Source organism: Cnephaeus nilssonii, assembly GCF_951640355.1.
Source record: "Cnephaeus nilssonii genome assembly, chromosome: X".
Taxonomy (NCBI): Eukaryota; Metazoa; Chordata; class Mammalia; order Chiroptera; family Vespertilionidae; genus Cnephaeus; species Cnephaeus nilssonii.
The window spans coordinates 122838581-122982759 of NC_137071.1; the positions used below are offsets into that span (position 1 = coordinate 122838581).

General features: G+C 42.0%; 5 protein-coding genes across 5 annotated transcripts; 2 read left to right on the forward strand and 3 right to left on the reverse strand.

Moving 5' to 3' along the window:
* The first annotated feature begins 14509 nt into the window (after nucleotides 1-14509).
* LOC307095490 (zinc finger X-linked protein ZXDA-like) lies at nucleotides 14510-19624 on the forward strand. Its single transcript, XM_079764709.1, has one exon. It carries the CDS (start codon nucleotides 14525-14527, stop codon nucleotides 17153-17155), a length of 2631 nt encoding a protein of 876 aa, XP_079620835.1. The 5' UTR covers nucleotides 14510-14524; the 3' UTR covers nucleotides 17156-19624.
* Nucleotides 19625-33402: 13778 nt separating this feature from the next.
* ZXDB (zinc finger X-linked duplicated B) lies at nucleotides 33403-39087 on the reverse strand. The gene has a single exon (XM_079765968.1). It carries the CDS (start codon nucleotides 39070-39072, stop codon nucleotides 36481-36483), a length of 2592 nt encoding a protein of 863 aa, XP_079622094.1. The 5' UTR covers nucleotides 39073-39087; the 3' UTR covers nucleotides 33403-36480.
* Nucleotides 39088-43775: 4688 nt separating this feature from the next.
* Nucleotides 43776-44039, forward strand: LOC307096170 (dolichyl-diphosphooligosaccharide--protein glycosyltransferase subunit TMEM258-like; the record flags this gene model as incomplete). The annotated part of the gene is made up of 1 exon (XM_079765710.1): nucleotides 43776-44039. The coding sequence occupies exon 1, from the start codon at nucleotides 43800-43802 to the stop codon at nucleotides 44037-44039; it is 240 nt and encodes a 79-aa protein (XP_079621836.1). The 5' UTR covers nucleotides 43776-43799.
* Nucleotides 44040-47475: 3436 nt separating this feature from the next.
* On the reverse strand, nucleotides 47476-49128 carry LOC307095166 (germ cell-less protein-like 1; the record flags this gene model as incomplete). Its single annotated transcript, XM_079764369.1, is given in 2 exon segments — nucleotides 47476-48942; nucleotides 48944-49128. Coding segments are annotated over 2 exon segments (1557 nt in total). The 5' UTR covers nucleotides 49034-49128.
* Nucleotides 49129-54856: 5728 nt separating this feature from the next.
* Nucleotides 54857-102420, reverse strand: FAAH2 (fatty acid amide hydrolase 2). The gene is made up of 11 exons (XM_079765093.1): nucleotides 102090-102420; nucleotides 94440-94522; nucleotides 86023-86159; nucleotides 85055-85264; nucleotides 82971-83090; nucleotides 74674-74809; nucleotides 72933-73050; nucleotides 69164-69283; nucleotides 66056-66167; nucleotides 63118-63312; nucleotides 54857-55277 (listed from the first exon to the last, which is right to left on the reverse strand). The coding sequence occupies exons 1-11, from the start codon at nucleotides 102279-102281 to the stop codon at nucleotides 55102-55104; spliced, it is 1599 nt and encodes a 532-aa protein (XP_079621219.1). The 5' UTR covers nucleotides 102282-102420; the 3' UTR covers nucleotides 54857-55101.
* Nucleotides 102421-144179: the final 41759 nt, after the last annotated feature.

The following is a 144179-nucleotide window of genomic DNA, read 5'->3' on the forward strand; positions in this document are numbered from 1 at the left end:
GGAAGGCCAGAACAAATTATTTCACAGGCCTTATATGGCTCATGGGCGAGACATTCCCCATCCAATAGTGGACTCAATTGGTCCTGGATCCCATCCTGGGTTTTCCCCCAGGTCCAGATCACATGATTATAATAGACACTAGAGGCCTGGTGCACGAATTTGTGCACCAGTGGGGTCCCTTGGCCTGTCCTGGCCTGGCCTGCGGGATCGGGCCAAAACCAGCTCTCCTACATCCCTAGAGGGGTCCCAGATTGCGAAAGGGTGCAGGCCAGGCCAAGGGACCCCACAGGTGCAGGATCGGGGCCTGGGGGGGGGATGTGGGAGATAGGCCAGCCAGGGAAGGACCCCAGGAGGGCTCCAGGGCATGTCCGGCCCGTCTCACTCAGTCCCGATCAGCTGGACCCCAGCAGCAAGCTAACCTACCAGAGTGTCTGCCCCCTGATGGTCAGTGCATGTCATAGTGAACGGTTGAATGGCCTTAGCATATCATTAGCATATTACGCTTTGATTGGTTGAATGGCCGACCAGACGACCGGGCACTTAGCATATTAAGCTTTTATTATATAGGATACTCCATACCTGAAAGATTCCCCACATTGTTCTTCTCACTTGTGCAATGAGAGTTATCATGGTGAGAAATGCCATTTAGAAGCCACTGGATTGCCTCTACCTAGGAAAAAAGTAAACCAAAAGCATAGTGCATTTCTGGGTATTGCTGAGATTAGTGCCACCATCAAGGAATTGAAAGATGCACAGCGGTGGTACCCACAAAACACCCGCTCATCTTACCTACTTGATCCAGGCAGAAAACATATGGACCTTGGAAAATGACAGTGGATTACTGTAATCTCAACAAGGTGCTGATGCCTATTGCAGCTGCTGCACCAGGTTTGAGCCAATGAACGCATCTCCTGGTATCTGGTATGCAGTTGTTGATCTTTTAAATGCCTTTCCCGGCCCGGCCGGTGTGGCTCAGCAGTTGAGCGTCGACCTATGAACCAGGGGGTCACGGTTCGATTCAGGTCTGGGCACATGCCCCAGTGTGGCGTGCAGGAGGCTGCCAATCAATGATTCTCTCTCATCATTGATGTTTCTATCTCTCTCTTTCTCTCCTTTCCTCTCTGAAATCAATACAAATATATCCTATCTAATAAAAGAGTAATATGCAAATTGACCATCACTCCAACACACAAGATGGCTTCCCCCATGTGGTCAAAGATCCTGCCCCCATGTGGACACAAGATGGCCACCACAAGATGACCAGCAGGGGAGGGCAGTTGTGGGAGATCAGGCCAGCAGGGGAGGGCAGTTGGGGACAATCAAGCCTGCAGGGGAGGGCAGTTAGGAACAAACAGGCTGGCAGGGGAGTGGTTAAGGGGTGATCAGGCTGGCAGGCAGAAGTGGTTAGGGGCAATCAGGAAGGCAGGCAGGCGAGCAGTTGGGAGCCAGCAGTCCTGGATTGTGAGAGGGATGTCCGGATTGGGCCTAAACGGGCAGTCAGACATCCCTCGAGGGGTCCCAGATTGGAGAGGGTACAGGCTGGGCTGAGGGACACACACACCCCACCCCGTGCATGAATTTCGTGCACTGGGCCTCTAGTTTAAAAATAAATAAATAAATGCCTCTCCCACCCACCGCCCCTACCCAAAGGCAGGAAGAAGCAGTTTGCTTGCAATGGGCAGTGCTAGCTGTATGACTTGTGTTCTACCTCAGGAGTATATTAACTCTCCAGCCCTATGTCGTAATTTAGGTCACAGGCATCTCGATTGCTTTTTCCTTCCACAAGACATAACACTGGTGCAATACAATGATGATATTGTGTTTATTGGACCTAATGCACAAGAAATAGAAACTATTCTAGACTTATTGGTAAGGAATTTGCATGGCAGATGGTGGAAAATAAGCCCAGCGAAAATATAGGGGCCTTTTACCTCAGTGAAACATCTAGGGCTCCAGGGCTGGAGGGCATGTCTAGATATCTTTTCTAAGCTTAAGGGTAAATGGCTGTATTTGGCTCTCCTACAACCAAAGGTGTGACACGATAATGAGTGGGTTTCTTTCAATTTTTCACTGGCTTGTTCTACTCTGGCCTATTTAGCAAGTAACAAGAAAATCTGCTAGTTTTCCATGGGAACCGGAACAAAAGAAGGTTCTGCAGCCCTAACTGGTTTGTCTCAGTGGATAGAGCATCGGCCTGTGGACTGAAGGGTCCCGGGTTCGATTCCGGTCAGGGGCATGTACCTTGTTGCAGGCACATCCCCAGTAGGAGGTGTGCAGGAGGCAGCTGATCGATGTTTCTCTCTCATCGATGTTTCTAACTCTCTATCCCTCTCCCTTCCTCTCTGTAAAAAATCAATAAAATATATATATATATATATATATATATATATATATATATATATATATATATATATATTTTTTTTAAAAAAAGGTTCTGCAACAGGATGACACTGTCATGGAAAGCCTCCTGCTTTTGCCACTTGTGTCGTAAGCTCCAGCAGATCCAATAGCGCTCAGGGTGTTAGTGGCAAATAGGAATGCTCTTTGCAACCCTTGGCAGTCTCCTATAGGTGATTTACAGAAAAAACTTCGAATGTTGGAGCAAAGTCTTGTCATCATCTGTAGATTACACAGGGGTGGGGACCCTTTTTCCTGCCAAGGGCCATTTGGATATTTATAACATCATTCACGGACCATCAGAATTATCAGCCTAAAAATTAGCCTGCTATATTTGGTCAAACATTTAATTAACGCACCCCTTATGCCTTGGCAGGGCCAGACCAAATGATTTCTCGGGTCTGAAATGGCCTGTGGGCTGGACATTCCCCATTCCTGCTTTAGAGAAACTTCTTGTGGCTTGCTACTGGGCCTTAGTGGAGACTGAACACTTGAACATGGGCCACCAAGTTCCCAGGTGTCCTTACATAGCTATCATGAACTTGTAGCTGCCTGACCCATCTATACTAATAAAAGGGTGATATGCTAATTAGACTGGGAGACCTTCTGGACAAAGCCATGGTGGCGGGGCCGAGGTAGAGGCAGTTAGGGGTGAGCAGGCTAGTGGGGGGGCAGTTGGGGGTGAGCAGGCCAGTGGGGGGGGGGAGTTTGGGGTGATCAGGCTGGCAGGGGGCAGTTGGGAGTGAGTAGGCCAGCAGGGGGCGGACAGTTGGGGAGCAGGCCAGCAGGAGGGCAGTTAGGTGTGATCAGACTGGAAGGGGGGGCAGTTGGGGGCGATCAGGCTAGCATGCAGAGTGGTTAGGGGCTATCAGGCAAATAGGGAGGTGAGCGGTTAGGAGCCAGCGGTCCTGGATTGCGAGAGAGATGTCCGACTGCCAGTTTAGGCCCGATCCCACAGGACAGTCGGACATCCCCCGAGGGGTCCCAGATTGAAGAGGGTGAGGCTGGGATGAGGGACAACCCTCCCCATGCACGAATTTCATGCACCGGGCTACTAGTTCATATAGAAAGTTTGTTATGCACATCAGCACTCCATCATCAAATGTTATTTTTAATATATTTTTATTGATTTCAGAGAGGAAGGGAAAGGGACAGAGAGATAAAAACATCAATGATGAGAAAGAATCATTGATCGGCTGCCTCCTGCACGCCCCTTACTGGGGGTTGAGCCTGAAATCTGGGCATGTGCCCTTGACTGGAATCGAACACGCAACCCTTCAGTCCATAGGCCAATGCTCTATCCACCGAGCCAAACTGGCTAAGGCACATTCATGGTATTTTACAAGCATTATTTCTTCTCTTAGATTGTGGTCAGAACACTTACCATGAGATCTATCCACTTGGAAAATTTTATTTTTTAATATATTTTTATTTATTTCAGAGAGAAAGGGAGAGGGAGAGGGAGGTAGAAACATCAGTGACCCTTGACCTCCTGGTTCATAGGTTGACCCTCAACCACTGAGCCACCCCGGCCAGGCCACTTGGCAAATTTTAAATTATGCAATACATTATCGTTAACTATAGGCATACAAGTATCTAAAAATGGATTCATCCTATGAAACTAAAACTTTCTACATTGAAAAGCAATTCCCCATTTCCTCATCCCACTAGCACCTGGCAAATATTAAAATCTCGGTTTCACATGGCACATGTACACTGTCCTGCTTTTTGTTATCATTAATATTGGGTACGTTCTGGTCAATTCATTCTTATTGTACAGAAAAAAAAATTACTTTTTTAATCAAGTTTTTCAAAGACAGAGTAGATCACAAAGCTTAAGGAATTGAATATTCTTGCAAGGGAGTATATAACTTCAAAATGATTGTCCCATTCCAGAAGAAAACAGCTAGGAATTAAGTTCAACCACTTAAAATTGGTTGTTTTTTAAATAACTATTGTTCAGATTATTACAATTGTTCCTCTTTTCCCCCCATAGCCCCCTCCACCTGGTTCCCACCCCACCCTCTGCCCTTACCCCCCCCACTGTCCTCATCCATAGGTGTACGATTTTTGTCCAGTCTCTTCCTCACCCCCCACACCCCTTTTCCCCCAAGAATTGTCAGTCCACTCCCTTTCTATGCCCCTGATTCTATTATATTCACCAGTTTATTCTGTTCATCAGATTTTTTTATTCATTTGATTTTTAGATTCACTTGTTGATAGATATGTATTTGTTGTTCATAATTTTTATCTTTACCGTTTTCTTCTTCTTCCTCTTCTTAAAGAATACCTTTCAGCATTTCATATAATTCTGGTTTGGTGGTGATGAACTCCCTTAGCTTTTTCTTATCTGTGAAGCTCTTTATCTGCCCTTCAATTCTGAATGATAGCTTTGCTGGGTAGAGTAATCTTGGTTGTAGGCTCTTGCTATTCATCACTTTGAATATTTCTTGACACTCCCGTCTGGCCTGCATAGTTTCTGTTGAGAAATCAGCTGACAATCGTATGGGTGCTCCCTTGTAGGTAACTAACTGTTTTTCTCTTGCTGCTTTTAATATTCTCTCTTTGCCTTTTGTTCTTGGCATTTTAATTATGATGTGTCTTGGTGTGGTCCTCTTTGGATTCCTTTTGTTTGGGGTTCTCTGTGCTTCTTGGACTTGTAAGTCTATTTCTTTCACCAGGTGGGGGAAGTTTCCTGTCATTATTTCTTCAAATAGGTTTTCAATATCTTGCTCTCTCTCTTCTTCTGGCACACCCATAATTCGGATGTTGGTACGCTTGAAGTTGTCCCAGAGGCTCCTTACACTATCTTCATATTTTTGGATTCTTTTTTCTTTTTGCTTTTCTGGTTGGGTGTTTTTTGCTTCTTTGTATTTCACATTTTTGACTTGATTCTTGCGATCCTCTAGTCTGCTGTTGGATCTCTGTATATTATTCTTTATTTCAGTAAGTGTATGCTTAATTTCTAGTTGGTCCTTTTTCATATCCTAGAGGGTCTCACTAAACTTATCGGCCTTTTCTAGAAAATTCTTGAAAAACCTTATAACCATGGTTTTGAACTCTATATCCAGTAGTTTGATTTCCTCCATTTCTTTCATCTGTAACCTGTTTCTTTGTCTCCGCATTTTGGCTGCTTCCCTCTGTTGATAGAGTGGCTTTGTGTGCTAGGTGTCCTATAGGGTCCAGTGGCTCAGCCTCCCCAGTTACCTGAGGTGGACACTCTTGGTGCACCCCTTTGTGGGTTGTGTGCACAGTCTTGTTGTAGTTAAGCCTTGATTGTTGTTGGTATCTCTGGGAGGAATTGAACTCCACGCCAATTGACTGTGAGGATCAGCTGTGTCTACAATGGGAGAACTTCTGTGCTGAAGACACCCTTATGAGGCAAGTCTTTCTTCAGTGGGGCTTTGATGTTCACTGAGTCTGCCCCCTGAGTGTGTCCCTTATGGATCTGAGGAGTTGTAATCTGGATGGTCCCACTCTGACCACTGGGTACACTGGCTCTTGGATCTCCAAGGAGGTGCAAATTTAGCCTCTGCCTGAGGCCACCCAGCAGGAGCTACAGAGAGATATGCAGATTCCTCTTCTTTGTTTAGGGTTTGGAAGTGCCCAGATGAGGCCCAGCTGTGAAGCAATGCAAGCTGCTGTGGGGCCTTGGGCCTTCTTTTGGATGTTCTGGGTCTTTCTGACTCAGCTGCAGTTTGTTAGGTAATTTTAAATTTCAAAAGACCAGGCCATCCATATGCAAAAGCCTCTACGCACAGCTTGGGAGGGGCGGGGTCTCAGGGCAGAGCAAACAGCAATGGCTTCCTGTTAGCCCTGCCCTAAGAGGCCCCCTGGTCTCAGTGTCCCTTGGTAATCGCTGCAAGAACCTCTGAGAGAAAGCTGCCCTCGAGTTCCACCCACTGCCAGACAGTCCAGTTTCTCCCCGTATGAGTCTGGGTCCCCAGAGTCTCACCCGGAACTGGAGTTCAGAGCAGTCGGGAGCTTGTGTCTCCCTCCCAATTGAAAAAACCGGCCGCGTACTCAGTTGCCAGCCCTCTTCGTGCGCGCACCTCCGTATCTCTGCCTTTACTTCCGCAGCTCCTCTGAGTCTCAGTGTGCTTTTCTCTTTCCTTCTAGTTGTAGAATTTCCACTCAGCCAGCCTTCCTGTGGTTCTGGATGATGTCCATTTTGTCTTTTAGTTGTAGTTTTGAAGTGGTTGTGCGAGGCAGCAGTTCAGGTGTTTACCTATGCTGCCATCTTGGTTTCTCCCCACTTAAAATTGTTTTTACAATAATCAGAACATTCAAAACCTCAAGGCTCAGGATCCCATAGATCAGGGCCTACCTTTTTGATAAACTTAGTTAAGTTTTAATGATTAGAAACAAGATGGTTTGTGACACGTATGCTTCCTAAAAACTAGAATAGATTTTTAAAAATATATATTTTATTGATTTTTTTACAGAGAGGAAGGGAGAAGGATAGTGAGTTAGAAACATCGATGAGAGAGAAACATTGATCAGCTGTCTCCCACACCCCCCCTACTGGGGATGTGCCTGCAACCAAGGTTAGGACTAGAATAGATTTTTACTAAATAGTGGTATATCTTATGGTATATGTTTCTTAAAGGTTCAAATGTAAGAAATAAAAGGAAAAAGGAAAAAAATATCGGTTTCTACAGCAAAATGAGATGCCATTACACACCTATTACAATCTGGAATGCTGACTACATCAAATGTTGGTGAGAATGTGGAAGAGCAGAACTCTCATTCATTGCTGGTGGGAATGCAAAAATATACAGCCAATTCGGGAGGCTGTTTGGTGGCTTCTTACAAAACAAAACATACTCATACTCTGAGTATCCAGCAACCATGTTCCTTCATATTTACCAAAATGAGTTTAAAACATATCCACGCAGCCCTAACCGGTTTGGCTCAGTGGATAGAGCGTCAGTCTGTGGGCTGAAGGGTCCCAGGTTCAATTCCGGTCAAGGGCATGTACCTTGGTTGTGGGCACATCCCCAGTAGGGGGTGTGCAGGAGGCAGCTGATCAATGTTTCTAACTCTCTATCCCTCTCCCTTCCTCTCTGTAAAAAAAATCAGGAAAATATATTTTTTTAAAAAATATCCACGCAAAAACCAGCACACGTTTATAGCTTTACTCAGAATTGTCAAAAGTTGGAAGCAATCAGGATGTCCTTCAGCAGATAAATGAGTAAACTATGGTACATACAGACAATGGAAAATTATCAGTGCTAAAGAGAAATGAGTCATTAAGCCATGAAAAGTCACACGCGAACTGTAAATGCATACTATGAAGTGGAAGAAGCCGGTCTGAAAAGAATACATAGTGTATAATTCCTACTAAATGAAATTCAAGAAAGGCCAAAACCATGGATAGAGTAAAAAGATCAGTAGTTGCCAGGGGCTGGGGGAGGGATATATAGGCAGGAGACAGGAAATTTAGGGCAGTGAAACTACTCTGTATGATATTATAATGATGGATATATGTCATTATATATTTGTTCAAACCAACAGCATGTATAATACCAAGAGTAAACTGTAATATAAACCATGGCTTTGACTGATTATGAAGTGTCAAAGCAGGTTCATCAATTGTGATAAATGTGCCGCTCTGATAGGTGATGCTTATAATGGGGGAGACTATGCATACACGAAGCCAGGGTTATATAGGAAATCTCTGTACATTCCCATAATTTTTACAGTGAACCCAAAGCTGCTCTAAAAAATGTCTTAATAAAAATAAATCCTTGCCTCTATGAGTTTGACAATTATAGATTTTATATAAATGGAATCATACAGTATTTGTTATTCTGTGACTGGCCCGTTTCACTGAGCATTATGTCCTCAAGGCTATCCATGGTGATCAGCAAGAAAGGTTTTCTTGTGTGTTAAGGCTTTATTCTACTGTATGCATATACCACATTTTCTTTTTTTAAATATATTCTATTGCTTTTTTTTTTTTTTTTTTTTTTTACAGAGAGGAAAGGAGAGGGATAGAGAGTTAGAAACATCGATGAGAGAGAAACATGCATTAGCTGCCTCCTGCACACTCCCCACTGGGGATGTGCCTGCAACCAAGGTACATGCCCTTGACCGGAATCGAACCTGGGACCCTTTAGACAGCAGGCCGACGCTCTATCCACTGAGCCAAACCAGCTAGGGCCCACATTTTCTTTCTTTTTTATTTATTTATTTATTTATTTTTTATTTTTTTATTTTTTTAATTTCTTTATTGATTAAGGTGTCACATATTTGTCCTCATCCCCCCCCTTCCCATCCCACACCCCTCCCCTTGGATGCCCCAACCCTCTGTTGAACTTAAGCATTGGTTAGGCTCATATGCATGCACACAAGACCTTTGGTTGATCTCTCCCCCCTCCCCCCACCCTCCCCTATCCTCCCTCTGAGGCCCGATAGTCCGATCGATGCCTCCTTGTTTCTGGTTCTGTTCTTGTTCATCAGTCTATGTTGTTCATCATTTCCCCTAGATGAGCGAAATCATGTGTCACTAGAGATATAAGAATTGAATGTGAGATGAGCAATAATAGTTATGCTGACAGGCAAATGAATCAGTCTGTAGTGAGTTTCTTTCTGGACCAACAGTTCTTTTGAGACCCAATATCAATGTCCACCAGTTCCTTATGAGTACATGTCGGCACTGACCCCTCAGCTCTGGATGGTGGACAAATGGTGGTAATGCAGGTCCGACTCCCTCTGGTTTGGTCTCGGCCGGACCCAGGGGCACTGATTCACCCGGATCCAGGGGCCCACGGCCTCACCCGGACCCGGGGCCAGGCTCACCCGGATCCAGGGGCCCACGGCCTCACCCGGACCCGGGGCCAGGCTCACCCGGATCCAGGGACCCGCGGCCTCACCCGGACCCGGGGCCAGGCCAACCCGGATGCAGGGGCCCGCGGCCTCACCCGGACCCGGGGCCAGGCCAACCCGGATTCAGGGGCCCGCGGCCTCACCCGGACCCGGGGCCAGGCCCACCCGGATCCAGGGGCCCGCGGCCTCACCCGGACCCGGGACCCAGGCCCACCCGGATCCAGGGGCCCGCGGCCTCACCCGGACCCGGGACCCAGGCTCACCCGGATCCAGGGGCCCGCGGCCTCACTCGGACCCGGGACCCAGGCTCACCCGGATCCAGGGGCCCGCGGCCTCACCCGGACCCGGGACCCAGGCTCACCCGGATCCAGGGGCCCGCGGCCTCACCCGGACCCGGGGCACATTTTCTTTATTAGTTTATCTGTTGATGGACATTCAAGTTGCTTTCACATCTTAGCTATTGTCAACAATGTTGCAATAATGCTGGGAGTGCTAATATCTTTTAAAGATCTTGATTTCAATGCTTGTGGGTATGTTGTTGTTGTTATTATTATTATTATTATTATTATTACTTAGGGAGAGTGGAAAAGAGAGGGAAAGACAGAGAGAAACATTGATGTGAGAGAAACACATCGCTTGGTTGCCTCCTGCAGGAGCCCTGACTGGGGCCCGGAATGGGGAGGAACTTGCAACCAAGGTACGTGCCCTTGACCAGAATTGAACCCAGGACCCTTTGGTCTGCAGGCTGACACTCTATCCACTGAGCCAAACCAGCTAGGGCTATTCTTGTATATATGCTATATACCCAGAAGTGGGATTGCTAGATGACGTGTAGTTTTATTTTACTTTTCTGAGAAACCTCCATACTATTTTCATAGCAGCTGGGCCATTTTACATTCCCATCAATAGTGTAAAAAAGGTTTCGATTTCTCCATGTCTTCATCCATACTTTTTATCTTCTTTTTTTTTATTTAGCCACGCTAACAGGTGTCTGGCAATGCCTCATCGTGGTTTTGTTTTGCATTTCCCTGGTAATTAGTGATACTGAGCATCTTTTCATATACCTGTTGGCGTTTGTAGGGTTCTTTGTAGGCATGTCTATTCAAGTACTTTGCCTATTTTTAGTTGAGTTACTTGCATTTTTTTCTATTGAATTGTACAAATTCCTTATATATTTTCAATATTATCCCCTTATCAGGTATATGGTTGCCAAGTAGTTTCTTCCATTCCATGGGTTGTGTTTTTCCTTTGTTGTGCAGAGAGGTTTTAACTTTGATAGACACATCAAACTAGTTAGATGTTGTCTACTTTTGCTTTTGCTTGCCTGTGCTTTTGGTGTTACATCAAAAAAATCATCGGCCAGATTGATGTCCAGAAGTTTCCCTAATATTTTCTTCTAGGAGTTTTACAATTTGAGGTATTGAACTTGTTTTTACCTATTTTAAATTAATTTTTGTGAAGGATGTTAGATAAGGGTTCAATTTAATAAATGGATGTTTTAACACTATTAAATCTCCAAATCCACGAATATGTCTCTCCATTTTATTTTTGTCTTTTGTCTTTCATCAATGTTTTGTAGTTTCCCATGAACATTTCCTTAGTTAAGTTTAGTCTTAAATATTTTATACATTTTGATGCTATGGTAAATAGGATTATTCCACCCTAGGTGGTTTGGCTCAGTGGACAGTGTTGGCCCTTGGACTGAAGGGTCCCGGGTTCAATTCTGGCCAAGGGTAGGTACCTGGGTTGTGGGCTCAATCACTGTCCCTTGTCCAGGCTGGTGCAGGAGGCAACCAATCCATGTGTCTCTCTCACATCCATGTTTCTCTCTCTGTCTCTCCCCCTCCCTTCCACTTTCTCTAAAAATCAATGGAAAAATATGCTCCAGTGAGGATTAAATAAATAAATAAAATTATTTCCTTTATTTTTATTTTTGACTAGAGGCCCAATGCATGAAATTCGTGCAAGTGTAGGCCTTCGCAGCCACGGTGGCTGCCTCGATCCCTCCCTCACAGCCGTGATGGCTGCCTTGATCGCGCAGCTGCAGCCCCAGCTTCATCCGGAAGGTCGTCCAGAAGGATGTCCGGACAGTTGTTTGGTCGATTTGCATATTACACTTTTATTATTATAGATAGTTGATTGTTAATGTTTAGATACAACTGGTTTTCATATGTTGATGTTGTTTTCAGGAACTACACTGAATTCATTTATTAGCTCTAACAGTCTTTGTGAAGAGTTTTAAGATTTGTTTATGTACAAGAGCATGTCATCAGCAAACCTGTTTCACATCGTTCTTTTCACATGGGATGGCTTTTATTTCTTTTCTTGCCTAATTGCAGCATTGTTCACAGCAGTGGTCATAAACTAATAGCAACCGTTAGTGTTCATCCACTATAGAATGGCATAATCAGATCATAATCACTTTGCTAAAATCATACACTGGAATTCTAGTCAACAATAGAGACAAAGGATCTATAGCTACTGTGAAAGACATGGATGAAGTCTCTTAAATTTGATACAGAATGGCAGAAGGGAGCTATAAAAGGAAGCATGCAGTAAAATTTGGTTTATACACTGAGTGGCCAGATTATTATGATCTCTGAATGCATAATAATCTGGCCACTCAGTGTATATCCTATATAATAAAAGACTAATATGCAAATTGTCCCCTCGACCAGGAGTTTGACCAGCAGGCAGGCAGGCCAACCGCCCATGTCCCCTCCCCTTGGCCAGGCTGGCCGGACCCCACCCATGCACGAATTCATGCACTGGGCCTCTAATATATACATACACTGAGTGGCCAGATTATTAGGTGTTCATAGATCATAATAAGCTGGCTACTCAGTGTATAACTTAATATAAAGTGGGAACCTATTAAGAAAAAGCACTGAGATGATTGTCACAAAGTCAGGATAATAACTGTATCCATTGGAGAGGGAGTGGGTTATGATTGAAAGGAATTCTAGAAGACTGGCAACAGTCTATTTCTTGACCTTGGTCTCCTGGTCACATGGGTGTTTGCTTTCATAAAGTATCTACTTGGCAGATATGTTGTATGTACTCCTCTGTATCTCAGAGTTGAAAAACACGTCCCCATCCCCAACTCCCACCCCAAAAAAGGAATACAAAGAAAAACCTGTGAAGTAGAAATTTTGATGAGGTTTCAATTGTTATGGATGAAAAACTTGATCTCCTAATCAAAGATGAGCAAGTGTATATTATCATTAAAAGAGGGGGGAAGCAGGGATTCTTTAAACTCTAGGTACCCCATAATCAAATCATGTATCTAAACCTCTCTCTTGCCAGATATTTCACCCTATATTCATATCGATTCCCAACTCACTGATGAGAAATTGGGGGATCATCATCATCAATGATAAGATCACGAGGCATCGCAGGCCAAATGCATTACAGTGAGACTGGGCCTCCACAACTATATGCAAGCAGGTGCTGGTGGTGAAGGTGAGGGTGGGGTGTATGGCACATGGTCATCAGTGCATTCTTCTTGGGAGACTTCACTGCAGTGACTTAGGGTTTCACCTTATCACATTCAACAGCTGCTCCTGCCGAGAGGCCTCCCTGTGCTAGAGATTCTAGACCAGTGGTTCTCAACCGTTCTAATGCCTCGACCCTTTAATACAGCTCCTCATGTTGTGGTGACCCCCAACCATAAAGTTATTTTTGTTGCTACTTCATAACTGTAATGTTGCTACTGTTCATGAATCTCTACAGAGAACCGCTAGCAGGGTCGCCTCAGACCATCAGAAAACACAGATATTCACATTACGATTCATAACAGTAGCAAAATGACAGTTATGAAGTAGCAACGAAAATAACTTTATGGTTGGGGGTCACCACCACATGAGGAACTGTATTCAAGGGTCGCGGCATTAGGAAGGTTGAGAACCACTGATCTAGAGTAAGCCGGGGACTGGCTTATTCTCCTGTGAGACTGGACACAACATTGACCATGGCAGAAGCAATGATGGAAGTGCAGAGTGGGTTGGTTTAGGTTGGGCCCTGTACAGGGAGATCCCTGGAGTGGGTTGGGTTTTGCAGATTTCAGTGTAAATGGCGTCATCCTCCAGGGTTTGCATTTCAAGGCTGAAGTGCTCATCTGTTTTGGCCCCATCTCTTACCGGTTCTAAACTCTGCACCAGAGAACCACAACAAAATTAGGGCCCAGCTGGGTGTGGCTCAGCGACTGAGAATCCGCCTGGGACCTAAAAGGTCACCTGTTTGATTCCCTGTCAGGGCACATGCCCCGATTGCGGGTGCGGTCCCCAGTGTGGGGCTTGCAGGAGGCAGCCAATCAATGATTCTCTCTCATCAGGGATGTTTCCCTCTCTCTCTCCTTCTGCCCTCCTCTCTGATATCATTATTTATTTTTTAAATATATTTTATTTATTTTTACAGAGAGGGATAGAGAGTTAGAAACATCGATGAGAGAGAAACATGGATCAGCTGCCTCCTTCACACGCCCCCTACTGCGGATGTGCCCGCAACCAAGGTACATGCCCTTGACCGGAATCGAACCTGGGACCCGTGAGTCCGCAGGCCAATGCTCTATCCACTGAGCCAAACCGGTTAGGGCTAAAGATTTCTTTAAAAATATATATTAGATACCAAATTTTCCTGGTCAGGACAGTTCTGGATACGGAAGTTGCCCAGAAAGCAAACAAACAAACAAAAAAGACGCCCCTTTCAGGAGGATTGCCAGCACGGGGGTAGCCTAAGGCTGACACGTACTGTGTCCTCTGAGGAATACCCTGTCGTCCGTCCATCCGTCCGTCCGTCCAGCCGTCCGACCAGCCCGTGAGTGCTCACACGTGAGAAGCACTAACCCGGGCTGAGCCCCGGAGGGTGGGTGTCTGCGGTGGGTGACAGGGTGAGGGGAACCCGGGCTGCAGTTGGCAGACAGACCTCTGGGCGCTGCAGCCGCCTCCACGGGAGCTGTCAGCGCCCTTCACCCGGGAGGCGGCGGCGTCCCCGCTGAAGGGACTGTGGGGGGGGGGGGGGGGGGGGGCGGGGCGGGGGCAGCCGGCGCCGCCGCGGGGCTTTCCAGTGCGTTCGCGGCCCGGCCCCGGCCCCGGCCCCGGCCCCGGCCCCGGCCCCGGCCCCGGCCCCGGCCCCGGCCCACGGCATTTAAACGGCCGCGGCGCTCCCACGTTGTGGGAGCTGATAGGGCGGGTCCGTGCGCGCGGCTCTCGCCTCCGGAGCGTGTTCGGGCCCGCGGCAGGGGGCGGGGTCGCACCTCCTCCCGGCGCCGGCGCCAGCGGAGCCTGCGGACGCCGCCATGGAAATCCCGGGGCTGCTCCCGGCCCGCGGGGCGCCGCAGGGCGGCGGCGCCCGCAGCCCCGCGGGCGGCGGCCGCGTCCACGGCGCCCTCGACCCGCGGGCCGGCCAGGCCCCCGCGCGCCGCCTCCTGCTGCTGCGGGGCCCCCAAGATGGCGGGCGCGGGCGGCGGCGCCAGGAGGCCCGCGCGGCCTCGCGGGGCCCAGGCCCCAGCCCTCTGGCGCCCAGGCCCGAGCCGGCGGCGGGCGGCGGCGGCGGCGACGACTTCTTCCTGGTGCTGCTGGACCCGGTGGGTGGCGACGTGGGGCCCGCGGGCGGCGGCCAGGCCGCGGGGCCCGTGTGGAGGGAGGAGGCCGGGCCGGGCCCCGGGCTCCGGGGGGGCGAGGGCGGCGCGAACCCCGCGGGCCGCCCCGCGCCGGGGCCCCGCTGCCTGTCGGCGCTCCCGGCCGCGCTCCCCGCCCCGGCGCCGGCCCCGCTGGCCGCCCCGCTGCCCGGGCCGGGCCTGGGCCCCGCCGCGGCCTTCGCGGGCACCGTGACCCTCCACAGCCAGAACCTGCTGCTGCGCTTCGAGAACGGCGTCCTGACCCTCGCCGCGCCCCCGCCGCCCCCGCCGCCGCCGCCCCCGCCGCCCGCCTGGGAGCCGGGGGTCGCGCCCGCCCCGCAGCCCGCGCCGCAGCCCGCGGGCCCGATGGCGCCCCCGGCCGGGGCCCCGCACGCCGCGCAGCCCGGCGACTGCCCCGAGCGGCCGCCCGACCTGCTGCTGGCCGAGCCCGCCGAGCCCGCGGAGCCCGCGCCCCAGGAGGAGGAGGAGGAGGCGGAGGCCGAGGCGCCGGCCACGGCCCCGGCCGCCCCGAGCCCCCGCGCGCCGCCCCTGGGCCCGGCCTCCGCCACCACCGCCGCCGCCGCCGCCGCCGCCGCCGCCGCCGCCGCCGCCGCCGCCGCCGCGGGGCTGCTGCTGTACCTGTGCCCCGAGGCGCAGTGCGGCCAGACCTTCGCCAAGAAGCACCAGCTGAAGGTGCACCTGCTGACGCACAGCAGCAGCCAGGGCCAGCGGCCCTTCAAGTGCCCGCTGGGCGGCTGCGGCTGGACCTTCACCACGTCCTACAAGCTCAAGCGGCACCTGCAGTCGCACGACAAGCTGCGGCCCTTCGGCTGCCCGGCGCCGGGCTGCGGCAAGAGCTTCACCACCGTGTACAACCTCAAGGCGCACATGAAGGGCCACGAGCAGGAGAACTCCTTCAAGTGCGAGGTGTGCGAGGACAGCTTCCCCACGCAGGCCAAGCTCAGCGCCCACCAGCGCAGCCACTTCGAGCCCGAGCGGCCCTACCAGTGCGCCTTCTCGGGCTGCAAGAAGACCTTCATCACCGTCAGCGCCCTCTTCTCCCACAACCGCGCCCACTTCCGCGAGCAGGAGCTCTTCTCCTGCTCCTTCCCGGGCTGCAGCAAGCAGTACGACAAGGCCTGCCGCCTCAAGATCCACCTGCGCAGCCACACGGGCGAGAGGCCCTTCCTGTGCGACTTTGACGGCTGCGGCTGGACCTTCACCAGCATGTCCAAGCTGCTCAGGCACAAGAGGAAGCACGACGACGACCGCAGGTTCCTGTGCCCCGTGCAGGGCTGCGGCAAGTCCTTCACCAGGGCCGAGCACCTCAAGGGCCACAGCATCACCCACCTGGGCACCAAGCCCTTCGTGTGCCCCGTGGAGGGCTGCTCCGCCCGCTTCTCCGCGCGCAGCAGCCTCTACATCCACTCCAAGAAGCACCTGCAGGACGGGGACACCTGGAAGAGCCGCTGCCCCGTCTCCACCTGCAACAAGCTCTTCACCTCCAAGCACAGCATGAAGACGCACATGGCCAAGAGGCACAACCTGGGCCCCGACCTCCTGGCCCAGCTGGAGGCCGCCAGTGCGCTCACGCCCAGCAGCGAGCTCACCAGCCAGGCCCAGAGCGACCTCAGCGACGCCGAGCTGGTGTCCCTCTTCTCCGAGGGGCCCGGCGGGGGCGGCGGCGGCGGCGGCGGCGGCGGCGGGGGCGGGGACGGCGGCGGCGGGCAGCACGGGTCCGCCGCGGTGCTGGACACGGCCCTGGTCAACTCGGGCATCTTGACCATCGACGTGGCCTCCGTGAGCCCCACGCTGGCCGGGAGCCTCCCCGCCGGCGGCCACAGCGGCGCCCCCTTGGGGCAGCCCGTGGACCCGCGGGCCCTGCTGGCCACCACCGACCTCCCTCAGAGCCTGGATACCTCGCTGTTCTTTGGGACGACAGCCACCGGCTTTCAGCAGAGCCCCTTGGGCCTGGACGACGGGTCCGGCCCGGGCGCGGGGCCCTTGGGGTCTCTGGGCTCTTTGGCCCTGAAAACCTCCGGCCAGGAGCCCCAGGCCCTGACCCCCAGCAGCAAGCTGACCGCGGACACCGACGCGCTGACCCCCTCCAGCACCCTCTGCGAGAACAGCGTCTCCGAGCTGCTGGCGCCCTCCAAGGCCGACTGGGCCGTCCACCCCGACCCGGACTTCTTCGCGCAGGAGGAGGAGGAGGAGGACACCCAGTTTGGGTTCTCGCATCCCGCAGGGAGCCACGGCTGTCCCAAAGAGACGGACCTCATCACCGTGACTGGCGGCTCCTTTCTGGTATGAGCCCTCGCCCTGCATTCCTCGCCACGCCACGCCACGCGGCACGCGTGTCTCCGTTACACTCGATGTTGAGGACGTTCCGGACTCGGTGTGGAGCCGCGGTCCTTTCTCTGGGCTTTGAGAGAGAACACGGCCCGGGCTGCGGGTTTGCAGGTCTCCATTCTGACCTTGAATCTGGAACTGTTGAGTTGAGTGACCCTGAGCAAGTCACTTAACCTATCTGAGCCTTAATGTCCTTATTTATACAATGAGGTCGTTTGAATAGATTGCTTCTGAGGTCCTCTGAGCTCTGTATTTTCATGGTGTTGTGCTCTTTTTTTGGAAAAGCTTAGGACATTTTACAGTGATTAACAATTGCATGTGCTCTAATGTGATGAAAAATGCATTGAGAGTTAATGATCAGAAATTGTGGCACTGCTGTTAGACGTTAAAAGTAATGGAAATTTTACACAATGCCAAAGTATTTCTGAAACTTCGTGGTAGAGCTTGAACATTGGAAGATAAAAAGATAAAAATACGGGCTGGTTCTTTTTCTCTGTTTATCTTTACAGCCTCTTTTTTTTTTTTTTCTGTAAGATTGTGTTGTTGTGGAATGTGCCAGGGCTTTGCTGTAACTCAGTCCCAAAACAAATTGACTTGTGTTGTTGAATAAGTGGCCTTAAGTAAGTTCTTTAGTCTCCCTAAACCTCAGTTCCCTAACGGTAAATCGTCATTGCAGTGTGCATATACATGGTGCATCCTGGCCTTTGTCTACCCCAGCACTTAGTGTTGGGAGGGAAAACGTTCCGTGTTTTGGCATGTTTTAGTGAATCTGTATCACATTTCCGGCCCCTCTCCTTCCTTCCTCAAAGAGGATAAATTGGCATAATTTAATATCACACTTATACAGTCAATAAAGTTGTATGAAGCTTAAGGAGCAGGGAAGGAAATATTTCCCCCCCCCACAGATTAAGAAGGATTTTTGTCCCCACAATTCTTGTATGACATTGTCCACATGAGCATTAGACCAAATTATAGTGTCTTTGCTCTGTATTCAAAGGCAGCCCATAAAGTGACTAGAAAGCCTGTAGTTCTGAGAAAATCTGGGAATGGACCGGAGTGAGATTCTCTCCCCTCTCTCTCCAGAGAGCTCATTGTGTGCCTTCTCCCAGAGTTGGAATGAGAGGTTTTGTTTGCTTTTTGAGTAAATAGTGGCTGTCTTACGTGAGTATAGCATTTTATAGTTTCTATAGCATTTTCAGAAAAGGTATATTTGATTCGCACAATTTTATGAGGTAGTTGTGGCCAAGATCTCATAATAATTCATATTAAAATCTACCTAACTTACAATTGAATATTTCTCAGTAACATATATATAGTATATGTATATATATAGTATATGTATATACATATGTGTGTGTGTGTGTGTGTGTGTATAGTCCCCCCATTCTACTCTTCTGAGTTTCATGATCACTTTTGTTTATAACCCACTCATTCTGTTGCACCTAAATTTATGTCTGTTACCTTCTGCCAGCTCTGCTCCCTCTACATCCCATTCTCCAGCGCATGCACACCAGTCCTTGACATCATCTCTTTTTAAAAAACTGTATTTTTATTGATTTCAGAGAGGAAGGGAGAGGAAGAGAGAGATAGAAACATCCATGGTGAGAGGAATCATCGATCAGCTGCCTCCTGCACACCCCGCACTGGGGATTGAGCCCGCAACCCGGGCATGTGCCCTGACTGGGAATTGAACCTTGACCTCCTGGTTAGTAGGTTGATGCTCAACCACTGACCCACACTGGCCGGGTGCCATGATCTCTTTTTTAAAAATTTAATTAGATTTTTTTTTTCATATTCACCATCTCTCAGCCTTTATCGTCATGGCCCATTTTTCTTTTTTTTTTTTGGTCATAAAATTTACGATAAGTCTGAGTGTGTACTAAAATTATTTTCTGGATTTAGATGCCATTGTGTTTATATATGAATCAAATAATAGGGACATTTTATGTAAGATTTTAGTGAGAGATGTATTTCTTTTACTTTTCTAACTTTTTTTACCGTGTAGTTCTAACAAACACTATTAGTTGCTCTGAAACATTCTAACCCAGTACTGTTTGCATGTAGATGTTTGTGTATAGTACTTATCATAGCAGTTTGGCAGTGCACTTTAAAATTTGCCACTTTGAAATGTATCTGTACCGTCTTTCTAATTTTTAAATTGGTTATACTCATCTTGTGAAAAAGGAAAAGTATACATAAATTTGTAATTCAAACAAATGGTCAGAGTTTGATTGTTTCTACTCATTTAAAAGTTCTCCCTCAGCACTTTGGAAATATTTTTAAGCCCATTTTAAAAAAATGTGTTGTTATTAAGTTCTCTTAACTATATGCTTCTTCTTTTCTTGCAGATAGGAATGCGGAAGCCTGAGGTGAGCATTCAGGTCATAGGCATCTGTTAAGATATATAACCATAAAATATTTTAAAATCTGTTCACTTTGTTTCCTTACTTCATTCCTATTTCCTCCCACTCAACACTATCAGAAAATATACTTTTGTTACATTCTGTGGAATTTTCAAAGGACAAATTTTACTTTTCTTGAAGATAACCTTGTAACTGTTTGTGGGTTCACATGGTTTCTTTCAGTGTGTTCAAAATATCTCTCTTTTAATACCATTTTCCCATCATGATGATGAACATGGCATGAAATGTAGTCAGACATGTGACTACAAATGAATGGTTACATTTCTGTTGGCGTTGGCATACATTTTCCCTCTTAAAAGAATGGGACATGACTTAATGTTCATTATCTCATTTGCCTATTGTGCCTCTTCAGTCCTTGATTTATTAAAATGTTGTTAATTGAAAACATGCTTTTGCAGGAAGGTTTGTGTCCAGGGGACTCTGTTAGACATGTTCCTCATGAGTTCAAATACATTCACCCTGACATGTTTACCATTGTCTCATGATAGAGAACGCCCTGAGAAGTAGATGTAAATGATAGAATACGAGGATCATTTTTCTCTGTGGATTAAATGCTTTCCATTCCCATCCAGGAAAAATAAGAGAAAGCTTTGGTATAGCGGTATTTTTTACTATTTCTTGATTCCAGATAAAGCATTGATTAACTCCCTGTTTGGGAATATTCATAAGCCCTTAGTAATTATTGATATCAAACATTTCCACTTGATGATTTGATAATAAAACCTAATTTAGATACAGCTCACTCAAAATATGGGATAATTGAAATACAAGGCTGAGGTTAAATTTATGTATTTATGGTTTTTAAAAGATTTGCTTATCAATTTTTTTAAAAAAGTGAAGTGTGTGTTGGGGATTTAGAGAGCAGATTATGTAAGCACTTTGACAGATCACAACTACATATAACAAGCAAGTCACTCATTACAAATGAATTTTTTATGTTTGTCAAATCTGAATTGATGGGTGTTTGGTAAAAATTTTAAGCTAGGGACCTTATTGTATATTTTAAATTAATATGCAAAATATAAGGTGTAGTACCAGGGACATAGATAAGAGGAGTCAAATGTGAGCCGCATATTCACTTTAGAGAGGACATAGGAATTCATATATTAAACATTTCACAGCTAGATAATAGCAGCAAACATGTTTTCTGACACCAAGTTAATGGCTTAGAGGAAAAGGAGGGGTAGTAGCTATGGTTTAATGGATGGTTCTATGTAGTTATATAGAGAAGAGAGTAGATGAGTTCTAGCCAAGGAGAAAAGCAAGAATTTGAGATAGAATTGACCACACAACACTGGTAAAGGTAAAGACAACCTAGCTTGTACAGAGCTCCTGTTTGTTAAGTGCTGGGTGTTGGGGTTAGATTTCAGTATGGAAGCAAATTCTGGGAGCTATGAAAAGCAGTCACAGTGGACAGGACTTTATTCTTGACATGGTTAAGAGCAGTGGTCAGCAAACTGCGGCTCACGAGCCACATGCGGCTCTTTGGCCCCTTGGGTGTGGCTCTTCCACAAAATACCACGGCCTGGGCGAGTTTATTTTGAAGAAGTGTTATTAGAAGAAGTTTAAGTTTAAAAAATTTGGCTCTCCAAAGAAATTTCAATCGTTGTACTGTGGATATTTGGCTCTGTTGACTAATGAGTTTGCCGACCACTGGTTAAGAGCCAGTGAAGATACCTAAGAAGGGAAGTCAAATGAGAATATACAGGGTGGGGCAAAAGTAGCTTTACAGTTGTTCGTATGGAAAATAATATAATAATGAAAAAATAATACAAGATTAAACTCTTTCAGGTACTTACAACTGTAAACCTACTTTTGCCTCACCCTGTATAGAAAGTGTAATACAGTAGGCATGTGCAATGTGGATTAATTGGGGGAGATAGAAAAATCATTTAGAAGTTCATTGTAATAATTTCAGGATGTGGTGATGAAGGCTAGGACTGGAGTTGTGTCAGGAAGTGACAGATATTGGAGATGTTTCCAAACTGGAGAAACAAATGTAATTGGGGGACTAATTGAATATATGGGACATCCATCAGAAAAAGACATAAATTATTTCTAGCCCAGCCGCGTGGCAGGGCTAAGGATTTCTTAGGGACTATAAATTGCATTTCATTAACATGAACAAGAAGTTTGGGTATTGAATTTTTTTGTTGTTGTTAATCCTCACCTGAGAATATTTTTCCATTGATTTCTAGAGAGTGGAAGGAAGGGGGAGAGACAGACATCGATATGAGAGAGAGACATCGATTGGTTGCCTCCCGCATGCACCCCGACCAGGGCTGGGAATTGAGCCTGCAACCCAGGTATGTGCCCTTGACCAGAACCGAACCCAGGACCCTTCAGTCCAAGGGCCAACACTCTTATCTACTGAGCCAAACTGGCTGTGGCTGGGTATTGAATTTTTCAGAAATATATATGCAAAAAAAGATTAGGGCATGTTTAATTCATTGGGCAATGATAAGTCTTGGTTATCCCTAAATAAACACTTAAGTATTGTGGAATATATACACTATTAGACAGCGGGGACCTTTCATCTCCCTGGGCTCCCTCATATACTCTCAGATTCACATTTCATATTTGCGCTCTTATTTGCCTGAATATTTACAGACTTCAACCTCTTACAGTACCCACCCAGAGTACTCTGCGTCAAAATGAGCTATCTCCCCTGACACTTCTTTATTACTACTACTCTCGTCCCTACTCTGGGTATTCAGTGGATGTTTTATGTGGTACTTAATAATATAATAAACCATTTCTCTATAAACTGGGAAATGCTGTTTAGTCATTAATCTCAATAGTTCCGCAATATTAACTTTGTTAGATTGAGGGTTTTTAAAAAACATCTATATTTTTATTTATTTCAGAGAGGAAGGGAGAGGGAGAGAGGTAGAAACATCAACGATGAGGAAGAATCATTGATCGGCTGCCTCCTGCGCATCCCACACTGAGGATGGAGCCAGCAACCTGGGCATGTGCCCTGACCCGGAATCGAACTGTGCCCTCCTGGTTCTTAGATCAACACTCAACCACTGAGCCATGCCAGCTGGGCTGGATTGAGTTTTACCTGTATTTTTCTTAGAATGAAACAGACAGTACTAGGATTGTCCAAAACTAACTTCCATGTGGTCCTGAGGGTTTCTTACTCATAATCGCCGTCACTAATGAACATGGTATGGGAACTCAGTCACAGGAACCACATCCTCTGTTAGCTACATACATATTATATATATGTATTTTCTCCTAACATATTTTCTCTTTTTCATTGTTACCCTTACCACTAATGGTGATAACTCGGAAGGAATGGAGTCCAAAGAAAGAGTGGAAGAGTAAGTAGGTAGCATAAATAACTACCTGGCAATTACATTTTGTTTGATGGTGGATTTGTTGTTATGCATTGTCAACAGGACACTTCACCTCATTCTAGTTGTCTGCTGACATTTATGGAACTACAAAACACATCATCTGTGACTTAGCTACATCAAATAATTCAATATTTTAAACAAAACTGACAGTGATTCTTTGGAGCATTAATAAGGTGTGAATCCCTTAGGAATATCATATTGTTACCAGCTTATTAAGCAGCTAGTAATTATTGAGTCCTACTCTGTGTGAGGCACTATGAGGTATAACACAAAAGTATATTTCATTAATTTGTTCAAACTTATTTTTTCTCTTTTTAACAATTTTTTACATAGTATGTATTGGGGTGACATCTATATATATAAAAGTGTAAAATGCAAAGTGTCCCCTCAGGAGTTCGACCAGGAGTTTGATTGCTCGCTATGATATGCGCTGACCACCAGGAGGCGGTGTGGGATGAAGGAAGGCCTCAGCCAGCAGCCGGGGAAGGGAGGCCCCAGCTGGCAGCCTCTAGGGACCCTACCTGTGCACAAATTTTGTGCACTGGGCCTCTAGTTGGTTAATAAGATTATATAGGTTTCAAGAGTACATAGCTATGATACATAATCTATATATTGCATTGTGTGCCCACCACCCAAAATCAAATCATCTTCCATCATCATGTATTTGGCCTCCTTTACCCTTTACTGCTCCTCCAACCCCCTTCCCTCTGATAACCATAATACTGTTGTCTGTGTGTATGACCAACATTTTTTGAGCATATATTTGACAAGTTATGTCCTTGTGCTCACACACATTATGATCTAGATGTAGAAATAAAAATCAAGCAATGCAAATATATAATCAAGTTCTAAATAGTTACATTTTGGAATAGTAGAGAATAGCAGTTGTTCTTAGAGTATGGACTAAACATTGTGATGAGGAAAATTCAATGCACAGATTATTAAAGCTATTAAAAAATTCTAAGCATCTAAAATTTAATTTGGGACACAACAAAGAGAGTGAACTATCCTATTAAAATATAAACAGAATTTTGGGTGGTACCTTAAGTAATTATATCAAAAACCTTTGGGAAATAAATTTTAAATTATGTTTATTCTCATTTATTCTAGATTGGAATCCTGGATGTAATAAATGTTTTATCTGATAGTGATCTTTTGGAAATCATATAAGATAAATAAATTATATATATATTGATTTTCAGAGAGGAAGGGAGAGGGAGGGAGAGAGAGAAACATCAATGATGACAATCATCTATCACCTGCCTCTTTAATGTCCCCCACTGGGGATTGAGCCCACAATCCGGCCTTGTGCCCTGACCAGGAATCGAACTGTGACCTCCTGGTTCATAGGACCACACTCAACCACTGAGCCACACCAGCCGGGGACAAATAAGGTATTTTTAAATGAGGAAACTATAGTGCTTCAATGAATGGTATTAAGCTAAATAAAATCCCTTGCCTCATATTATACACAAAAACAATATTTAATTTTCTGAAACAAAAAACAAGGACCTTAATTTAAAAAGTAATAATGTCATGTAGCTACACTAGTTGAAAAGAAGGTAGATAAGTTTCTTGAGCTATTTAGGACTGAAGACTGGAATTTAGCATAGAGAATTCTGAGAACTCGCCAGCTGTGGAGAGAGGGTAATCATCAAGCAAGCATTTAAGATTCTGAATAAAATGTAAGCAGCTTAAGCCATTTGGAAAGGGGAACAAAGTCCACATAACAAAACTCTTGAGTGACAAGCAACACTACGTCTCCAAGATGTAAAACCGTTCAAAATGGTAGCAAAAACAAAGACATTTCAACTCTCAGACATATTAACTCTGGAATAAAGCCAAGAGATCAATCTTTATCAGGATCTATTTCCCTTTCCTGTTTATACATACAGTGCAGGGATATAACTGTAGTGAGACTACATTATGCTGGATGGGGAAGAGGGAAACTGGTCACATGTCTGTTTGTGGGGGAAATCAGCCAAAACAAAGAGCTGAAATGGAAATTTCACAGGCAGTGACTCAGTGAACAGAGCTGCAGTTCATTCCAGGGTAGTTCCAATTTTAGAATATTTGCTGCTGGTCGCAGTGAGTGCTTTTCCCCCCTACCAATTCATGTTGGCATTAGCTAGTTAATGCTAAATTTAGCACTTGGTGTTTCTAAGGAAATGCAACATTTTCCCCCTTAAGACACATTATATTCTAGCACTTCATAGGGCCAATTATTATTGTTAATTACCAATAACAGCAATAAGAATTGTATCAGGTGCCATGGCATAGTAAAGAAAAAAAATGTTACATGTTTATTACTTTTGCCTCACGTTTTAAAGTGTTGTTAAGTAAAATTTGTTTCTTTTTTAATTTGAGGACTCACTTACTCACTTGGAAGTGTCACTTTCTTTTTAAAAAAAATATTTTTATTAATTTCAGAGAGGAAGGGAGAGGGAGAGATAAAAACATCAATGATGAGAGAGAATCATTGATTGGCTGCCTCCTGCACGTCCCACACTGAGGATCAAGCCTGCAACCCGGGCATGTGCCCTGATCAGGAATCAAACTGTCACCTCCTGGTTCATAGGTCGACACTCAAACACTGAGCCACACCAGCCGGGCGAAATGTCACTTTCTTTATATACTTAGAAAGAAACAGAACTTGGGAGCATTGTGAAAGTAAGTGTGCATAATTATAATTTTAGAAAGTTGACTACTTTGAAAATGGAGAAACCTAGGCTAGCTGTATACTTTACTGGATAACAGAGAAGGCTTGCAGAAAGAAATGAAGGACAGATTCTTTGGAAGAAAAGATTCATTTCTGATATTAAATCAGATTTTGTATTATCAATCTTGCTGATTAATCTCATTTTATAGCATATTTTAGCCCATTTTAGTATTAAGTCTTTACAGGAGACCTTAAAAATTTGGCAGACTTTGTATGATATTTAATTTCAATAATAGACATTGGACAGGTAGTCCTTTTTCACTGCCAAATCTATGTACCACACAGTATACTGAACATTGTTAAGGCTCACTGCAGAGATCTTGTTTGCAAAGTGATTCTGATTGTCCTTTAGATTCTTTGGGGTGGGGGGGGGAGTTTCTCAAAGCTAAAATGTTACCTGGATTTGCAAAAATTATTGAAGATTGTTCCCAAAAGCATAAATGAGAAAATAAAATTTAACAAAAAAAGAGGTTAAGTTTGCTCTATAGTCAAGTGTTTTGGCTTTTGCTAAGTGTTTTTGGTCAACAACATCTGGGTAAATGCACAATGGCAATTTTGAAATATGCTCAGTATTTTCCAGTTACAATTTCCAATATGAAAACTTCAAATAGATGTTATTGCAACATTGGTCATCTGTCTGTCTAATACCATCTGGCTTTCAGAAGTAAGAAGTGAAAAGTTTTCCAAATTTAGGCCCTGCTGATGAAATGCCAAGATATGGTCAAATTAGATGCTATAGATTATTTTATATACTAGAGTCCCAGTGCACAAAATTCGTGCACTGGTAGGGTCCCTAGCAGCTGCTGGCTGCTGGCCAGGTACTCCCTCCCTTCCCCCAGCCGGCCCCGCCCCCTGGTTGAACTCCCTGCCAAGCTCCAGGTCCAGGGGACAATTTATGCCTTTATTATATAGGATAAGACAGATAATCTTACTAGTTAGTGCTTTTAATTATTTCTACTCTAAATAATTTTAAAGTATGTTAAAACTAAATGTGAATTTTTGATCCATGCCATTGAAGTTGCTAATTCATTTTTCTTTTGATTTTCCGTTGTAACATCAATGGATTATTCAATTCAATAAGCATTTAGATAACCTATAGGTTATCAGCTTTGCAGCTGATTGTATATTTTAATCATTTCTTGAATTATTTTTAAGCTACTATATACTGAAACATTTATTTGTAAAACTTACTATTTTTATAATTTTAAAAAATGAACCATAACATTACAAACAGATCATAAGAATATATGTCCATGAATTTTAACAAAGTGAATACATCCATGTAACCACTTGCCAAAACCGAAACAACATAAATGCCCATAAACAGAATCCTACATAATAAAAAGGCAATATGCAAATTGCATCACTCCACTACGCCCACGATTGGGCCGGCTGGAGGCGTGGGGGGCGGGACTCAGGGTGGCCGATTGGCTGGCGGTAGGAGCGGGGGGCGGGGACTCGAGTCCCCGCCCCCCGCTCCTACCGCCAGCCTAAACGGCAAACGCTGCGGAAGGACCCATGCGGCCGGCGGAAGACGCTGGAGGCGGAACTCAGGGTGGCCAATTGCGTGGCTGCCGGCACCAGTTTTCCGCCAGCAGCAGTTTTCCACTGGCCACCCGCCATCAGGGCGGGGCGCGGCGGGGCAGAGCAAGGTGGGGCGGAGCAAGGCGGGGCAGAGCAAGGTGGGCAGCAGTGGCGCGCAGGTGCAGGTGTGGTGGCCCCAAGGCTGCGGCAGCGGCAGTGCACGCGGCTGAAGCGGCCGCTTGCAGGATTGAATCCTGCAAATGGGCTACTAGTATAAATATAACTATGATGTAGGCATACAATAGAACTCTGTACAACAAGAATAAACCATTTCTATATGCAAAAGCATGGCTGAAGCAAACAAAATGTTGAGTAAAATAAGTCAAACACGAAGACTACACACCATAAAACTCAGTCTGAAGATTTTCCCTGAAATGCAGTGTGTGTGAGAAGCTTCTGTCGGAAATGCCTGCTAGAACCTAGTTATGAATTTGTGCCCAGTTAACTATGAGGAGTCCTTCGTGGTAGATATATTTCTTCTCAAGGTCCACATCCCCCTTTTGATAAAAACCTGTCAGCTTGTCCCATGTCAGTGCAGAAGTGGTTTGGCTAACTGCTCCGGGTCCATCTAGTCCCTCAGTGTGACTCCTGGGTTGAGCAGTGGCCCACAGAGCACGAGAGCCATTTGCTTCCAAGAGGTCTCTCAGGCACCTGTCAAATTCAAGGAAATTTTACAGTCTCCTATAAAATGGCCAAGTCAATATGGGAAGGGTTCATGTATAAACAAAAACACTCAATTCATAACATCAAGAGAAATCAGGGCTAATCCACAAAAGGTAGTTAGCATCAGGAGTAAATGTTTTAACTATTGTGGATCATTTCTATCCATCCTGTAAACATTTTTCAAGTCTTTAGAGGGGGATGAGGCACCTGTTTATACAAAACATCAATAGGTTACAAATGAAGACATTTATTTATTTAAACATATTTTATTGATTTTTTTACGGAGAGGAAGCGAGAAACATCGATCAGCTGCCTCCTGCACACCCCCTACTGGGGATGTGCCCGCAACCAAGGTACATGCCCTTGACTGGAATCGAACCTGGGACCCTTCACTCCACAGGTATCAGCTCTATCCACTGAGCCAAACTGGTTAGTGCCAAATTGTGGGAGCCAGATATAAGTTGACCTGGTCCTTGCACCTGTAGGGGCTAGCAAGGCTGGCACCCTACCCGCACAGATTTCCCAGGCCTGTTTGGATGGCAACTAATCAGTATAACGAGAGCAGCCCCTGCCTACAGAGCTTTCCCAGGGTTTGTTCATATGACTGCTATCAGTAGGATAAGAGCTACTTTCATGGCTTACCAAGAAATATGTATCCAACTAGTGAGATTTATTGTAACAAGAAACCTGTCCTTCAACTTATCCCTCCAGTAGTGATTTTAGAGAAACAAAGAATGTTTTCTTTGTGATTGATTCCCTGCTTAGTGTCTCATGTATAAAAAGCACTTTATTACTAATAAAAGTCGCCAGAGCTTCTCGAGAGTTCTTGGACCTCCTGACCCCGCTGTTTCTCTTGCTTTTGTTTCTCTTATTCTTTCTATTTCTCAATTCCCACCTCCCTACCTCAGCCCGGTTCAATCGTCAGGCTGGACCTGACACCAAATGAAGAATTTTAAACAAATTAGCAAACCAGATCTTAAAATAGACCCGAGCCAAGTTGAGAGCCAGCTGAAAATATAGAAAATTTAAATCCAAACCAGCCTTGAGTGCTAAAGGCAAAACTGGGGAATGCCCTTTAAGGGATTTTGCAAGTTTAAGGAGATTGTTTCTATTGTACAAACTCTTCCTTGGGGAGTGAGAAAATAATCAAGAATAATTCTATTGTCAAGCACTACCCTGGCTAAAGAGTTTAAAGGTGTTGGCTGATCTTGAATGGCTCTAGTTGTTGAGCCAGCAAATCCCCACAGTTCTGGTTAGTTTTCACATAATTTTGTCTGCGTGGTGGCAAGGCCAGCCCATGAGTCTACAACTCCAAATAAGCAGTAGAGCCCATATTAATCTCAAAATCCTACTTGCCATCATTTTGGATTGATCAAGATTCAGCTACATCTAAGAATGGTTAAAAGTAATGGAACTGACAAATCAGGAGCTATAATTAAAACCATAGTCTTACATGGCCCTATTGATGACATTTAAAGTTATACAACAGGATTTATCTGATAATTACATAAACTAGTATTAGAATTTAGAAAAAGCACCATTTACATATACAGAAGTACCGGAATCATATCAGATTTACAGAGAGCTACAATAATCTGTATACTATGCAACTAGTTATTTGTGACATTTGTAATGGTTAATAAAACAAATTTTTATGAACATAGTGCTCATGTGTAGGAAACTCCACCAATTAAGTAAGCAGATCAAATATTTAAGGCTAAGACGTAATATCCCCAAATTTCTAGGCATTTATCCCATTGTCAATGTGGTTTGACCTAGATGTTACCCCATTTTAAAAGAACATTTAAATACTTTTTCCTTTTCAATATATCATTATGCTTTCAGATGTGAGAGAGGACAATTCCATTTCTTTACCAACTTACCCATTTTTATGAATCTGATAGTTTTATTACAATATTTAGGCTAAGGTAGGTGTTCTGAAGAATCCAATGAACTGAACTTCCAGCTCACAGACTATTGCTGGCATTGTACAATGAACCTCTCTCCCAGAAAGCCATGTCTCTGGTAGAAATGTATTCCTGGAAAAATGATTGAGAAGTTAAGACTAGCTGCCAATGAAGTCATACTGTTCTCTATTTGTCACATAACGGTTTGACCTTCTATATTAAATGAAATTCCTTGGCGAACAGGCCTCATTATTTTCTCATATCCTCTATAGCACCTACTAAAGGAGAACAAACTACTTAGGCCTCTTTACTTCTTTCTCTTAGTCACCAAGAGATAATATATGGGCATGAATACCATTTTGATATAAGGGGGAAAGGTTTTTCTTTCTGCTCTAAGAAAGTGCCATTCTATCACATGACACACTCGAACTCCAATAATACAATGTACAGAACCATTAACTTCCTTTTTTTTAAAAGTAAAGAATCCTTCCAGATTTTTATTATTTTTCCTTAACTTTTATTTTTTAAACTGTTTAAATTAAATCTTTATTGTTGAAAGTATTAAATATGTCCCCATTCTCCCCCATTGACCCCTTCTAGCCCGCTGCTGTCCCAGGCCTTCACCACCCTATTGTCTGTGTCCATGGATTATGCATATATGCATACAAATGTTCAAATTATGTTAAATGTTGTCCATATAATAGTTCACAACAACAACAACAACAAAAGTTAGGCTTGCCCAACCGTTGAGCATCGACCTATGAACCAGGAGGTCATGGTTTGATTCTCGGTCAGGACACATGCCTGGGTTGTGGGCTCAATCCCCAGTAGGGGGTGTGCAGGAGGCAGCTGATCAATGATTCTCATCATTGATGTTTTTATCTCTCTCCCTCTTCCTTCCTCTCTAAAATCAATAAAAATTTATTAAAAATAACACGTTAGGTGTATTCTTTTTGACTTCACTTAAAAAGCATTCCAATTTTTAAACATTGACATGAGGTCAACACAAGGAACTCACAAAGGAAGTAATCTTCAAAATACTGAACTCTATGTAATTAGCCTCGAGAGTGAAGTAAGACACATTACAGCATGAAGCTGGCAGCCTAATTACTGTCAAGAAATTACTCCTATCTGAAGCAAATTTTCTTATATTTGAACTTTTCCGTTTTCCATTTAAGACAGTGGGCGGCAAACTCATTAGTCAACAGAGCCAAATATCAACAGTACAACGATTAAAATTTCTTTGGAGAGCCAAATTTTTTAAACTTAAACTTCTTCTAACGCCACTTCTTCAAAACAGACTCGCCCAGGCCGTGGTATTTTGTGGAAGAGCCACACTCAAGGGGCCAAAGAGCCGCATGTGGCTCATGAGCTGCAGTTTGCCGACCACAGATTTAAGGTATTGGGAAAAGGACAATACACATTCTAAAATATTCATAAAGATCATATGCAACTGTTTTTCTTAGCCATCAATTTTCCCTTACCATGTTGCTCTAAATTGAAATGCAGGTCTTTTCCACTTGATCAAATATCAACATAGGGGTTAAAAATCCTTCTAGCAAGAGAAAAGGAAAGAGTCACATTTAAAATGATAAACTTTTCCTGAACAATTAGCAGCATTTTATCCTACCAAGATATACAAACTTGGCTTCATTGACTGGTCAGAAACCGGGGAAAAGGTATATAGGTCCCAAATAGCACCTGTACAAGGGAAATGTGAGGCTACAACTCCTCCTTAATAACTAATTATTTCCCCATTAGGTGGTTTGTGAACTAACTGGATGGCAACTTTGATGGTAGAGAAGGAGTGTGCTGAATGGGGATGTTTCCTGCCATAGTGGCTTTGCAGAGGGGTTTTGTAAAATCTACAGTAAAGTTGGGGATGATTGAAAAATTGCTAACAAGAATAACAATGGGTCAATCAGGTTTACCACAGGTAGAGGCAGGCACCAGATGTCAATCCATCATTCAGACAGGTTCCCTGAAGAGGCTAAAGCTTGAGAGTATCATGTCATATTTTTATGCCAAGGTTTTCCACTTACAGGAATTAAAACAGAAAATAATGGTCCCGCCGGTATGGCTCAGTGGTTGCGCATAGACCTAAGAACCAGGAGGTCAGGGCACATGCCTGGGTTTCGAGCTCAGTCTCCAGTGGGGGGCATGCAGGAGGCAGCCAATCAATGATTCTCTCTCATCATTGATGTTTCTATCTCTCTCCCTCTCCCTTCCTCTCTGAAATCAATAAAAACAGTTAAAAAAGAAAAGCAGTAGTAGAAAACACACGAATGGACAGAAACTGCCAAGCTCATTTTAATGCACAGTAAACTAGAAAGGTAATGTAACATCCAGATTGGTGCTGGCCAACAGAAATAAAACAAGAGCAATATATGTAATTTTAATTAAAAAATTGTGATAATATGTATAATTTTAAGTTTTCTATAGTCACTCTCTGAAATCAATAAAAATATATTTAAAAAAAAGAGTTTAGGTCACAGAGACAAATATACTTCATAATCTATTCATGTTCTATGTTTTGCTACTCAAGTGTTGTATTATATTAATTATACTACCTGGTAAAATTAAAGCCAAGGCAAATATATTTTTCACTTATGATCAACAGAGCCCATAGGATCAGACTTCTTTTTAAGTCATCATGTTATTGTATTTTCAATTGGCAAGATTTTAAAATAAAAATCAATAACTGAGGAGAAACAGAAAGAAAATAGGATTAAAAGATGTACCATTATTTAAAATGCCACCACCAACAGAAATTAAATTGCTTACACTGAAATTATAAAGGCTTCACCATTTTTCTAGAAAATGATGTTGAAAGAGAAATCATTTGAACAAATTTGTTCAGTGAAACTGTGAGCTCATCTATATATATATATATAAAAAAGCCTAAGTGACCGAACGACCAGCCATTATGATGTGCACTGACCACCAGGGGGCAGACACTCAACGCAGGAGCTGCCCCCTGGTGGTCAGTGTACTCGCACAGTGGGAGGGCCTCTCAGTTGGCCAACCCGTCCTGGCGGCCCACCAGCCTGGTGGTGGCCACTCACTCCCTCAGTAGTCCTGCACGTCCAATCTCCGGAGAACGGGCCAGGCACCCAGTGCCACCGGCATGATCCCGACAGCGCCGCTGGCCTCCTGGAAGTCGGCCTCAGGCACCGCGGCCGCTTACCCTCCCTAGACGCTCAGCAAGGAATAATATAAAAGCTGCCGCCAAGTGGCTCCCAACAATCGGCGCAAATGTCAGTGGGACAGATCCAGATCCCTGGCTGGCAAGGGCATCCCACCGCCCACCCGGAGGGCCAATCACATCCCAGCCCTCACCCCCAACCCCCTCAGGACCCCACCCATGCACAAATTTGTGCACTGGGCCTCTAGTAGATAAATAAAAGGTTTTGAAAAAAAGCAACATTTGTCCTTGGAAAATTCCAGCAAGGAGTATTAAAAACATAGATTATTATTTTTTATTGGAAAGAAGTTGGTTTAAGGAATTAAAAAATGAAGTCACAGTATTAAGTTCTTTTCATGTTTAAATAATTTATTTAATGTTTGCTACTTGTGTGTTCATTTTAATACATAACACACATATCTGTCAGACATGAAAAATAGTGGTCTATTTAAGAGGCTTTAATGATTGACAATATTTTTTGAAATGTACTTTATGAATATAAATATTTCCAAAGCAAAGAGAGAAAATAAGTGAATAAGTAGACACAATGAAATTCTGAGCAAAAAGTATGACTAATTTCTGTTCTTCAATAAATGAATACAACCACTGTAAAAATATATGTGTGTATACCCAACACACACACTACAGAAACATTTCAAAGTGGAAAATATTTAGTGCACTGCCGAAGTGCTACAATAACTGCCATCCATAGACATTCACATGCAAACACTATTGGACTAATAAACTAGAGCAAGTATTAATTAGCAGAACTCCTTTGCAAAAACATTTAAAAAATGGAAATAATGAAACCGAAATCTACTTCTCATCTGAACAGTATAGAAAATAATCTCCTGTTATCTGCATCACATCACATACACACGAATTATTATCTAAGCTCAGAAAATAACTTCTTACTGTACACACAGAACTGCAGTGTATACTCAGCAAATGTTATCATTGGCAGAAAATGGGCCATGAGGCAAATGTCTGAAGGATAGTGGCAGGAAGAGATCTAACTACTTAAGAAGAAAAAAGAAAAGCCTGGCAAGAACCGGAATGTGCATGCAAAAGAGTGGAGTGGGAAGAAAGCAGAAAGTAATCAACCAAATTAAAGTGGAAAACAGCAGCTAATTATAACACAGGAACGAATCGTGAAAGTTGGATGAGTGGGAAGGGAGAGGCGAAAAGAATTTTTCTTTTTTTTTTTAAAGCTGTAAGTCACTGGCTAAAGTCCACTTTGAATGTGAGTTGGACTTTAGTTCCACAAAATTCAAAATGCCCAATGGACACAGACCACCAGGGGGTGAGGGCATGAGTGGGCGGGGGGAACAATGGGGCGATAAGGACACATATGCAATACCTGAACCAATAAAGAAAAAAAAATTAAAAAAAGAAAAAAATTCAAAATACTCTACTCATATAAGGCGACACTTTACACAATATTCAAATTCAATCTTTCCTTCCAACTCTGGGCAAGTGCAAACAATGAGCTCTCCAGACCGGACAGGAGGAACCGTGCTCCATTGTCAGTGACTCATGCAACGGCAGGATCCACGGTCACAGTGAAGTCTGACTTTGGAAACAGGGCGAAGATGGTGTCAAACTGATCTAATGGAGAGGGATGCGGAAGTAACTGTGAGGAATGTCTCCTGGCATTTTCCCATAAACTCCTGGGGAGGGAACTGTTCATCGGAGGGAATACATAGATTCCCCATCCTGCTTCACCTTAACCCTTAAAAACCTTATTGTCTGAACATGAACAGGACTAAATTATTCCACTTTTTCCCTTATAGCAGGAAGGAATAAGAGGGTAAAAGATTATATAAGTTCATCAAAATACACCCACGCAAATATTTTTCTTTACATATTAATAACTGGAAAAGTCTAAGGTGTGTTGACTATGTGTGTGCATTTCTATGGCCATTTGACAGCTAGGAAACTGAGGCTTGGTGACACTAATTTATTCAAGGCCACTTATCCACCACAAATTTGATCTTGGGTCCATTTCATGTCAAAGACCTAGCTGGCCATTTCTACAAGGAAGCCTCCCATTTCAAAAGAGGTCAGAAAGATAAACTTGAGGACAGCCAACATATTTTTGTTATCTTTTCTTCTCGCTAGTTCTATCATTACTTAAGAAAATATTTTGGCTTTGAATAATATTTCTATTAATCTTTTACAAATGCCTTAAACAGCATATCTTCCTCCGCTAACAGTAACTCTACAAGAACAATTCATGACATCAGAAGCACAAGTAATCATGAATTAATGCAATGAACAGCAGCAGCTGTGGATATCTCGAGATTAACACGAGACATTATGTGCTACTGATAAATGAGCACAACATAGCCTATAAAACATGCCTGCACAAAAAGCTGTATTTCCAGTCTGACCAACTCCCTAGATCCAACTATAAAGTTAAGGAAACAGAGGGAAGAGAGGAACTTAACACCAGAGGGATGTCATCAACAAAACTTAAGACGGTGGCAAATGTTACATGTGAAACCACCTCATTCTTTCAAGGAATAAAACTGCAAGAAAAGTAGGCAAAGGGGGAAATATATAGATTAAAAAGACACTTCTGGGGGTGATCACTTTGTAACTTATTTAAATGGCAGGTAACTATGTTGTACGGTGAAATATGTTGTATGACAAATGTAATTGAAAAATAAAAAGTTAATATTTTAAGAAAGAATAAAAAAGACACTTAAGAGACTTAAAGTATTCTAATTATTAAAAATATTAAAACAACCTAGTATTTATGAAAAAACTGGATATTGGAACCCTGACTGAACATTTATTACTATTAAGAAGTTACTGTTAACTTTAAGTATGATAATGGAATTGTAGGTTTTTTTTCCTAAAAGAACCCATAACATATAGAACTATACATTGAGTACTAACGGTTGAAATCAACCATAAAATGATGTGATGTCTGATATTTACTCCAAAAAATACTGCAAGAGGGTTTAAGTGGAGATTAGCTAAACAAAATTGTTCATGAATTAATAACTGTTGAAGTTGGGCGCCAAGAACATAGATGCTTATTGTGTTTTATGCATGTTTTTTGAAAAAGTACATGCAACACCGTTACTGAAAATGTCATTTTTTTTATGAAAAGAAGTATATTATCAAGGAATCACAGAGCTCAGAGGACCTCAGAAGCAATCTATTCAAACGACCTCATTGTATAAATAAGGACATTAAGGCTCAGATAGGTTAAGTGACTTGCTCAGGGTCACTCAACTCAACAGTTCCAGATTCAAGGTCAGAATGGAGACCTGCAAACGCGCAGCCCGGGCCGTGTTCTCTCTCAAAGCCCAGAGAAAGGACCGCGGCTCCACACCGAGTCCGGAACGTCCTCAACATCGAGTGTAACGGAGACACGCGCGCCGCGTGGCGTGGCGTGGCGTGGCGTGGCGAGGAATGCAGGGCGAGGGCTCATACCAGAAAGGAGCCGCCAGTCACGGTGATGAGGTCCGTCTCTTTGGGACAGCCGTGGCTCCCTGCGGGATGCGAGAACCCGAACTGGGTGTCCTCCTCCTCCTCCTCCTGCGCGAAGAAGTCCGGGTCGGGGTGGACGGCCCAGTCGGCCTTGGAGGGCGCCAGCAGCTCGGAGACGCTGTTCTCGCAGAGGGTGCTGGAGGGGGTCAGCGCGTCGGTGTCCGCGGTCAGCTTGCTGCTGGGGGTCAGGGCCTGGGGCTCCTGGCCGGAGGTTTTCAGGGCCAAAGAGCCCAGAGACCCCAAGGGCCCCGCGCCCGGGCCGGACCCGTCGTCCAGGCCCAAGGGGCTCTGCTGAAAGCCGGTGGCTGTCGTCCCAAAGAACAGCGAGGTATCCAGGCTCTGAGGGAGGTCGGTGGTGGCCAGCAGGGCCCGCGGGTCCACGGGCTGCCCCAAGGGGGCGCCGCTGTGGCCGCCGGCGGGGAGGCTCCCGGCCAGCGTGGGGCTCACGGAGGCCACGTCGATGGTCAAGATGCCCGAGTTGACCAGGGCCGTGTCCAGCACCGCGGCGGACCCGTGCTGCCCGCCGCCCCCGCCCCCGCCCCCGCCGCCGCCGCCGCCCCCGGGCCCCTCGGAGAAGAGGGACACCAGCTCGGCGTCGCTGAGGTCGCTCTGGGCCTGGCTGGTGAGCTCGCTGCTGGGCGTGAGCGCACTGGCGGCCTCCAGCTGGGCCAGGAGGTCGGGGCCCAGGTTGTGCCTCTTGGCCATGTGCGTCTTCATGCTGTGCTTGGAGGTGAAGAGCTTGTTGCAGGTGGAGACGGGGCAGCGGCTCTTCCAGGTGTCCCCGTCCTGCAGGTGCTTCTTGGAGTGGATGTAGAGGCTGCTGCGCGCGGAGAAGCGGGCGGAGCAGCCCTCCACGGGGCACACGAAGGGCTTGGTGCCCAGGTGGGTGATGCTGTGGCCCTTGAGGTGCTCGGCCCTGGTGAAGGACTTGCCGCAGCCCTGCACGGGGCACAGGAACCTGCGGTCGTCGTCGTGCTTCCTCTTGTGCCTGAGCAGCTTGGACATGCTGGTGAAGGTCCAGCCGCAGCCGTCAAAGTCGCACAGGAAGGGCCTCTCGCCCGTGTGGCTGCGCAGGTGGATCTTGAGGCGGCAGGCCTTGTCGTACTGCTTGCTGCAGCCCGGGAAGGAGCAGGAGAAGAGCTCCTGCTCGCGGAAGTGGGCGCGGTTGTGGGAGAAGAGGGCGCTGACGGTGATGAAGGTCTTCTTGCAGCCCGAGAAGGCGCACTGGTAGGGCCGCTCGGGCTCGAAGTGGCTGCGCTGGTGGGCGCTGAGCTTGGCCTGCGTGGGGAAGCTGTCCTCGCACACCTCGCACTTGAAGGAGTTCTCCTGCTCGTGGCCCTTCATGTGCGCCTTGAGGTTGTACACGGTGGTGAAGCTCTTGCCGCAGCCCGGCGCCGGGCAGCCGAAGGGCCGCAGCTTGTCGTGCGACTGCAGGTGCCGCTTGAGCTTGTAGGACGTGGTGAAGGTCCAGCCGCAGCCGCCCAGCGGGCACTTGAAGGGCCGCTGGCCCTGGCTGCTGCTGTGCGTCAGCAGGTGCACCTTCAGCTGGTGCTTCTTGGCGAAGGTCTGGCCGCACTGCGCCTCGGGGCACAGGTACAGCAGCAGCCCCGCGGCGGCGGCGGCGGCGGCGGCGGCGGCGGCGGTGGTGGCGGAGGCCGGGCCCAGGGGCGGCGCGCGGGGGCTCGGGGCGGCCGGGGCCGTGGCCGGCGCCTCGGCCTCCGCCTCCTCCTCCTCCTCCTGGGGCGCGGGCTCCGCGGGCTCGGCGGGCTCGGCCAGCAGCAGGTCGGGCGGCCGCTCGGGGCAGTCGCCGGGCTGCGCGGCGTGCGGGGCCCCGGCCGGGGGCGCCATCGGGCCCGCGGGCTGCGGCGCGGGCTGCGGGGCGGGCGCGACCCCCGGCTCCCAGGCGGGCGGCGGCGGCGGCGGCGGCGGGGGCGCGGCGAGGGTCAGGACGCCGTTCTCGAAGCGCAGCAGCAGGTTCTGGCTGTGGAGGGTCACGGTGCCCGCGAAGGCCGCGGCGGGGCCCAGGCCCGGCCCGGGCAGCGGGGCGGCCAGCGGGGCCGGCGCCGGGGCGGGGAGCGCGGCCGGGAGCGCCGACAGGCAGCGGGGCCCCGGCGCGGGGCGGCCCGCGGGGTTCGCGCCGCCCTCGCCCCCCCGGAGCCCGGGGCCCGGCCCGGCCTCCTCCCTCCACACGGGCCCCGCGGCCTGGCCGCCGCCGCCCGCGGGCCCCACGTCGCCACCCACCGGGTCCAGCAGCACCAGGAAGAAGTCGTCGCCGCCGCCGCCGCCCGCCGCCGGCTCGGGCCTGGGCGCCAGAGGGCTGGGGCCTGGGCCCCGCGAGGCCGCGCGGGCCTCCTGGCGCCGCCGCCCGCGCCCGCCATCTTGGGGGCCCCGCAGCAGCAGGAGGCGGCGCGCGGGGGCCTGGCCGGCCCGCGGGTCGAGGGCGCCGTGGACGCGGCCGCCGCCCGCGGGGCTGCGGGCGCCGCCGCCCTGCGGCGCCCCGCGGGCCGGGAGCAGCCCCGGGATTTCCATGGCGGCGTCCGCAGGCTCCGCTGGCGCCGGCGCGGGGAGGAGGTGCGACCCCGCCCCCTGCCGCGGGCCCGAACACGCTCCGGAGGCGAGAGCCGCGCGCACGGACCCGCCCTATCAGCTCCCACAACGTGGGAGCGCCGCGGCCGTTTAAATGCCGTGGGCCGGGGCCGGGGCCGGGGCCGGGGCCGGGGCCGGGGCCGGGGCCGGGGCAGGGCCGCGAACGCACTGGAAAGCCCCGCGGCGGCGCCTGCTGCCCCCGCCCCGCCCCCCCCACAGACCCTTCAGCGGGGGCGCCGCCGCCTCCCGGGTGAACGGCGCTGACAGCTCCCGTGGAGGCGGCTGCAGTGCCCAGAGGTCTGTCTGCCAACTGCAGCCCGGGTCCCCCTCACCCTGTCACCCACCGCAGACACCCACCCTCCGGGGCTCAGCCCGGGTTAGTGCTTCTCCCGCGTGAGCACTCACGGGCTGGATGGACGGACGGATGGACGGACGGCAGGGTATTCCTCAGAGGACACAGTATGTGTCAGCCTTCGGCTACCCAGTGCTGGCAATCCTCCTGAAAGGGGCGTCTTTTTTGTTTGTTTGTTTGCTTTCTGGGCAACTTCCGTATCCAGAACTGCCCTGACCAGGAAAATTTGGTACCTAATATATATTTTTAAAGAAATCTTTAATGATATCAGAGAGGAGGGGAGAAGGAGAGAGAGAAACATCCATGATGAGAGAGAATCATTGTTTGGCTGCCTCCTGCGCGCCCCACACTGGGGGATAGAGCCCACATCAGGGTATGTGCCCGGACCGGGAATCAAACCGTGACCTCCTTGTTCATGGGTCGATGCTGAACTACTGAGCCACACTGGCCCGGCAGAGTTTCGTAATTCAGATGGTTACTTTGATTCGGCAAACGGTTACTTTGCTTGGCAAATGGTTAATTAATTTCACATCAGTTATTTCATATATGCGGATGCAAGGTCCCTGCTTCAGAGCCCATTGGATTCCTATAGTCACTGGTTTTTGTCTCTGTATTTACTGTTTTTAGTATTTCCCAAACTGTCCAGACCCAAGCCGAGGAGAGCTTTTTAGTTCCCTCCCCCTGGCTTCCTTTTCCTCAGCCTATCAGACACTTGAACTTAACCTTTCCAAGAAGAAGCACTTCCCCCCAAGGTCTACTGTGAGCTGCCTTGCAACTATGAAGTGGGATCTTGAAGTATGAGGAAGTATTGGGAAACTGAAGAACTGTGGACTACGGGCGGGGTTGGCTCAGAGGTTCAGGCTGGACCTCGGAACCAGGAGGTCAAGGTTCAATTCCCAGTCAGGGCACATGCCAGGGTTGTAGGCTCCATCCCCAGTAGGGGGCGTGCAGGAGGCAACGGATCAGTGATTTTCTCTCATCATTGATGTTTCAGTGTGTCTCCCTCTCCCTTCTCTGAAATCAATAAAACTGTATTTAAAAAAAAATGAACTGTGGCCCTAGCTGGTTTGGCTCAGTAGATAGAGCATCGGCCTGGGGACTGAAGGGTCCCGGGTTCGATTCCGGTCAAAGGCACATGCCGGGGTTGTGGGCTCAATCCCCAGTAAGGGGCGTGCAGGAGGCAGCCAATCAATAATTCTCTCTCATCATTGATATTTCAATGTCTCTCCCTTCTTTGAAATTAATAAAAATATATTTTTTAAAAAAACCCTGGACAAGGATTGGGTGGAATATTTTGGTACTGGAACAGTCCAACCCAGTTAGCATACTTGACTCACCACGTGGTATTTGCAATAACTGCTCCTCACTTTTTCATTTCCCAGCCACAGGTACCTAAGACAGAGTGTTCCTTAAATGTCAGACTTCTGACACATAATTGTGCCCCCAAGTGGTTCACATCAGAATCAGACAGGCTCCTGGATCATCAAACTGAGAAGCCAGACCTTGCTTGAGAGACACATTACTAACAGTAAAGAAAAAGGTGCATTTTGTAGCATATGAAGAAATAGTTGGAATATATGACCCAAAATGAAAAAAAAAAAAGCAATGGCACATTAAAATAAAGATAATATATGGTGCCAGGTGGGTACTGGAAATATCAGGGGAACACTTTGTGAAGTATATGATTGTCTAACCACTACACTACATCTGAAACTAATACAAAATAATATTGAATGTAATTGAAAATAAAATAAAAAATAGCAAAACAAATAGAAAAAGTAAGTCTTCAAGATTTTGACTTATTATTCACTTTAAAGAAAAGTGAATTGGCTAATAAATTGTCAAAGAACTTGTAGGCCTTAATGCACTGTTTTCAGAGATCTTTCATTCCAAACATGTTTTTCTATTTCTTAAAATTAACAAAAATCCATATGTATGCACTCCTGAAGCCCTTACTACAATCAAAATAGTGACCATAACCATCACCTTCAAAGGTTTCTTTGTGCCCTAGCCAATTTGGCTCAGTGGATAGAGCACTGGCCTGTGGGCTTAAGGGTCCTGGGTTTGATTCTGGTCATGACTGGGTTGCGGGCTTGATCCCCAGTACAGGGTGTACAGGAGGCAGCCAATCAATGACTCTCTCTCATCATTGATGTTTGTATCTCTCTCTCCCTCTCTGAAGTCAATAAAATTATATATTTTTTAAAAGCTTCTTTGTTTTCCTATGTATTGCTTTCCTCTCTACCCATCCGCACCCCTATCCATAGGCAACACTAATTTGCTTTCTCTCACTACAGATTAATTTGCATTTTGCTGAATCTTATTTAAATGGAAACACACACTATATTCTATTTTTTGTCCTTTCTTTTAAATCCTCACCTGAGGAGTGAGGATATTTTTCCCATTGATTTTTAGAGAGAGTGGAAGGGACGGAGGAGGAGGGAGAGAGAGAGAGAGAGAGAGAGAGAGAGAGAGAGAGAGAGAGAGAGAAACATATATGCATCTATGTGAGAGACACATCAATTGGTTGTCTCCCACACACACACACACGAACCCCAGAGGTGGGGATAGAACCTGCAATCCAGACACCAGCTCCTGACTGGGAATCGAACCTGAGACTCTCTAACCACTGAGCCACACTGGCCAGGGCTTTTTTTTCTCTCTTTGTTTAAGCACAGCATAATTATTTTGAGAATTACTCATCCTGTTATTTTAAGCAATAATTCATTTATTTCTGTTGTTCTGTATTTTATTGTATGGTTATTTGGGCTGTTTTTAGTTTTTGATTATTACAAATAAAGCTGCTATGAATATTCATGTACAAGTCTTTGTGTGGACCTATGCTTTCATTTCTCTTAGATAAAAACTTAAGAACAGCGGTATGGTGTGTTAACATTTTAAGAAACTGACAAAGTGTTTCCAAATACCCATAACCACATATACTCTGATCGCATACTTATGGAGCCTTGATATGGTCAATATTTTTATTTTGAGCCATTCTAATGTGTGTGTTATGGTCTATCATTTTAATTTTAATTAACATGTCATTAATTACTTATAATATTGAGCATCTTTTCAAGGGTTTAATTGCCATCCTTTTATTTGGTGAAGTTTCTGTTAAAATATTTGTTCATTATAATTGTGTTGTTTACATGTTATTGATTTTCAAAAGTTCTTTACATATTTGAATTACAGGACTATTGGTGGTTATATTTTGTATATATTTTCTCATTATTTGTCTTATCTTTAATTTTCCTAAAGTGTATTTTTATTTTTTTAATTTATGTATTTTAAAATTTTTCATTTTATTTTATTGATTTCAGAGAGGAAGGGAGCGGGAGAGAGAGAAACATCAATGATGAGAGAGAATCATTGATCGGCTGCCTCCTGCAAGCACCCAAGGGGGATGGAGCCCGCAACCAAGGTACACGCCCTTGACCGGAATCGAACCTGGGACCCTTTCACTGAACCAAACCAGCTAGGGCCTAAAGTGTATTTTTAGAACAAACTTTTTTAGTTTGGATCAAGTCCAATTTATTGATTTTGTATATTATACTCCATGTGTTTGATGGCTTATTTAAGAGATTTTTGTCAAATCCAATTTCACTTCGATTTTGTCCTGCCCTTTCTTCTAGAAATGCTATAGTGTTAGTTCTTACATTTAATTCCAATGTCCAATTCTAGTTCATTTTTGCATATGGTGTAAGGTAAGGTTTAATGGTCATTTCCTTTCTTTTTTTAATTTATGTTATTGATTTTTTACAGAGAGGAAGGGAGAGGAGGGATAGAGAGTTAGAAACATCGATGAGAAACATCGATCATCTGCCTCCTGCACACCCCCCACTGGGGATGTGCCCACAACCAACGTACATGCCCTTGACCGGAATCGAACCCGGGACCCTTCAGTCTGCAGGCCGACGCTCTAGCCACTGAGCCAAACCGGTCAGGGCTAGTGGTCATTTCTTTTAACTTATGGGTATCCAATTGTTCCAGCATCAGTTCCTGATAACAGTATCCTTCCTCCGCTGAAATGAGTTTTGCACCTTGGTTGACAATCAATTGACTGTATCCATGTGGGTCTGTTTCTGGATTCTTCTGCTAAATTGATCTGTGTCCCTGTACTTTGTCCCAATGCCACACTTTCTTGAATTCTGTAGCTTCATGCTAAGTCTTGCAACCTGGCGGTCAGTGTAAGTTCTCAAATGTCACTATTCATATTCAAACTAACTTTGAGTAGTCTAAGTCCTATGTACCAGTATTTCCATATAAATCTTAGAAATAGCTTGAGGGAGTGGCAGATTACCCAGTGCCCGGCAAAATGGAGCTCAAGGTCATGAGCAGATACACCAGCCCCGTGAACCCAGCCCCCTTCCCCCATCTGACCGTGGTGCTGTTGGCCATTGGCATGTTCTTCACCGCCTGGTTCTTCGTCTGTGAGGTCACGTCCACCAAGTACACTCGGGACATCTACCAGGAGCTCCTCATCTCCTTGGTGGCCTCGCTGTTCATGGGCTTTGGGATCCTCTTTCTGCTGCTCTGGGTTGGCATCTATGTATGAGCTCCCACAGGCTCCAACCAGGCAGCTGCACTGAACCCCTGCTTTTGTAAATTAATTTTTTTTACTGTTGCTGGAGGTGTCCCGCCTGCTGCTCACAATAAAGCAGATGTGTGACAAAAAGAAAGAAAAAAAAAAGAAAAACAAAGAAAGAAAAACAAAGAAAGAAAGAAAGGAAGGAAGGAAGGAAGGAAGGAAGGAAGGAAGGAAGGAAGAAAGAAAGAAAGAAAGAAAGAAAGAAAGAAAGAAAGAAAGAAAGAAAGAAAGAAAGAAAGAAAGAAAGAAAGAGCTTGAATTGTTGCCTTACCTATAGGGAAAGGTAAAAATGGCATCTGATGTCTTATCAGAAAAATGTGTCTTAGTCCATTTGTTTTGCTATAAAAACATACCACAGACTGGGCGGTTTAGAAACAACAAATATTTATCACAGCTCTGAAAACTGGAAGTTTGAGATCGGGATTCTACTGAGGTTGGGTGAGCTCCCTCTTCTGGTTTGCAGACTTCTCCTTCTATCCACACAGAGTGGAAGGAGCTAAGCAATTCTCTGGGGAGCTTTTTATAAAAAAAAAAAAAAAAAAACTAATACAACTCATGTACGCTCCACCCTCATGACCTAATCACCTTTCAAGGCCTAGCCTACTACCATTACCTTGGTGGTTAGAAATTTTTTTAAACAAATACTTTTTAAATTTTTAAATTATTTTTATTGATTTCAGAGAGGATGGAGAGGTAGGGAGAGATAGAACCATCAATGTTGAAAGAGAATCATGGATAGGCTGCTTCCTGCAGGTCCCTCACTGGGGATTGAACCCACAACCTGAGCATGCGCCCTGACCGGGAATCAAACCGTGACTTCCTGGTTCATAGGTTGATGTTCAACCACTGAGCCACATCTGCCTGCAATAGAATTTTAACATATGAATTTTGGGGCGGGGAAACCAACATAAACAGCATTTGAGGGGCGGTAAAATCTTTGAAAGCTGTACCAGTTAGTTGGACAGACTGGCCCTCTCTTCCTACATCAGGGACTGTTTGGAAGACATATCTTTGAAGTAATAATGTTGTGTGTCTTATTGTCTTCTATTTTGAAATAAATGTCACCTTAAATACTCTGCAGACAAGCAGAACAAACTCTGGCAAAATAAAAAGTAAGCCAAATATAAACACAAAAAGGAAAAGGTGAAGATACTTCGAAATTATTCCTATCTGGATATCCATAGGAATAACTGGCATCTATGGAAATACATTTTATTTTATTTATTTTTATTTAATTAATTGGGGTGACACTGGTTAACAAAATTATACAGGTTTCAGGTGCACAATTCTAGAACACATCACTTGTACATTGTATTGCGTGTTCACCACCCCAAGTCAAATCTTCATCCATCACCATTCATCCCTCCTTAACACTTCGCCTCTCCCACACCCATCCACCAGGCAATCCCTACACTGTTGTGTCCAAGAGTTCTTTCCTTTTTTTTTCCTTTTTTGTTCAATCCTTCCACCCACTTCACCCAGCCCCACCCCTGAGCTCTCTATGAGTCTGTTCCTATTTTGCTTGGTAATTCATTTTGTTCATTAGATTCCACATGAGTGAAATCATATGGTAATTGTTTTTCTCTGATTGGCTTGTTTCACTTAGCATAATGCTCTCCAGGCCCATCCATGCTGTCGCAAAGGGTAGAAATTTCCTTTTTTTTTAAACTGCCATGTAGTATTCCATTGGGTAAATGTACCACAGCTTGCTTATCTACTCATCTACTAATGGGCACTTGGGCTGCTTCTAGATTACAGTATTCAACGATTTAAAAATTATTTCTTTGGTTTTTACAAGGAATAAAAACATTTATTTGCATGTATTTATTTATATGTAATATATAATATTGTATCTAACATTATGTATTTATTAGAGGCCCAGTGCACCATCTCCAATCCAGGACCCCTCGGGGGATGTCCGACTGCCTCTTGCAATCCGGGACTGCTGGCTCCTAACCACTCGCCTGCCTGCCTGCCTGATCACCCCTAACTCCTCTGCCTGCCTGCCTGATCTCCCCTAACCAACTCTGACTGCCTGATTGCCCCTAGCTGCTCCCCTGCTGGCCTGATCGCCCCTAACTGCCTCTGCTTCATCCCACACCTGGGACCCAGGATTCCCTCCTCCAGCTGGTTGCAAGCACCCGGGACCCAGGACCCGGGTTTCCCTCCCTCTGGCTGGCTGCAGGCACCCAGGACCTGGGCTGGCTTCACCCGGGCTGGCCACAGCCACATGGGACTGTGGGTGGGCGGCTTTGCCCAGACTGCAGCCACAGGCGCCCAGGACCATGGGGCGGGTGGCTTGTCCCTCTCCCATGCCGCAGCCTGGCTGGTCCCCATTCCTTTCTCGTGAGCTAATTTGTGCCTGGCTGCTCCCCATTCCTCTCTCCCCAGTACTGAGTGTCTGAGCTGTTACCATGTGTTGGCGTGAGGGCATGATGACCATTTGCATATTATCTCTTTATTATATAGGATATGTGTTACTATATAATTATATATGTTTTACAATACATATTTTCTGATATATATTTATATACTATATGATAATATAATATGTTATCTATCGATATATAAAAATGTAATATGCTAATTAGATCAGACGACCTTCCAGACAAAGCTGGGGCTGTGAGGGAAGCCCGGGTCCCAGGTGCCAGAGGGAAGCTGATGCCGGCAGCCAGGGGAAGGAAGGCCTACTCTTGCACGAATTTCATGCATCTGGCCTCTAGTATTTATATAATATGTAATTATGTACTATGCTTATATATTCTTTAATCCTTGTTCCACTCTTTAAGTGTGGAAAAAAATATAGTTTTTGCAGATAAACTGTCAGCAGTATGCGTTCTCCAAACCCTAGAGCAACTGGGCCATGTGTTAAATTATTTGGAAAATAATACTAACTTACATAATATGTAATATTATAAAACCTGAGATTGCTTGGCTATTTAAAACTGTACATTTTAGAGTACAAAATCGTCCCTAATCACAGGTTTTACCTAATGACTGACTCTCTCCTTTAATATTGCCACAATAAAAACCACATTTGCATAACAATTATACCAAGGGAAAGAATTCTACATTTTGTTTCAATATTAGTTAGGGTAAAACATGTCTAACTAATAAATTTATTTTTATTTCTTGGAAATGTAGGCTTGCATTTCCATTTAGAGCTTGCCTGTTGATGGTAAATAAGAGGCAAAAAATGACAGCATTAATAATTATTTGGTTTCACAGATACTTCCTTTGAAATAAACTTTTTTCCCTTAAATCCATAGAAATAAAATAAAGCTAGTCATTCACATTTGATTTTTATTATATGTCATCTTTATTGTGTTTTACAGTAGGGCCATTGAAGGCATGAAACATCAGAAGTGTTCAAAATGCTAATATATCCTACTTAACAAGCTGATCAATTTTCTGGACTTTCTAGTGATGTAAACAGGAAGTTACAGAATATATATAAAGGAAAGCTCAGAACTTTGCTATCTAACTTCATTACCAGGTGGTCCTCATCGTTCACAAAGGTAAGAGTTTTATAACCGGTTGTTTTGCTGAAAATTACTTTTCCACTAGAATCAAAATATACCAGAGTTAATCTGAATGCAATATTTCTTAGAGATCGTAAGCAAACTGAATCCACACTTGGCTTAGTGACGAGATTTTGCTTGAAAATTATGTAATCGCTGGTGAAGATGACGTGCAAAGGAAAGCCGAAGTTGAAACCCGACCACTTCCAGGAGAATTTCCCCTTCTTGACAACGATTTTCCCACATCTCATGCTGTATTCTTCAAGTTCTGTCTCATTGGTGTATTGCGGCCCGATTTCCCTGCTTTGTTGTGCTCTCAGCAAGGTAAACCATTGTTGTTTATAAACTTTCGATAACCATTCTGAAGGTATTAGAGTATCTTCCTCAATAACTTTCGTGGAGGCCAGGTCGCAGATGATATGCTGAAACCTCAAATTTTTAAACACAGATTGATATGGCTTGCCTCGTCTGGTCTCCAGGAAGGCCATGCTGGTAATACGTCCTCTGTGCCTGGAAAACCAGTCGTTTGCTTCGTCTAAAAGCTGCTCCATGGTTCCTTTCCAACCCGGGTTAAGACGAAGGAACATCCACTCTTTAAGTGTGGTGTACACATCAATTTCCTTTTGTATCACTAGTAAGTCAGCTGAAGAAATGAGCTGATTCATGAGATCTATACTGATTTCTTTGTAAAGTCCAACACTTGGATGAGTCATCAGATTGTGGAGAAGCCAGTTAAAGCATTCTGTCTTCAGAGACTCGACCCCATAGGCTTCTGCTGTTGCGTAATAGCCACATACAGTTTTCACGTCAACTGCCTCCTTCATGATCTCCTCACACTCTTCAATTAAGTCCTCTACCTGAAGCAGGCACGCCGTTGCCAAAACTCTTGGAACTCGAAGGGGCTCCTGGAAGTCATATTCATCCCTGTACAAGGAACCGAGCACGAAGTTCAGGGACTCGACGTCAATGTTGTGGTCCCTAATCTCCAGGTTGACAATATCTTTGTCAGAGTCATCGCAAGAATTTCTAAACAGAGTAGCAAAGTAGCCTGACTGACGTAGATACCTTTTGTGCAAGCACCACACTTTCCCCAGCGCGCGGATTGTAATGTCACTGGTTTCCCCATTCAGAAAGAAAGTCTGGTAAGCGTACTCCGATGTGATCTTCGCTTTTTTACTTTGGCTGGTAGAGGCCACTTGCGGGAAATTCTCTTCTGGGCCTAGAGACCTGCGGCTGTTCTCGGCCTCTGGGTCCCAAGAGGGTAAGCTCCGCTTGCGTTTCCGACGGGAGGGTACATTTCTGGGGCGTACCCGGGCTTCTGGATGATGGGGATCAGTTGGGCCTAATTCCCTGTCCCCCAGGATGCGACTGCTCAAGTTCCCCATAGAGGAAGACTATCAGATTCTGGCCTAGGGGGACTGTTTTAGACTTCCTTGCCATGGCATTCTGGCGTCCCTCACCTCAGCTTATGCCCGAGGCTCACTGAGACCCTGAGCGACAGTTACAAACGTCACAGAGGTCCTGCATTCTATAACGGCCGCCCTGCCACGCCCCCAGCGAGACCACGCCCCCAGCTAACCGCCACAGCCCGTGGCCCCGCCCCACTCCGATGGCCCCGCCCAACCGCGGTGGCTCCGCCCCCTGCCTCGGAGCCTTCCGTGAACCTGGCCGCTTACCAAAGCCCCAGCCTCCAGGTTTTCCTTGTGAATGTTTCTCTGTAAAGGAAATGACCGAATTAAAGGCTTTTTGATCAGCGTGTTAGAGATTGTAAGGCATTCACACATTCTCAATGCCAGTGTGTGGGGAAATTCAATGTGAGCCGTCCTAAATACAATCATTCACCTACAACTTGTAGCGATTTGAAAAGGTTAACAGCCTGGCCGGCGTGGCTCAGTGTTTGAGCTTTGATCTACGAACCAGGAGGTCACTGGTTAATTCCTGGTCAGGGCACTTTCCCGGGTTTCGGGCTCAATCCCCAGTGTGGGATGTGCAGGTGGTAGCTAATCAATGGTACTCTCTCATTATTGATGTTTCTGTCTCTCCCTCTCTCTTCCTCTCTGAAATCAATAAAAAATATTTTTAAAAAATGTAAACAGTGTGGTATCTCATTATTTTATTTGCTTTTGATTACTGGAGGGCAGAAGAGATTTTAAAATTTTTCCAGTAAGGTACATCTTCATATTCTTCGCTGATTTCTGAAAGGTTTACATATATTTTCACCTCATGGATTGCTAAAAGCTTCTTTTAACAATTTGCATTTACCATTTAATTTTTATGGAGTTCTTTTCTGTAAAGACATTTTCATTCTTTTTAAAAATATATATTTTTGTTTATTTAAAAAATATTTTATTGATTTCAGAGAGGAAGGGAGAGATAAAAACATCAATGATGAGAGAGAATCATTAATTGGCTGCCTCCTGCATGCCCCCTACTGGGAATCAAGCCTGGATATTTGTCCTTGACCAGAATCAAACCTGGGACCCTTCAGTCTGCAAGCCAACGCTCTATCTACTGAGCAATATCAGAGCAACAGTTTTATGCTTAAGAGGCCAAATCAGATTTTCCAAATATGGGTTTTTTTGCATCTCTGCTTATAGAAAGCCTTGCCTTATCTGAAATTAGATAAATATTGTTTCATAATTCCTTGCTGAACTTTCATGTTATTATTTAATAATTTAAAAAATCTAAATATTAAAGTTTAAAGCATTTGGATATTCTTATGCTTTGAAGTGACAGAAGCAATATACAAAAGAATACATATTTTATAAAACAAATTTTTGCAAACAGAAAAATACACATATATGTATATGCATGCACAGAGATACTATAGACAAGATTATACCATACATGCCGGATCAGCATGGCTCAGTGGTAGAGCTTTGAACCAGGAGGTCATGGTTTGATTCTCCGTCAGGGCACATGCCCAGGTTTCAGGCTTGATCCCCAGTGTGGGGCATGCAGGAGGCTCAATCAATGATTCCCTGTTATCATTGATGTTTCTCCCCTTCCCTTCCACTCTCTCTCTAAAAAAAAAAAAAGATGGCAGAGCAGGGAGCCAGAGATCTGGGCCCTTCATACCATCCCTGATGCAATTATAACCAACTTGCCTGGAACTCACCCTACCACTGGAATGCCTGATCTATAGACTATAAGTTAGTTTTTATCAAGATTTTCTTTTGTTTAAAGCTAAAAACATCTTAACTGACACAATAAACATTGTAGATTTTTCTGAGGGAGGCAGAAAAATCTGGATCATAGGATAGACACTGCCACTTCCAAGCTGTGTCATCTCAGACCAAAAAAATTAATCCTCTCTGTGCCTCAGTTTCCTCATATGTGAAGTGAGAACAATACCTGTACTTCACAGGGTTGCTCTGGGAAGCTTTAAATAAAGTAATGTAAGTCAAGCTCTTTATTACTATCATAAAGGTATCTTGGAGACAGAAAACAACATAAAGTCAGTTATATATCTGGATGCTCTCCTATTTCCAAGTTTTTACCCTGATACCATGTCTCACCCACACAGCAACCCCCTCACCTGCCCTCAGCTCCTCCCTTCATACGCATAAGGATATTCTTTTACAAAATTACAGTGCAAGCATAAATTCAGAAATTTCCACAAGGACACATTATCCTATCTCATAATAGAGTAACATGTAAATTACCATCACTCCGCTATGCCCACGATTGGGTGGTGGGAGGCTGGGGGGCGGGACTCGGGGTGGTCTATCCGGCCATTGAGAGGCACAGATCCGCTGCCACTCTCAACGGCCAGACCCGCCTCTCAATGGCAGGATAGCCAGGTGTCTGCGGCAGCCCCCCTCAGCAGCCGTTGAGAGGCGCAGGGGGCGGGAGTCCCACCCCCTGCGCCTCTCAACAGCAGGGTAGCTCCCTTCAGCGGCCGCGGACCATCAAAAGTGGGGGAGCTGGGTGCCTGTCTGCTCTGGCACCAGGCCTTTCAGAAGCCTCCGCTGAGCCGGAGGCTTCTGAAAGGCCTGGTGCACCAGCGGACAGGCACCCAGCTCCACCGCGAAAAGCGAAAGCGTGTAGGGGACCCTACGCGTGCATGATTCAATCATGCACTGGGCCTCTAGTCTGATATAAAGCCCATATTCACATTCTGCCATTTGTCCTAATGTCCTTTGTTTCACCTTTTTTTCCCCCAATCCAAGATCACACATTGTGTTTTTAGCTACCTTTCATCTGGAACAGTTTCTCAGCCTTTCCTTGATCTAATTCATTTATTTGTTTTAAAAAAAAATATGGGCTTTTTATTTTGTAAAGTGTCCATAATTTTTTTTTACTGCTTTCAGAGAGAGAAAGGGAGAGGGAGAGAGAGATAGAAACATCAATGATGAAAGAGAATCATTGATCGGCTGCCTGCTGCATGCCCCCCACTGGGGATTGAGCCCACAACCCAGGCATGTGCCCTGACCAGGAATTGAACTGTGACCTCCTGGTTCATAGGTCGATGTTCAACCACTGAGCCACACTGGCTAGGCAAGTCCACAAATTTGGTTTTATCTGACCCACCCTTCCTTCCTTCCTTCCTTCCTTCCTTCCTTCCTTCCTTCCTTCCTTCCTTCCTTCCTTCCTTCCCTCCCTCCCTCCCTCTCCCTCTTTTGTTGTTTCTTTGTTTAAAAAACGAAAAGAGAATTTACTGGAAGGAGATGAGAGCTCACAGAACTATAGGCAAAGTTGGAGTAGAGGCAAACCATCAGGGCATTCCTTGTGATCTGCTGGAGGAAATGAATGGGCTCCCCATGGAGCTCTGCGGAGGACATGACTCAGCTTCTCTGTTTTTCTCTGGCGACGTTCAGGAATGCAGTGGGCAGTGGGACTGGCTTTCTGGGCATGCAACTGTGCTTTGAAGACCGCCCGGCTCGGTTCAATGCTCTGCTGTTGCCATTTTGAAATTCTTCATAATCGTAGACCCTGCATTTTCATTTTATTAAGAGTTTAGTTTGTTTTAGAGCAATTTTAGGTTCACAGCAAAACTGAAGGGAAGGTGCAGAGATTTCCCATATATACTGAGTGGCCAGATTATGATGATCTCTGAACGCATAATAATGTGGCCACTCAGTGTATATCCTATATAATAAAAGGCTAATATGCAAATTGTCCCCTCGACCAGGAGTCCGACCAGCAGGCAGGCCGGCCAACCGCCCATGTCCCCTCCCGCTGGCCAGGCTGGCCAGACCCCACCCATGCACGAATTTATGCACCGGGCCTCTAATATATATATACTGAGTGGCCAGATTATTATGCGTTCAGAGATCATAATAATCTGGCCACTCAGTGTACATCCTGTCCCCACATACAGAACTTCCCCCCAAGTGATACATTTTTGGAAGGAACATCACAGAAGTAATGATATAGCCTTCTTCTTTTTGGAGTATTTCACCAGAAGACACATGGTATAATTTGTCTTATTATTGTTCATGTAAATTTTTTTAAATCCCCACCCGAGGATATTTTTTCATTGATTTTAGAGAGAAAGGAAGGGGAGGGGGGAGAAATACCGACGTGAGAAATATTGATTGGTTGCCTTCCATGCCTGCCCCGACCATGGGTTAAATCAGCAACCTGGTTAATGTGCCCTGACCCAGAATCAAACCCATCTCTTTGGTGCACGGGATGTTATTCCAACCAACTGAGCCACACTGGCCAGGGCTGTTCATATTAATTTTTTTGGTTGTGCATATTAATTCTGATCATTTGATTAAGGTGGTGTCTCCTATATATCTCCACTTGAAAATCAACATCCCATATCTTGTAATTAATAAGTATTTACAAGAGATATTTTAAGACTGAAACAACTTTTCAGTTTTCTAAAAATTGTTCCCCAATTTTTATCCAATGGTTCTAGCATCCATTGATGAATCATATCTGAATTAAATATTATTTAGATAGTTGCAAGATGACTTTCTAAATCTCTCATGTATTTCTAACCCTACATTATTTTATATTACATATAAATATAATTTTATATATCATATGCATTTTTATTTATATGGATTTATTTAGCATTTATATTTATAAAATATAAACATATAACTATTTATAAAAATCTATATCTAATTTTATATATCTCTATTGTTTGATAGTTGTATATATCAAGCATTAGAAAGTCATTTTGAAATCAAAATATATATTACCTGTATCTATGTTATTTTTTTAATATATTTTTTATTTCAGAGAGGAAAGGAGAGAAACATCAATGATGACAAAGAATAATTGATCAGCTGCCTCCTGCACGCCCCCTACTGGGGATCAAGCCCCTAACCCAGACATGTGCCCCTGACCAGAAATGAACCCAGGACCCTTTAGTCCACAGGTCAATGCTCTATTCACTGAGCCAAACCGGCTAGGGCACCTATATCTGTTTTATATCAAGATCTATATCTACTTTCCCTCCCCTCCACTCCAATCTGAGTTATAATCCATCACTGTCATTCATTTTGGTATTAAACTTGTCCCATGTTTGTCCAGTGAGAGCTTCAAATTGTTCCTGTGTCATTTTGGTATGTTTTCCTTCAGTTTTGAGCACTTTGTAACTTCCTGGCACAGCTATCTGTTCCAGGCTCACCTTACAGTTCCTCTCAGTCCTGGAATCAGCTTTTCCTTCAAGAAGCCCTGGTTTGCCCAGCCAGCATGGCTCAGTGGTTGAGCATCGACCTATGAACCAGGAGGTCACAGTTCAATTCCCGGTCAGGGCACATACATGCCTAGGTTACGGGCTCAATCCCTAATGTGGGGTGTGCAGGAAGCAGCCGATCAATGATTCTCTCTCATCATGGATGCTTCTATCTCTCTCTACCTCTCTGGAATAAATAAAAAAATACATATTTTTAAAAAGCCCCAGTTCTCTTTAATGGAAAAAGGTATTTGGAAATGAAGATCTGGGTGCTATGAGATTATTTGTACTAAACGGGTACTGCTTCTAGACCCTCTTAGTGGATAGAACTGACATATACTTTTTTGATGATATTGGAGAAGCTTTTCTTGCTGCATTCTCCTCTGCCTCCATACTCCTCTTCAGCTCCTATACTTACAATTCACTACGTAGTTTTCATGTCTTGTTTTTGTCACTACAGTTCTTAAGTGGAATTACCTAACTTCATGGCCTGCCTGGCAAATACATAATTGTCTTCCAATACTTAGTTTAAGCATCATCTTCTCTATAAAGTTGCTTATGATTCCCTAATTAAAACAATATTTCGTTCTGTGATCTCCCCATTGTATGTAAAACAGACACCATAACAGCATATAGATCACTTTATTGCACATATTCATTTACCTGCCCAACTCCTCAGGTAACTGAGGGCAGGAACCATTTATTAGCACTTTATTAAAGTCAATACTTGGTGAAAGAAAGAACAGTGGGAAGAATAACTGAACAAGTGATAATTCTGCAGTTGTTTCTTCTTAACTTGCTTATTGGTGCTTGATCTCACCCAACCTGTAGAAATAGAGACACACACTCACACACGGTGAGAAGGTACATTCTACAGCTTGCCAGGACAGACCCAGCCTCCAAAACTTTTCTCCAAGTACTGGGCCACAGCCAAGGTCAGGTGATCATTAAAAGGTCCAGCCACGACCTGGATTCCGAGAGGAAGTCCTTTGGCATTCAGACCCAATGGGCACTGGGTCACAGGCAAACCCAGGGCACTGAAGATACCTGAGTGAAACAAGAATAATGTGAGAAATCAAGACCTGTTTTTAAAAACTTCTTTTCTCCTCTCAATTGTACAGTGATGATGATAATAGTTACAAACATATAGGTAGAGTTTACTACCTGCTGGATTCACCTAGGGACTTGATATGAATGAAACATTTGAATTATCACAACAAAACCCATGAGACAGAATCTATTAATTATTCCTATTTTTCAGATAAAATAACTGAAGAACAGAGAAGTTAGATAACATAGCTACAATTACTGGGCTAGTAAAAGCTCAAATCAGGATCTGACTACAGAAAATGCGAATGAGAGCTAGAGGTGTTTTCTGGTATGCTACTCCTAACTTGCCCTTTGTAGCATCTTCAGAAAAATTAGTGTAAATGCTAATATGGAGCAATATCTTATTGCATTATGAATTTTCTTTTCATTTATAAAAATTTGGAGTATAATTGTGTGGTAGTCTAGATTTGTAAATTATAATTATTTGTCTCATTCATGGTTTTATAGAGCATTATAGTAGTATAACTTACATAAAATAAGATTTCTTGTTTTAAATGTACAAATGAATGATAATAAATTTACAGAATTGTGTAGCTGTACCCACATTCTATGTTTAGAATATTTTCATCACCCCCAAAAGAAACTACATAAAAGAAGTTGCTCTCCATTCCCCTTTCCCCGATCCCCTAGAAACCACTAATCTATATTTTTATCTTTATAGATTGACTACTCTGGACATTTACTATAAATGGAATCATATGATATGTAGTCTTTTGTGTCTGTCCTTCTTTAACTTTGCATAATTTTTTTTAATTTCTTTATTGATTAAGGTGTTACATATGTATCCTTATTCCCCCATTACCCCCCATACCCCCCACTCACGCCCTCACCCCCTGTTGTCTGTGTCCATTGTCGCATAATGTTTTCAAGGTTCATCCAAGCGGTTCTTTTACATTGCCAAAGAGTGTGTCTATTGAATAGATATATAAAATGTTGATTATACATTCACCAGCTGATGGACAACTGGGTTAATTAATACCTTTTGGCTATTGTTAATTATGTTGCGACTAGAGGCCCGGTCATGAAATTTGTACACGGGAGGGGGCGGGGTCCCTCAGCCCGGCCTGTGCCATCTCACAATCTGGGACACCTCAGGTAGGGTCCCTAGGCCTGGCGGGCGATCAGGGCCTATTGGGGATTGGGGCTTTCCTTCCCCGGGCTGGCGACAGCGGGCCCCGCCCCTGCCACTGCCACTGCCTGCCATCTGTACGGCGCTGCCCCTGCTCCCCTGTCACCTCCCTCTGTGAGCAACAGGCATGGGATGTATGATCGCTTGGCTGGCCTGGGCCTCCCTCTGTGGGGCAATTGCTGGCTGGCCCCACACAGCCGCCACAGCATTGCTGGCTGGTGGCCTGGGCCTCCCTCTGTAGGACCATTGATCGCGGGGCCCCCAGATTGATCACCCCACAGAGGGAGGCCTCGCCCACCCGCCGCAGCACTGCCAGCCTGGTAGCCTGGGCCTCCCTCTTTGGGGCGATCATGGAGCACCCCTCCCATTAATTGCCCCAGTGGCCTGGACCTCCCTTTGCAGGGCAATCCTGGGGCAATGGTGAGGCCCCCTGACCCATTGCACTGCACCTGGCCTTGGCTGGCCTGGCGCCAGTGCATGTCTTAGTGTGGTCATCCGGAAGGTCGTCCAGATGGCCGTTCTGCTGTTTGGTCGTTCGGTCGATTTGCATATTATGCTTTTATTACTATAGATAAGCATTCATGGACAAGTCTTTGTAAGGAGATACGTTTTCATTTTTCTTGAGTATTTATATAGCAGTGAAATTGTTGGGTCATATGATTAATTAACATTTAACCTTTTGATGGAAATGCCCAAATGTTTTCCAAAAAAGCTGCACCATTTTTGCAATATGTTCACCAGCAATGTATGAGGGCTCCAATTCCTTCACATCTTTCTTAACAATTATTTTTGATTATAGCTCATCTAGTGGGTGTACAGTTATCTCACTGTGGTTTTTAAATATGCATTTCCCCACTGACTAATGATGTTGAGCATCTCTTCATGCACTTATTGGCCATTTGAATATCTTCTTTGTAATCATACCTATTAAAATCCATTGTACATATTTAAATTGAGTTTTAGTCTTATTATTGAGTTTCAAGAGTTCATGTATTTGGAATATAAATCACTTAGGGATGCATAATTTGCAAATAATTTCTCCCAGTCTGTGAATTTTTTACTTTCTTGAAGGTGTTTTATAAAGAAAAAATGTTTAATTTTGTTGAAATTCAATTTATCGTTTTTTCCTGGTATTGCTGGTATTTTTGGTGCTGAATCTAAGAAATCTTTGTCAAACCCAGGGTCACAAAGACTTACTCTTAAGTTTTTTTTCAAAATTTATTGTAGTTTTAGGTTTTACATTTAGGACTGTTACATTTAGGTTTGTAAATGGTATATGATAGGGGTATGATTTAATTCTTTTGCATGTAGACATGCAGTCATTGCAGCACTATTTATTGAAAAGCCTGTTATGCCGGGGCAGCGTGGCTCAGTGGTTGAGCAGGGGGTCATGAGTCGATTCCTGGTCAAGGCACATGCCTGGGTTCCAGGCTCGATCCCAGGAGAAGGCAGCTGATCAAGGATTCTCTCCCATCATTGATGTTTCTATCTTTCTCTCCCTCTCCCTTCCTCTCTGAAATCCATCTAATAATAAAAGCGCAATATGCTAATTAGACTGGACGTCCTTCTGTCCTTCCGGATGAAGCTGGGGCTGCAAGGGAAGCCCGGGTCCCGGGTGCCAGAGGGAAGCCGGTGCTGGCAGCTGGGGGAAGGAAAGCCTACTCTTGCATGAACTTCATGCATCAGGCCTCTTGTAAAAATAAATTTTAAAAAATAAAAGCCTGTTATTTCCCCATGAAATTGTCTTTGAACCTTTGTAAAAATCAATTGAACATAAATATAGGGACTTATGTTTGTACTCTGAATTCTACTGATTCTATATAAACTGAGTGGCCAGATTACTATGATCTCTGAATGCATAATAATCTGGACACTCAGTGTGTGTGTGTGTGTGTGTGTGTGTGTGTGTGTGTGTGTGCGCGCGCGCGCATGCATTCGTGCATGGGTGGGGTCCGGCCAGCCTGGCCAGGGGGAGGGGACATGGGTGGCTGGCCAGCCTGCCTGCTGGTTGAACTCCTGGTCAAGGGGACAATTTGCATATTAGCCTTTTATTATATAGGATATACACTGAGTGGCCAGATTATTATGCGTTCAGAGATTATAATAATCTGGCCACTCAGTGTATATTTATATACATGTAAATCTACACATATAGATGTATATATATCCTTATACCAGTTGTACTAGTATACATATATATACATATATACATATACATACATACATATATAGCAATTGTTATGAAGTAAAACAGAGATATTAAAATTACCTATATTAAAGTAAACAAACATATGCTTCAATAAATAATGTTATTATCACTATTATTAATACTTGTAAGGCACTTTATATACATTTCCACATTTAATCCTTCCAACAATCCTGCAAAGTACATGTAGCATCCTCATCTTTGCCATAAAAAAAACTAAGTGCAGAAATGAAAAATCCTAGTGCATTTATCTATCTTGTAAGCATCAGATAAGTATAAAAATATCACAGCTGCCTGAGTAGCAACTGAGAAGAGTATTGCTTTATAGGAAAAAGAAAAACACAGCTGAAATCCTAAGCTATATGGCATCTTATAATTCTACATTGTTGACAGAAGGTTGCCCAAGCCTAGTAAGTTTTCAGCTTCAGTGGAGGAAATGAAGGCAAAATAATGGTAAGTATTATTGAACCAAGCATATAGTGGAAACCACACTGGCTTTGAAGTCAGATGAAATGCACTTGGATTCCAGCCCTGACTCTGACCCCTTAAGTCACCCTGTTTCTTCACTTTTTGAAACCATATTTTTATTTATTTTACAGAGAGAGGAAGGGAGAGGGGGAGAGAGAGATAGAAACATCAATCAGCTGCCTCCTCCACATCCCCTACTGGGGATCGAGTCCGAAACCTGGGCCAGGAATTGAGCCAGTGACCACTTGGTGCATGAGTCAATGTTCAATCCACTGAGCCACACTGGCAGGGCTGTTTTTCTTATTTTTTTACAAGGATAACTGTATCTGCTATGAAGGATTTCTGGGAGCCTTAAATGAATAATGTAAAGCATTTCTAGCTCATAGTATCTGGCACATAATAGATACTTGATACTCGATAAATGGCACTATTATCTGTCACGGATCTTGTATCCATATTACCAGGCATATCACCTTGTTCACAATGGGAACTTTGTAAATGTGCTTAGGCTTGAACTACAGGACAAAGTTCTCAATCGTGACTAACTTCAACCTTGGCATTCAGTATACCAGAACAATGGATAGGGTATAAAAGTTGCAGAGAAATTTATAGACAGAATAGTTTGAGGCTAGTTTTGTACAAAATCATCCTTCACTTGGTTTCAGCTTACTAATAACCCTTGGTGCTATATTGGTTCATGAGCTGAGAATGATAAAGCCTTTAGAAGGTAGATTAAGTTCTTAAGGAAACTATTGTTAAGACTCAGGTAGAGTTCTGGAATAAAAATTAGAAAGCAGAAGCTGGGCCGGTGTGGCTCAGTGGTTGAGTGTCAACCAATGAATCCGAAGGTCACGGTTAGATTCTCAGTCAGGGCACATGCTCGGGTTGCCGACTTGATCCCCAGTAGGGGGCGTGCAGGAGGCAGCTGATCAATGATTCTCTCTCATCATTGATGTTTCTATCCCTCTTACCCTGCCCCTTCCTCTCCCTGAAATCAATAAAAACCATATTTTAAAAAAATAGGAAGCAGGAGTGTAATTTCTGGTGTGAGAATTGATCTTTGGGAGTCACCAAGCAGGTCTCTATGACACGGTGTCCTTAACTATAGAACAGGATTCAACTTTCATTTATTCTTGGAAGCTTTGAATTACATTGTTGTGCTTCAAAGAGTCCCAGGGCAGAGATACAGTAAATTATGGAAACACTGTGTGGGACTGTGATGTGTATTATCAAGGAGGAGTTCCTTCTGAGCTCGAATTCCTTAGTTGAACAGATTTCTGTATGATTACAAATAATCATTAGGGAGACAGCTGGCTGCTGCTGCGCCTCACCAATAAAACACACTCCTCCCACATCCCCTTATTTTCTTCTTGGGAATTTTGCCAGAAGGGCTGGGAGCAAGTGTTTGGGTAAGCAAGTGGGATTTGCTATCTGCTTCTGTAAGGCCCCGTGGGATGTATTGTTTCTCCAACATCTGTAACATCATGAATGCACACGAGCCTAACAGACGGGGATAAATAAACTATGCAGCGCCAGCTCTCCTGAGCTGTCTGTGTTGACAGGGAGGCCAACGAGATTAAATAGGCAAGGCCATTTGCATTGTCAAGAGTGGGAGGTTTCTGGGGCTCCTGCCTACGGAGGCTGTTGGGAGGAATAAGCATCAGAGAGAGGAATATATGGGTGGTCTAAGTCTGTCCTTTTCTGTCCTTTTGTTATTACACATCTATCCGAGAATCTCGGCCATTGTCATAATTTCAGCTATCATCACTGATGAGCAGATGACCTCACACCTCCATTCCCTGACCCACATTTCATACCTATATAACCAAATTCCTATTTGACACCTCCATCTGAATATCTCACAGAAACCACAAACTTAAAAAAAAAAAAACAACCTTGCAAAATAACTGCTTTCCTCAAGGAATGCAATGTAGACAGAGAGTTAAGACACAAACATGAAGCGATCTTTAATAAAACAAGAAGAAATATTCTCAGAAACCAACAAAATAGTGATTTAGATAAAAAGTGGTAGAGAATCTCAAAAGATGGATCTTTCACTGTGGGCTGAGTATGAGAGTGGTCAGAGTTGAGATATGAACCAGGTTTTCAAAAATGAGTTGGTCTTGGGCTAAAATTTAGGCTGAGTTGCTCTTTTTAATTTCAGGGAACATCATACTAGACTAATCTCCGGTGTTAATAATAATTAGTGAGAAAGCTAATAAATAACATAAATGTTTATGAAAATAAATAAAAACAAAAGCAGAACAAAACAAAACCAAAAAAGTTGTAACTGGTAATTTTCTCTTTAGGTTCTTTCCTATAGACTAGGGGGGTGGGGAACTTTTTTTCTGCCAAGGGCCATTTGGATATTTACTTATTTATTTATTTTTAAAATATATTTTTATTGATTTCAGAGAGAAGGGAAGAGGGAGAGATAGAAACATCAATGATGAGAGAGAAAATCAATGATCGGCTGCCTCCTGCATGCCCCCTACTGGGGATCGAGCCTGCAACCCTGGCATGTGTCCTTGACAGGATTTGAAACTGGGATCCTTCAGTCCGCAGGCTGACGCTCTATCCACTGAGCCAAACCAGCTAGGGCCATTTGGATATTTATAACGTTTTTCGAGGCCCATACAAAATTATCAACTTAAAAATTAATCTGCTATATTTGGTCAACCATTTAAGTAATTCATCCCTAATGCCTTGGCAGGGCCAGACCAAATGATTTTGCAGGCCTTTGATGGCCCACGGGCCGGATGTTCCCCACCCCTGCTATAGACAATTATGTTTCCTGTCTTCAGAACTTGAGTAGCTAGGTGATAGAAACTTAGACAGAAACTTGTTTCAAAGATTCAAGGAATTGGAAATGAGTGAACAAAGCCAAGAATTAGTGTAAAGAGGAGTCAATGAAGGATGATATAAACTGTCATTTGATACCCTCTCCCCCTCATCCTCTGCAGCCCTTACGCCAAGTACTTTACATGCATTATTTAATTTACTTCTGACAGCAAAAATGCAAGGTACAGATTACCCTGAATTCCTAGAGAAGGAATAGATTCAGAAACATTCAGTGTCTTGCACCAGAAAACACAGGTAAAAACTAATAGAGTCAAGTATTTGCACTTAAATAAACCAGGCTCCAAATTCCAAGTTCAAGTGGACCATAGATTTTTAGAGTAGGAAAGTATACAGTGTGGTTCCCTGGAAGAGACCTTATAGGAACCATAGGAACCGACCTGGTACATTTTCAGGGGCCTTTAGACCTCCTATAACCACGGTCCAGACACAATTCCCAAACCAGTTGAAACTGAAACACATGGGTGAATACTAGAATGATTCCAACTCAGAAGTGATCATAGCTAGGCAAACAGGTGATCATCTTGGAGAATTATATGTTGTACTGGTATTTCCTGGGAAGCCACAAATCCTGGTAAAACAGCTGACCTGGCATATTAGGCATCAGACTAGCCATGGCAGCCTTTGGATTCAGTCAGTTCATGCTGTGTTACTGGAGACAAGTCACTGAACCTCGCTGAAGCCCAGGGCTGTAAAACGTGATCCTCATACTCACTTGCAGGGTTTTCTTAGGGAGAATGGAGATATTAGCATATCATCTTCCACATATGACAATAGCAATTGTTTTCTGCCATTTTTTTAAAAATTTTTTAAATTTATTTTAGAGCGGGAGAGAGAGAGAGATAAAAACATCAATGAGAGAGAATCACTGATCGGCTGCCTCCTGCACGCCCCCTACTGGGGATGGAGTACGCAACCTGAGCATGTGCCCTTGACCAGAATCAAACCTGGGACCCTTCAGTCCCAGGTCGACACTCTATCCACTGAGCCAAACCAGCTAGGTTTGCCATTTGTTTTTAATTACACATCATCTTTGGACAGCAAAAGAAGAGAACACTTTTCTTGGAAAAATAACTGTTTTTTTAAGATTAAAGAGTATAAGGAATACTAGATACCTGTGTAAGCGAAGTTGAAAGGTCTTGTCAGAGGAACATGATGCTTGGGAGCCACTGTGGGATGCGAGGGATATAAGAAGATACCATCATCACCCAGCATCTCCATCAATTCTCTATTCAGGCTTTCTTTCATTGCCTTAAACTTTTTGTATTTCTCAGGGCTGTATTTGATCTTTGCTTCCAACAAGGCCAGTCCTACAGAATGATAACATATAACAAGGTATGAAACTTCATTTTAAATCCTAGTGTTCTTTACTTTATCTTTTCTTTTTTTAAAGTATATTTTTACAGATTTCAGAGAAGAAGAGACGGGGAGAGAGAGAGATAGAAACATCAATGATGAGAGTCATTGATTGGCTGCCTCCTACATGCCCCCTATTGGGGATTGAGCCTGCAACCTGGGCATGTGCCCTGACTGGGAATTGAACTGTGATCTCCTGATTCATAGGCCAACGTTCAACCCCCGAGCCACATGGGCCAGGCTACTTTATCTCTTCTTATTCTATAACACTGAGAAAGTTAAAAAATGATGAAAAAGAAACCTTATAACCTGGCTACCCATACATGAACATTGTCGATCATTGAATGTTAACTCATCTTTTTTGGTAATGCTATATATTGACTTCCTAGCTTCTCCCACAGAATGCTATATCATAAGGATTTGTATGACTGTATAATATTTTAAATGTAGGAATGTAAATAGGCTTTTCTTTAACTAGCCCATGATTGTTGGGCATATAAACTTTTTCTGAAACTTAAATGCTGCAATAAACATCTTCATGCATGTAATTCTTAGAAAACTTTATAATGGAATTATATTTCTAGAGGATTCTATTTAATGCATCTTCAAGATTTAAATTATATTTTATGAAAAAATCATTCATACATATTTTGAAGTATATATAATAAATGATTAATACATATTTAGTATTTAAGATTAATATTTACGTATTTTAAAATAGTTTACTTATTTTAAAAATAAGTTTATTGTTCTCAATCCTATATAATAAAAGCATAGTATGCAAATTGTCCCCTCGACTGGGAGTTCTTCCGGGAGTTCGACCAGGGGGAGGGGCCGGCCGGGGAAAGGGAGGGAGGCCCCAGTGGCGACAGGTGGATGGGGGTGGGGGGTGGGGGGGGAGGTGGGGAGGTGGGGCGGGAGGGGGAGGGAGTACCCGGCCGGCAGCCAGTAGCCACTAGGGGCCCTACCAGTGCCTCTAGTAGAAAATAAGAAAAATTCAAAAGATTAAAGTAGATTAAACAACTCATCAAAAACTACAGTGCCCATGGAAGATAACTGTAAATATGTTAGTACACTTAGTTCATGTACTTTTCTATACAACTGTATGTACAATTTTCCACTCACCATTTTAACATACATAAATACGTGTTATCAACACAGCTTCGTAAACTTGGTCTTAAGTGCCCGCATACAATTGTATCCTATCTATGAATCATAATTCACTACCTATTCCTCTGTTGTTAAACATTTAGGATGCTTCTATTTTTCTGTTATTATGAAACATGCTGCAAGGTATATCTTTATGAATAAATTCTTTAATATGGTTTGGAATATTTTTTTAAAAATATACTTTATTGATTTTTTTACAGAGAGGAAGGGAGAGGGATAGAGAATTAGAAACATCGATGAGAGAGAAACATAGATCAGCTGCCTCTTGCACACCCCCTACTGGGGATGTGCCCGTAACCAAGGTACATGCCCTTGACTGGAATCGAACCTGGGACCCTTCAGTCCACAGGCTGACGCTCTATCCACTGAGCCAAACCGGTCAGGGCTGGTTTGGAATATTTTTATCTGAAGAGTCTAGCATGTGCTAAAATCTCTGTGGGATTTTTCAAGTGAAGCCATCAGCAATTATAAAAGATTTATCTGGAAAGCTGCCCTCTCCAAACCAGATATAGCGCACAGACAGCGCATTGAAACGTCTATAGGGTGTTGCAGTCAAGGACTTGGGCCTATCTAGCCTGTGATGTTCTTGTACATATTTGCATTCTTAGCCAAGGCACCTAAATATCTTTAGCTGAGGCCTTTGGCAGAGGTCTTCTTCAGGTATCTTTTTTAAAAAATATATTTTATTGATTTTTTTACAGAGAGGAAGGGAGAGGGATAGAGAGTTAGAAACATTGATCAGCTGCCTCTTGCACGCCCCCTACTGGGGATGTGCCCGCAACCAAGGTACATGCCCTTGACCGGAATCGAACCTGGGACCCTTCAATCCGCAGGCCAACGCGCTATCCACTGAGCCAAACCGGTTGGGCTTCTTCAGGTATCTTTATGGGAGAAGTAGAGGAAACCTTGAAGACACTTTCCCCTATTCTGATTACTCACTCAGGACTTTTCCACTCCTAGTCTCTCTCCCTTATCCTATTCCTGACCTCAGGGTCTGTAAAACTGCTGGAGCCTTTTGTTCAGGGCCCCTTTAACAGTGAGAAAATCTCCGCACTTGGGTTGATCCATTTGACCCTTGGCTGGTGCGAATTTTCATAGGGGAAATGGAAAAGGGAGGAGTTGTTTTCTCCAGTTTTCATCTCCTGCTTCTACTATCACTGCCACTAAAGGCTTCACTGTTACTTTTATTTTGTCGTGTTGCTGTAATCGGCTCTTTCAACACAGAACAGCTCAGCTAAGCCCCTGACATTACCTAGGATGATAAAATGTGATTTCTTTGGCATAAAATGGCATAAGATAACTCAAGAGTTCCTTAAACACTTCATATCAGTATACCACTGTCCTTGAAATTTCATGGCTACGCACAACAAAGAGGACACCAGTGACTAGAATACTGTCAAGATTCTTTTGAAGAAAAGTAACTCTGACAAATACTAGCATAGCTCAGCTTTCCTCAGTGTTGCGGTGTGGGAAGATATTCTCCCCGCCCCTAAAGACAGCAAACCAGAGAAAAGATGATTTATATACCAATGGCAGGGATGGTGTGCGCTGATAGGCCCAGGCACCATTTCATCAATTCCCACAGAGGGCTGACAGGCTTCCCATGGTCACTAAGCAGATCCACAAATTTCATAGGTTCCTGAGAGTGAAGAAAACTTCATTAACCAAGGTCACCCCAACAAATTTAATTTAAAATAAAAAAGAACTGGGAAAGGAAAAGATTAAAATGTAAAAATAAACATATTGATGTGCTAAAACAGGAAATACAAGTATTCTCTCAAAAACAGTATGGTTCAGACAAACATGTGAATAGGAATGGTCAGAGCAGCACTATGAATAATAGCCACCTAGCAATTAGCTGATGAATAGATAAACAAAATGTATTAATTCAATAGAATATTATCCACCCATAAAAAGAAATACGGTGCAGGATACAAGGCACAACATGGATAAAATGTAAAAAAAAACATTATGCTAAGTCAGTGGTTGGCAAACTCATTAGTCAACAGAGCCAAATATCAACAGTACAATGATTGAAATTTCTTTTGAGAGCCAAATTTTTTAAATCTAAACTTCTTCTAACGCCACTTCTTCAAAATAGACTCGCTCAGGCCGTGGTATTTTGTGGAAGAGCCACACTCAAGGGGCCAAAGAGCCGCATGTGGCTCGCGAGCCGCAGTTTGCCGACCATGAAGAAGCTAGTTACAAAACACCACATAATGTATGATTACATTTATTTGAAACTAGAGGCCCGGTGCATGAATTTGTGCACAGGTGGGGGTCCCTTGGCCTGGCTGGTGATCGGGGCCGATCGGGGCCATCTCACCCAGTCCCGATTGGGGCCAGCCAGGGGGAGGGACTATGGGAGGTTGGCCGGCGGCGGGAGGTTGGCTGTGGGAGCGCACTAACCACCAGGGGGCAACTCCTGCATTGAGCATCTGCCCCCTGGTGGTCAGTGAATGTCATAGCGACTGGTTGTAACGGTTGCTTAGGCTTTTATATATATATATATATATAGATGCCTATAGTAAGGAAATCTATAGATACCAAAAGTAGATTAGTTTTTGCTTAAGACTGTGGGTAGGAGTGGTGAGGATACTGGAGGGGGTGACTGATAGTAAGAATGGGTCTCTTTCAATGGTGTTGAAAATGTTCTAAAATTTATTGTAGTGATGGTTGCATAATTCTGCAAATGTTTTAAAAATCATTTAACCATATGCTTTAAAAGTGATTTACATGGTGTGGAAGTGATAACTCAGTAAACCTCTTATAATAAAGTGGCAAAATGACCATAAACAAGTATGGCTGAGAAAATGGCCACATCCTTTTTCCATAGAAAAAGCTTCAAGTACCAACAATATAATGTACCTGTTCTTAAGAGATGAACCATCACTGAGCAACATGGTAGAGTGCCTATGAATAGCAGCTCTGAGTCAGGTATCATTGTTCAAGGTGAGAGGAGACCAGACTTTTCGCCCTTTTGTCTTATTTGAGGTTTTTTATTTCAGGACCAATTTCAACAATTAGCACCTATGTTATAAGCTTCTCTAAGCTATAAGAGAGTATTTCCTGCAAATGAACTCAGAATACAATTTTTGTTACTGATCTTTGATTTAGTTTTGTTCATACTCTGATTATGAATCTACATGTCAGAGTCAAACATCCAAGCTTGTGGATTTACATGAACTTCCTATTCTGAGAGATGTCCAAACTGCTTATATAAAAGAAACTATTGGTCTCTTAAACACAAATATAGTGACAATTTATTTTCCTTAAGGTAGAAAGGGGTCATGAAAGTGCTCCCTTATTTGTAGGGCTACTAATTTCAAGAACTTTACAAGAAATATTCTTTTATTTTAAAAAATATTTTTATTGATTTCAGAGAGAAAGGAAGAGGGAGAGAGAGATAGAAACATCAATGATGAGGGAGAATCATTGATCGGCTGCCTTCTGCACGCCCCCTACTGGGGACTGAACCCACAACCGGGGCATGTGCCCTTGATTGGAAGTGAACCTGGGACCCTTCAGTCCACAGGCCGACGCTCTATCCACTGAGCCAAACCAGCCAGGGCTACAAGAAATATTCTTAATCCAGAAAATAGTCCTGTAACACAGGCATCAACAGCTTCATTTCACAGATGAGTCAAGTGAAGAATAGATAAGAACTCCCCTACCATGAAGAAAACAGAGCTAAGAAGTGACTTGCGGCCTGACCGGTTTGGCTCAGTGGATAGAGCATCAGTCTGTGGACTGAAGGGTCCCAGGTTCGATTCCGGTCAAGGGCATGTATCTTGGTTGCGGGCACATCACCAGTAGGAGGTGTGCAGGAGGCAGCTGATTGATGTTTCTCTCCCGATGTTTCTAACTCTCTATTCCTCTCCCTTCCTCTCTGTAAAAAATCAATAAAATATATTACAAAAAAAGAAGTGACTTGCGATTTGAATTTGGGTCTGTCACACTCCTAATGGCCAGCATATGTAAAAAAGTTAAAAGACTTGCAAATAACTTTTCTATTTCTTCATAATGTCAACTTATTACTCTTAAAGAATTCATATTTAATATCCGCAACAGGCCTGAAGAAATCATAAATAAAGCATCTTTCACAAGTACCCACATCAGCTTCCAAACTTAGCAAATAACAGGAGGGTGAAATTACATTGTAGAAAAGCAGATAGCTGTGTGCATAACCCTAAAAACCTCTGATGGGGAGGCAAAGTAGGATCTTGATAACTGGGGTTACCTAATCACTTTATGCTTTACTGAAGCCTGAATGCTCTGATACCCAGCACATGGTATAATGGAATAAAACTCACGCCCCTGTGCCTTGTCCATAATGTTACCTCTGCTTGAAACACCTTTTATCACTTCTTTACCTGATTAAGGCCTCCAAATTATTCACGTATTGGTGGATAGCAACTCCACCACCAGGTAGATTTCCCTGGCTTCCACATAGAGATGGGCCCGCCCTCTCTGATCCTACAACCATATATGCTTATAGTGGTATAATCTTTAATTATTTACCGATGTCACCTATTTGCTTATTAATTTCATCCCTCCATATTGAAAGCATATGGCCCACAACAGAAGGTCCGTAAATATTTATTAAAAAAGAAGGAAGGAAAGTAGTGAACATACCGTCCCATCAGGTCCCTTTGCTGACATCATTGTGACCCATAACTGGAAAGAATACTTCATTTGCTTTAGTTTAACATGTTGAACTGAGGCTCCTAGTGTATTTTCCAGGTGATCCACAACCTTAGAAAACGAAGATAAAACAATAGACAAACATGTTTAGGAAAAAGAGATGTCATTGGAGAGTGGTGTAAGCAAGATGGCTGACAAGAAAGTGCTAGGCCCTCATTTCTTTTCTTTTTTTAAAATCTATTTTTATTGATATTTATTTAGTTAGTTAGTTTAAAATATATTTTTACTGATTTCAGAGAAGGGAGAGGGAGAGAGAGAGATAGAAACATCAATGATAAGAGGGAATCATTGATTGGCTGCCTCCTACATGCTCCTTCCCTACTGGGGATTGAACCCGCAACCCGGGCATGTGCCCTTGACCAGAATCGAACCTGGGACCCTTCAGTCCACAGGCCGATGCCCTATCCACTGAGCAAAACTGGCTAGGGCTGTTTTTAGAGAGAGATAGAAACATCAAAGAGAGAGGAACACCACCACTACCACCACCACCACATCACCCTCATCATTGATCCGCTGCCTCTTGTACACGCCCTACTGGGGATTGAGCCCAGAACCCAGGCATGTGCCCTGACCAGGAATGGAACTGGCGACCTCTTGGTTCCTGGATTGATGCCCAACCGCTGAGCCACACTGGCCGGGCTAGGCATTCATTTCATCATGGAAACACCAACATACAGACCAAGACCAAAGGAGCTCTGTGGGGCCTCTGAAAACCAGTTAAGAAACTTCAGCAATAAAACAAATGACCGAAAAATAAAAGCTGCACTCAAAATGCTAAGAAATCTCATGGTAACTTTGCTCATTCTTGTCCCATCGCTTTCCTGGTACAGTGCAGACAGATTGGGAGGAAACCACCCAACTACTAACTTCTACCTTAGGATGGAATGAAAAGAGGAGTGGCATTTGCTTGTAGAGTTCTGGTTAGTATAGAGGCAGCCTGGAGGCGCTGGTTTATCTCTTGCCTGACAGGAGCACTGATGGGAATAGAGGCATAGTTTGTATATCAGGTTGGAAACTATCAAAAGCAGTGGTTGGAGCTGTGGCATAAAAGAGTTGCAGGGTTACCGCACACCTGTGGGTGTCTGGGTATAAGATATTACAGGCAGAGCAATAATATAAACCAACTAAGGGCTTGAGAAGAAGCAAGGATGAGACATTTTAGGGAAATTAAGACATTAAAAAGTAGTCATATGTACAGAGGAACTGGATTTTAAAAATGTACAAGCCCCAAAAAGACCCATCTCCACAAGTTTTGAGAGAACAGGTAAATGTGACACCACCAATGGAAACAAATAAAGCTCCAGCAAGTGACCTAAAGAAATGGAGACCAATACAATAAACTGTCAGACAATTCACAATAATCCTTTTAAGGAAGTTTTATGAACTACAAGAAAACACCAAACAGACAACTAAACAAAATTAGGAAAATAATACATGAACAAAATGAGAAGTTCAACAAAGAAACAGCAACAATAAAAAACCCAGAAATTCAAAAATACAATGATTGAACTGAAGAAATTCAATAGAAAGTTTCAAAAGTAGACTTGACCATGTAGAAGACAGAATCAGTGACCTGAACATTAGAAATTACCCAGTTAGAGGAGTGTGAAAAAAGCCGATGGGAATTATGGGGCACAATGAAAATAAACAAGTTTCATATTGTGGGAATTCTAGAAGGAGAAGATAAATATAAACGGACAGAAAGTACATTTAAAGCAATAATGACAGAAAAATTCCTAATCTTGGGAAAAGAAATGAACATCCATACTCACGAAGCCCTAAAGATCCCATATAGGTTGAACACAATTAGGGCTACACCAAGATGGATTATAATTAAGTTGTTAAAAGTAATATGCTAAGCGAAATAAATCAGTCAGAGAAAGACAAGTATCACATGATCTCACTCATATGTGGAATCTAATGAACAAAATAGATTCAGAGACAAAGAAGCATGGAACAGACCGTCAAATCTCAGAGGGAAGGCGGGGGAGGATGGGTGGGTGGGAAGAGATCAACAAAAGAACTTGTATGCATACATGCATAACCCATGGACACAGACAGTAGGGTGGTGAAGGCCTGGGGGGTAAGGGGGATGGGCTAGAAGGGGTCAATGGGGGGGGACATATGTAATACTTTCAACAATAAATATTTTTTAAAATCAATAAATATAGCCTTGGGTGAGGATTTAAAAAAAAACACAGTGTTGCCTGCCCCAATTTTTTTTTTAAATCAGTGTTGGATATAATACTGAATGCCAACTGGAATTGAAAAATAATTAAAATAAAAAATAAAATAAAAATAAGTGTTGGAAAAAAAGTTAAAGAGAAAGAAATTTAAGATTAGCAAAAGCAAAGAGAGACGTTAGATACAAGGGAACTCCCATAAGGCTATGGGTGGATTTTTCAACAGAAACTTTTCAAGCCAGGAGAGAATGGATTCCCATGTCTGTCTTAGTATATTAAAGCGATCTTTTTAATTTTTATTTTATTATTTTTAAAATATATTTTTATTGATTTCAGAGAGGAAGGAAGAGGGGGAGATAGAAACATCAATGATGAGAGAGAATCACTGATCAGCTGTCTCCTACACGCCCTCTACTGGGGATCAAGCCCGCAACCCAGGCATGTGCCCTTGACCAGAATTGAACCTGGGACCCTTCAGTCCGCAGGCCGATGCTCTATCCACCGAGCCAAATCAGCTAGGGCTAAAGCGATCTTTTATAGCACTCAAGTTTATAATTGTCTTCCTTTAGGTTTCACAGATATGTTTCAACTAATTTGTAAGTGTTGTAAAGTCATTTTTTATTAGTTGTTTCTGGTATATGAGGATGATTCTGATTTAGGGATTACATGACTTTAATCAAGACACTTGTTAACCTTACTGTGAGAATTTCACATAAATTTTCTTGATGTTAGAGATATAAAATTACATGTTTTCCAAATAATGATCTGTACTATTTTTAATAGTGCCATGTTTATTTACTGTCTTTTTTAAAAATGTATTTTATTGATTTTTTACAGAGAGGAAGAGAGAGGGACAGGGAGCTAGAAACATCGATGAGAGAGAAACATCCATCAGCTGCCTCCTGCACACTCCCTACTGGGGATGTGCCCGCAACCAAGGTACATGCCCTTGACCGGAATCGAACCTGGGACCCTTGAGTCCGCAGGCCGACGCTCTATCCACTGAACCAAACCAGTTTCGGCTACTGTCATTTTTTTAAAAAGTATTTTTAAAATTTGACAGGGTTCTTCTTTTTATTCTTCTTTGAATGAGCTTTTGCTTTTAAAATGACAAATCTGTTTCATTATTATAGAAGTATTTAAAGAATAAAAACCAGATTAGAATTGTTACATATGCAATGTGATCTCAATTATAAAAAATTTACATCTACACATAAGCATATAAGAATAACTGGACAGATATGACAAAATAGTAATAGCAGTTACCTCTGAGCAATTTCGTTCTTTGCTGTATTATACTTTATTTTTAAATGTTCCTTTTTATTATTAAAAAAACATGTAAAACATAAAAAATAGCTATAAAAATCACACCAAAAGTTACTTAGTACAACTACTGTGATCATCTTAATCCTGTATTCTGACACAGAAATATCTGGTAGACAGTAAAGGAATAGGCTGAGAATGGCATCTATTGGCCTAAATATGAATTCCATTAAAGAGATTCTATTTATAATTACCTTTTTCTGAGCCTGAATGAGTTCTCGGTCCACTTTGGACATTAAAAATGAGCCACCATCATGTTCCATCCAGTAAAATTTCAAGCCCTTTAAATGTACCTTTTCATCCAGTTTTAATCTGTGGAGGAATAAAAAGAAACTGGTATGAACAAATTACTTATATATACACTCACTAGTTCAATCCTAACAACTGAGTATTTGCTTTAGTGGGGCTCCCCCCGCCCCCAGAATTTTGTGCCAGAAATAGTGATAAGCCTTTAGAATTCATACTTTCAATTAAGAATATTACTCTGCTTACATGAGAAAGGACAGCATAGAATGGTCAAGACTGAAGATGGAGTAAAAAGTCAGAGGGCTCTAGTGAGAAATTATTGTAGCCTATGCAAGAATTATAACCATGGTGATAGAAATGTAATGATGTGGGAAATAATTACGAGGTAATCTTCATTGGAGATTGCTTAGACATAGGAGTAATAGAGATGGGGAACCAGGCTTTTGTGGCTGGGTTGATTATAGTACAGTCACTGGAACTGGGGAAGAACAGAAGTAGCAAATCATTTTTGTGGGGTTTGGACGGAGAACGAAAATCCGTTTTAGACACACTGAGTTCCAAGTCCTTGGGATGCCCAGGATGCTGGTTAATATACTCCTGTAGCTAAGGTGAAAAGAAGCAATTGGAGATGTATATTTGTGAATCCTCAATGTATGGTAGGAAATTGAAGTAGCAGGTGTAAATGGAGTCTTCCTGGGAGGTTGGGGAAAGAGAGAAGAATGAATTGAGCCAAGACCCTCTAGGGAAGCGGTCGCCAACCTTTCAGACCTCACGGACCAACCAGTGGTCCGCACCACTGGTTGGCAACCACTGCTCTAGGGTACCAGTATTTTAAGGATGAACCACCAAGAGAGATAAAAAGGAAAAGGCATAGATGTAGGAGCTATATCAGAAGAGTGTGAAGTACAAAATCCTAAGGTAGAGATTGATTCAAGAAGGAAGGAATAGTCAATAGGGGTCACCAGTTATAAGATCAGAGAACTTGACCAAAAAAATTATAGCGGTGGATAGGTGAAAACCAGTATGTAGTTCAGGTATGTTTAACCAGTAATGGAAAAAAGATCTGAGAGAGTACTGGAACATGCGATCCGGAGCATGGGTCAAAGTATTTAATACCAAAGCAAAAAGAAAGACATTTTATGTACTCTAAAGGGGAAATGAGAAACTAATGGCTGGGGAACTAGAAAGTTTGATGTAAGGAACTGAAGAAAGTTCCACAGATTGCATTTTCTTGGTAAAGTAGAAAGTGGGACCATTCATTGCTGCTGTGCCAAGTGTAAAAAGGAGCTATAAAGGGAAATAGAGAGATTTCTAGGCTGTATCAATGTCCCAATAAATGTTTGGAAAACATGTGTGGTGACCGATAGAAGAAGTACCAGAAAGGCTTAATTGAAAGTGGGATGTCTATACATTCAAATCGCCAAATGAACGACAACAAGAATCCAACTGCTTTCATCCCCAAATAGGCCTCCCTTTGCGTAATATTGTCACGCAGTAACTTATTTTTACAAACGATCTTCCCAGTTTGTGCAGCATGACATCCACCTGCACAAAAACTCTCTCGCAGAAAAACCAAAGACCCATTCTGTGGTGGAGGACTAAACGTTTACCTCGATGTCTCTAATAAACGAAGGGAGGAGGGCTGTCTGGACAGGAAGGAGAGAAAATAAAGCAAAGCAGCTAACGTACTTTTTGACTCCAGGTCCTGCCATGACCCTCAGCATGGGGGCCAGGTCTTCAGCATAGCGGCACATGGGACCAGTGCACTGAAACAGCTCCTGGGCTCCCTTAGCCACAGGAAACTGACCGTTGTTGGAGACCACACCTGAAAGGTTAGACACTCGGGTTAGCTGTCCAGAATAAGACACGGTCCCTCAGAGGAGGAGAATCATACGATTCTGAGCTTTTTCTGACCGACTTACTTCGTTTAACGTGATATTCTCAAGGTCCATCGGTGTTGTTGCAAAACTGAAACTCATAGACACAGACAACAGTATGGAGATTGCCAGAGGGATGGGGGTTGGGGGTAGTAGGTAGTAAAAGAGGAAGGGAAAGTGGGCCAAATACACGGTGACGAAGATGATTTGACTTTGGGCTTTGGGCACATGATACACGATACAGATCATGCATCATAGAAATATACATTAGAGCCCTAACCGGTTTGGCTCAGTGGATAGAGCGTCGGCCTGCGGACTCAAGGGTCCCAGGTTCAATTCCGGTCAAGGGCATGTACCTTGGTTGTGGGCACATACCCAGTAGGGGGTGTGCAGGAGGCAGCTGATCGATGTTTCTCTCTCATCGATGTTTCTAACTCTCTATCCCTCTCCCTTCATCTCTGTAAAAAAAATCAATAAAATATATTTAAAAAAAGAAATATACACTAGAAACCTATATAAACTTATTAACGAATGTCACCCCAATAAATTTAATTTAAAAAGACATGATCTCTGAATGTTGTATGGCATCATGTTTAATCTTTCTTAAACTTGGAGGGTTGAACTTCCAGAACAATATCTAACGGGAGCAGCAAGAGCAGACATATTTTTCTTGTTATTGATCTTCAGAGGAAAGTTTTCAGTTTTCACCAGTAAGTATGATGGTAACTATGGGTGTTTTCATATAGGCCCTCTTTTTTAATATAAAAAAAAATCATAGTGTTTACTGTTTGACAAATACTCTTTGAGGACCTTTACAACATTAACTCATTTAATTTTCATAACAACCTTATAAAGTAGATATCTTGGCTATACCCATTTTACAGATGAGACAATTGAGGCAGACATTAAGTATCTGTCTACTAGTAATATTACATAGTTACTAAGTGACAGAATACCTGAAGTCTAGCTCCCCAGACTGTTATTAATCACTAAACCAGTGACTCTAAACTTTTGGCTTTAGGTTCCTTTTAAACTCTTCAGAATTATAGGGGACCTTAAAGAATTTTTGTTTATACAAGTTAAACATATCATATTTAACATATTAAATAAAAACTGAAAAGATGCTAAAATATTTGTGTTAATTTAAAAAAATAACAGTAAACCCATTATACGTTAGCACAAAAATATTTTATAAAAAATAACTATATTTTCTAACACAAAAATATATTTAGTGACGAGGTCATCCTTTTACATTTTTGCAAATCTATATAGTGTTTGATTTAAAAGAAAAAAACCTGGATTCTCATATCTGCTCTGCATTCTGTTTTACAATGTGTAATTTTGTTTGAAATATATAGTGAAAATCAATCTCATAATTCAAATGACCTGCCCAAGGCTATATAAAGTAGTTTGTGGCACAGTGACCTAAAATTCAGTTCAAATTGGTCCGGTTCTCTTTGCACTCTACCATTTTGATTCCAATCAAGCTGGCTGAACACATTGAAATAAAATTAACTTCCAAAATAATTATCTATGACTTCTAAGGAGGGAGATGTATAATATCTCACTGCCTCATCTCTAGGACCTGCTTCATTCCAGAATGAAGTTAAGGGCAGAGAGAACCAATAGGCAAGGGAATAATTTTTAAGGGAAGGGAGAGGAGGAAAAAATTCACATATAGAGTCTTCGAGATCTTCTTTGAAGGACTGTGTGTTTTCCAGTTTTATTTGCTGGATTTTATCTCTCTCAAATCTTCCCCAATTCTATAAGCAGACTTTGAAATGTTTATATTTGTAATTATGTGTGTAGTTACATGTGTACATCGTCAAGTCAAAATAATATTGAATGTAACCTGTAATTGAAAAATAAAATTTAAATTAAAGAAATAAAGAAAATCAACCTCATACAGATATTTATTTGAAAAGGCAGTATTTTAAAAATCTTAACAGATAATTTTTCATATTCTCTGTTCATATTATATCAAATCAGGTCAAGTCCTGTGTCTGATAGGCTATTTACAATAAGAAATCTGAAATTTTATCAATGAATTTCATATTCTGTTATACTAAAATCCATTGGTATATCTCTTGCTCTGATTCAATCATTTTATAAATCATAATTTTGTAATACCAATCATTAGTGATTTGAAAAATATTCACTAAAATACACATTACATATTATGTTCATTTTATATTAAAAAATTCATTCACATCACCACTGATCTCTAAGAAAAGTCTTAATTATTGCAAGACTGTTAAGCTCATGGTGGTAGATGTAGCTTTTCCAAATTTCTAATTTTTGTTTGTATAAGGTTCTTAAAATGCATGAGTAAAAGCCCAATCCAAAGTAAGAGATAACAAATAGTAAGAGATAGACAAATTAATCTGTTATATGTATTTTAAAAGTATTTTGTCCCATTTGACCCAGTGATCCCACTTCTAGGAATATATCGCAAGAAACTAGAAACACCAATCAGAACGGATATATGCACCCCTATGTTCATAGCAGCACAATTTACCATAGCTAAGATTTGGAAACAGCCTAAGTGCCCATCAGCAGATGACTGGATCAGAAAACTATGGTACATCTACACAATGGAATACTATGCTGTGGTAAAAAAGAAGGAGCTCTTATCATTTGCAACAGCATGGATGGAACTGGAGAGCATTACGCTAAGCAAAGTAAGCCAGTCAGAAAAAGATAAATATCACATGATCTCACTCATTTGTGTGAATATAATGAACAACATAAACTGATGAACAAAAACAGATCCAGAGACAGAGAAGAATCGATCAGACCGTCAAACCTCAGAGGGAAGGTAGGAGAGGGTGGGGGTAAGGGGGAGAGATCAACCAAAGGACTTGTATGCATGCATATAAGCCTAACCAATGGACACAGACACCAGGGGGGTGAGGGCATGAGTGGGGGGCGGGGGGCAACAGGGGGATAAGGACACATATGTAATACCTTAATCAATAAAGAAAAAAAGAAAAAGGTAAAATATAAGTATTTTGGAAATTTTTTATTCATAAGAAAAAAATGACTGATGGTTACCAGAGGGGAGGACAATGGGGGGAGGGCTGGGTGAAAAAGGTGAAGGGATTAAGAAGAACAAATTGGTAGTTACAGAATAGTCATGGGGATATAAAGCATAGCATAGGGAATACAGTCAATAATATTGTAATAACTATGTATGGGGCCAGGTGGATACTTGAAATATTACGTGGACTACTTTGTAAAGTATATAATTGTCTTACCACTATGCTGCACACCTAAAACTAATACAAAATAATATTAAATTTACACTGTAATTAATAATTTTAAAAGGACAAGTGAATCAATGAAAAGGATCAGGAATGTATTAAATATATAAATGCAGATTGAACTGTTTGAAGGTGCCAATAGTAGCCTACTGCATGCACTATTTTTACCTTGCTTTTTCTTACTTATCCCTGTGGTGACATGAATTTGTAGTGTCTACAGTGTAGTTGTTGAAACCAGAAAGATTAAGAAATATCAAATAGGACAGCAGCATCAGGGTAGCATAGGTTGTTTTTATTTTCTTACCTTTTATTACAACTAATTAGATACTGCTTAACTGAACGAAATGGCCTCGGCACATTACACCAAGGGACATGGAAGTTTTCTAACCCACCTTTGCATCTAAAAATAAGCAAGAACTTGGTAAGGACTGTGGATCCAGGAGAGTCAATGAGGATGCCCCATTCTAACTCACTGTGATGTGTGTGTGTGTGTGTGTGTGTGTGTGTGTGTGTGTGTGTGTGTGCGGGGGTGGGGGGGTTAGGGGGGGCTGGAGAGTGCAAACCTGGGCAGATACCCACTGGCAAGACAATTTGTGGCAGTTCAGGTAGGCTGAGAGGAGATTCCAGCATGCAATTGATGCAGGCTAGAGGCAAGATTGGATGCATAGAAAAGGGAGAAACTCATTAGGCAGTCCCCCTTCCCTTAAAGGGCAACACTACAGCAGAAGTGATCACTCCAGTAAATAAGTGTAATACTGTGACCTCATCCACAAAGAAGACGGAAAGTGAAAGTGATGAGTGATTGCCTTGTTACCCCAAATGTGAGAGTGGGGCTAGAGAAACCCATTTCTATCCTGCAGCACCCACATTTCTGAGGAGGGACCTCCATGACAGGGGTGGTGGGGGAGAAAGGGAAGGAATCTGATAAGAATAGCAAAGGGAATTGAACACAGTTCCTGTTGTCTGCTTCAAGACTTCAGCAGGAAGTCCAACCACAAGCCTCTAGGACAGTGGTTCTCACCATTTCTAATGCCACGGCCCTTTAACACAGTTCCTCATGTTGTGGTGACCCCCAACCATAAAATTATTTTCGTTGCTACTTCATAACTGTAATTTTGCTACTGTTAATGAATCGTAATGTAAATATCTGTGTTTTCCGATGGTCTTAGGCGACCCACAGGTTGAGAACCGCTAGCAGGGTTGCCTAAGACCATCGGAAAACACAGATATTTACATTACGATTCATAACAGTAGCACAATTACAGTTATGAAGTAGCAACGAAAATAATGTTATGGTTGGGGGTCACCACAACATGAGGAACTGTATTAAAGGGTCGCGGCATTAGAAAGGTTGAGAACCACTGCTCTAGGAGTACCCCCCCCATTTGAAGATATACCCACAGAGCCCACAGGCACTACCAGAGCCCCAAGTACTAAACCAACACCTAACCCTGTTTTGCTGCTGGCTCCTTGTGTGTGCTTCCAAATGCATCTGCAAGTACAAGGTCCGATAGAAAAGGAGCATGCTAAAAAAACAGGTCAAAATCAATGGCCAAGGAAGGACCACAAACTTAGCTACAGCATCACCTTTGGGAATATAAAAGAAAGGTTTCTAATAACCAGCCTGGTGCATTGCAAGGGAGGAAAAAGCATAGTTAAGTTGGCATCTGCTACTTCAAATGAGAAAGCAGAAGTGCATACACATAAAATATTTAAAAATCAAGAAATAGCCGAAACCGGTTTGGCTCAGTGGATAGAGCGTCGGTCTGCGGACTGGAAGGTCCCAGGTTCGATTCCGGTCAAGGGCATGTACATTGGTTGTGGGCACATCCCCTGGTGGGGGGTGTGCAGGAGGCAGCTGGTCGATGTCTCTCTCCCATCGATGTTTCTAGCTCTCTATCCCTCTCCCTTCCTCTCTGTGAAAAATCAATAAAATATATTTTTAAAAAATAAAATAAAAAAATAAAAATAAATGGTATTATAAAAGTAATTATTATCTAGAAACCAACTTAAAGGCCTAAAATATTGTAACCTAATTAACAAAATATTCAAAATAGCTGGTATAAAAAATTCAACAAGCTACAGAAACTCACAAAAACAATGAAATCAGGAGTAGAATTGATAAACAGGCTTTCTTTACCAAAGAGATTTAAATAATAAAAAAAGGACCAAACAGAAAACATGGATCTGAAGAATTCAATAAATGAGATAGAGAATGATGGGTAGACTAGATAAGAAAAGAATAAATGACTTGAAATATAGAAATAATAAAGTTTGATTAGGAGTAGGAACTAAGATTTTAAAAAAGCAAAGAAGGCCTATGAGAGTTATTGTTTTCATTGAGAAAGGCAAACATTTGATAACTGGGGTTCCAGAAGGATAAGAGAAGGAAAAGTTGGCAGAAAGTTTACTTAAATAAATAATAGATGAGCACTTCCCAAATGTGGGGAAGGACTTGCATATAGAAGTCCATAATTCTAACAGAGCAGTCTATTATATCAATGCAAAAAGACCTCTAAGAATCCTATATAATAAAGAGGTAATATGCAAATTGACCCTAACAGCCAAACAAGGAACGACCCATCGCTATGACGTGCACTGACCACCAGGGGGCAGATGCTCAATGCAGGAGCTGCCCCCTGGTGGTCAGTGCACTCCCACAGTGGGAGCTCCACTCAGCCACAAGCCAGGCTGATGGCTGCAAGAGCAGCGGCGGTGGTGTGAGGGCTCACAGGCTGCCAGAGGGATGTCTGACTGACAGCTTAGGACCAATCCCCTGGGGAACAGGCCTAAGCCAGAAGGTGGACATCCCCCGAGGGGTCCTGGACTGCGACAGGGTGTAGGCCGGGCTGAGGGAAATCCCCCCAGCCCCTCAAGTGCATGAATTTTCATGCATCTGGCCTCTAGTATTATAATAAAACTGTCAAAAATCAATAATAACAAGAGTATTATAGGTAGGTGAGGAGCCATTACAATTGTTACTACAGCAAGGCATGGGGAACCATGAGAGACTTCTATGAGCAATTATATGTCAACAAATTGGATAACCTAGAAGAAATGGATAAATGAAAGAAATCTTGAAAAAAGCACAAAACTGGAAGTATCATGCTTCCTCACTTCAAAATATATTATAAAACTATAGTAATCAAAATAATGTGGTACTGGCCCAAAAACAAACACATAAATGACTGAAGCAGTATTTAGATCCCAGAAATAAACCCAGGCTTATATGGTTAATTAATCTATGACAAAGGAGGCAAGAAGCTGAAACCGGTTTGGCTCAGTGGATAGAGCGTCCGTCTGCGGACTGAAAGGTCCCAGGTTCGATTCCAGTCAAGGGCATGTACATTGGTTGCGGGCACATCCCCCGTAGGGGGTGTGCAGGAGGCAGCTGGTCGATGTTTCTCTCTCATGGATGTTTCTAGCTCTCTATCCCTCTCCCTTCCTCTCTGTAAAAAATCAATAATTTTTTTTTTTAAAAGAGGCAAGAATATACAACGGGGAAAAGAGAATCTCTTCAATAAATGGTGTTGAGAAAAATGGACAGCTACTTGCAAAAAACAACAAAAAAAGATACTACCACTTTCCTACACCACATACAAAAATAAATTTAAAATGTATTAATAGTGGACCATAAACCATAAAATTTCAAGAAGAAAACATAGGCAATAAACTTTGACACTGGTCTATGTAATATTTTCTTGGATGTCTCCCCAGGCATGAACAATAAAAGCAAAAATATACAAGTAAGATTACAAAACACTGCCCTGGCAGGTGTGGCTCTGTTGGTTGAGCATCGTCCCACACACCCAAAGGTTACTAGTTCAATTCCCAGTAGGGGTGTGTATAGGAGGCAGGGCACATACCCAGGTTGTGGGTTCGATCCCCAGTAGGGGTGTGTACAGGAGGCAGCCACTTGATGGTCCTCTCTCACATAGATGTTTCTCTCTCTTCCTCTCTCTCTAAAATCAATAAAAATATTTTTAAAGAGATTACATAAAGCTAACAAACTTTTATACAGTGAAGAAAAACATCAACAAAATGAAAAGTCAACTCACTGAATGATAGAAAATATTTGCAAGTAATATACTCAATAAAGGGTTAATATAAAAATATATAAGGAGCCATAAAATTCAACATAAAAACAATCATTCCAATTAAAAATGAACAGAGGATCTGAATAGACATTCTTTGAAAGAAGACATACAGATGGCCATCAGATACATAAAAAGATACTCGACATCACTGATCATCAGGGAAATGCAAATGAAAACCACAGTGAAATATTACTTCACATCGGTCAGATTGGCTGTTACAAAAAATAAAACAAATAACAAGTGTTTGCAAGGAGGTGGAAAAAAGGGAACCCCGTACACTCTTGGTTAGATTGCAAACTGGTGCAGCCACTATGGAAAACAGTATGATGATTCCTCAAAAAACTAAAAGTAGAACTTACATAGGATCCAGCAATTTCACTACTGAGTATGTATCAGAAGAAAAAAAACCCCAATAATTTGAAAAGACATTTATACCCCTTATGTGCAGGTTTACTTATTTGTTCTGAATTTTGAATTTGTCATCTGCAAAATAGGTATAATTTCTTCCTGAAAGGTTTACTGTAGAGAATAAATAAAATTAGTTATGGTAGACAACTTGTAGAGTACCTGACACAGAGCTGAATATCTTGTAGAGTACCTGACACAGAGCTGATGCTCAATAATAGTAGCTATTTTTAATATTTATAAATATATATGACCATACTTCTAGGTAAGATTATCCTGGTAGGTACCACATTTCTGTGTTGCTATTAATCATAATATTAATATTATCACTATATTAATATTACCTGGGGAAGGTTTGTGTCCAAATATGCCATTGAAGAATGCAGGCATTCGAATGCTGCCACCAATATCAGAGCCCACACCAATCACTGAGCAGGCAGCTGCCAGGGTACAGCCCTCACCACCTATGGGAAATGCAAAATACTCCTTTACAATAAATAAATTAGATTACTATTTGCAAATAATGGTTATTATATTTGCTCATATATTTTCCTTTACCAGAGATCATTATATTCATACTGGAGGTCTGGTGCATGGATTTGTGCACCAGTGGGGTCCCTTGACCTGGCCAGTGGGGATCAGGCCGAAATCCATGCACTGGGCCTCCGACATCCCCTGAGGGGTCCCAGATTGTGAGAGGGCGCAGGCCAGGCCGAGGGACCCCACCAGTGCACAAATCCGAGCACTAGGCCTCTAGTATGCATATAAGATCTTTGGTTAATCTCTTCCGGCCCTCCCCCGTCCCTTCTTCCCTCTGAGATTCATCAGTCTGTTCCATGTTTCCATGCCTGTGCATTGAGCGTCTGCCCCCTGGTGGTCAGTGTGCACCATAGGTACCAGTCAAACGGTCGAACGGTTGAATGGTCGAATGGTCACTTAGGCTTTTATATAGATGACTTTGAATTACTTTCTAGTGTACTTTCATTACATTTTATAAGTTGAGGAAACTGACACACTGACTGCACCTTCATTATGTTACCAAGGTCACATAGCAAAAACTGTCAATGTTCTCTTTGGCTCTAGCTTAAGCACCATATTTTACTAACCCACATATATGCCTTTAGGATTGATAAAAGCCATGTAAATTCTAGTCTCTAATATACTCTCTGATGTTTTCCTCCTACGTCACTTGTTGCGCATTCTTAATTTCCTTTGCTAGATATGCCTCTTTTTTTAACCTTGAAAATGAAAAGTTCTATCATGAGCCCCAATTCATCATCATCAACACACACACACACCTTGTTTTTGTGGTTTTTTTTGCATCTATTCTAATAGGTTATAGACTAGATACTGTACCATGCTTATGATGATAACTTCTAAATTATTTTAAACCCAGATTACTACTCTGTCTTTTATATAGGCTACTTGACAGCTCCATTGGGTGTCTTACAAACATCTTAAACATAAAATGTTCAAAGTGGTATTCTTAAATCATGCTGCCCCCATTTGTCCCTCCTCTTCCCGTTTTCTCCATCTGAATGAATGCCTGTACCATCTCTCTAGTCAGAAACCCTATGATTTTTACTTATCTTTTTACCTTTATACCCACCTCTCCATTACTAATCTATCATCAAGTCATGGCCGATCCAGTCTACCTTTAAGATAGTATATCTTGTGTCCCATCTACCTTTCCCCATCTACACAAACACTAGTTGAATCCACTATCATTTATCTCCTGGACAACTAAAATAGACTTGTAATTTCTCTATTTGCTTCAGTTTTTGTTCCTCTACATTATCTGACCTGGACAAAACTTTTTAATTTCATCACTAACTCCTCTCTGTCTTACTCACTACACTGGGTTTCTTTCAGTTCACTGAACACACTAAACATGTTACCACCTCAGGCTTTTGCACTTTCTGTATTCTGTAACTAGGATTATTTTTGCTTGACCCACTACCCCAACATCCACTGAGTGGTTAGCTGTCTCTGATCCTCTGGATTTCATCATAAAAATCACCTTCTTACAGAGGATTTCCATGACTATATCTGCTATATTCCTGAATTTAGTACAGTTCCTGATATACAGCACAGTTATCAATGCTTAGTATCCTTAGAGTATTTTATCACCTTTGTCTCAGGAAGATAAAATTCTCAAGTTAAACGTTTTTCTAACTTACGTTTTTCTCTCTCTCCCTTGCGCCCTTTCTCTCTCTATACACACACACACACACACACACACACACACACACACACACACACACGGACCAATAGTATGACTGTTCATTGTCTACAATGTTCTTCATCAACCTATGACAAATTTTATAATTGCCTTTACCATAAACACCTAATTATGACTTTCCCAGAAGTTTGTGCAATAGTATTTGTACCCCTTCCTCAGTGATTCACTAACAAATGTTATACTCACCTGAACTTCCACCTACAATATGCCGTAAATCATATGGGTTGTTGGATCGACCATAGACCTTGTTACTGGATTCATACCACATGCACAGCTCACTACAGTTGGTTATGCCCAGAGGAATGGCACCAGCTTCCCTCAGATATGCCACTACAGTGGCATCTGTTTTGGAAATGGCATTACGACGATTCACAAGGCCAGAAGAATTAGGCATTCCTATAAAGTCCACAAGAAAAAGAAGTTAAGCCCTAGTCGGTTTGGCTCAGTGGAAAGAGTGTCGGCCTGCGGACTCCGGGGTCCCGGGTTTGATTCTAGTCAAGGGCACATGCCCGGGTTGCGGGCTCGGTCCCCAGTGGGGGTGTGCGGGAGGCAGTGGTCGATGGTTCCCTCTCATCATTGATGTTTCTATCTCTCTCTTTCCCTTCCTCTCTGAAATCAATAAAAAAATATATTAAAAAAGAAAAAGAAGTTAAAATGTTATTAAATAAAAAATAGGAACAATTTACTGAGCACCTCCAATGAACCAACCCAGCTATTGTGGGTGATTTTCTTAGCACTGACAGGTGATATGACTTAATAGAAAGTGCACAGGCTTTGGAATCAGAACTAAGTTCAAATCATATCTCTGTAGCTTACCAACTCTACAAACTTTGGGAAAGTCTTTTAACTTTTCTGACTCTCAGTTTACATAGGAATAAATGAGATATTGAATGTAAAGTATGTGAACAAATTTAATAAGTAAAAGTGATTAATACAGATCAGCCAGTGTTGCTCAGTGGTTGTGCATAGATCTATGAACCAAGAGGTTAGCAGTTCGATTCCTGGTCAGGGCACATGTCCGGGTTTTGGGCTTGATCCCCAGTAGGGGGTGTGCAGGAGGCCGCCGATCGATCCATGTTTCTCTCTCTCTATCCCTCTCCCTTCCCCTCTCTCTAAAATCAATACAATAAAATAAAAATGAAAAAGAACAGTACCTTGCAGCTGGAAAGCTTCTTTGACTGTCAAAGGAACCCCAAGGAATGGCCATTTCTTTTCCAGGGTGGCATCATCTTCCAACTTCTCTGCAAGCTTTTTATCTATATCACGAGCCTCCTTCTTAGCTGCCTCAAACCTAGAAAAACAGGGCTACATAAAGCTGTGGACCTTGAGAAAGAATATCGTTCTAAGAAAGGCTCCTGATGGCTAACTGAGCTCAAATTTTAAAAACAGGGCCTAGCAGCCATTTCTCCACAGGGGCCTCTCCTGCAAACTGCACTTTACAGAGAAACCTGCACCGAACTACTGCCTCTGCACTAGACTGCCTTCCTGCACCGTGTTCCTGCCATCTGAGCAAGCCCTTGCGGAGGAGTCCCCGGAATCCTATTTCAACCAATAGGACAGATCCTTTCCCTGTACAGAGCTGTGCAGCTATATCCTCATCAGGCTCTTCACCAACTAATCCGAGAGGCTCCATTCTGACCAATCAGGATAGTGCTTTTTGGACCAATCAAACTGGGAAGATTATAGTCAGTCTGTTTCAATAAAAAAAAAAAATCTAAATAAGCATAACCATTTAGAAACCATAGATTTTTCTGTATATATAGAGCTATGTCCAAGGTCAATTCATTAGCATTTGTCAAGCAAAGTCTAAGACCCCAGGGTATGGCACATACCTATAGGCATCTAGCCACCATTTTGGCCGTTGAGACATGAAATATGACAACCATCTTATAACAATGAGAAGATCTAGCCTGAAAATAAGTCTGACAATCCAGGATATCCAAGGCAAAGGACTGAATATATAAGTTGTTGATGATATTTTTTTCAGTTGCTGAGTTAATTATGTGGCTAATCTACCTAAGGACTTCCAGTTTAGTGGGATATTTTCCTTATTGTTTTCAGTCCTTTTGAGTTGGGTTTTCTGTTATTTGCAGTGAAAAGCATCTAAACTAACAGAGTTGGCAGGGCACTTTTAATTGGGTGGTAGGGACAGAAGCTAGATTTCAGTGTCAGTGTAAACAGGAGATATTTTCAGAGAAAATAATTGTGGACTACATTTTGCAGAAGCTTGCTTATGTGAGAAAAATAAGAGCATTATGATAGCCAGTTAGGTACAGCAAGATATTCATCTGAAAATATTATAATCCACTCAGCCGTTGTGGCTCACTAGTTGAGTGTCAACCTATGAACCAGGAAGTCATGGTTCAATTCCTGGTCAGGGCACATGCCCAGGATGCAGGCCCGATCCCCAGTGTGGGGTATGCAGGAGGCAGCCAATCAATGATTCTTTCTCATCATTGATGTTTCTATCACTCTCTCCCTCTTCTTCCCTCTCTGAAGTCAATAAAAATATATTTTAAAAAATGAAAATATTATAATCTAGCTACTAAAAATACACAGAATTTGTCCACTTAAAGGCTCTCTATTAGAGTGGTCAGGATCCAGACTTTGGAGACAGGCTTATTTGAGGTGGATGTGTGACCTTCTAAGTAACAATTCCTTAAACCTCCATTTCACCATCTGTCCTATATAATGAAAGCCTAATATGCAAATCGACCAACTGGCAGAACAACTGGTCGCTATGATGCACACTGACCACCAGGGGGCAGACGCTCAATGCAGGAGCTGCCCCCAGCCCGCAGGACCAAGGCCAGCCAAGGCAGGTACCAGCAGGGGGCCCCTGATCACCCTGCCAGTCACCCCACAGAGGGAGGCGACCTGCAGCAGTGGCGGGTGGCAGGGCTGGCGAGTGGGTGGCACCAGGCCCGCCAAGGCAGGTACCAGCGGGGTTCCCCCCCCCCCCCGCATCGCCCCACCAGTTGCCCCACAGATTGTCCCTGATCACTGGCCAGGCCTAGGGATCCTACCCGTGCATGAATTTCGTGCACCGGGTGTCTAGTAAAACAATAAGACCTACATGCTTTGCCAATGCATAAAATACAGTACCGAGCACACAGAAGCCACTCAACAAAAGGAGGTTATTACTATCATCATTACTAATACCATCCAGTTCTCCTGACAGTCAACAAAATCTGTCAGGAAAGTCAAAGGATTAGGGTTTTAGCAGACTAAGTCAAAGCCAAATTGCCCAAATCGCAGAATTCAGAGAATCGGCAACATAAAATTTAGGAAATAGGCTGCAAGCCTTTATATCAGAAAATACAATGAGAAGAACTGCAACAGGTATTTCTTCAGCATGTCTTACTAGTATGATATTATCAACACCATTTACTGGCAGCCTATTTGTTGGTGGTGAGACACGGTTCCTGGGACACTTGACACCTAGAAATTTCCCAGCCAGTTAGCACAGGGTGGTCAGATTCCTAAGTCCTATTCCTTCCAAGTCTAGAGCGGAGGCCTTTCCAAAGGCCTTAAAAGCTCCGTTGTTGATATTGCCCCAAACCTAAGCCACACCTAATCAGCAAATGCAAAGAACTCTAAGAGAAGGTTGTATGGGCAGAAAGGAAACTAGCTACCATTACACATGGGCTCAGGGCCACAGGCAGCACTAAACCTCTGACACCAAAGAAAGTCCTGTAATTTTAGCCTATCTACAAGCAGGTGCCCCAGAAGAAAAGAATCCTCACCCTGGCCTCTGTAGAGACATACTGAGAACACATCCTAAGGGAGGCTGCAACACCAGAATGATATATAGGCTAGACAGTGTGGTGAGTGACAGACTTTACTGAGGTCTGAGAGGCCTTTTAAAAAATGTTTTTACAATGGAATACTACGCTGCTGTAAAAAGGAACTCCTACCATTCGCAACAGTATGGATGGACCTGAGTGAAATAAGCCAGTCAGAGAAAGATAAATATCACATGATCTCACTCATTTGTGGAATATAATGAACAAAATAAGCTGATGAACAAAAACAGGTCCAGAGACAGAGAAGCATCAATCAGATCATCAAACCTCAGAGGGAAGGTAGAGGAGTGTGGGGTAAGGGGAAGAGATCAACCAAAGGACTTGTATGCATACATATAAGCCTAACCAATGGACAGAGACAACAGGGGGTGAGGGTATGAGCAGGGAAAGGGGTGAGGATGTAAGCGGGGGGGGGGGGATAAGGACACAAATGTAATACCTTAATCAAGAAAGAAAATAAAAAAATGTTTTTATTGATTTGAGAGAGAGAGAGAGAAAAGGTGAGGGAGAGAGAAACATTGATGACCGAGGTACATGGATCAGCTGCCTCCTGCACACCCCCACTGAGGATTGAGCCAGCAACCTGGGCATGTGCCCTGACTGGGAATCAAACCGGTGACCTCTCAGTGCATGGGACATCACTCAACCAACTGAGCCACACCGGCCAGAGATGAGAGGCCTTTTTAATACTATATATCCTGCCTACTCCCAGTGGTCTCACTAGAGCAGGGTCTAGGAGAGCAAAATCCAAGGAGGATTCCATCCCCATGCTCTGGTGAAAAGCTGTACAGCCACCTCACCTCTATAGCAGAAGCTATACAGTCTGCCATCATCATCTGGTTTACTTGTATTAATTTTTCAGAATTTTGTTTTTACACCACTTCCTCCAGAAAGCTTCCATGACACCTCTCCAGACCTGGATAGGTATACCTCCTCCACCCCACAGTGTTCTCTTCTTACAGAGCCTTAGCTCCACTATGCTGTAAACAATAGTTATTTGTATGTTTCAACCACCAGACTAGGAGGTAAAAGAGGCCAGGGCCTGTGTTTTGTTCACCTTTGTACCTTCCAATACCTACCACAGTGTCAGGCACATAGTAGGCATTGAACAAATGTCCGGTGGGTGAGACAATTAAGGTCACAACTAGAGGCCCGGTGCACAAAATTCATGCACTGGGGGAGGGGGGTCCCTCGGCCCAGCCTGCACCCTTTTGCAGTCCTGGACCCCTTGGGGGATGTTCGCCTCCTTGCTGCTCTTTACTGCTCCGCTCGCTGCTCCTTAGTGCTGCCGTGGAGGTGGGAGAGGCTCCCGCCACTGCCTCCACACTCACCAGCGATGAGCCCGGCTTCTGGCTGAGCAGTGCTCCCACTGTGGGAGCACACTGACCACCAGGGGGCAGCTCCTGCGTTGAGTGTCTGCCCCCTGGTGGTCAGTGCGTGTCATAGCAACCTGTTGTTCTGCAGTTCAGCAGATTTTCATATTAGGATTTTATTATATAGGATGGCAATGCAACTCCGAATCAAGCATTCTATACCCCCACTTTATGATGGAACTGGGAAAACTCAGGGTTGTTGGTGTGTTGTTTTTTTGCTAACTAGTGCTTTCTTAGAGCCTCAATTACAGGGTGCTATAGACTGAAAGGCAAGGAAAGAGTGAAGGGATTTGCTTCTTCCACTTTGTTTGTTGTTCCTGATAATATTGTCCCAACAGCAGCCTTTCATCTAGGCCAGGGGTGAGGAACCTTTTTCCTGCCAAGGGCCATTTGGATATTTATAACATCATTCAAGGGCCATACAAAATTATCCACTTAAAAAGTAGCCTGCTATATTTGGTCAAACACTTAATTAATTCATCCCTAATGCCTTGGCAGGGCTAAACCCAATGATTTCACGGGCCTTATCAGATGTTCCCCACTCCTGATCTAGGCAAATCTGGTTAGTTCGAGCTTCCTATTTCTTTCCATACTCTAGAACCAGTCTCACGGCACCCCCTGAGAAGTACCAGTATCAGGCGGCTGCCCCTCAGAGGTCTGAATCATAGCTCCATGAGGGTTCCTCTGTAAGCTTTTGAGGCAGCAGCAGCTAGGCAGCACCCTACCCTCCTCATATGCGTCTAGGTCCTAGCTCTGCAGGAATCTTTTTTTTACCTTCTTAATTCTGACAATGCCATTTTTCCCCTTTGTCCTCTCCGATCTAGGGGTGGTAGTTGTTTTCGTTGTTTCCTACATTCATTATCTCTGAGTTGCTCCAGTGCTACACACTTTCGGTTTTTTTCATTCCTGAAAAACCTATTTCAACAATTCTGTATAATATATTTTTTCAGAATAGTGTGGTTCTGGACCCTGAATGAAACAAAAATGGCGAGAGCACCATGTGCCCTGGGAGCTCAGAAGCAGACTCGTCACAAAGGCTGAGATGATTCAATAAAGTGCAATTGAGACCGGAGCTGAGTCCCTGGGAAATAATTCAGCCAAATGTGGAAGAGATAAGGAGAGGGGAGGAATACCAGGCAGAAGGAACAACATATACAAAGTTAGGGAGATGAGAGAGAGAGCACAATGGGTCAGGGGACATGGAATAGTTCAGTAGCTAGGGAATAGGATATGAAGAAACAGGAAATGCTTGGCGTCACAGGAAATAAGGAAGAGCCATTAAAACTTGTTGACTAATTGAAGTGGGCAGATCGTCTTTGGCAAAGAGGGGCGAAGCCAAGGGTTACACCCAGGTGTCTGGCTTGTGTGACTGGGCGGAAGAACAGGTTTGGGAGAAGTTGATAAAGTGGTAAACATTTTCTGATTAGTCTTTCAAGAGCAGAGAGAAGCTAGGAACCAGCAGATTTAGAGTCCATATTTTCTGCTGCTACTATATTTCGTAGCTGTGTGACTTTAAGCACTGAACTGCCTTGAGAGTCAGTTTAGTGTCCAGTAAACAGGGGGATGGCAATGCAGTAGAACTGTGTATAATCATGAGGACAGTTCCATTTATGGAGCTCCTATTATATTAACAACCATAACAATACCAATAGCTAACACTGACTGATTGATGTAAGGGCCTGTGCTGCATGCTTTACATATATTTTTCATTTAAAAATATTTATCAATTTTGAGAGAGAGAAAGGAAGGGAGAGGGAGAGAGAAACATCAATGTGAGAGAGAAACATCAATCGGTTGCTTCCTGCATGTACCCCGAACCCACAACCTGGGCATGTGCCCCAACCAGGAATAGAACCTGTGGGACTACGCTCAATCAACTGAACCACATAGGCCAGGGCCATATATTTTTCATTTTAATGCCAATATTTTAATTACAAATACAATAGAAACATAATTAGCACAGTAAAGCCATTTTGGTATACTTTAAGGGAAAACCACTGGTGTTACACATAGCATGACTAAACTTCCTAAAATTATTTCTCAATCCATGGTTTTTCTCTCTCCAAATCTTCAATCCTTTCACAGCTACTGCCCTGCCCCACTCTCCCTACTCCCATCAGCAACCTCTCCATTCTCCTATGTGTAGCCCCCCCCCCATCATTTTCAACGAGGACAGGAATTTAATTCTCTCTCAGATCTTCATTAGTACCCTCACACACAAACACAAGTTCTACAACCTAAGACCTCCCTCCTTATGACTCCCATTCCTTAAAATACAATAGAAAAATAAAAGTAACAGAATTTCCTTTTCTCAAATATTTAAAGATATACTGTCAACAAATTACATTTCAAATAAAAGCCCAGTGCAGAATCTGGGGAAACATCGACGGAATGAGGAGCTGCTAAAAAAAAGTGTTGGGAGGATGGTACCAGTGTAGAGCTGGTCCATAGAAAAAGGAAGGGGACAAGGCAGAACTTCTGGAACATACAGACACTCTGTACTTCTGTTTCTGTGAGTTTGGGCACCAGATGTCTACATATTTGGATCATGGCTCTATCACATGCTACCTGTATGACACTAGGCAAGTAACTTAAATTCTCTGGGTCACCCTTTTCACATTTACAACATAGCAAATGTAGTATTTTATGGAAAAGCTTTTGAAATGATTAAAGTTAAAATGTATAAAGTGCCCCGGCCAGTGTGGCTCAGTGGTTGAGCATCAATCTATGAACCAGGAGGTCATGGTTCGATTCCTGATCAGGGCACATGCCCGGGTTGTGGGCTCGGTCCCCAGTGTGGGGTGTGCAGGAGGCAGCCGATCAATGATTCTCTCTCATCATTGATGTTTCTATCTTTCTTTCCGAAATCAATAAAAATATATTAATAAGGAGTCCATTCTTTATAAAAATTACCAAAAATGTATAAAGTAACTATAAAGCACAATCTATTTCATGTAGTAGTGTATTTCATAAGAATATCTTAAATATTTATAATTTCATAATGCTGGTTTTCATTTAATTTACATGTACAGTAACTGGCAAGTGATATTTTTCCATTTTTATAGTAATATAATCTTTCACTTAAAAATAATTGACTAAATAATTGACTTAAATAATAAGTGATGCAATTTAATAAGTATATTAATTAACAATAGAGTTGCTATACAAACAAGACAAAAATCTTGAAGGTACTATATGAATGAGATCTGGAAAATGTCGCTCTAGATCATGGCATGATAAGAACTGTGCTGTGTAGGATGCCACTGGAAAACAAATCCAAATTTTGTCTCTCTAATACCTCACAGTTCCCTGGAAGAGTTTACTTGGTAACTGAGACACAGAAATCACATATACACTGAGTGGCCAGATTATTATGATCTCTGAATGCATAATAATCTGGCCACACAGTATAAATATATATATAAATATATAAATATATAAATATATAAATATATAAATAAATATAAATATAAATAAATAAATAAATATAAATAAACATATATATATACACACACACATATATATATACACACATATATATATATATTTATATATCAGAGGCCCGGTACATGAATTCGTGCATGGGTGGGGTCCAGCCAGCCTGGCCAGGGGGAGGGGACATGGGTGGTTGGCCAGCCTGCCTGCTGGTCGAACTCCTGGTCGAGGGGACAATTTGCATATCAGCCTTTTATTATATAGGATATACACTGAGTGGCCAGATTATTATGCATTCAGAGATCATAATTATCTGGCCACTCTGTATAATATCTTTTTAAAATACCATCTACTATACTAAATCCACATTGGAATGTGTGGTAGTAATGGAGCATTCTCTTATTAGAGTTGCTACCAAAAACCCATTATTTCAATAAGCGCTCAATGGTGCCTACCAAGTTCAGGCCTTGTTCTGGGTGTTGAATATGTAAAAACCAATGAAATGTATTCTTTGTCATCAAAGATCTTAAAGTCACTGGGAGGTGTGAGGAAGCAGTCAGAAACATAAAAGCTCAACAAAGGGCAAGAAGTGCTGAATTAGCCCTAGCTGGTTTGGCTCAGTGGATAGAGCGTTGGCCTGCAGACTGAAGGGTCCCAGGTTCGATTCCGGCCAAGGGCACATGCCGGGGTTGTGGGCTCGATCCCCAGTAGGGGGCGTGCAGGAGGCAGCCGATCAATGATTCTCTCTCATCATTGATATTTCTATCTCTCTATCCCTCTCCCTTCCTCTCTGAAATCAATAAAGAAATATTTTTTTAAAAAGTGCTGAATTATAAGTTAGGGTAGGTCCCAGTGAGAAACCAAAGGAAGGACACAGAGGAAGAGGAGTCCAGGAAATATGCCAAGATGGCATGGCCACAGAAACAGGACCAAAACCATGACAGTAAAAATGCTCACCTGTACTTGACAATTCCATTGATCAGTGGGTTCACATCCACGATCCTGTTGATATAAGCCTGAATGACATCTACGCATCTCACCTGCAAAATACAATCATTTATTTAACAGGTGTTTATTTGAAGAACTATTTATCCATTCAACAAGCACTTTTTATTTAAGACATCTTCAATGAATTATCCAGTCCATTGTGAGGTAAAAGATGTCTACTTTGAAGCTAAAAAAAGTCAACATATGCCAATATTAGAAGGCTCTGAACAATGGGTAGGGATAAAAGACATAAGCTCCCCTTTAGTAAGTAGAAATTGGGAGTCCAGAGATATTATGTATATATACTCAACTAGTAAATATATTTTCTAGAAAATAACCAGTATAACGATAGATACCCTTTTCATAGCAATACCCTGAAATTTAACATTATACATCACCTTTGCAAAATCTAGGAGTTGAGGAGTGGAGACAAAGCTCATTAATGCAGTTTCCAGATAAAATAAAGGACACCAAGTTAAATTTTAATTTCAGATGAATAGCGAATAATTTTTAGTATAAGTAGGTCCCAAATATTGCATGGGGATAATTTTACTAAAAATTATTCATTACTTATCTGAAATTACAATTAAACTGAGTGTCCTGCATTCTATTTTGCTAAATCTGGCAACCCTAGGCCAAGGATCTTAGTTTAGGAATATGAGGAGAGGTAAGACAAATAAAACACCTGGGGGTTCTTAGGGATTAGCATTTATCTATTATATACAATTATAGTTTTAATGATAATTTTTATACATGGGACAATAAGCATTAAGAAATTAAAAAGCAAAGTAAAACTCCCAAATAAACAGGAAAGGAAAGGAAAAGAAAAGAAACTAGATCAAGCCAGAAAAAAGTAAGGAAAGGGAAGTGAGAAAGTAAGTATAATAAATTATAAACATTACATCAAATGGAAGGAATTAAGCAAATTACATCATAATAAGTGAGGACTGAATTCCTCTATCAAAGAGCAGAGACATCAAAACTGTGGGCTTTTTTGTTTGTTTTGTTTTGTTTTAAAGCTCAGCTCAGCTATACATTGTTTACAAGTCATTCATCTGGTACAAAGCGACAATGAAAGGTTAAAAATAAAAGAATGGGCAAAGATATATGAGATAAATGTAAACAAGAAAGCACGTGTGATATCATTAATATCTGATAAGCAAATTTCACCACTGAAACATGAAATATTACAATCCATTAAAATGATATAACAGTAATATACTTTTTTGTATTAAAAAGCAGGCAAATACATAGAGCATAAACTCCTAAGACTATAAAGAGAGCTTGACCAGAAATACAAGTATAGTAACAGATAATATAGCTTTTTCAGAAACTGACAAATTAAGTAGTCAAAAATAAGCTTATATCTAGGAATTTAGTAATACAGCCAATATGTTCAAGGACATAGAGAGAACTTCTATTCCATCAAAAAGAAACACTCTTTCTGTTCATGAATCATGAACAGAAAATGATAATGTATTTATCTAAACACAAAGAAAATCTTAAGTCACAAAAGTTAGTAAGAGTTCCTATCAATTAAATCAATAATCATAAACTAGTAATTCTAGAGAACCAAAGTAAGAAAAATATAATTTTAAGAAGGCTTAACTATTTCAAAACACACTCTTCCACATAACCAATGGGTCTAAGAGATAAACAAAATTAACCCTTTGCACTCGCTTGCTTTTTTCTCGATTCCTTTATTCTACTCGGGATTTAATTTTTTAAATACCCCAGATTTTGCCGGAGCCAGTTTGGCTCAGTGGATAGAGCGTCAGTCTTCGGACTGAGGGGTCCCGGGTTCGATTCCTGTCAAGGGCATGTACATTGGTTGCGGGCGCATCCCTGGTGGGGGGTGTGCAGGAGGCAGCTGGTGGATGTTTCTAGCTCTCTATCCCTCTCCCTTCCTCTCTGTAGAAAATCAATAAAATATATTTTAAAAAAATACCCCAGATTTTACAAAGCGCGGCAGTAGAATAAAAAACTGGAGTTTCTTTTCATGCAAACTTATTTATTTGGATTTTTTAATATTTCAAATTATTGATACATTCAAAGAGTATAAAAAGAGCTGCTACCGATGCTAACCGTGTCGAGTCACACTTGACATCCGAGTGCAAAAGGTTAAAATAGAAAATTATACAGAAATTCACAAAAAGAGGAACATTTCTTACCAAAACCTACAGAACACAAGCTCAAGCTGTTGTAAATGTATTCTTCATAAAAATAATAGGACATAAGCTAGCCAATGTAAAATAATAGGAAAATAAAGTAAATTTAAAAAGTAAATAAAAAAGATAATGATAACCAGTGACCTCCTGGTACATGGGTCAACAAATGCTCAACCACTAAGCCACGTCGGCCAGGCTCTCTATTAAGTATTGATTATATTAATGTAAATAGATAATATAAGCACATATGTTTCAAAAGCTAAAGGCCCTTCCCACCCGTCATCTAACATTCCCTCACAGTTCTCCCCAGAATCAACTACTCTATCAGTTTTCATGCATTTTCCTAGAAAGAAACAGAGAGAGGGAGGGAGGAGGTAGAGGGAGAGGGAGAAAGAGAGAGAGAGAGAGAGAGAGAGAGTGAGAGAGAGAGCAAAAAGATTTTTTTCATACAAATGACAGTATATTATATAAATTGTTCCACACTTTGCACAGTTTATTTTTTAATTCAACAATATGTCCTGGAACTCATTCCATATCTTGGACATAAAGAGTCACTTTATTCCTTCTTATTTGTTATATAATTTTCTAATACATATATATAGTAGAAGCCCAGCATGTGAAATCACTCGGCCCCGCCCACCTGCACACAGCCCTGCCCACCCATGCGGGTCTTTGGTTGTTATGGCGTTAGGGCCACTGGGTTTTTATTATACACACACACACACACACACACACACACACACACACACACACACACAAACACTGTAACAAATTTAATCAGGACCCTGATTTGCTTTACAAGCATTTGCTATTAAAAATAACATGAGACCCTAGCCAGTTTGGCTCAGTGGATAGAGCGTCCGCCTGTGGACTCAAGGGTCCAGGGTTTGATTCTGGTCAAGGGCTTGTACCTTGGTTGCAGGCTCCTCCCCAGCCTGGGCCCTGGTCAGGGCTCATACAGGAGGCAACCAATCGATGTGTTTCTCTCACACTGATGTTTGTCTTTCCCTCTCTCTTCCACTCTCCCTAAAATTCAAAATATCCTCAGGTGAGGATTAACAAAACAAAAAATAAAATAAAATAACATGAGGATATCCTCATTTACATATCATTAGGTGACTTCTGAGTGGGAATTATATCTTTAAAACCTCACCACCACCTGGATGGTGTTGCTCAGAGTTTGAGTGTCGACCCATGCACTAGGAGGTCACTGGTTCAATTCCCAGTCAGGGCACATGCCTAGGTTTCCAGTTCGATCCCCAGCAGGGGGTGTGTGTAGGAGGCAGCTAATCGATATTGATGTTTTCCTCTCATCCATGTTTCTCTCTCTCTCTCCCTCTCCCTTTCTCTCTCTCTCTAAAATCAATAAAAACACATTAAAAAAAAAACACTTCATCACCTTTGGGATCACCAACAAAATCAGACTTCCAAGTGTACAAAGACAATGGCCCATTTATGGATGGTGGCGACAGTGATAAGTTGATATCCTTTTGTGAGGTCCAATCTTAGAGGCCAACTGAGGTTGTGGAAGTTGAATAGTGGTAGCCTGAATTCTGAATAATGAAACAGAGACTATGAATCGAAAGGCAAGCACATATAGAGTTGACATTGACTCACAGGAAACTGACGATTCAGAGAACTGATTAGCATGAAGTAACACAGCAACGGAATCAAACTGACCTAGCTTTATCACTTCTTAGCTGTATGACATTGGACAAGTTACTAGAGAGGTCTAAACTTTGCTTTCCTTGTCTGTAAGGTGGTGATAATTAATTACGCAATCTCTAAAGGTTGTTATGAGAATACAATTTTTAAACATCTAAGCAAAATATCTGTCTTAGCAGCATACGTGTAGGTAATGAGAATGGGTTTGATAAAACCAAAATAAAGTGGCAGGGACAAGAAAACAAAACAAAATAAAATATCCCTCTATAAAAGCTAGCATCCATGAGTGTATTTCCTGTTTCCTACTGAAAGATAAGACTGAAACCTATAACACTAACTTTTATTGAGCATGTGTTAAGGGTTTCATAGCCATTATTCCATTAAAGTAGCCAGACAACTTTATGAAGACATTGTTATACTATTTTATGACCATTTTACAATTAAGGATTCTGCAGCACAAAGGGGTTAAGTCACGTACCCAAGTCCCGATCCTTAGGGAGAAAAAGAAAAGGCCAACCTTTGGCCTTCAGAGACATAAGGAAAACAGATTAGTGACTTAATGGCCTTTTCAAGCCTGCAGTATTAGTATAAAGACTCAAGAAGGCAATTGCCATCCCGATAGCAAAACCGGGGTTAAGTAAAATAACAGGAAGAAACTTGAATTTTCTGACGAAGGTCTCAAGGCAAACGGAATGTACCAGGACTTTACGACTTTCCTTCACCCAGTGTATAGAATGTACGCACGCATTCATGTACGCCAGGACCAAAAGATAATATCTCAATGCACGTAAGTACATCTGAGTAAGTACATAGAGCCTGTTGGAGCTAGCCCTGTTAAAATAAATAGGCGACAGTGTCAAATCCCTCATGTGTACACTTTTATCTTGATCTTAGAATAATGTCTTGCTTTTTAATTTGAGAATTGAAGATAAAATACAGAAAGTTCCTGGTATACAGTATGAGCTATATAAATGATAACTATTATTATTCCATCTGGAACCCTAGATGTGACCAAAAAATGCAACTGAAACTGACTAGTCTCACATAAAAAAAATAGGTAAAATCATCATGAATCTTTTTAACCCTTTGCACTCGCTTGCTTTTTTCTCAATTCCTTTATTCTACTCGGGATTTAATTTTTTAAATACCCCAGATTTTACATAGCGCGGCAGTAGAATAAAAAACTGGAGTTTCTTTTAATACAAACTTATTTATTTGGATTTTTTTATATTTCAAATTATTGATACATTCAAAGAGTATAAAAAGAGCTGCTACCGATGCTAACCGTGTCGAGTCACACTCGACATCGGAGTGCAAAAGGTTAATGGCTTCCTCCTAGTCCCTAGCAGTAGGACTGAAAGGAGGCCAGCTTTCTCAAGCATTAAATGGTCCAGGGCAGTTTTTCTCATTCTGGGTACTACTGACATCTTGGGACAGTCGATCCTTTGCTATGCAGTGGAGTCTCTTGTGCATGGCAGTATCCATGGGCTCTACGCACTCAATGCAAAAGCACCTTCACCCAGTTGTGACAGCCCAAAATGTCAACAGACATTGTTATAGTCCCCCGGAGAGAACCACTGTTCTAGAAAAAGGAAGGAAATACCAAAGAAAGAAAAGGCAGAAGTTGTTAATATGGGCATTGACAGAGGTAGAAATTTGGCGGGATTGAGATAGAACTAGGACAAATAAGACTATATCTTCTCCACTTCTTACCTTAAGAACATTTTTATAGACAGTATATGTAGATAATATCTTCTCATAGATAAGCATAACATATCAATAATGATTACCTGATGATGGTAATAATAGTAAGACATAGTATCATGCCAGGTGGTATTTTTAATAGTTTTACATAATATGACCTTAACCCTCACAATTCTTTTATTATTATTATTATTTTTTAAATATATATTTTATTGATTTTTTACAGAGAGGAAGGGAGAGGGATAGAGAGTTAGAAACATCGAGAGAGAAACATCAATCAGCCGCCTCCCGCACACTCCCTACTGGGTATGTGCCCGCAACCAAGGTACATGCCCCCGACCAGAATCGAACCCGGGACCCTTCAGTCCGCAGGCTGATGCTCTATCCACTGAGCCAAACCGATCAGGGCTCACAATTCTTTTTTTAAAATACATTTTTATTGATTTCAGAGAGGAAAGGAGAGATAACATCAATGAGGAGAGGGAATCATTGATCGGCTGCCTCCTGCACGTTTGACTGAGCCCACAACCCAGGCATGGGCCCTTGACAGGAATCGAACCTGGGACCCTTTGGTCCGCAGGCCGATGCTCTATCCCCTGTGCCAAACCGACTAGGGTCCTTAAGGTAGATTCTATAATCAAGTCTATTTTTCTTGCAGAATATCAGAGGCACAGAGAGGTTATGGGATGTTTCCAAGATTGCATTACTAAATAGTAGGAGAGCCAGGATTTCTCAAGCCAGGCAGTCTGGCTCCAGAGTTCATCCTTCTAATCACTATCCTCCACCTCTATGTGCCAGGTGCTTGACACGCATTATTTGCAACTGTCATGGCAACCCTTGCCCAGGGTGACAGAGCTTTGAAGAGGCAGACCCAAATTCGAAAGCTATGGTCTTTCCACTACATCTCACTCCCCCACAAAAGGCTAGGAGAGGAGAGAGGGAAACGGTGGAGTATGTCATTGAAAGGTTATCAGGAGTATAAACAGGCATTCTTGATTCTAACAATAAAGCAATGAGGAAAAACAAATGAGACAAGATAGGGATAAAGACAAGAGGGGAATAAAGAACGGACACTAGACTATAACCCCAGATCTCTAGGGAACTAACTATTCCTGTGGCACAGAAATAGACGGTCCTGCTTGCAATTGTTTGAGCTGCTTACATGTTTGCATTAAGCATTCCCACCAATTTTGGTGTATTTGTGCAAAGCGTTTTACCTCGGGTTTCTCGTGTGTAAAATGGGTATATTACCTAGACACCTGCATCAGTGAAACAGAACATGCTTAAACAGCCCGCGCGGCATTTGAGATGAACTTATACACTGACTATACGGTAGTCACGGGCCTTACTATCCGATGGCAGGTATACCCGCAGCAGGTACACATTTTTTAATATAAAAATCCCTTGAGCCCCCCCCGCGCCAGGTGGCTTAGTTGGTCGGAGCGTCGCCCACCTGGCCAGCAAAGAGGATTGCGGGTTCGATCCCTCGCCCCACCCCCACCCCTCCCCCACCCCCGTCCTGGCATGCACGCAAGGCTACGGATGGATGTTTCTCTCACCTCTCTCTATTTCTCTCTCTCTCTCTCTCTCAAATTAATTTAAATGAATAAATAAATAAATATATCCCCGGGTGAGGATTTTTTTTTTATTTTAATCCCTTGAAAAAGAAGCATCACCTAGGGCGGGGGCGGGGGCGGGGGCGGGAGCAGGATCGGGGAGCTCAAGAGGGGATGGATTTCCCTTCGGATCGTTTTGTAAACCGCACCCGACTTATCCCCGCACAATTATTACACACAAACAGGGCAAAAGGACACGAAGAAACGTGAAGCGGCGCCAATAGAGCCCTACCGACGCCCACTGCAAAGGCTCGGGGTAGAAACACTACAACTCCCAGAAGTCTCCGTTCATCCCCAATCAAAGCCTCTCCTCCGCCGCCCCACGGGGAGTGGAAAGGAAATGTGTCCCCACAAAACCCCAACTCGTTACCACAACAACCACCGCCGCCACACGCCCAGGGATGGAGTTGCCCCGAAAAGCCCGGTCGGCCCGGTCCCGCTGGAATCAGTGCGCGTCGCCCGCTCACCTTCCTCTGGCGGATCAGCTTGGCCAGCTGCACCCCCGAAAGCAGCAGTAATGGTTCAGTCACAGGCGGTGTGGTCATCGAGCCAAACTTGGGGCCGCCGAAGGCTCGAGCGACTTGGCCTATTAGGCCAATGAGAAAGCCCATCGCCTGCAGAAGCAGCAGCTGGAGCCGGGCGGTGAACAGAGGCGCCATGGCGGCTGGGATTCCGCCGGGTCCTAGTGCTGGACGGTTCCGTGCACCCTCGGCCAGAGGAGCCGGAGAGACTAAGCAAGGGAAGTGTTTAGGAATCCTTTCATTTGTGAGTCCGAGATCTACCCACAATTCCACAGGAGCCGACTTGTCATCACCTGCTGGGTTCTGGGCCAGGGATGGGGGCGGAGTAAAGTCTTCCCAGCAACTGGCTGAGTGTAACGCAATCCATTGTTAGTGCCCCTGGAGCCCAACCCAGAGAAGGGAGATAAAAGAAGGAAAGCTGCCTTTGGAGTTGCCAGTTCGGCCACGAACTAACCTTGGCCAGTTTATGCTACGTTTTCGATACTCGGCTCTAATGAAAACTAGGAGTAATTATTCTTACATCAAAGGGTTATGGTAAACACTAGGTAATTCAATGGCACAAATCATGGCACATAGTATAAATGGTAGGTGTTATCATTGATTTCATTTTACCTGTGGAAAAAATAAAGTGTAAGTATGCCTTTGCATGTAAATATGTAGTATGTTCAACTAAATAACAAGCACCTCAGGAACATATTATCTATATCCATAGTATTTAATCCGTGTGAAATCATAAACAGGTGGTACTGATAAATAAATAAAAATCTAGTCCACACCTCTCTCCAGATACTTAAATTTAGTGCCTGTTTGACATGTCTGCATGAATGTCGCACAGATCCAGCCATTTTCAACGTGCCCAAAACTCTTCATCTTCCCAAACCTGCTACTCCTGCAAATTCATAAGCGGCATTTTCATCTACCCAGTCAGCCATGCCCCAAATCTGGGAATCACCTTAGATCCTTCTTCTTTTTCTCTCATCCTCATGAGTAGCCACCAAGTCCAGTTAATAATTTCCCCTCCTCACTCAGCCCTAGCTCAGATCTCATTAATGTTTCAGTGAACTTCTACAGATAACCAACTGATAACCCTGCCTTCATTTAGAGTGTTCTTCCCAATATACAAATCCAATCAGATTCCTCCTCTGCCAATGGCTCTTCAGTGATCACCCACTTTCTTCAAGTTCAGTCCCCATCTACTTCATCTGTGATAGATCCTCCCTTCCCCCAACTGACGGACGGAGTATGACGTAAACTGCACCTGCAGCCTGAACATTCCTAAGCACCTAACCAGGCACCTTATATGAACTGTATATTGAACCACCAATCAGCACCTGCCAAATACCCTAAGCCCCTGATTCCTGAGTACCTAAGTGCCTAATCATGTGCCTTATATGAAACCACCAATCAGCGTGTGCCGAGTACCCTAAGCCCCATCCCTTCCCTTTCCTCCCCTCAAAAGGCGCCTTCACCCCTGCACATGTGCTCTCTTCCTTTGCAAGGCAGCCCGGCAGGGTCCTTCTCCTCTAATAAAGCCTGTAGTCCTGGTCTTCGGCCCTCTGTCTCATCTTTTAATCTGGTATTCAAATATCTAATGACTGGTGTCTGAAAACCTCTGTACCTCATCCTTAGCCCATTCTTTTCCTCAGGTGCTACGCTCCTGCCAAACTAAACTACCTAAGGCGTTTCTCTCCCCTCCATATCTTTGCATATGTGTGCCCCACCCATATCCTCTCCGTCTGACTCAGAACAAGTACCGCCTCCTCCAAGAAGTCTTCCCTGAACACCAAACTAGGTTTCCTGCCACTCTTCTTGTGACACCACACTCTACAGATTAACAATATCAAAACACTTATAACCCTCTATTTCCATGTTGGATTTTTCTGTCTACTCCTCATCTAGCTGTGAACAGAGTCACTCTAACTCATCTTCGAATTGTCAGAGCCCAACACAGGGCTTGTCATACGGTTAGTATAAGTTTGTAGGTTGAAGATATGAATATATGAAAGAATGAATGCTGAAGATAGGCCTTGAGCTTGGCATTTAAGGCCTTGAGTAGGTGAAATGAAAAGGTCATCCAGGAACTATTTTTTTTCATTTGAATAAGTTAGATACTGAAAGATGTCATCACAGCAATTCTAGCCTAGTTGGAAGCGCCCAGTGGAATGCAGGTTAATCATGATAGGCACCTCTGACAGGTCCACTAAACACAGTTGACAGTAGATTGTCAGAATCTAGGCTGCATTACAGTTTTGAGCAAAATCTATAGCTGTGTGAATCTTCTTTTCCCGGGAGAGTATCTGTCAAAGGGAAAGTCTTCCCTTTGCCTAACTTTTGACACTTTATGTAGATTATAAATGACCTTTTAATATATATATATATATATATATATATATATATATATATATATATATATATATATATAATTGATTTTTACAGAGAGGAAGGGAGAGGGATAAAGAGTTAGAAACATTGATGAGCTGCCTCCTGCACACCCCTACTGGGGATGTGCCCGCAACCAAGGTACATGCCCTTGACCTGAATCAAACCTGGGACCCTTCAGTCTGCAGGCCGATGCTCTATCCACTGAGCCAAACCAGTTAGGGCTGTAAATGATCTTTATCTGAGTCTATGGTGCAATAGATCTGGATCCAAATCCTATAATCCAAATCCTAAATCATGCACACAGTCCTTGTATAAATAACATAATGCCTTTGTGTTTACTCATCTGTAAAATAAGAATAACAGCTATCTCGCCCGGTTGGCGTGGCTCAGTGGTTGAGCATCAGCCTGTGAACCAGGAGGTTAGGGTTCGATTCCCAGTCAGGGCACATGCCTGGGTTGCGGGCTCGATCCCCAGTGTGGGGCATGCAGGAGGCAGACAATCAGTGATTCTCTTTCATCATGGATATTTCTATCTTTCTCTCCCTCTCCCTTCTTCTTTGAAATAAATATATATATATATGAATAACAGCTATCTCATGGTGTTATGAAGAGTAAGCCAAATATGTATATAAAGATTCTATAATGCTTTCCCAATGCTAGCTCTTTTTTTAATTGAATTTATTGGGGTGACATTGATTAATAAAATTATACAGGTTTCAGGTGTACAGTTCTATAATACATCATCTGTATATTGTATTGTGTGTTCACCACCCCAAGTTTAGTCTTCTTCCGTCACCCTTTATCCCCCCTTTACCCTCTTGTACTTCCCTCCATCCCCTTTCATAATCACCATACTGTTGTCTGTGTCCATTAATTGTTTTTCTTAATCTTTCACCTTTTTCACCCAGTCCCACAACGCCCCTCCCCTCTGACAGCTGTCAGTCTATTCAGTCTATTCTCTCTATCTGTGAATCTGTTTCCATTTTGTGTGTTGGTTTAGTTTGTTCACTAGATTCCACATATGAGCAAAATCATGTGGTACTTGTCTTTCTCTGACTGGCTTATTCACTTAGCATAATGTTCTCCAGTTCCATCCATGCTGTCAAACAGTGTAAGATTTCCTTATGTTTTCCCAGCTCTTTATATCTGTTTTTACTAGGCAAAGAAACACAGTCTAAGTTTAAGAGATGGGAGAAATTACATTTTGACCCAAAGAGGAAAAAGAATGAGAAATAATGTTGGCGTGTTTGTGAAATCCTATTAACGTCAGGGAGGATTTCTGTAACTCCACAATCCATTTAGTAATCAATGGTGGAGGCTCAGGAGTTATCCTTGACTCCTTCCTAAATTTCAGTTTCCACTATAGAGCTTACATATTAGCATGTCTGCAGTGTGTTCTCTACTCTCCATTTATACTGCTATGGCCTGAATTATGTGATAGTTTCTTAAATGGTGCTATGATGCCTTCAATCTGACCCTTTTCAAAACCAGTCACTACACTGAAATTTTATTTTATTTTCTGATGAAGTAACTTATGCTTCTGTTTATACTGTATACATTTGGCCTGTCTTTCATATCCTCATGAAAGTGAGTATTATGATTTTTATAATTTTACTAGAGGCCCAATGCACAAAATTCGTGTAAGAGTAGGCCTTGCTTCCCCTGGCTGCCAGCACTGGCTTCCCTCGCAGCGCTGGCTTTGTCCGGAAGGTTATCCGGGAGGATGTCCGGTCTAATTAGCATATTATGCTTTTATTATTATAGCTAGGTGAAGAATTGATTTTCAGTGTTTTTCAAATTTATATTTATTGTATTTAGAATAATGATGAACACCTTTTTCATATGATTATGGGCTATTTGCACATCTTCTATTGTTAATTTCCAGCCTGTTTATATCCCTTGCGAATTTTTCTATTGAGTTATCTTTTTAAAAAATTATTTGTAAGAGTTCTTAATTTAGTGAGGGTGTTAATCTTGTATATACCTTATTTGTTTATAGTATTTTTCTCAGTGATTTTTTTTCCTCGCTGAGTTTTTTAAAATATATTTTTTATTGATTTCAGAGAGGAAGGGAGAGGGAGAGAGAGATAGAAACATCAATGATGAGAGAGAATCATTGATCGGCTTCCTCCTGCACATTCCCTACTGGGGACTGAGCCCGCAACCCAGGCATGCACTGACCTCCTGGTTTATAGGTCAACACTCAACCACTGAGCTATACCTGCTGAGCCAGTGAGTTGTTTTTCATTTAATATTATTGAAAGTTATGTTAAAACATAAAGATAATTTAAATACTTATGTAAACAAGTCTGTTAAACTTTCCCATTGTGATTACATTCACCAACATTATCCTTAGTATCCTTTCTCAATAGTCTATCAATTCACAATTCACCTATGCTACCCCTCTTTTTTGAAAATTTTTTTGCAGAAAGTTTTTTTTCTACTCTTCAGATAAATCCTAGCATGGAGTTGAGACCATTAAGGGTAGGGTGATTGCTAGCTTTACTAGTTTTACTTCCTGCCAGTTCCTTACTCACACACACACACACACACACACACACACACACACACACCCTGTGCTCCAACTATACCAAACTACTTGCAATTCCCTACAACAGTGGTCTGCAACCTGCAACTGCTATCCTATATAATAAAAGGCTAATATATAAATTGTCCTGTTGGGCGTTCAACCAGGAGACCAGGAGTTCGATTGCTCACTATGATGTGTGCTGACCACCAGGGGGTGGCACAGAACATGGGGGTGACCAGTGGTAGTGGGGCGCTGAGGGTGTGAGGGAAGGAGGAGGCGGGGAGGCGGGGAGGCGGGGAGGCGGGGAACATGATTGGCCTGGCCTGGGGACCCTACCTGTGCATGAATTTCATGCACCAGGCCTCTAGTTTAAAATAACTGGCATAAAAATGATAAACAAGCATACTCCCTAATATATATGTACATAGTTATGTATAGACTGCATTGAATTTTGCTAATGCATATATGAAGAATGCATCCTACGGACAAATATAAAATGTACATCATAGAATACAAAGAAAGAAATTGAGGTAGAGGATTTTTTTAAAAGTGTTAGTATTCCCACACACTCCAATGTATTATCCTGTGCACTCCTGGAGGTATTTCTCATACTGCCCCTGCCCATGAAGATCCTGACCTAAATTACATATGCTCTATAAACAGTCCATTAGTTGGTGTCTACTTTCAGCCCCCTTTTTCTTGCACCCCTGAATAGTTGTTTAAATATACAACTATTTAAACTTTAAGACTCAACTAAGACACCATACCTTTCAGGAAGCTATTTCTGCCCACTGCCATCTCCAGACTGATTTGATCTGACTCTTACTTACTTTGCATTTCCACAACACACCATATGTTGCCTTGTCACAGCACTCAGTGCACTGTGCTGTAATGAAATATCCTTCCTCCCCAAAGAGTGGAAATTCCCTAGGGTAAGGACCCTTTATTTAAAGTTTAAAAAAATCGCCGAAACCAGTTTGGCTCAGTGGATAGAGCGTCGGTCTGTGGACTGAAGGGTCCCGGGTTCGATTCCGGTCGGGGGCATGTGCATTGGTTGCGGGCACATCCCCAGTGGGGGTTGTGCAGGAGGCAGCTGATCGATGATTCTCTATCATTGATGTTTCTAACTCTCTATCCCTCTCTCTTCCTCTCTGTAAAAAAATCAATAAAATATATTTTTTAAAAAGTTAAAAAAATCAATATTTTTATATAGCTTCAATTCATTTAAATACATTTTATATTTTTTTATATTTAAAATTTTTTAAGTCACCTCTCTATCATCAGAGCCTGAAACAGGGTAAGCACTCAAAGAATGTTGATTCAATAATTAAATGAATAAATGGAACTATCATAATTTTGTTTGAGAACTAAGAGTGCTCTCTCACGCTCAAACAAAATACTCAACCCACTACCACCCACATAAGCACAACCAGAATGCATTTGAAAATACACTGAGTGGCCAGATTATTATGATCTCTGAACGCATAATAATCTGGCCACTCAGTGTATTTCCTATATAATAAAAGGCTAATATGCAAATTGTCCCCTCAACCAGGAGTTCGACCAGCAGGCAGGCTGGCCAACCACCCATGTCCCCCCCCCCCCTTGGCCAGGCTGGCCGGACCCCACCCATGCATGAATTCATGCACCAGGCCTCTAATACACACATACACACACACACACACACTGCGTGGCCAGATTATTATGTGTTCAGAGATCATAATAATCTGGCCACTCAGTGTATATACTCACTTCAGTAAGCATATATTTATGATAAAAATATTAAGCCTTTACACATGGATGCACATGCACACAATCACAGCTATGAAAACAAAATTATTCCTGCTACCCTTTCACAAATACTAACATAAAAACAAACATACCTCAGCAACCACAAACACCAGGATAGGGGAGTCAAAGGTTGTGTGGCTTGATAAATGGTACCAAAATAGGTAAATTAATAAGAAATGATAGGATTTTGAATGCACATACACCCTACACCAAGAAAATTTGTTTTTAAAATATATTTTATATTTTAAATTTATTTAAATACATTTTTATATTTTCATATTTTTAATTAAACTTTATCCTATATAATAAAAGGTTAATATGCAAATCGACTGAATGGCAGAACAATCGATTGCTATGTCATGCACTGAGCACCAGGGGGCAGACTCTCAATGCAAGAGCTGCCACCTGGTGGTCAGTGCACTCCCACAGGGGGAGTGCTGCTCAGCCAGAAGTCCTGAGCTGGGCTCAGGGCTGGTGAGTGCAGCAGCGGTGGCAGGAGCCTCTCCTGAGCCTCTGCAGCAGTGCTAAGGATGTCCAACTGCCACCAGTCAAGACATCCCCCAAGGGCTCCCAGACTGCGAGAGGGCGTAGGCTGGGCTGAGGGACACCCCCCACACACACTCACACACAAGTGCATGAATTTCGTGCACTGGGTCTCTAGTATATAAATAAAAGAAGCCTTTACTGCACGTGGAGAGTCTCTGACAATGCAACATGGTTCCCAGGGCTGCTTACTGGATCAACTGTTGAAATTTTAGATTTCTTGAAACAAAATCTGTCTCACAGTTTACCTCAACTAACACCATCATGTTTCCTTCCTACAGCAGCCGAATCAGGCCTTCTTTAGTCTACTTCCTATGCAGCCTGGCAGCTTTGCTCTAGTTCTCCTTCTGGGCTTGCTCAGGCAGCCAGCTCTCTGCCCTGCACTGCTGCCAAGATTCGCGTGATGCCTGGTCCCACACCCAGTTCAATCACTTTCTTGTCTTAAAATCCATTTTTTATTTTTGAAATAATTGCAAAGGCTCAGAGCCTGTGGATGCCTGAATCAGGATGACAACCCAGACTAGGCCCACACAGGCTAAGGAAGATGTTGGGTGCTGGCTCTGGCCTTGCCAACCCAATTACAGACTTCAGGTATGGAGGTGCCCTCCTTATTTTGAGATAATTTTAGATTCACATGCAGTTTTAAGAAATAATATAGAGAAATTCCAAATACCATTTTCCCAATTTTCCCCAATGATAACAGCTTCCAAATTATAGTTAGATGTCACAATGAGGGCATTGGTGTTGATACAGAACACTTCTACCATCACAAGGATCTCTCATGTTGTCCTTTTACTAGTATAGCTTCACCTACTTTCATGTTGCCCAATCCCCTTCTTAACTCTTGGCGACCATTAATCTGTTCTCCATTTTTATAATTTTATTTCATAAATCTATATATATAAAAGACTGACCATCCATCTGTCCAACCATCCGACTGACCGATCAGCCGGTTCATATGATGTGCACTGGCAATTTAAAAATAAACGTTGACTCGCGCATGTGCGATACATATGAAGCTCTTGCTGGTGCCAATCACAAGCGTGTGCTTTGATCTGTCATTGTCGATCATGAATTTGGTTGTTTTTGTTGACATTCTGAAGCTGAAAGAAAGAGTTGTCGTCGACAGAATATCTCTGAAGACCAACTATTGGCACACTGTACCTCTGACACTTTTATTATAGAGAAAAGGCGAATAGTGATATTAAAATATTTCTTCTAATTAATTTCCTTTCAATGTGCACAAATCTGTGCACGAATCTGTGCACTGGGCCACTAGTATTATATAAAATTAGAGGCCTGATGTATGGAATTTGTGCAAGAGAAGACTTTCCTTCCCCTGCTGCCGGCACCGGCTTCCCTCTGGCACCCAGGACCCAGGCTTCCCTCCTTCCCTTGCAGCACCGGCTTCATCTAGAAGGTCATCTGGAAGGACGTCTGGTCTAATTAGCATATTATGCTTTTATTATTATAGATAATTCACACATTATTGTAACTAATTGAGATTGACTACTTTCATTTAGCATAATTCACTATAGATTCATACAGGTTACTTAGTATATCAATAATTTATTTCTTTTCATTGTTGAGTAGCATTCCATGATATAGATGGGCCAGTTTGTTTAACCATTTTCCTATTTAAGGGTGTCTGGATTGTATACAATTTGGGGCTATTATAAATAAAGTTTCTGTAAACATTCATGTAAAGATTTTGGTGTGCCCTAACCGGTTTGGCTCAGTGGATAAAGCTTCGGCCTGGGGACTCAAGGGTCCCAGGTTCGATTCCGGTCAAGGGCATGTACCTTGGTTGTGTGCACATCCCCAGTGGGGAGTGTGCAGGAGGCAGCTGATCAATGTTTCTCTCTCATCAATGTTTCTAACTCTCTATTCCTCTCCCTTCCTCTCTGTAAAAAATCAATAAAATATATTTTTAAAAAAAAGATTTTGGTGTGAACATAAGTCTTAATTTTTCTGTGATAATTGCCCATGAGTACAATTGTTAGGTCATGTAGCAAATACCTTTTGTTTAATTTTCAATGAAACTTACAAACTGTTTTTTAGAGTGTCCGTACAATTTGATATTTCTCATCAGTGATGTGTAAGTGTTCCAGTTTTTTACATCTTCATCAGCAATTGTTATTGCTACTATTTTTTTTTTTTTTTACTTTAAGCATTCTGATCAGTATGTAGTGATATTTCATTGTGGTTTAAATTTGCTTTTTCCTAATGGCTAATGATGTTTCTTGTGCTCACAGGCCATCGATATATTCTTTTCAGTGAAAATTCTCTTCATTTCTTTTGTCTCTTTTCTAATTGGATTTTCTTAACTGTTGAGTTTTAAGATTTCTATCCTACCTTATAATAGACAAATATGCAAATTGACCGCACCTTCGCTACACCCAAACCACGCCCACCAACCAATCAGGACGAGTATGCAAATTACCCCAACAAAGATGGCGGCTAATTTGCATATCAAGACAGCGTAGAAAGAAGCCAAGAGATGCTGAAGGGAGCAAAGCTGTGGAGAAGCAAGCAAGCCGGGGGGGAGGAGAAGGGTGGAGCGGAGGCGGGGCCGGGGGAGAAGGAAGGAGAACGGGGCGGGCTGGCGGAGAAGGCGGGCCGGGGGACAAGGGCGGAGCGGAGGCGGGGCCGGGGGAGAATGAAGGAGAGCGGGGCGGGCTGGCGGGCGGGCGGGCTGGCGGAGAAAGCGGGCCGGGGGACAAGGGAGGAGCGGAGGCGGGGCGGGGTAGAGTGCAGCAGGAAACCCTATTGCAGGATTTTTCCTGCAACGGGAACGCTAGTATACTAATATAATCCAAACACTAGTCCTTTGTCAGACATGTGATCTTTGTAGCCTGGCTTTTCATCCTCTTTACCAATTCTTTCATAGAACGAAAGTTTTTAAATGTTGGTTTGGTTCCATTGATCAATTTTTCCCTTTAAGAAGCATGCTTTTGGGGTCAATTCCAAGAATTATTCATCAAACTTTAGAGCTTTAAGATTTTCTTCTATTTTTTTCTAAAATTTTATAATTTTATATTTAACTGTATGATCCAGTTTGAGTTAATTTTTAGGAGTTAGATTCAGGTATAGGTTCTTTTTGTTTGTTTGCTTATAGATCCAACTGCTCCCGCACCATTTGCTGAAAAGCCTATCTTTTCTGCATTGAATTGTTTTTACATCTTATTTAAAAAATCAACTTGGCATATTTGAGTGTGTCTGGGTCTTCTGTTTGGTTCCATTATTCTATTTGTCTATCTTTTCACTAATACCACACAATCTTGATTATGAGAACTAGATAACGTCTTGAAATTGGACATTTCTGCCGAAACCGGTTTGGCTCAGTGGCTAGAGCATTGGCCTGCAGACTCAAGGGTCCCAGGTTCCATTCCGGTCAAGGGCATGTACCTTGGTTGTGGGCACATCCCCAGTAGGGGGTGTGCAAGAGGCAGCTGATCGATGTTTCTAACTCTCTATCCCTCTCTCTTCCTCTCTGTAAAAAATCAATAAAATATATTTTTAAAAAAAGAAATTGGACATTTCTCATGTTTTACTTTTACTTTTCAGAAACTTTTTAAAAAATATATTTTATTGATTTTTTACAGAGAGGAAGAGAGAGGGATAGAGAGTTAGAAACATCGATGAGAGAGAAACATCGATCAGCTGCCTCTTGCACACCCCCTACTGGGGATGTGCCCGCAACCAAGGTACATGCCCTTGACCGGAATCGAACCTGGGACCCTTGAGTCCGCAGGCCGACACTCTATCCACTGAGCCAAACCGGTTTCGGCGTACTTTTCAGAAAGTTTTAAGCTATTCTTACTTCTTTGTCTTTCCGTGTAAATTTTAGAATAATATATTATCTATATCTATACAAATTCTTGCTGTGATTTTGATATCATTTTTTGTTAAATCTGTATATTTATTCATTTGGAGAAAATCCATATCTTTATGTTGACTCTTCCTATCAGTGAATGTAGTTTACCTCTCCATTTATTTAGATCATCCTTAAGTTCATCAGCATTGTGTAGTTTTCAGAAACAAGTCTAGTACATTTCTTTATATTTACAACTATTTTATTTTTTGAGTGATTATAAATAGTATTGCATATTTAAGTTTGGTGGCCATGTGTACCATGCTAGCATATACAAATACAAGCAACCTTGGCGAAATCACTTATTACTAAATGTTTTTTATAGATTCTATATAACTTTCTATATAAACAATCATGCCAATTGCAACTTCCTTTCTGATCTGTGTGAATTTTCCTTAACCTTGCCTTATTTATTGGCTAGAACTTCTGGCACTGTATTCAATATGAGATCTTCTTCCTGATCTCAAGGGAAAAGCACTCAGACTTTCACCATTGTGTATAATGTTACCTGGTTTTTCAGATGGTCTTTGTTTAGTAGAAGTTCCCCTCTCTGCTGAATTTTCTAAGCATTTTAATCATGAATGGGTGTCCAATCTTGTCAAATTTTTTCTACATTGACTGATATAGTCGTATAAATTTTATTTATTTTTTAAATATATTTTTATTGATTTTAGAGAGGAAAGGAGAGGGAGAGAGAGAGATAGAAACATCAATGATCAGAGAGAATCATTGATCAGCTGCCTCCTACACGTCCCCCAACTGAGGATTGAGCCCACAACCCAGGCATGTGCCCTTGACCGGAAATGAACCCAGGACCTTTCTGTCCACAGGCTGACGCTCTATCCACTGAGCCAAACCAGCCGTGGCTGAATTTTATTTCTTAAGCTATCAAAACAATGGCTTTGTTTATTTCAAATATTTAATTAGCCTTGTATCTCCAGAATAACCCTACAAAGTCATGGTATATAATTCTTTTTAAAAAAAATATATTTTATTGATTTTTTACAGAGAGGAAGGGAGAGGGATAGAGAGTTAAAAACATTGATTAGAGAGAAACATCGATCAGCTGTATCCTGCACACTCCCCACTGGGGATGTGCCAGCAACCAAGGTACATGCCCTTGACCGGAATCGAACTTGGGACCTTTGAGTCCGCAGGCCGACGCTTTATCCACTGAGCCAAACCGGTTAGGGCTATAATTCTTTTTATATTGCTGAATTTTATTTGCTAATATTTTATTAAGGACTTTTGCATCTATATCCACAAGAGATATTGGTCTGTAGTTTTCTTCATTAGTCTGTCTTTATTTGGATTTGGTATCAGATTAATAATATCTTTATAAAATTAATTAGGAAGTCTTGCCTCCTATTTTCTAGAAGAGATTAGATGAAATCGGTGTTAATGTCTCTTTAAACATTTAGTATAATTCTCCATTGAAACCAAGTGGGTCTGGATATTTCTTTGGGGGAAATTTTAAAATTATGAATTCAATTAACTATTAAATTATATGGTTAAATTATCTGTTTTATTTGTGTGAGCTGTGGTAGGCTGTGTTTTTTGAGTAAGTGTGCCATTTCACCCATTTGTCAAAATTATGTGTTTATAGTTGTTCATAATATTCCCTTATTATCTTTTTGAGGCCTGCAGGCTCTGTAGTGATATTACTTATTTCACTTCTAGTATTAGCAATTTGTTTTCTCTCTTTCTTCTTTATAAGCCTTCCTGGAGTTTTGTCAATTTTGTTGATATTTTCAAAGAGCATGCTTTTTGTTTCATTGATTTTTCTCTATTATCTTTCTGTTTTTTTATTTCACAGATGTCTGCACTTATCTTTATTTTCCTCCATATGTTTCTTACACTTGTTTTGCTTTTCTTTTTGTTTACTAAATTCTTGAGTAGAAAGGTTAGATTACAGATTTGAGACTTTTCCTGTTTTCTAATGAAGCATTTAGTGTTATGAAAACCCCTCTCAGCACTGATGTTACCTGTGTCCCACAGATCTTGATACGTTGTCATTTTATTTTTGTTCATTTCATTGGATTTGTTTATTTCCCTTATGACTTCCTCCTTGATGCATGTATTATGTAGAAATGTGCTACTTACTTTCTAAGTGTTTGGAGAACGTCTGGTTCTCTCTCTGTTAGTGGTTTCTATTTTGGTTCCATTGCAGTCAGAGAATACACTCTGCATGATTCCAACTTTTTAAATATGTTGAGGTTTTGTGGCCCAAAACCTCAACATATAGAGCACTTCACCCCAAAACAATAGAATGTCCGCTTTTTGGAAGTGCTCTATAAATTTTGAGTATGTATCTTTGTATAGTTTTTATTTTTAGTGTTTGCTGTAGGTATTACATTACATTATATGTACATCACTTATCAAGTCTGATGGTGTCATAATATACCAGTACAAGTTCAGTATAAAACCTTATTGTAAATTCCAATTCAAGAGAGCAATGTAGGAGAATCCTGACCTCACCTATGTCCATGGACATACCAAATCTACAGCTGCATAAGGAACAATTTCCTCTGAAAGCAAAGCAAAACAAAACAAAAAACTAGTTGAACTACTGTTACACATTGGAAAAACAGGAAATACTCACTTCAAGTGCAGTCAGTGTGTAGGAGATGCTGAAACAAAATATCACCCAAAGGCCATCCCCAGCACAGCAATCAACAATCAGGATGAAATTTACAACCCTCAACTTTTTCTGAGGAATCAAGGTTTTGAACCCCACACCTGACAGCCCAACTTTTACGACTCTCACTTGGGAGAGACATTCCTAAAACATCTAGTGTTAAAAGCCAAAGGGCTTGAGTCCACAAGATGTAAAAAGTTATGGCAAACTTAGAAATAGTTCTTGAGGGGCTCACATGAAAACTAACACACCCCAGGGTCCAGAGCCCAGCACAGAGGCTGCCAACTGAAAAATCACCCAGACTTCCTGTGAAAGAGGTTAATTTGCTCACCTTAAAGCATTGGTCTGAGGGGCAAGCGTCTAAGTCAACACACATCCGGTTATCTACTAATATACTCTCCAAAGACAGAGACCAGCAGATTTCATCTTTGCACACCCCCTCCCCCTTTGCCTCATCCCAGGTCACTGATCTATCCCAGAAAGGATCTTGCACACTCACCTAGTGCCCCAATTTTTGCATCTGCTGCTGATGATACCCCTAAACTACTAGACTGCCTGACTAAGTGGCTAGAGGGGCTTATGCTTACAGTTACCACAGGACTCTAACAGATAAAGAATTTTTTTCCCTGGCTACCAACCCCAGAGCACAGCTAGAGGCAACAGACTATGGTGCCTAGTCTGTCTATACAAGATACTTTTTAGTTTATCTTTAGAGCAGAAGCCTGGGAGCTAGGCTGCTAATTAGACATACATCTAAAGATTGGCTACAATTCTCTGCAGAGACCTTGGAGGGCAGGTACTATATTCATGTGCTCAATTTGAGGTGCTCCAGAGTGCTTGTATCTCCCAGAGTAGCGTCTACATGCACCTGGTATCCCAGTTTGCACAAGCATTTGGTGCCCTGGTTTTTGTGCTTGTTGACCAAGATGTGCCCCTTGATTGACTGACTAATTTTGGCAGGAAGGCTTGTGTTCATGGGTCCCAATGGATTGTAACAAACAGAGAGACAGTTTGTGGTTAGCTATCATCCCCAAAGCACAGAGATTTAAAACACCCGTGGTCTCTCTGTGAAAGAGGCTTACCTTGGAGGTTTGGGCTGGGAAGGTTTCTGGATTGGCACACACCTAGCAGTCCACTGAGGTACTCTCTGGATGGAAGCCAGTGGGAAACATCTTTGCGCTCTTTTCCTCTTTTGCTCCGGGTTACTGTTATTTGTGAATGAAGTCTAAAACCTTATTTTTATAGCTGTAACCAGAAGAGCAGGATTTTAATTAAACACACATCTAGGGGCTAGTTAACTGCAATTCTCTGAAGAGACCAGGAAGTGTGGTGGGTGCCATCTTTGTGTTCTCCTTCTGCTTCCAGTCAAGATCATTAGTGTCTTCCAGAAAGGAGTTTGTGTGCATATTTGGTGCTTTAGATTTTGTGGTTGCCATTCTACATAGTTTATCTCTAATGGCCAACAGGACTTGGTTTTATAGGTTCAATGGGACAGTAGCAAAGAAAGGAGCAGAATTTAACTGTCTATTACCATAGGGTTCAGGACAGAGGGATTAGACAGAAAAAACAACATCAATCTATCAGTCTTCCCTTCAAAGAAGTATATTTAAACAGTGTAAAATATATTGCCTAAGTGTCTTGCTCCCAGCAGCCTGAATCTGGGTGCTGACTAAGATCCTTTCTTTTGAGACAATGATAAGTCTTAACACACACTGAACTACTAGGAGCCATTAAAAATAAAGTAGGCGGCTGGGATAGTCACAAACATTTGAGATACAACTATGAGTTAGGGCAAAGTTGAACAATTATGTTTACTATATGAGGTTACTTCTTCAAGACTTGGAAAGGGGGATACTTTATTTCATGCATAGAACCAAACAGAGAGACAAGTTAAATGAAGGAACAAAGAAATATATTCCAAACAATATAACAAATTAAATCCTCATAAAAAGACCTTTTGGAAAGGAGATAAGTGATTTACTTGATAAAGAGTTCAAAATAATAGTCCAAAGGATATACAATTAGCTAAGAAAAAGAGTAGAAGAATAAAGTGAAAATTTCAACAAGGAGAGAGAAAATATAAGAAAGTACCAACTAGAAGTCACAAAGATAAAGAATTCAATAACTGACCTGAAAAATATAATGCAGGTGTTCAATAGCAGACTAGATGAAGGAGAAGAAAGAATCAGTGAACTCAAATACAGGACAGTGGAGCTCACCCCATCAGAGCAGGGGAAAAAAAGAGGAATGAGGAAAAGGGAAGATAGCTTAAGGGACTCATAGAACATTATAAAGTATAGTAACATCCACATTATAGGGAACCCAGAGAAAATTGAGAGAAAGGTACAAAAACATATTTGAAAAAATAGTGGCTGAACAGTTTTTTAACCTCAGGAAGAAAAGAGACATCCAGATCACAGAAGGCCAGACATTGTCAAATGCAACAAATCAATGGTTCCTATACCAAAGTACATTATAATTAAAGTGTTTAAGTTAAAGACAAGGAGAGAAACTTAAAATCAACAAAAGAAAAACAACTTGAGGGTCAACCCAATAACCAAAAGGTTGCCAGTTCGATTCTCGGTCAGGGCACATGCCTGGGTTGAGGGCCCATCCCCAGTAGGGCCATGCAGGAGGCAACTGATCAATGATTCTGTCTCATCATTGATGTTTAAAGTGTGTTCAAACTTAAGTTTTTATCAACATAAAATAGACTGTTATAAATTTCTCATTGTAACCACAACGCAACACAAGTTAGAGTAAATACAAAAGATAAAGGGAAAGTAATCTAAGCATATCACTACAAAAATCATCAAATTACAAAGGAAAAGAGAAAGAGACAAAAGGAAGAGAGAAACTAGTAAAAAGCCAAAAACAATGACCACAATGACAATAAGTACATTACTATCAATAATTACTTTAGTTAGGTGGATTACATTCTCCAATCAAAAGACATAATGTGGCTGAATGGGTTAAAAAATTAGACCCAAATATATGCTACTTAAAAGAGACTTCCTTCAGATGTAAGGACACACAAAGTCTGAAAATAAAGGGGTGAGAAAAACCATTCATTGTAAATGGGTGAAAGAAACCTGGGGTAGCTATACTTATATAAGATAAAGTAAACATAATAAAAATCTGTAGTATGATCCAAAAAGATCATTATATAATGACTAGTGGCCCAGTGCACAGATTCATGCACATTGAAAGGAAATTAATTAGAAGAAATGTTTTAATATCGCTATTTGGCCTTTCTTTGTAATAGAATGTCAGAGATTAAAAAAATTAGTAAAATGTATATGAAAATAATATATAAATTGATTAATAAATAGACAATAACAACATGATATAACAACAAAGACATGATATAAAAGCAACAAAAACATGATATAAAAACAACAAAAACATGATATAAAAACATCATTGATAAAAACAATGACTGATAAATTGATTAAACTTATTCTAATATCTCCCTGTATATCACATTAAGAGTAAAAACACTTTCAGAGTGCTTGACTAATTTCCCTTGTGATGAAGTATTTACAACTTTAATTTTAATGTCACATGCTCTTCAAACCTGAGAGAAAGCAGTATATACCTGACCATGTACGGAAACGGGTTCAGGTAGGAATATTCCTACTCTGTCTAGATTGGCGCCAGCGAGAGCTTTATATGTATTGCACATGCACAAGTCAACATTTATTTTTAAATTGCCAGTGCGCGTCATATGTACCAGCCGGCTGGTTGGTCAGACAGTCGGATGGTTGGACAGATGTAAGATCAGTCACCTAGCCTTTTTTTTATTGTCTAAAGTTTTACATATGTCTCCTTTTTCCCCAATTGACCCCCTCCCCCATCCCTTCCCACCCCGGGCAAGCCTCCACCGCCCCAGTGTCTGTGTCCATTGGTTATGCAAATATGCTTGCATATAAGTCCTTTGGTTGCTCTCTAAACCCCCCTCCCCTACCATTTGTCTCTAGATTAATCTATTCTTGTTCATCAAATTATGTTGATCATTATATCCCACATATGAGTGAGATCATGTGATATTTATCTTTCTCTGACTGGCTTATTTCACTTAGCATAATGCTCTCTAGTTCCATCCATGCTATTGCAAATGGTAAAAGTTCCTTCTTTTTAATAACGGCATAGTGTTCCATTGTGTAGATGTACCACCGTTTTTTAACCTACTCATCTGCTGATGGGCACTTAGGCTGTTTCCAAATCTTAGCTATTGTAAATTGTGCTGCTATGAACATAGGGGTGCATATATCCTTTCTGATTGGTGTTTCTAGCTTCCTGGGATATAGTCCTAGAAGTGGGATTACTGGGTCAAATGGGAGTTCCATTTTTAACTTTTTCAGGAAACTCTATACTGTTCTCCACAGTGGCTGCACCAGTCTGCATTCCCACCAGCAGTGCACCAGGGTTCCCTTTTATCCACATCCTCGCCAGCACTTGTCATTTGTTGATTTGTTGATGATAGCCAGTCTGATAGGTGTGAGATGGTATCTCATTGTGCTTTTGATTTTCATCTCTCAGATGATTAGTGACTTTGAGCATGTTTTCATATGTCTCTGGGCCTTCTGTATGTCCTTTTTTGAAAAGTGTCTATTTAGATCCTTCAACCATTTTTTGATTGGATTGTTTTTTTTTTCCTTTTGTTAAGTTGTATGAGTTCTCTGTAAATTATATATATACTAGAGGCCCAGTGCATGAAAATTCATGCACTGGAGGGGGGGGGGTTCCCTCAGCCCGGCCCCTCTCACAGTCCAAGAGCCCTTAGGGGTGGGAGGTGACCTGGCGATCAGGGGAAGGCGACACCCATCACACCTCTGTTACTGCCACTGCCGGCAGTGCAAGCTTTGGCCGGCCCTGGTTACCCTGGGTGGCTGGACAGCCGCCATCTGAGGTTTGCCTGTGCCTCGGGCACGCCCTGGGTGGCTGGGGGGCTGAGGGGACTGGGGGACTCCAGAGGCAGGCGTGTGGAGCAGCTGGGCCCGCCTGCTGCCCCGGCGGGGCTGAGGGGACTAGGCACTGCCATCATCTGGCTGTGGGTGCCGCCATCTTTGAGGGCATGGCAGTCAATTAGCATATTCCCTCCTTATTGGCTGTGAGCACCGCCATCTTTGCAATGGTGTGAGGGTCAATTAGCATATTCCCTCTTTATTAGATAGGATATATATACATATATATAATACATATTACATATTATATATATATATAATCCAACAAGAGGATATAACATTTCTGAATATTTATGCACCTAATATAGGAGCACCTAAATATATAAAGCAATAATTGAGACAGAGAGAAATAAACAGCAATACAATAGTAGAGGACATTAATACCCCACTTACATCATTAGAAGATCAATAAGGAAATATTGGACTTGAAGGACATGTTAGACCATATGAAGTCAAAGATATATACAGAACATTTAACCAAAAATCAACAGAGCCAAAACCGGTTTGGCTCAGTGGATAGAGCGTCGGTCTGCGGACTGAAAGGTCCCAGGTTCGATTCCGGTCAAGGGCATGTACATTGGTTGCAGGCACATCCCCAGTAGGAGGTGTGCAGGAGGCAGCTGGTCGATGTTTCTCTCTCATGGATGTTTCTAGCTCTCTATCCCTCTCTCTTCCTCTCTGTAAAAAATCAATAAAATATAAAAAGAAAAAGAAAACAAAACAAAACAAAAAAACCACACAACAGAATACACATTCTTCTTACGTGCACCTGGAATACTCTCCAGGATAAATCACTTGATAGGCCACAAAACAAGCCTTAACAAATTTAAGATTAAAGTCATATCAAGCATCTTTCAAACTACAATGGTATGGCACTAGAAATAAATTACAGAAAAAACTAGAACATTTGCAAATGTAGATATTAAAGAACATGCTACTGAATAGCCAGTGAGTCAAATAAGAAATCAAAAGAGAAATTTAAAAGTATCTTGAGATATGAAAATGGAACTGCAACATACCATATGTGATGGGATGCAGCAAGGCAGTTTTAAGAGGGCATTTTATAATAATCAATGCCAACATCAAGAAACAAGGAAGGTTTCAGTTCAAGATAATGATGTAGAAAGATTCTAAATTCACCTCACCCTGCAGACAGAATTAATCTACAACTTCATATGAAACAGTTTCCTCTGGAAAAAACTAACTAGAGAAGCAACCCTTTCCCATTGGGAAAATGAGAGGGAAATCACATTGAAGAGGGTAAAAAAGGCTGAGACTCAATCTTGTCATAAATTCCATCTTCATCATGGTGTCCCCCAAATCCTGGACCTTCTCTTTGAGAAGGAAATAAATTGTACCCCACAGCAGACATACCAAATTTTAAGACTGGCAGTGGAGAGACGAGCTCCCATAACATCTGGTTTTGAAGACCAACAGGACTTGTACCTACAAGACCTACAGTGTTGTGGCAAAATGAGAAAAGCCTCTGAAAGGGCTCACATTCAGATTCACCCATCCAAGAACTTAGTTCAGAAGCAGCCTTTGATGTAGCACCCAGAATAGACTAATTTATTAATTTTAAAACATTGGTCTGAGAGGCGGGGACTTCCAAGATAAAGGCTGGTAGACGCCATCTTTCTGTTCTCTTTCTCTGCCTTGCCAAAACCAACAGGCATCATCTTTTTTATTATTTTTATTGTTTCTGGTGGTTCCAACTTTATTCTAGCTGGCAGGTGCCATCTATCTTTGGATCTCTCCTTCCACCTTATTAAAGCTAGCAGACACCATCTTTTAAAAATTTCTATTATTTTTAAATTTTTCTCTCATTTTCTGTTGTTTCTTTTTTTCTTTATGTTTATAGGAGGTGCCATTTTGCATCCCCCTTCTGCCTTACTCCAGCCAGTGGGTACCATCTTTGTGATCTCCTTCCGTTACCAATCTCTCTCAGAGGGGAACATTTACACACCTCTGGTGTCCTGCTTTTTAGGTCCGGTGACCTGGGTTTTACACTCACTGAACTCAGGGAAAGAAGGAAGATCTTCAACAAAGAGATAGAAAATATATGAAAGTATGAACAGAAGGCATAGGGCTAAAGATGCCCAAACTAAAAAGTACACTAGCAGGGTTCAATATTAGACTAGCTAAATCATAATAAAGAACCAGTAAACTCTAAGACAGAGCAGCAAAAAGACAAAATAATACCAAAAAAGGTAACGTTAGAGAAAGGTACTTATGGGAAAACAAACTGGACTGACATTGTATCCTAGGAGTTCTAGAAAGAGAAGACAGGGAGAAAGGGGAAAAATAATAATTTGAAAAAATAATGGCTGAAAATTTTCTTAGCGTGGGAAAAGAACACAGGCATCCCTATCAAGAAAGACCAGAATGTTCCTAAAACATTAATTCAGAGATACCCACACAAAGACACATTATAGATAATATCTCAAAGGTTAAAGGTAGGGAGAGAATCTCAAAAGCAACAAAAGGACAAAACCTTGTTACGTACAAGTGAACCTCAATAACATTATGAGATTTCTTCAGAAACTTTGCAGGCCATAAAAACGGGAGGTTTAGTAACAACAGAGCTTTGGAATGTGTTCACCCACTGAGGTCTCAGGAAAGGTTTACAGTCATCCCCAAGTTGTGTGCTTACTTAAAGGACTGCCCCTCTGGCTGCAGCTATGACGATAAGCTAATAGGCCCCTTTCACAGAAAGACTGAGCTTCTTGGTCTAGTGCCTCTTGTGCCTGTGAATGGTGGCTATTATGAACTCTTTCACCTTTGGTTAGAGTCATATGGCACATATGAGTGTAAGCCCAGCTGGTCACCAGAGCCAGGTGATATGGAGGTGTTGTTCCCTGGCAACAACTGCAAAAATCAGGGCACCAGACAGGAACAATGAGACAGAGAGACAGCACAAAGACTTCATCCACTGATCTCTGTTCTCTGAGAGTACCCCTATAGTCCGCTATAAGTGTGCCAGGTCAGAAGCCTCCAATCAGGTCACATTTCCTGAACAAGAAAATCGCCCTTTCTGAGAATGGCTGGGGTATGTTTAAGTCTGCTCTCTGTGCAGTGCTCATTTAGTGGGAGTATTCAAAGCAGGAATGGGCTCTAGGATCATTACAGTCCCATAGACAAAAAATGCAAACCACTTTGGCCACCAGAGCCCATCTATTAAGTACTCTTATCAGGTTTTATTTTATTCTTTTGTTTGGAACACATTCCTTTCTTGCTTCCTTTTGCTTGACTCTCCATGTTCATTTGTAATCACGAAACAGCCACTTCTCCCAGTCTTGAAGGGTTGGCCTTCTGCAGGCAATGAAATTACCAAACTTTATGTGATGCAGAAAAAGCAATTCTAAGACAACAGTTCATAGCAATAAATGCCTACCTCAAGAAACAAGAAAAATCTCAAGTAAACAACCTATCTTTACACATCAGACAGGAAAAGGCAAATACTGTACAATGCCACTTATATGAGAAATACACAATCATTGAACTCATAGGAAGAGAAAGTAGTAGAATAGTGGTTGTCAGAGCCTGAGGGGTTGGAGAAAGGCAGAGATGCTGGTAAATGAGAACTTCTTCTAGTTATAAGGTGAATTAATTCCAGGTATCTAATGTACATCATGGTGAGTATAATATACAATCCTGTTTTGCATACTTCAAAGTTGCTATGAGAGTAGAATATTAATTTTCTCATCATAGCAATACCAAAAAAATAGCAGTTACGTGTGGTATAGAATATGTTAGCTAACCTTATTTTGGTAAACATTTTGCAGTATATATGTATATCAAATTAACAAATTGCACACCTCAAACTTACACAATGTTATGTGTAAATTATATCTCAATAAAGCTGTGGATAAAAAGAAGTAATGACAGCCCTTGCCAGTCTGGCTCAGTTGGTTGAGTATTGTCTCATATACCAGAAGGTCACTGGTTCAATTCCTGGTCAGAGCACATGCCAGGGTTGTGGGCTCAGTCCCCAGTGTGGGGCATGCAGGAGGCAACCGATCAATGATTCTCTCTCATCACTGATGTTTCCATCTCTCTCTCCCTCTCCCTTCCTCTCTCTCTAAAACCAATAAAAAAAAACACATTAAAAAAAGAAGTAATGACAAAAAACTTCCCAAATCTTGGGAAGGAAATATAGATACATATTTAAGAAACCCCACAATCACAGAAGATCAACCCATGAAGTCCGCACCAAGAGACATTATAATAAAATTGTCAAATATTAAATACAATTACAGTGTTTTGTTAGTGGAAAGAGAAATGTAACTTTTTACATATGAGAGATTCCCCCATGTAAAAAAATAAAATAAAAACCCCAACCAAGACTAGAATCAGGAGGATCTGTAGGGGGAGCTCTTCTGCCTGTCAATTGCAAAGCCCTACAGAAAGAACTCATATTTTCAGTGGAACCTACTAGTAGGTTCTCGAACTTAATTCCAGAAGCCTGTTTGAGAAGCCATTTGTTAGAAAATGGAATCATTTTTTTCCCCATTAGAAATAATGTAAATTGAACTAATTCGTTCCAGACCCCCTCCCCCCCAATTGATTTTGTTTTAACCTTTCTTATATACAGTACTAATGGCCTGGTGCATGAAATTTGTGCAAGGGGGGGGGTACCTCAGCCCAGCCTTCACCTTCTCTAATCTGGGACCCCTCGGGGGATGTCCGACTGCCTGTGGGATTGGGCCTAAACCAGCAGTCAGACATCTCTCTCGCAATCTGGGATCGCTGGCTTCTAACTGCTCACCTGCCTGCCTGCCTGATCACCTCTAACAATTCTGCCTGCTGACCTGCTCACCCCCAACTGCCCCCCTGTGGGCTTGACCACCCCCAACTACCCTCCCCACCTGGCCTGATCACCCCTAACTTCCTCTGCCTTGGCCCCGCCACCATGGCTTTGTCCGGAAGGATGTCCGGAAGGTCTGCCAGAAGGTCTCCAGGTCTAATTAGTATAGATATGTCTAATGTACTGTTTAATCTATAAACAAACACTTCTTAAATTTATTAAATCAGCTCTAACCGGTTTGGTTCAGTGGATAGAGCGTCGGCCTGCGGACTGAATGGTACGGGTTCAATTCTGATCAGGGGCATGTACCTTGGTTGCAGGTACATCCCCAGTGGGGGGCGTGCAGGAGGCAGCTGATTAATGTTTCTCTCTCATTGATGTTTCTAGCTCTCTATCCCTCTCCCTTCCTCTCTGTAAAAAATAAATAAAATGTATATATATACATATATATATATATATATATATATATATATATATGTTTAAAAAAATTATTGAATCACCCTCAACTAGCCTTAAAGGAATCACTTTCAGCACTTGTTTCAGGGGTGTCTTTCTGGAGGTCAATATGTAGCATCTTTGCTTGCTATCACTGGCTAACTACTTTTAATTTATCCAAATCAACAATACTCTTCAATTGCATGTGATCATTGTTTTTTTCACACGCTTAGCAACATTATCACTCTTAATGGCCTCTTTGTGTTTTAAATTGTGCTCATCATGCATTTAGCCAGCAACAAAAGAAAAAAAAAAAACCCACAAAAATACTCACAGCACAATTTCTTGAGATGTTAACAACACAAGGTTTAGTGGTAAATTGGCACATTCTCTCCTTTGTTTGTGGCCTGAGAGATGCTTTTTGTCAACAACTGAGACATTTTTTCCATAAACAATTTTGTTGGAGGACTATCTGGCTGACTTTTTGACTTAGGTAAACATATTTAGTGGCTCACTGGTGGATCCAGAAATGACTCCCCCTCCCCCAATAACTATGGCTGGAGAACAAACAGGAGAGGCAGCCACAGAGTCCCTTGATCTCGCTCATGTTCTTGCCCACCCACCCAATACTTTAAGGGAAAGTTTTTTTTCCTGGATACAAGATCCCTCTCTCTTTGCATTCTGAAGCTCTCCAGGCTTTATTACAGATCTTTTCAGAGGCATCATACTTTTCTTTTAAAGGCCATTTGTCTGCAAGTACTTTATATGACACTTTGGCCTGATTTCTTCAGGATCAGGCTGTTTCTTGAGACTGGCTATCCTCCAGCCTGATGATTCCCTTGAACAAAACTGTTTCTACTAAAATTAGCTAGTCGTTGCTTTCGTACTAGACCAGACAGTCTCATTTCAAAGTGTTGTACAGCCTTTGACCAGCCTTTGAGCTGACCTACTAGGACTTTGCTGTTCAGCCTCTGACCTGACTCCCACAGGACTGAGTTGTCTCTTTGAAACTGTTGCTTCAGCCTTTGACCTAATTCATTCAGAATCACACTGTTCTAAGTTGGACTGACTGGTATTGGGCTTGCAAGCTGTGAGGGCTATTTAAGCTGTTTAAATGATTTAAGCTACTTAAGTTATTTAGGCTGTTTTGGACTTTTGTTCCAGAGGGGAAAAAATCTGAGAAATGGGGTTTCAGTTATCTAAATACTTTCGGGGTGCCTCCCCTACAGAGACACTGGCTAGTTTTGTTTTGAAGCCATGGTCAAGCTTCATGCCCTTATTGAAATAAAGGGACTTATTTGGCCAAAAGCAATTCAGAATACCGATGGCTTTTATGGGGAACTTATAAAATCCCCAAACTTACTTTTTAAAAACACTGAATTGGACAATCATAGCTCTGGGAATTGGCAAAACTAAATGGAACACATTTTTATTTGTATTTGGGGGTTCCAGGAGTCTGTTGTCTCTTTGCAAAGTAAAAATTTAAGATTAACTGAGACAAATAAATGTTTAAAGAAAGATGCCCGGCCTGTGTGGCTCAGTGATTGAGCATCGACCCAGGAACCAAGAGGGTTCGATTCCCGGTCAGGGCACATGCCCGGGTTGCCCGCTCGATCCCCAGTATGGGACATGCAGGAGGCAGCTGATCAATGATTCTCTCTCATCATGGCTGTTTCTCTCCCTCTCTCCCTCTCCCTTCCCCTCTGAAATCAATAAAGACATATTTTTTTTAAAAAAAGAAAGAGAAGATGCCTTACACAGCCTGTGTTTCTTGCTTCTGGAACCATCTTGCCTCAGTTCCCTGGGTCCTTTGTCTTTGGCTCCACCTGTAGTGCCCTCTTCTTTGCCTCCTTCAGGTTCTTTGTCTCTGGCTCTGCCTCCTATGCCATCCTCCTCCTCCTCTGAATCTTTCCCCACTCCCTCCTTCTCTGAGCCTGTCAGTACCTCTATTTTTTCACTTAAGCCTTCTGAGTATCCTAATAAACCTCAGCTTTATTATGTTTCCTGGGCTGTTGCTGAATTGTGAGTCATCATTAAGAGTTTCCTAAAGTAACTGAGGATCTTCATGAATTTACTGAGGGATTTTCAGCTTTATATCAGTTAGTCCACATGCTTGTTAGTGAGTTTCACGTTCGACATTGGATGAAAACTGACAATCGAGGAAATTCCTAAAGAGTCTCTAGCATTACAACAAGGAGACCACCCTGCTGACTTATTACATGACCAGGCTCATGCAATTGCTAAATACCTTCATTGGGCAGTGCCTGGGATTTTCCCAAAGGCTATTGATGGGAATAAAATTTAGGCTTATACACAAAGCCTGATGAAACTGTTCATAATTAGTATAATTGACTTCAGATTATTTTCAAAGAAAATCCTGGTTTTCCTTCAGATGCTGAATCCACTCCGGGAGCCTTCAACTTTGTGTTTATTAACAGGCTGAACTGACATTTTTTTTTTCTTTTACTCAAAAGGAACAAAATTAAATTGTAAACTATGTCCACTCCAGATTTAGTTAATGTTTCATATCAGCTTGCTCACACACTAGATGAGTCACATAGAAGTCAGACTGTTAAAATTTTAAATTTTCAGCTTGAAAATTTAAAGAACCCAGTGCAAAACCAAAATCCCAGTTTATGCTATTGTTGCAAAGAGCCAGAACATTGGAAAAGAAATTGTCACAAATGTCACCACTTCAGGTTCCCTTGGAATTCTAACCAGCCTTCCAGTTGTCCTAATTTCAAGTGACGGGGCTCCAATGAACTACAGGGGCTCTCCCAAAGCCCCCTCTTAATAGGCTTCAATACTCTTTTTTCCTAATTGAGCATAAATCTCATGGAGTCCTTATTGACAACATTGCGACACCTCTGATGCTCAGATCACTGCTATAAAGCAGCCCCTGGCTCAGAGTACTAAAACAGTTCAAATAGTGGGGATTGCTCATACACCTATACAAGTCCTTGTATCTAAATCTATCCTATTTTGTATAGGCACTTTAAGAGATACTCACCCTTTTCTCCCTATTCATTTATTAAGCCAAGACTTCTTAGAAAAATATCATGTCAGAATTTCTTTCTCCTGAAAAGGGGGAAATAAATCTAGAACTTGACAGTAGCTTTCAAAGACCTATTGAGGTGAATTAAATGAACTTAAGCATATACCAGTATTTCCTTCATTTATAATGAAAGGAAAGAATTTGAGAACACTGTTCATTTGTGCCTATTGTATCAGCTGCCATGCTCTTTATGGGCAAATTTTTCAACTGATATTGGGAGAATCCACAGTGCACTCCATATCAAGAAACTTATATCATCCAGATCATGTTTAAGGACTTGTGGAAAACAAAAGGGCCCTTAGTATAACCCTGAGGCATTACTGTACGGAAAAACAAATGATCGTTTTTAAAAACAAGTACTGGCTAAGTGAAAAAGCCAGTCAGAGAAATACAAGTACAATATGATTTCACTCACATGTGGAATCCAACAATTGTTGCTTTGATAAAAAGAGAAAGCTCTGGTTTGGGCCAAACCAATAACAACCAAGTCCTACCTGAGGCTATAAAATTTCTAGTCCATACTATTATTTGCCTAATATCAAAAATAAATCAATATTTGTGGGAAAATAATAAGGCCACAAAAAGTGCCTACCTCTCTTGTCCCACTTGTCTAAAGTATAACCTAGGAGAGCCTGCTTGTACTTCTTCATTGATATTTTACATTGCCTAATGGACCAGTCAAGTTTTGGCAAGTGGATTTCGTACAGATTCCCCCGTTTCATGGATATAAATAGGCTTTAGTCATGGTCTGTGTGTTTTCTCACTGAACTAGAGCTTTCCTTTGTAGACAGGCTACTGCCTCTTTTGTGGCTAAAGTCCGTTAGAAAATATTATTGTGGGGAACCCCTCTCAAACTACAAAATGATCAGATAGCCCTAACCGGTTTGGCTCAGTGGATAGAGCGTCCGCCTGCGGACTCAAGGGTCCCAGGTTCGATTCCATTCAAGGGCATGTACCTTGGTTGCAGGCACATCCCCAGTAGGGAGTGTGCAGGAGGCAGCTGAATCGATGTTTCTCTCTCATCGATGTTTCTGACTCTCTATCCCTCTTCCTTCCTCTCTGTAAAAAATCAATAAAATATATATTTTTAAAAATGATCAGGTAACGCATTTTACTGGTCAGGTGCTTCAACAGTTCTGTACTGTTTGGCCAGTATTACAACATATTGTTTTTCCCACCCTCAGTTCCTCAGGTTTACTTGAATGCAGTAATTGCCTTATTTTATTTGCTTTTAGAAAAACAAAGGCTTAATTAATCAATTATTCTGTTTTTGGCCTTATCCACACATTAAGAAATCTAGAGAAATACAAAGGGTTGAATGACAGTAGTGTGCCCCCCCCTTTTTTTAACCTAACAGACCAGCCTTAACTTAGAAACCTAAGGAAAGTTGCCATTGTGACTCAAAGAAATGTTTGGTTGGCAGATGAGCACCATTGACAGCAGAGTGGAGGGACACACTTGCACGGTCTGTTTATTCTCTAATACAAATAAATTCTTGCCTAGCCAGTGTGGCTCAGGGGTTGAGCATTGACCTATGAACCAGGAGGTCATGGTTCGATTCCTGGTCAGGTTGCAGCGTTGCGGGCTGGATCCCCAGTAGGAGGTGTGCAGGAGGCAACCAATCAATGATTCTTTCTCATCATTGATGTTTCTATCTCTCTCTCCCTCTCCTTCCCTCTCTAAAATCAATAAAAACATATTTTTAAAAAACACATAAATTATTTTGCTCTTCAAAGCAAGAAAAAGTTTCTTCTTCCCTTTGTCCTCCTGGCCTCCCCCCTTTTTATTTTTAAATATATTTTTATTGATACAGACTCATAGATAGAGAGTGGGTTGACAGCTATTGTGGTTGGGGTGAGGGCTAGGTTGGGGGGTTAGAGGGATTGAGAAAAAAAAAGGGGGGTAAAAAAATCATGGACACAGATAACAATGCAATGATTGCCAGGGGTGGGGGAGTAGGCAGGTAGAGGAGAGTAAAGGGGGGATAAATGCTGATAGGAGGCTTGACATGGGGTGGTGAACACCCCAATAAATTCAATAAAATGAAAAATAATGATCATTTGGGTTCACTCAGGAAATGCATGTGAGGAAATTTGTATTTTAAGTTTACTAGTTATGATGTATCAGTAACTCCTATTAATCCCTTTTCAGATAAGTATAACTGATTTTGAAGTTTTCTAAATTGTCACATACTTTATGACTAATGCAAGGAAATCAAGTCCTGTGTTGTATTTTTTCTAGTTATTTCTATTCAGTCTATATATTTTAGCTAAATTTTATTTGCAACTACTTTATTCAAACCGAGCAAATACTTTTCAAAATAGGAAAAAATAAAGACAATTGGCAAAATGTGTAGAAACCCTCCAGTTACCCTGGCCAAAAGCACTGCCATTAGTAATTTTAAATCTCAGATTCACCACCTTTGGAATTTATAAACACTACCCCTTTGAGATAATAGGAAATGTTATGCATTTGGCTCCTGCTTCTCTCCATTCACAGTTTATAAAGGTTAACATACTTCAATATTGTAAAGACCTAATTGCTTCTATTGAAGATAACCATGCTTTGGTAGAGGAATATTTTTACAGTGTGCTCCAAGGAGATAAAAACCCAAGCAACACACTCTGCAACCTGGAGATATTGTATACTAGAATAGATACCTCCATAAAGACTGTCTCTAGCTTTGTGAGAAGAACACCATCAGGTAATGTTGAATAAGCCTTGCGCCAATAAACTCTTGGATTCACATGTCAAACCTAAAAAAGGCACCAAAAACTGACTGGACCTGCACATTATTCGGTGATTTGAAATAAAAGATGTCATGACATGGATGGACTTTGAGAATATGATGCTAAGTGAAATGTCAGACATAAAAAGTTAATATCCATATAATTTCACTCATGTGGGATATACAACTGAAAGCAACAAATGAACAAACAAGAAAAACAAACAAAACCTCAAATACACAGACACCAGTATGGTGGTGACCAGAGGGAAAAGGGGTGGGACACAGTGTAAAAGGGGTCAAATATATGGTGACAGAAGATGATTGACTTTGGGTGGTGGGCACACAATGTAAAATACAAATCATGTATCATAGATATGTACTCTTAAAACCAATATAATCTTATTAACCAATGTCATCTCAATAAATTTAATTTTTAAAAACTGAAGAAAAAAAAAAAGAAAGAAATCAAACATGTCCAAAAATTGAAGCAGGAAACATTCAAAAGAGACAGCTTCCCCAATACAACAGGATTGGTCTATACAACCTTTTCTTATGTTTGCTTCTTACTTGATTTCCATTCTATTTCTTGAAAGGAAAGTGCTCTTGATCACAATTCCCAATCTATTGCAAAAGGTGAAATATATCTGATTGCTTGATCTGTCATTAAGAGCTTTGAGTTGTCTAAGATAGTAAACACCCCTTATTTTACTACGTTCAGGTTTGGGCTCCTAGTTTTTAACCATAATATAGACTACGTTTATGTTGTTATTATTTTTGCTGTGTGTTCATGTTGTTAAGCTCTGTCCCTTTTGCTTGTCAAACTTGAACATGAGCAGTTTCTGGTCCATGTACTTTCCCTCCAATCTGGGACGCAATACCCAGAAACAGTACTTCTTGGCATCAAAGAAAAAAAGTACTGGAAGACCTGACTGTTGATTATTGATATTTTAAGAGAAAGATATTAATCAAAAGGGAGAAATATTAAAAAATGGATAAAGTGGACCTCAACCAAGACTGAAATTGGGAGGGCCTGTAGGGGACGTTCTCACACCTACATCAATTAATAAAGCTCTCCTCACTTCCTCTATAAAATAATTTTTGTTCTAACAGACTTACATGTGACTGCACGCTCTGGATTGATATTCTCTTGGTCTTAAATAAACCCTTTTATTTACTTATTTATTTATTTATTTATTTATTTATTTATTTATTAATATATTTTATTGACTTTTCACAGAGAGGAAAGGAGAGGGACAGAGAGCCAGAAACATCGATGAGAGAGAAACATCGACCAGCTGCCCCCCGCACACCCCCCACCGGGGATGCACCCGCAACCAATGCACATGCCCCTGACCGGAATCGAACCCGGGACCCCCCAGTCCGCAGACCGACGCTCTATCCACTGAGCCAAACCGGCCTCGGCTCAAATAAACCCTTTTAGTTGAAGGATTATCTAACTGATTTTTTGTTTAACATCAACACCCACAAGACTATCATTGAATTTCTCCGCAGAAACCTTGAAAGTCAGAATGTGGCAGGATAGTAAGAAGCTAGGAAAATTGCTGGGCAAGTGGAATGGGGAAATTGAGACAAAATAATTAAACAAGGCCATTTGACCAACTTACAGTCAGTTAGTGAATCACAAGACCTTATCTTCCCTAACCAAGGACACTTGAGAGCCAACGGTTTATACCCTCCTCCCTAACCAGAGAATACACAGTTTAAATCACCCTGGCCTAGAAAAATAGAGAACAAAGACCCAATTAATGCCAGCTAAACCCAAGGACAGATGAACTCAGGGAATAAATAACAAAAACTCCATTAAACCAGTCAGACCTAAGATAAAAGTAAAACAGTAAAGCAGATCAAAAAAGAATCCAAAACTCCCTTATACGCTCATTTTGATGCATCAGCATATTAAAAATGCACCTAGAAAGCTGACCAATATGCTACTGAAGCCCTGCCCTAATATTCTCACCTGCAGGGAAAAAAAGGATAAAAAACCCTCAGGACAAAGACTCAGGGCAAAGACTATAGCATGCCATGCCCCTTCTTGGGTATGAACTCTTATTTCTTTCTAAACTCTAAGGGTCCCCACAAAACTTGCAACCGACACTCTATCCCCTGAGCCAAACCAGCCAGGGCTGTTCTGATGGCTTTTCACCCTTTTTTCTGTAGGGGAGACTCTTGGAGGAGGGTGTCAGTAGAATATTCATCAGCCTCCCCAGTGCATTTTGCTGTTGTTAATCCTCACCACAGGATACTTTTTCCATTGATTTTTAGAGAAAGTAGAAGGAAGGAAGAGGAAAGAGAGAAAAAAACAAAGATGTGTAGAGAGACATCAATTGGTTGCCTACCTGCAACCCAGGTATGTGCCCTTGACTGGGAATGGAACCTGCAACCCTTTGGTGCATGGGCTGATGCTCTAACCACTTAGCTTACCGGCCAGGGCCCAGGTCCACTGTTAATATGCTGACGCATCAAAATGAGCATATAAGGGAGTTTTGGATTATTCTTTGGTCTGTTTCATTGTTTTACTTTTATCTTAGGTCTGCCTGGCATCAATGGGGTTTTTGTTATTTGTTTCCGACTTCATCTGTCCTTGGGTTTAGCTGGCACAGATGGCATTAATTGGGTCTTTGTTCTCTATTTTCCCAGGTCAAGGTGATTTAAGCTATATATTCTCTGTTTAGGGAGGAGAGGTATAAACCATTTTTCCTCAAGTGTCCTTGGTGAGGGGAGATAAGGTCTTGCAATTCACAAGCTGGTTGCAAGTTGCCCAAACTGGTTGGCCTTGTTTAATTTTCTTTGCTCAGTTTCCCCATTTCACTTGCCCAGGAATTTTCCTAGCTTCTTACTATCCTTCCACAGCTATACTTACTAGTATATTGACAAAATAGAATTTAAGGGGGAAAACTTATACAAGACAAAGAAGGACATTATCTATATATATAAAAGGCTAAGTGTCCATCCATCCAAATGGTAGCTATAAAGCGCACTGACCACCAGGGGGCAGACACTCAATGCAGGAGCTGCCATGATGAGCACTGGCCATTTAAAAATAAATGGCACCATGGATCTGGTGTCAACAAACCAACACTAGGCTTCCACCAAGTGGGACACAGGCCCTGCCACCACCCCATAGCAACACCCCACAAAATCGCAGCCAACACTGCCAAGACACCATGGCGCAAAATGTGATCCACAAGCCCAGCCCAGCCCGGAAATGGTGGCTGTGGGCACCAGGTAATGATATCACATAGCAATGCCCAGCTTCCTCTCACTAGTGACTAGCCTCCTTGGAGTTTCTTCAGTCCAGGAACCCGACTTGCTTTATAGCCAGGTGCAAACATTTTACACTTTAACCAAATGTTTATGAAGCATTTCTCTGTGTCTCATCTCATTTGATCCTTACAGAAGTCCTGGAGTAGGTAGATAGGAGACTTGGTAGAATCCTATTTTCTTTTCATTACCAAAATGTGAATAGCAATATTAAAACATTTCTTCTAATTAATTTCCTTTCAATGTGCACAAATCCATGCACCGGGACACTAGTATAGTGATGTGTCAATTATCAACAAAGATATAAAAATTAAAAAATATATGCAACCAACATTCGAGTATCTAAATATATGAACAAAAATGAACAAACTAAGGGGGGAAATGGAGAGCTTTACAGTAATAGTGGGAGACTTTAATACACCAATTTTAATAATGGATAGAGCATCCAGACAAAACATCATCATCAACAACAATATAACTGAAGAGTTAAGCAGCATGTACACCAAGCAACCTAATAAACATATGTAGAACATTCTACCAAATAGTAACAAATACAAATTATTTTTAAGAACACACAAAACATTGCTCAGAATAGACCATATATTAGGTCACAAAACAAGTCTGTACAATTTTAAGAAGATCAAGATAACATCATGTGTATTTTTCAATCAAAACTGAATAAAATTAGAAATCAGAGCTGCAGAGAAAAAAGAAAAATCCACAATATGTTGAAATTACACAATGCACTCTTGAACAAATACTAGGTTAAAGAAGACATAAAAAGTGAAATTAGAAAATGAAACAAATGAAAATGAAAACACAGCATACTAAACTTATGGGATGCAGCAAAAGCAAGACTAAATGGCAAGATTATAGTGACAAATACTGGTATTTATATTTTTAAAAAATAAGAATCTTAATTATACTTTAAAAAATAAGAAAAAGCCCAAAGCTAGAAGAAAGAAAAATAAATACATATTAGAGCAGAAGTAAATGAAGCAGTGACAATAAAAACAATAGAAAGCAACAAGACTAATAGTCTTTTTAAATAATAAAGAAAATGAGAAACTATTAGCTAGACTAAGAAAAAAGAGAGAACTCAAATAAGTCAGAAATGAAAGAGGATACATTACAATTTATAACAGAATAAAAAAGGAATCATAAGAGTGCACAAATTGGTTAACATAGAAGAAATGAATAAATTCATATAAACTACCAAGATGGAATCATAAAAAGATAGAAAATGTGAACAGAGCTATAATTAGTGAGGATATTAAATCAGTAATTAAAAACCTCTCAACAAAATAAAGCCCAAGACCAGATGCTTTCACTGGTGAATTCTTCCAAACATTTAAAGAAGGATTAATGCCAATCCTAAAAATTTTACAAAAAATGAAGTAGGAATACTGCCAGACTCATTCTTTGAGGCCAGTAATACCATAAAACCAAAGTCAGAGAAGACATCAGATCAATATTCCTTATAAATAGTCATGCAAATTCTCAGCCAAATACTAACAAATTTCATTGAACAGCACATTAAAATGATCATATACTATGACTCTAGGACAAAAAGGATGGTGCAACATACTAAAATCAATCAGTCATATACCACAGTTAAGAAATAAAAATCACAAGATCATTTCAACATATGCAGAAAAAACATTAAAAAATTGAACATACTTTCAGAATAAAAGCAGACATCAGACTAGTTACATCAACATAATGAAGGCTACATATAAAAAGCCCAATTATAAAAAAAACTGAAAGCTTTCTCTCTAAATCTAGAAACAGGAGAAGGATGCCCATTCTTTCTACTAGTGTTCAATACAATACTGAAATTCTTAGCTAGAGAAATAAGGCAAGAAAAAAGAAAAGATACCCAAATATGAAAGAAGTAAAATAATATCTAATTGCAGATGATAAGATCTTATATGTAGCAAATCTAAAAGACTCCACCAAAAACGGTCAGAAATAATAGAACTAATAAATGAAAAAATAAAAATCAACACACAAAATCCATTGTGTTTCTATACACTAACAGCAAACAATATAAAAAGAAAGTAAAGACATAATCCCATTTATCATAGCTTTAAAAAGAATGAAATGCTGCCCTAACCGGTTTGGCTCAGTGGATAGAGTGTCAGTCTGTGGACTGAAAGGTCCCAGGTTCGATTCCAGTCAAGGGCATGTACCTTGGTTGCAGGCACATCCCTAGTAGGAGGTGTGCAGGAGGCAGCTGATCGATGTTTCTCTCTCATCGATGTTTCTAACTCTCTATCCCTCTCCCTTCCTCTCTAAAAAAAATCAATAAAATATATTAAAAAAAAGAAAAGAAAAAAAGAATGAAATGCTTAGAAATAAACTTAACTAAGGAGGTAAAAGACTTATACACTGAAAACTACAAGTCATTGATAAAATAAATGAAAGCGGGTACAAATAAATAAAAAGACAGTTCATGGACTGAAGAGTTAATATTTTTGAAATGTCAATACTACCCAAGCAATCTTATAGATTCAGTGCAATCCCTGTTAAAATCCCATTGGCATTATTCAGAAATAGAAAAAAATCAATTCTAAAATTCATTTAGAAGCACAAATGACCCTAAATAGTCAAAACAGTTTTGAAAAAGAAGAACAGAGCTGGATCCATCACATTTTGTGATATCAAAACATATTACAGTAATCAAAACAGTATGACATTGGCATAAAGAGTGATATATAGAGCAATGGAACAGAATAGAAAAACCAGAAATAAACCCATGCATACATGGTCAACTGATCTTCAACAAAGGTGCAAAAAATACACAACAGGAAAATAATAGCCTCTTCAACAAATGGTATTGGGAAAATTAGACAACCAAATACAAAGCACGAAAGTCAACTGTCATGTTACACTATACCCAAAAATCAAGTCAAAGTGGATGAAAGACTTAAATGTAATATCTGAAACTTAGAGACTCCTAGAAGAAGACATAGAGAAAAAGCTTCATGACACTGGTCTTGACCTTTTTGATATGACCCCAAAAGCACAGGCTACAAGAACAAAAATGGGCAAGTGGGGCTACATCAAACTAAAAAGCTTCTTCAGAACAAAGAAAATAATCAAGAGTGAAAAAGCAATCTGAGAAATGGGAGAAATGTTTGCAGACCATAATTTGACAAGAGGTTAATATCCAAAATATATAAGCAACTACATTGACTCATTAGCAAAAAAAAAAAGAACAAAAAAGAAAAGACAAATATTTTGATTAAAAAATGGAAAAATTTTAAAATAGATATTTCCAAAAAAGATATACAAATGGCCAATAGGCATATAAAAAGATACTCAGCATCACGAATCTTATATCTCAATAAAACTAAGTGGGAACAAGAGCTGATTTCATAAAAACAGAGACTAGAGGCCCAGTGCACGAAATTCATGCATGGGGGGTGTCCCTCAGTCCAGCCTGCACCCTCTTCAATCTGGGACCCCTTGAGGGATGTCCAAATGTCCATTTAGGCCCAATCTTGGTAGGATCAGGCCTAAATGGACAGTCAGACATCCCTCTCACAATCCAGGACTGCTGGCTCCCAACTGCTCGCCTGCCTGCCTTCCTGATTGCCCCTAACTGTTTCTGCCTGCCAGCCTGATCACCCTCTAACCACTCCCCTGCCAGCCTGATTGATGCCTAACTGCTCCCCTGCCAGCCTGATTGCCCCTAACTGCCCTCCCTTGTAGGCCTGGTCACCCTTAACTGCCCTCCCCTACAGGCCTGGTCACCCCCAACTGCCCTCCCCTGCAGGCCTGGTACCCCCTACTGCCCTCCCCTGCAGGCCTGGACCCCTCCAACTGCTCTCCCCTGCAGGCCCTGGGTCCCCTCCCCAACTGCCCCTCCCTGCCCCCAACTTCCCTCCTCTTCCACTCTGGTCACCCCTAACTGCCCTCCCCTGAAGGCCTGGTCCCCCCCAACTGCCCTCCCCTGCAGGCCTGGTTTCCCCCCAACTGCTCTCCCTTGCAGGCTTGATCACCCCCAACTGCCCTCCCTTGCAGGCCTGGTCCCTCCCAACTGCCCTCCCCTGCTGGCCATCTTGTGGCAGCCATCTTGTGTCTACATAGGGGCAGCCATCTTGTGTGTTGGAGTGATGGTCAATTTTCATATTACCCTTTTATTAGATAGGATAGAGGCCTGGTGCATGGGTGGGGGCTGGCTGGTTTGTCCTGAAGGGTGTCCTGGTTCAGGGTGGAGGTTCCCTTGGGGCATGGGGCGGCCTGGGCAAGGGGCCTGTGGTGGTTTGCAGGCCGGCCACGCCCCCCGGTGACCCAAGCAGAGGCTCTGGTATCTGGGATTTATTTATTTTCTATAATTGAAACTTTGTAGCCTTGAGCAGAGGCCAGGGTCGGCCAGGGTGGGCAGGAAGCTTGGCTTCCTCTATTGCCAGGGCATTCCCACTCCTGATTGGCTTGTTGTAGTAGAATGATGGTTAATTCGCATGTTACTCTTTTATTAGTGTAGATAAGTATCCACAAGAAAATAGGAATCTAGTGCTGAATTCAGCACTTGAGCCTGACTTTGACCTGAAGAAGAGAAACATTTGTTTTTCTAAAGTCATGGTTGAGAGGTTATCTGTATTTTTGGTTATGTCATTGTGTTGTGTGGATGAAATCTAGAGTCTACAGTCCACCAAGAGTAGATGGCTTTGATTTTGAACACAATGGGCTGAACTACATTAATAAGGAAAAATATGAACCAAACTAGAGCTCTGATGGACTGTAGTCCTGCTTAAATTCATGGATCAGACTGTCGGGCCTCAGAGGGAGGGTAGGGGAGGGTGGGGGTAAAGGGGAGAGGTCAACCAAAGGACTTGTGTGCAAGCATATGAACCTAACCAGCGGTTAAGGACAACAGGGGGGTGGGGGCATGTGTGGGGAGGGGTGTGGGCTGGGAATGGGGGGATGAGGACAAATATGTGATACCTTAATCAATAAAGAAATTTTATATATATATATATATATATATATATATATATATATATATATAAATATATATATATATTTACAGATTTTAAAAAAAGCCCAGAAAATAGTAAGCCCTAAATTTATGTTAAAATAATACCAGATTTCTAGTGTCCAAAGAAAAGTACAGAAAAAAATTACTTGAAGGAACATACCATCATCTTGGGCCTCAAATTTCTACATATAATATTAGAAAAACAAAGTCTAGTGTAAAATCAAGGGAAAAGCCAGACACATAGGGAAACAAGAAACTATGATCAAAAAAACAGGAGAGAAAGTTAGACAACAGAAGCAAATCCACGGGGACTGTAAATGCTGGAATTATCAGACACAGGGTGTAAAACAACTATGCCTAGAATGTAAAAGGAAATAAAATCCAAGCCAGAAATTTTTAAGCAAGGAGTTCAAAACTATAATAGGGAACATAACAATTGGGGAAAGTACTAAATTGAATTTATAGAAATGGGAAAGTACAAAATGCAAAATTGAACATATGGGTTTGTTTTTTAGATATATCTGAAAAGCTATTTGTGAACTAAAAGACTGGTAAGAAGAAACAATTCATATAAATTTGAAAAAAGATGGAAAATAAAGACGATAAATAAAATGTAGAAGAATATCTAACATAATTTTAAATTGGAATCTCAGAGGGACAAGAAAAAGAGAATGTCGCAAAAGCAATCTTGCCCATAACTCATTCCCAAAATGAGTTAATACACATAAAACCCTGAGGACAATGCTAGACACATATAAAGTACTCAATAAATTCAAGATATTATTTATTCTATCTCATAATACTTCCCTGATGCTTCTTTGATATCACATTTTCCCAAGTTCACCAATACTTTGAGTATTTCTTAGTCATGTATCATGCCTAGAAATTTGCAAGAGAGGTTGTGCAAAAGTTGGAGGAAGTGAAAACACTGGATGCTGTTGAAGTGAAAGGTCATAGGTTTGGGTGGAAAATGAGTTAAACCCAGGAGGTTGATAGATTGGGAGATTAGCACAGATTTGGGAACTAGGAGTTTCCATGAGGTCACAGAATAGCTTTGTATGCAAAGAAAGACAGAATAAAAAGAGTTTGGAATTATAAAGTAAGATCCCTAAACATAAAACTTAGAGATTGAAAAGTATTAATGATGACCAGTTCCATGGTATAATCATTGTTGTGGTTTGCTGAATAAGAGTGAAGGTAAAATATTCAATTTATATAAAGCCTCATCGACAGGGACATTGATATCACCAATTTATATAAAGCCTCATCGACAGGGACATTGATACCACCCAAGATGAAAGCAAGAATAAGGTGAAATGAATAAATATAAGGCAAATGAATAAGCTCTTGATACAAAAGAATAAATTGACACTCATTAGATCAGTGGTTCTCAACCTTTCTAATGCCGCGACCCTTTAATACAGTTCCTCATGTTGTGGTGACCCCCAACCATAAAATTATTTTCGTTGCTACTTCAAAACTGTAATTGTGCTACTGTTATGAATCGTAATGTAAATATCTGTGTTTTCTGATGGTCTTAGGCTCTACAGCAGCGGTTCTCAACCTGTGGATCACGACCCACAGGTTGAGAACCGCTAGCAGGGTCACCTAAGACCATCGGAAAACACAGATTTTACATTACGATTCATAACAGTAGCACAATTACAGGTATGAAGTAGCAACGAAAATAATTTTATGGTTGGGGGTCACCACAACATGAGGAACTGTATTAAAGGGTCACGGCATTAGAAAGGTTGAGAACCACTGCATTAGATGATATACTATGATGGGTAACAAGTATAAAAAAAGTGGTAGCTCTGGGGGAAGTGGGGTTTGGGGTGTGATAACAATGGGCTGACCAGAAAGAGATAGGAACACAATCTAGGTCTCTAAAGAAGAAAAGTTTGCACATGTAGCTTGGAGAGCCTGAGACACTGAATTATAAAATAGTACCCATGTAGTACGAGAGCTTTCAGGTATTATATTGGCCCTTTTCTTTCGTTTTCTGCTTCCCTCCACTGATACCTTCTCCATCAGGCAAATGAGAGAGAAAGCACACATCAAAAAAGAGTCAAACTCTTTAATACCCGAGTATCAACATGGGTATATTGCCATCCAGTTTGATGGATAGGGGAGCCTAGGTGAAGCTTAGCCTTTCATAGGGGAAGGAAGGTGTTGAGATTGGTCTCAAAGTTTTGTAGATGAAGTGCTAGGAGCCCTGGAAGAAAGGGCACCACAACCCCCCTTGTGATGATTCCAGGTACATAGTATGACATCATGGGTATCCTCATCCTCTTTTCCACTCTTAGAGGAGCTTTCACCAAAGGCTCGAGGCTTTTCTTAAATGCAGCATTTAGGTGAACACAGGCCCAAGTGCTCATTGTCTACTGTATCACTTGACCACTTAACCTTCTTGACCGGCTTCGCCTTCTGTTGAGTAGTTGGGAGTTCGCTATCCTTTACCTCATTTTCCTTTGTGACTGTGGGCTCTGAAGCTGCCTCTGTTACCTTAGGTGTCGACTTTTCCATAGCAGAACTGCAAGGGGAACAAAGAAAGGGAGGTGAAACATCCAAAAAGTCTGGGGAAAATATGGGTCTGAATCCAAATCAGAGGCAGAGTCAAAATTTAGGATGCTATGTCTGGTGTTTTTTTTTTGGTGTGTGTGTGTGTTTTTGTTTTTGTTTTTGTTTTTGTTTTTTCCTTAGATTCCACAATTCTGAGTTGTGTGTGATCAAAATCAGATTGTAGAATCACAGAACAAAATTTATTTACCAGGGAAAATGAATAAATGGCAGGGGAAAAAAGCTGGGTCAGTCTGGTTCAATATCCTGTCAAGTTACATTTAAAATAGGTGTCTTTATGAAAAAGAATTAATTTTAAAAAGCAATAAAATATGTGACTTTATGAAGAATCTCAGGAAAACCAATCAGTGGACCTTCATTTATAGTTTTCTTTGAACAGTAACATAACACACACACACACACACACACACACACACACACACACACACACACATTTCCTCCTTGCATAAATCACACTCTACTTGAGTGTGGTGGTAGTCTACTATACATGCTGATGAGTGTTAAAGATAAAAATGGAAAATAATTCAGGTGACAGATTATGAAGGGAATTGGCATATTATGCTGGAGGCCTCATAGAATCATTGGAATTTTACCAGCAAGGAGTGTAATTTTTAGGTCTGTGTTTGAAAATTTTTATTATAGTAGCAATGTGAAGGCAGAAAAATGAGTTTAGTTCCAAGATCAACAGTCCACTTTGGAGGTTGGTAATAATAACAGCAAGACTTAATAAAGTATAAACTAATGTACTAGCCCTGGTGGTAACATAAGGAAGACAGTTGTCATGACTCTGTTTCTCTGTTAAAAACAAGGAAAAAGATGGCTGCAGTCTAGGGAAGTTCGGTCCCCTTGCTCCCAGTACCGGACCAGGCTTGTGGCTAAACTACAGAACATTCGACTTGAAAACCCAGCTGAAATATAGCAGATCTGAAATAATGTGAGCAGGGAGCACGGAGAGGAGACAGAAGACACAGAGTGGGCGAGCCAACTCGCACAGCACAGCACAGCACAGCATGGCTGGGAAGGAGGAGGAAAGGTGAGGGAGCCCAGCTGCTGCCCCGTGGAAGCATGGGGCTTTTGCGTCCAACCAGGAATCCCCAAAACAGAGCAACAGAGAAGGGAAGGGGAGCCCATGTAGTATTGGGAAGTGGGGACCAGTAGTGATTTGGTCCACCTGAGAGACTTATACTGCACTATCTCAGGCAAAAAAGTGAGTGCTTGAATACACCAGCCTGGGAAGTTGCACCCCAACAGTGTCTGTAAGAGGGGCCACACAGAACTCCAGACCAGCGGAGGGTTCTGAGGGGTTCACACAGCAGTGAATCTGAGAGTCTGATTACTCTCTTAAATAACTTTTAGCAAAGAGCAGGATGGGGGTGGGGGCAGACAGATTGCCCTGTGAAAGAAGAGGGATCCTCCCAACTCGCGAAGAGGAGG

Excerpts from the sequence above, each read along its gene's own strand:
- LOC307095490 (XM_079764709.1), top strand. The coding sequence starts at position 14,525 with ATGGAAATCCCGGGGCTGCTCCCGGCCCGCGGGGCGCCGCAGGGCGGC.
- ZXDB (XM_079765968.1), bottom strand. The coding sequence starts at position 39,072 with ATGGAAATCCCGGGGCTGCTCCCGGCCCGCGGGGCGCCGCAGGGCGGC.
- FAAH2 (XM_079765093.1), bottom strand. The coding sequence starts at position 102,281 with ATGGCGCCTCTGTTCACCGCCCGGCTCCAGCTGCTGCTTCTGCAGGCG. Across the intron at positions 86,160-94,439 it reads AATGGAATTGTCAAGTACAG|GTTTGAGGCAGCTAAGAAGG; the intron begins GTGAGCATTTTT and ends CTGTTTTTCTAG. Across the intron at positions 66,168-69,163 it reads CAAAGGGACCTGATGGGACG|GAACCTATGAAATTTGTGGA; the intron begins GTATGTTCACTA and ends CTTCACTCTCAG.